This window comes from Scyliorhinus canicula, chromosome 23 (genome assembly GCF_902713615.1).
Source record: "Scyliorhinus canicula chromosome 23, sScyCan1.1, whole genome shotgun sequence".
NCBI classification, from domain to species: Eukaryota; Metazoa; Chordata; class Chondrichthyes; order Carcharhiniformes; family Scyliorhinidae; genus Scyliorhinus; species Scyliorhinus canicula.
Genome location: NC_052168.1, coordinates 18,654,155 through 18,782,701, shown reverse-complemented (window position 1 = coordinate 18,782,701; position 128,547 = coordinate 18,654,155). Strand labels below are relative to the sequence as shown.

The 128,547-nt window shown below is 51.8% G+C and overlaps 2 protein-coding genes across 2 annotated transcripts in view; both read left to right on the top strand.

Moving 5' to 3' along the window:
- Positions 1 to 26,926: 26,926 nt before the first annotated feature.
- On the top strand, positions 26,927 to 63,255 carry LOC119956598 (GTP-binding protein Rhes-like). Its single transcript, XM_038783931.1, has 3 exons — positions 26,927 to 27,154; positions 54,808 to 55,087; positions 62,414 to 63,255. The coding sequence occupies exons 2-3, from the start codon at positions 54,817 to 54,819 to the stop codon at positions 62,941 to 62,943; spliced, it is 801 nt and encodes a 266-aa protein (XP_038639859.1). The 5' UTR covers positions 26,927 to 27,154; positions 54,808 to 54,816; the 3' UTR covers positions 62,944 to 63,255.
- Positions 63,256 to 100,450: 37,195 nt separating this feature from the next.
- poldip3 (polymerase (DNA-directed), delta interacting protein 3) overlaps positions 100,451 to 128,547 on the top strand; it is a 49,287-nt gene continuing 21,190 nt past the window's right edge. Inside the window, exons 1-3 of the mRNA XM_038783493.1 lie at positions 100,451 to 100,572; positions 114,422 to 114,842; positions 124,455 to 124,532. Coding sequence (XP_038639421.1) covers positions 100,514 to 100,572; positions 114,422 to 114,842; positions 124,455 to 124,532 — 558 coding nt within the window. The 5' untranslated portion in view covers positions 100,451 to 100,513. The remainder of the gene's footprint in view (positions 100,573 to 114,421; positions 114,843 to 124,454; positions 124,533 to 128,547) is intronic.

Below are 128,547 nucleotides of genomic sequence, written 5' to 3'. Positions count from 1 at the left end.
TTGGAAAGGGTTCAGAGGAGATTTACTAGGATGTTGCCTGGTATGGAGGGAAGGTCTTACGAGGAAAGGCTCAGGGAATTGAGGTTGTTTTCGTTAGAGAGGAGAAGGCTGAGAGGTGACTTAATAGAGACATATAAGATAGTCAGAGGGTTAGATAGGGTGGACAGTGAGAGTCTTTTTCCTCGGATGGTGATGACCAACACGAGGGGACATAGCTTTAAATTGAGGGGTAGTAGATATAGGACAGATGTCAGAGGCAGTTTCTTTACTCAGAGAGTAGTAGGGGTGTGGAACGCCCTGCCTGCAACAGTAGTAGACTCGCCAACTTTAAGGGCATTTAAGTGGTCACTGGATAGACATATGGATGAAAATGGAATAGTGTAGGTCAGATAGGCTTCAGATGGTTTCACAGGTCGGCGCAACATCGAGGGCCGAAGGGCCCGTGCTGCGCTGTAATGTTCTATGTTCTATGTTCTATGTTCTAAAAATACTTTTCACTGTACATCGGTACACGTGACAATAAACAAATCCAATCCAATCCAATTCAATCCAATATACAGGCCCCAGGTCACGTGACTTTGGTCTTGAGAGCGCATGGTGTGTCTGTACCGCCACCTGCTGGTTGGAGGTCTCACACCATCCACCCATGATATTGCCCAGAGGCATATCACCACATCCCCCTTCCTCATAAAACAGGCAACATTACACATTACATTTTATGCAGCTATGGCATCTCACTGATACAGTGAGCAGGTTTTACAAAAAGTGTCCACTTGTATTCTGTGCAGAAGTCATTGTTTAGGTCGGTGTAGAGTCTGGCTCACTGGCTGGTTTCCCGTTTGTCTTATCCTTCGCCCTGTGTCTCTGAACGGCCTTTGCCCAAGACGGCCATATCTGCGTCAGCAGCCACTTTCGCTTTCGTTTTCTGGCACGTTTGTGATTGTTACCGGCAAGTGATTTCGATACTGGTTGGCTGACGGGATACGGTGGTTCTCACAACCTTTTCTTTTTCATTTTCTGGACACGGTGAAGTGCTCGAGTGTGTCTCTTGGTTGCCTTCTATGTCGCGGCGTCTCTCGGGGCGCTGGGCGTTATTGTGTGGTGAGGTCTCCGAAGGGGTCTCGGCGTCCCTTCATCGCTGGTGGGTGTGAGCATGCCCGTTTCTGCAGCATCATCAGCAGGCTGGATCCTCTCTGTTTCCACGGCCCGGAGAATGGAACCTCTGTGTTTGGCGGCCTCACCTCATCACGGCCTGCTGGAGCTCCAGTAGCTTGGTCGTCATCACTGGCCATGGCTATGGCTTCTGGTGGAGCTGATCCAAGCCCCGGGGTCTTCTCGATCAAACTCCGTGCGTGAGCCCGCAGTGCATGGGCTCCGCAGTGCACCGAATCCCCTGTGTGTGGAATTCCTGGTGGGTGTGATTCCCGGTGGGTGGAATTCCCGGTGGGTGTGATTCCCGGTGAGTGTGATTCCGGTGAGTGACATTCCTGGTGTCTGGGATTCCCGGTGGGTGGGATTCCCAGTGGGTGGGATTCCCGGTGGGTTGGATTCCCGGTGGCTGGGATTCCCGGTGGGTGTGATTCCCGGTGGGTGACATTCGTGGTGGGTTGGATTCCCGGTGAGTGGGATTCCCAGTGGCTGGGATTCCCGGTGAGTTGGATTCCCGGTGGGTGGTATTCCCAGTGTGTGGGATTCCTGGTGGGTGGTATTCCCAGTGTGTGGGATTCCCGGTGGGTGGGATTCCCGGTGGGTGGAATTCCCGGTGGGTGGTATTCCCGGTGGGTGGTATTCCAGGTGGGTGAGATACCCGGTTGGTGGTATTCCAGGTGGGTGAGATACCCGGTGGGTGGTATTCCTGGTGGGTGGGATTCCCGGTGGGTGGGATTCCCGCTGGGTGGTATTCCTGGTGGGTGGGATTCCCGGTGGGTGGTATTCCTGGTGGGTGGGATTCCCGGTGGGTGGGATTCCCACTGGGTGGTATTCCTGGTGGGTGGGATTCCCGGTGTGTGGGATTCCCGGTGGGTGGGATTCCCGGTGGGTGGTATTCCAGGTGGGTGAGATACCCGGTGGGTGGGATTCCCGGTGGGTGGGATTCCCACTGGGTGGTATTCCTGGTGGGTGGGATTCCCGGTGGGTGGTATTCCAGGTGGGTGAGATACCCGGTGGATGGGATTCCCGGTGAGTGGGATCCCGGATGTTTCGGAACGCTCGCAGCTGCATCTCTCCTGATACGACGCAGCCCCCCCTCCGCCAGCTGATTTGATGATGTGAATGCAGCGCAACCAATCCCCTTACTCTGCACATCTTTGGGTTGTGGGGGGGGCAAAACCCGCGCAAACACGGGGAGAATGTGCAAACTCCACACGGACAAAGACCCAGAGCCAGGATCGAACCTGGGACCTCGGCACCGTGAGGCAGCCGTGCTAACCACTGCGCCTCCGTGCTGCCCTTCTCACGGGTCTATTTGATGGGCTGAATGACTGTGGGCGTTATTCTCCCCAAAGATTTTTTGGAGGGGGGGGGTCGAGTTGCGCCCCGGCACTGGGAGGGGCGGGGCCTAAACATTCCCAGTTTCACAGAGATCGGAAGTAAAGGTCCCCGTCCCCAACACGGCAGCACCCTGACTTCAGTAACCATCACCCCCATCCTCGTCAACAACAACTCCCTCTCCCCTCTGTCATAATATCCACTCATGTATATAATGAGATGCAGACAGGCAGTGATTGACACACAGGATGACCAATGAACTCACAACACAGAACAACCAATCACCAGACAGGACACCACCACTATAAAGCCCACAGGGCATTAAGACTCCCGCTCTTTTCAGGACCCAGACACTGAGACAGTCAGGGTGCACAAGTCAGTGGACCTTATTGCCATGTGGTAGCTAGTAGGTCTGGTCGAGCCAGTAAGAGGTTGTCAGTAGGATTAGTAGAGTGTCAACCCACAGCTGAACATGTACAGCCGTTCATAGCTTAAATAAAACCGTGTTGGATCATCTCCGGTGTCAGACGTTTGTTTCTAGCCTCCCTGCATCCAGTTGCAGTCACCGTCGAATCAACCAGCCTAACACATCACCCCCCCCCCCCCCCCCCCCCCCCAGCCCTCCCAACCCCAACCAAGGATCACTGGCATTGGAACCTCCCAATGGGTCTCCATTCAGGTACCCACCCTCCACCAATTGCAGGTACCAGCACCCCGCCCAGGTGTGAGCAATATTTAGCTATGGGGTCGCAAATGCCCCCCGCTATTGCCCTCCTCTACATGCCCCCCTTTCAGGCTCCACCCCTTTTGGCAGGGCCAATCTGACACCTCCCCCAGCACGTTGTCAGTGCCAAACTGGCAAGATTGGAACTGCCACGGTGCCAGGGAGCCATGGCACTGCCTGCCATGTCCCCAACCACCCAGGGACTGTACTAACATTATTTAGAAGGCCGAACTAGCATGTAAGCTCATTGAGAATCATATATGCTACCGTGTTGCGAAGATTCTGTAAGAACTCGGAGTTTGGAGGTTCCGGTGTGGTCCTCGATTTTGCGGTGAGTGTTCCTGCATCCTCACAGGGATGGGAGAGCGGTGGGTCGACTCTCCACAATACAGGCCGCAACAGGTTTAGAGCAGCAGTTGTCATTGACTTTGGGTCTGCAGCACAGCAGAGGGATGGGGAAGAGGCTGCAGAGAGCAAAGAGTCGAGTTCCAGAGCTGAGATGAGAGTGACTGCCCTTGGCATCTGATCGAGTATGGCATCAAGGAGCTCTAAGAAAACTGGAGTCAATGAGGGTCAGGGGGCAAAACTCTCTGTATGACTGGTTGGAGTCATACCTGGCACAAAGCAATATGGTTGTGGTGGTTGGATGTCAATCACCTCAACTCCAGGACATCACCTCAGGGTGGTGTCCCAGGCCCAACCATCTTCAGCTGCTTCATCAGTGACCTCCCTTCCACCATAAGGTCAGAAGTGGGGCTGTTTGTGGATGACTGCACAATGTTCACCATTCATGACTCCTCAGATACTGAAGCAGATCACGTCCAAATGTAACAAGACCTGGACAACGTTCAGACACTGGCTGACAAGTGGCAAGTAACATTCGCCTCATACAAGTGCCAGGCAACGACCATCTCCAACAAGAGAGAATGCAACCATCGCCCAACCATCGTAGGGGCAGCAGGGTAGCATGGTGGTTAGCATAAATGCTTCACAGCTCCAGGGTCCCAGGTTCGATTCCCGGCTGGGTCACTGTCTGTGTGGAGTCTGCACGTCCTCCCCCTGTGTGCGTGGGCTTCCTCCGGGTGCTCCGGTTTCCTCCCACAGTCCAAAGATGTGCGGGTTAGGTGGATTGGCCATGCTAAATTGCCCGTAGTGTCCTAATAAAAGTAAGGTTGGGGGGGGGGTTGTTGGGTTACGGGTATAGGGTGGATACGTGGGTTTGAGTAGGGTGATCATGGCTCGGCACAACATTGAGGGCCGAAGGGCCTGTTCTGTGCTGTACTGTTCTATGTTCTATGTTCTATCGCCCATTGACATTCAATGGCATTACCATCGCTGAATCTCCCACTATCAACATACTAAAGGGTTACCATTGACCAGAAACAGAACTGGACTGGCCACATAAATACTGAGGCTACAAGAGCATGTCCGAGGCTGGGAATCCTATGGCGAGTAACTCACCTTCCTACACCCCAAAGCCTGTCCATCATCTACAAGACACAAATCAGGTTTGCGATGGAATACTCTCCACTTGCCTGGACGAGTGTAACTCCAGCGTTCAAGCGGCTCAACTCCATTGAGTAACTGGTTGATCAGCACCTTCTCTGCCACCTTCTCTCCTGCCGCTGCATTGGTGCGCAGTGGCAGCGATGGGTACCAACCACATATAAGATGCCCTGCGGCAACACACCAAGGCTCCGTTGACAAACCCGTGACCTTTACCACCTGGAAGTACAAGGGCAGCGGACACATTAAAAAATTTTTTAGAGTACCCAATTCTTTTTTCCCAATTAAGGGGCAATTTGGCCAATCCACCTACCCTGCACATCTTTGGGTTGTGGGGGGTGAGACCCATGCAGACATGGGGAGAATATGTAAGCTCCACACGGACTGTGACCCGGGACCGGGATCGAACCCGGGTCCTCGGCGCCGTGAGGCAGTAGTGCTAGCCACTGCGCCACCGTGCCACCGCAGGCAGCAGACATATGGCAACACCATCACCTTCAAGCCCCCTCCAAGTGTCAAGCCACACTGACTTGGAAATATATCAGCCGTTTGAACACTCTCCCTGGAACAGAATCCTGGGACTCCTTTCCTAGCAGCACAGTGGGTGTGCCTACACCAGGTGGGCTACAGTGGTTCCAGAGAGTTGTTCACCTTCTTAAAAGGACAGTAAGAAGTCTTACAACACCAGGTTAAAGTCCAACAGGTTTGTTTCAAACACGAGCTTTCGGAGCACGGCTCCTTCTTCAGGTGAATGGAAAGGCTTGTTCCAGAAATGTTTATATAGACACAGTCAGAGATGCCCCGGAATGCGAGCACCTGCAGGCAATCAAATCATCAAAGATGCAGAGAGAGAGGTAACTCCAGGTTAAAGAGGTGTGAATTGTCCCAAGCCAGTTCAGTCGGTAGGCCTCTGCAAGTCCAGGCTTGTTGGTGGGGGCCGAATGTAATGCGACATGAATCCCAGATCCCGGTTGAGTCCGCATTCATGCGTGCGGAACTTAGCTATAAGTTTTTGCTCAGCAATTTTGCGTTGTCGCGTCTCCTGAAGGCCTCCTTGTAGAATGCTGACCCGGAGATCCGGGAGGAGGCCTTCAGGAGACGCGACAACGCAAAATTGCTGAGCAAAAACTTATAGCTAAGTTCCGCACGCATGAATGCGGACTCAACCGGGATCTGGGATTCATGTCGCATTACATTCGGCCCCCACCAACAAGCCTGGACTTGCAGAGGCCTACCGACTGAACTGGCTTGGGACAATTCACACCTCTTTAACCTGGAGTTACCTCTCTCTCTGCATCTTTGATGATTTGATTGCCTGCAGGTGCTCGCATTCCGGGGCATCTCTGACTGTGTCTATATAAACATTTCTGGAACAAGCCTTTCCATTCACCTGAAGAAGGAGCCGTGCTCCGAAAGCTCGTGTTTGAAACAAACCTGTTGGACTTTAACCTGGTGTTGTAAGACTTCTTACTGTGCTCACCCCAGTCCAACGCCGGCATCTCCACATCATTCTTAAAAGGAGTTAAGAATGGGTAACTCAGATCCCATGAAGTAATTTTAAATCGATGAAGGCCCACCGCTTTGACAGGACGTTTACTTCACTCATGGCTCCCAGAACAGCTTTCGTGTTCCTCCCTTAACAGGTGACGATAGTTAACAGGAACATTTATCTGTTCGGAAGGCTGAAAGTTGACCTAGATATCAAGAGATACCCTGAAGTCTCCGAGAGCTGGGACTGTATGAAAGTTGAACTAAAATACAGTCGGAATAAAAATCGAGAGTCAGAATAGAACTGACCTAAAAATTTTGCAGGTGCCACCCAATGGAGACGGAGCCTGTTAATCCCCATTGGGAGCGGACATCATGTTACAACAATTCACGACGTGACCTACATCCTGTTCTGTGCAAGTATGGAACAGCTCGGCGATCAAACAATTTGAGCGGCTCATGGTACAGTGGTTAGCACTGCTGCCTCTCAGCTCCAGGGACCCGGGTTCGATTCTGACCTCGGGTGACTGTCTGTGCGGAGTCTGCACGTTCTCCCCGTGCCCTCGTGGGTTTCCTCCGGGTGCTCCGGTTTTCTCCCACAGTCCAAAGATGTGGGGGCTACAGGGATAGGGGATGGCCCGAGGTTATTTTTTTCATAGAATATACAGTGCAGAAGGAGGCCATTCGGCCCATCGAGTCTGCATCGGCTCTTGGAAAGAACACCCTACCCAAGGTCAACTCCTCCACCCTATCCCCATAACCCAGTAACCCCACCCAACACTAAGGGCAATTTTGGACACTAAGGGCAATTTAGCCTGGCCAATCCACCTAACCTGCACATCTTTGATCTGTGGGAGGAAACCGGAGCACCCGGAGGAAACCCACACAGACACGGGGAGGATGGGCAGACTCCACACAGACAGTGACCCAAACTGGAATCGAACCTGGGACCCTGGAGCTGTGAAGCAATTATGCTATCCACAATGCTACCGTGCTGTTCTGGTAGTGTCCTCTTTTGGAGAGTCTAGGCAAGAAGGGCCGAATGACCGCCTTCTGTACCTTAGGGATTCTATCCCATTGCCCGGAATATGGGGCGGCACGGTGGCACAGTGGTTAGCACTGCTGCCTCACGGCACCGAGGACTCGGGTTCGATCCCGGCCCCGGGTCACTGTCCGTGTGGAGTTTGCACGTTCTCCCCTCATGGCTCTCAGAAGCAGCTCTCACCCCCACAACCCAAAAGTGTGTAGGCAAGGTGGGCTGGTCACGCTAAACTGCCCCTTAATTGGAAAAAAATTATTGGGTACTCTAAATATATTTTCCAAAAGGAACCTCGTGCTTTTGCACTCAGCCGACTGAAGAGGTCTCCTCCCACTCCAGGGGCAAATATCTTTGAGAGACAAGGTTTTTTGTTCGGGATTCTGCTTTCCTCTGTGGCGAGGAACCTCAACAGCCTCCAGGGAGCCACCGTTCCCCACTCCCGACAGCTTTGGGCCATTGGCTACACTGGAGGCAGGTACCAGCAGGTACCAGCCTGATGCTTCACCTCAAATTGTAGGGACAAACCTCCGGGTAACACAGACATGGGGCGCAATTCTCCCCTACCCTGCGGGGCGGAGCGTCCCAGCGTAGCGGAGTGGCACCAACCACTCCGCCGTCAGGCCTCCCCAAAGGGGCGGAATACTCCGCACCTTTAGGCGCTAGGCCCGTGCCGGAGTGGTTTCCGCTCCGCCAGCCGGTGCCAAAACTGGCGTTGGGGCTGGCCGAAAGGCCTTCGCCGGTCCGCGCATGCGCCCGTGCGTCAGCGGCCGCTGACGTCACCACCGGCGCATGCACGGTGGAGGGGGTCTCTTCCGCCTCCGCCATGGTGGAGGCTGTGGCGGCGGCGGAAGAAAAAGAGTGCCCCCACGTCACTGGCCCTCCCGCCAGTGGGGGCACCCCCCGGGGTCCGATCGCCCCGTGCCCCCCCCCCCCCCCCCCCCCCCCAGGACCCCGGGGTCCCGCTCGCACCACCAATCCCGCCGGCACAGAGGTGGTTTAAACCACGCCGGCAGGATTGGCCTGTCCGCGGCAGGACTTCGGCCCATCGCTGGCCGGAGAATCGCCGCGGGGGGTCACGCCGATTGGCTCTCCAGCAAGAAGTCATTGACTGAAGTTTGGGACTTGTGTATTGTACGGAGGAAATATGGACACGTGTTTAACTGCGGGCAGCCATTGTTCAACAAACTTTATTTGCACCTCCCTGGAGCTCAGCCGCAGAGAGGTGACAGCACTTTACTCTTCGAGACTCTGACTGGATTCTGCCACAGAACTTGGCTCAGGGCCCAGAATGCCCTCAGGTTCCACGGTGCCACGTTTGGTTCAGTCAGAGTGGTAAGAGGAATGCACTTTGGGTAACAGAGGGTTATTCGTGGCCAGTACCTGCCTTGATCTTCTTTCCTGGGTTAGGATCGGAACAATAGAGCATCCTTTAAGTACGGTATCCCCCTCCCCAAGATACCTGTCTCACAATCCAATGTGGCACTTCTCTGGCTTTGCCAAAGCCAGCGTAAAGGAAGATGGTAGGACGGCACGTGGCACAGTGGTTAGCACTGCTGCCTAAGGCGCTGAGGAGCCGGGTTCGAATCCCGGCTCTGGGTCACTGTCCGAGTGGAGTTTGCACATTCTCCCCGTGTCTGCGTGGGTTTCACCCCCACAACCCAAAGATGTGCAGGATAGGTGGATTGGCCAGGCTAAATTGCCCTTTATTGGAAAAGAAAATAATTGGGTACTCTAAATTCTTTCAAAAATAAAGGAAGATGGTTGTGGTGGTTGGAGGCCAATTATCTCAGTCACGGGACATCACTGCAGGAGTTCCTCAGGGTAGTGTCCTTGGCCCAACCACCTTCATCAATGACCTTCTCTCAAATGGAAGATCAAAACAGTTCAGTGTCATCTGGAACTCTTCAAATCATGAAACAGTCCGTGCAAAGATGCAACAATATCCAGGCTTGGGTTGATAAATGGAAAGTAACATTCACCACCACACAAGTGCCAGGCATTGACCATCTTCAACAAGGGCAAATCTAGCCATCTCCTCATGACATTCAATGTTATTGCGTTGCTGAATCCCTCACTATCAACAGCCATTGGCCAGAAACTGAACTGGACCCAACCATATTAATATTGTGGCTACAAGAGCGGGTCACAGGCTGGGAATTCTGCGGCGAGTAACTCACCTCCTGACTCCCCAAAGCCTGTCCCTCATCTCCAAGGATCAAGTCAGGAGTGTGATGGAATACTCTCCACTTGCCTGGATGAGTGCAGCTCCAACAACACTCAAGAAGCTCCACACCACCCAGGACAAAGCAGCCCTCTTGATTGGCACCCTTCTCTCACCTTCAACATTCTCTCCTTCCAGGATGGCGCAGTGGTTAGCACTGCTGCCTCATGACGCCGAGGACCCGGGTTCCATCCTGCCCCTGGGTCACTTTCCGAGTGGAGTTTGCACATTCTCCCCGTGTCTGCGTGGGTTTCACCCCCCACAACCCAAATATGTTCAGAGTAGGTGGATTGGCCACGCTAAATTGCCCCTTGATTTGGAAAGAGAAATCACTGCTTTAATAAATAAAGATGTGCTGCGAGATTCTCCGTTGCCGGGATCCTCGGACTGCGCACTTTCCAATGGCGCTGAGTGGCCCACAATGGGAAACGCTGCCAGGAGGGAAGGCACTGCGCCGGAAAATGGGGCTGGAACGACGGAGTATGGGGCCGCCCCTGGAGTATGGAATGTTGTGCCAAATTTACACCAAAAGACCTTGGCTCCCTTTTGGTGTACTGGGTTCAATTGTGGGCACCGCACCTCGGGAAGGATGTGAAAAGTTTTGGAGAGCTGCCAGAGTTATAAAGTCATCATGGACTTCAATCATCTCAATATGACTGGGATAGTCATGACCATTTTGAAATGCCTGTAATGGTTCTTTGACTGTATTGAAGGCACTTCAAGAGTGGAACATGGTGTATGTAGAGAATCTGAATATTATTGCACTTTGTGTGACAGCCATTTTGAAATGTTTGTAATCATAGAATCATAGAATTTACAGTGCAGAAGGAGGCCATTCGGCCCATCGAGGCTGCACCGGCTCTTGGAAAGAGCACCCCACCCAGGCCCACACCTCCACCCTATCCCCATAACCCAGTAACCCCACCCAACACTAAGGGCAACTTTGGACACTAAGGGCAATTTAGCATGACCAATCCACCTAACCTGCACATCTTTGGACTGTGGGAGGAAACCGGAGCACCCGGAGGAAACCCGCGCAGACACGGGGAGAACGTCCAGACTCCGCACAGACAGTGACCCAAGCCGGGAACCGAACCTGGGACCCTGGAGCTGTGAAGCAACTGTGCTAACCACAATGCTACCGTGCGGCCCACTGATGTTCTTTCAGATATTTGGGACGGCACGGTAGCACGGTGGTTAGCACTGTTGCTTCACAGCTCCAGGGTCCCGAGTTTGATTCCCGGCTTAGGTCACTCTCTGTGTAGAGTCTGCATGTTCTCCCCATGTCTGCGTGGGTTTCCTCCGGGTGCTCCGGTTTCCTCCCACAAGTCCCGGAAGACGTGCTTGTTAGGTGAATTGGACATTCTGAATTCTCCCTCAGTGTACCCGAACAGGCGCCGGAATGTGGCGACTAGGGGCTTTTAACAGTAACTTCATTGCAGTGTTAATGTAAGCCTACTTGTGACAATAAAGATTATTATTATTATTTGATGAATAAAGTATAGTTTTGCAAAAAATATCTTCAATTTTCCAGTCCCTGCATCAAGCTGTGTTCAAATCGTCGGTGTGCAACAACAAGTGTCACTATGTCAACACATCCCACCGCGGAACGCTCCAAGTAATGTTTTGGGTAGGCTGGGTCTAGGTGGACTGCATTTGGTGCAGTGTAGAGAGAGACAGACTTCCAACACTTGATGAGATGCTGTCATAATATACATCCATGTATATGATGGTGCACAGACAGGCAGTGATTGACACACAGGATGACCAATGAACACACAGAACACAGCAGCCAATCACCAGACAGGACACAAACACTATAAAGCCAGAGGGCACCAGTTTTCCCACTCTCTTGGGATCCAGCCTCTGAGACAGTCAGAGCTCGTGAGCAGCAGCCAGTACAAACACCATGTGGGAGTCAGTTAGTCTGGTCAGGCTAGTCTCCAGTCAAGTCAGCATAGTGTCAACCCACAGTTAAGCATGTATTATAGTTAGTTGTTAAATGAAATTGTGTTGCACCTCATCAAGTGTTGGAAGCCTGTCTCTCTCTACACTGCATCAAACGCAGTCCACATAGACCCATCAGATGCAACACAATTTTATTGAACATCTAACTATATTACATGCTTAACTGTGGGTTGACACTATGCTGACCTGAGGCTAGCCTGACCAGACTAACTGACTACCACATGGTACTGGCTGCTGCTCACGAGCTCTGACTGTCTCAGAGGCTGCATCCCGAGAGAGCGGGAAAACTGGTGCCCTCTGGCTTTATAGTGGTTGTGTCCTGTCTGGTGATTGGCTGCTGTGTTCTATGTGCTGACTGGTCATCCTGTGTGTCAATCACTGCCTGTCTACACTCCATCATATACCTGGATGTATATTATGACACCAAGTAGTTGGACCGTGCCGTACCACCTGACCCTCGTGGAAAAAGTTTTGAAGGAAAACACCTTTGACCACAAGGCAATGAAGCAGTGGTCAGCACGTAATGTCCTCGAGGCCCTCAGGGAAAAGGAGACTGTGGAGGACGTTGGATGGTTCCCTGAGCCGACTGTCAGAGTCATCTGGCAGAATTCCTCATCACCAGAACTTTCAAATAAGCACCAAGACCGAGCTTGGCTGGTGGTGAGAAGGTCAGATTCTTCATGTACACCCGAAGGCTCAGCACCGTTGCTGCCCTCGGAGTGGCTGTGGGGGAAATGAGACAGCCACACACCTCCTTGTGGAATGTGCCTTTGCAAAGAAGGTCTGGAGAGAGATGCCGTGGTATTTGTCCAGGTTCATCCCGAGCAGCTCTGTGACACAGGACTCTGTGCTCTACGGACTGTTTCCAGGGACACACACCGAGACAAACATCAACTGCTGCTGGAAGGTCATCAACTCGGTGAAAGACGCTCTTTGGTCTGCCCGAAACTTGCTGATCTTCCAGTGCAAAGAATTGTCCTCGACCGAGTATAGGGTGGATACGTGAGTTTGAGTAGGGTGATCATGGCTCGGCACAACATTGAGGGCCGAAGGGCCTGTTCTGTGCTGTACTGTTCTATGAGTGTTGCAGACTGGCACATTCCAAGGTCCAGGACTACGCGCTGAGGGACGCACTCAAGCTTGGGGCAGCCGCCACAGAGGCGCAATGGGGGAAGGTCACTGTGGAGACTCAGTCATTGAGCATGTTCACAGCAGAGTTCAATGGATTCCTTAGCTACCAATGACATTAAGGGATACAGGGATAGTACGGAGAGATGGCTTAAGAGGTCGATGATCAGCTATGATCCAGTTAAATGCGAGGGGCTTACATAGATTACATAGAATTTACAGTGCAGAAGGAGACCATTCGGCCCATCGAGTCTGCACCGGCTCCTGGAAAGAGCACCCTACCCAAGGTTAACACCTCCACCCTATCCCCATAACCCAGTAACCCCACCCAACACTAAGGGCAATTTTGGACACTAAGGGCAATTTATCATGGCCAATCCACCTAACCTGCACACCTTTGGACTGTGGGAGGAAACCGGAGCACCCGGAGGAAACCCACGCACACACGGGGAGAATGTGCAAGCTCCACACGGACAGTGACCCAAGCCGGAATCGAACTTGGGACCCTGGAGCTGTGAAGCGATTGTGCTATCCACAATGCTACCGTGCTGAATGGTCTATTCCTGCTCCATTGTTCCTATGTTTTCTTCAGGGAGTCATGATGTGGAGATGCCGGCGTTGGACTGGGGTGAGCACAGTGAGAAGTCTTACAACACCAGGTTAAAGTCCAACAGGCTTGTTTCGAATCACTAGCTTTCGGAGAACTGCTCCTTCCTCAGGTGAATGCGATGAAGGAGCAGCGCTCCAAAAGCTAGTGGTTCGAAACAAACCTGTGTTGTAAGACTTCTTACTGTGCTTCAGGGAGAGAGACGACTCTCTTGGGTGACATGACGACACAATGGTTAGCACTGCTGCCTCACAATGCCAGAGACCCGGCTTCAAATCTGGCCTCGGGTGACTGTCTGTGTGGAGTTTGCACATTCTCCCCATGCCTGGGTGAGTTTCCTCCGGGTGCTCCGGTTTCCTCCTACAGTCCAAATTTTAAAAAGCAGGCTAGGTGGATTGGCCATGCTAAATTGCCCCTTAGTATCTACAGGTTAGAGTGGGTTTCAGAGATAGGCTGGGGAATTGGGCCTAGGTCGGGTGCTCGTTCAGAAGGTTGGTGCAGACTCGATGGGCCAAATGGCCCCCTTCTACTGTCGGGATTCTATGACTCAGAAGGAATTTGTTTGAGGTTTACAATCATGAATGGGGTTTAGATTGTGGAAACAAAGAGAAACTGTGGGGTCCAGTAACCAGGGATATAGATTGAAAATGGTGAGGCAACTTTCCACTCTTTCGCAACACAAGTGGTTACGTTTCAGAATGCACTGCCTCGGATGGAGATGGATTCAAGAGTCGCCTTTGTCATGTGAGTGTCCCTTTAAGAAAGGTTTTGTGTCTTATCACATGGCTTCAGTGATGTCATTTGGTGGGTGGAGCTGGGCAGTGGCTGTGTGTTTTTAGTTTTCCTCTCCTGTGGACTCAGACAGGAGAAAGAAGTATTTTTTAAAATTTAGAGTACCATTCTCCCCATTTTATTCCAATGAAGGGGCAATTTAGAGTGGCCAAACCACCTACTCTGCATATCGTTGGGTTGTGGGGGCGAAACCCACGCAAACACGTGGAGAACGTGCAAACTCCACACGGACAGTGACCCGGAGCCCGGATCGAATCTGGGACCTCGGCGCCGTGAGGCAGCTGGGCTAAAGAAAGAAGTCTTTCTCTCTCTAGTTTCATTTTAAAAATCTGTTCCAGTAAAAAGCACCTTGACGGTGGCTTTTAAGACATGGTTAGCTTTCCGGTAGGGTTTAAACCTGCTGGTGAGGTGGGGTCACAATCTCAGGGAAATCCAGTCTTATTCAAGTGAGAATGCGGAGTGCTGGACCACATCCTTGAAAAAAGGGGTTTTTGGTTTCTGGGATTTTGTTTCTGAATTGGAACAGTTAAGGAGGAATTCATTACTGTAGCTGTGGAGTATCTTTATGTTTGTAGTTGATTTTTAAAATTCTTGTGTGTGTGTAGGGGCTGGTTTAGCTCACAAGGCTAAATTGCTGGCTTATAAAGCAGACCAAGCAGGCCAGCAGCACGGTTCGATTCCCGTACCAGCCTCCCCGGACAGGCGCCGGAATGTGGCGACTAGGGGCTTTTCACAGTAACTTCATTGAAGCCTACTCGTGACAATAAGCGATTTTCATTTCATTTTCATTATATAAATGTTAACTCAGTTCTTAGAATAAAGCTTATTTTGATTGAAGTGTCTGGGAAGATTGTTGAATCATATCTGAAGGGTAGGCTCTTGTGCTCACCCTAGCCAAATTCAACAAACATTATAGGTCACAACACACTTTGGAGTTTCTAAAGCCTGGCCCATGTTGCACGTTTTACTATGGGCGTAAAACGCGTTTATTGGAGTGTATTAACACGCCTCCGAGTTCGACGTGTGCTTAACACTGCTAGGCTCTGTTCTATGTAATTATTTAAGCTCTGGAGTCGCCAGCTGCCGTATAGGCAACGTCACAAGTATTCCAAGGTCAAATTCAAAGTAATAAAGACGATACACCGATTAGTCAAGTTCAAACGATCAATATTTATTATACAGTTAATAATAAATACTCATGCACACACACTAAGAGACTAAGCTACAACTAAACATAAGCAAACAGAATACTTATCTAACAGGAACAGGCAAGGTCAGAGAACGAGGCCTTCGTCCTGGTTTTGTCTGCAGCCTTCAGCAAGCGTTCTGGCACTTGGGAGTCTAGTGGGCTTGGATCGCGTAGCGAGCGTTGAACTTACGGTTTCGGCGGCTGGTGCTCAACGGCTGGAGTCAGGATACCAGGTGTCAGTCGGGGCCGGAGCACAGGTTTAACAGACCGGACAACACGAGGTCCCTATCTTTTATAGGGGTTCCGTTGTCCTTCCCTCTTCTCGGGCGGGCTCTACCTATTGGATCAATTTCTTATCGATACTGGATTAATTCCCCAATGCGAGGGGGTCTCCGTGATGGAGGGGGCGTTTCTTATGTCCTTTTGTTCGGAGGTTTCTGGTGCCTCGATGTCTGGGTCTTGATTGGAATGTGTCCATTCAGAACCAAATGTATCTATTGTGTGGGTGTTCAAGTCTGATGGCCTCATTAGCATGCAAAGCGTTTTGCCATTTGCACCTAGCTAAGGTCTCTTCACCTGAGCCCAAACTGGTTTCTGCTGCTGCAGAATGCAAACTGCTCTTTGCAGACTGCTGTTCTGGCTGAACTGTCTGTTTCTCAGCAGCCTTCCATTTTAGTTTGGCTCAGTGTCCATTTTGCGTGGCCAGCATGGCTACATTCCCTCCTTGTGATCCTCACAATCATACTATTGTGAAGGATCACCTATGTACTTTGCCTCCTTGTGTTCTGACCTCTTGCCAGTTCCTGTTCTACTCTGTTCTAAACTATGGGAAGAAGAGAAAAAAATTTTTAACTAACATTTCTACTTGGCCCTATGTCAAAGGGACATGCATTACTACAATTGGGAACCTCTACCTATCACTATTAACCTTAACCTTAACTTAAACATTTAATCACTCTAAAATCTTAACCATTCACACCACAACATCACACTTCCCAACTCGGCAGTCGAGTATGGAACAATATAATACATGGCTGAATTTTATTTACAGAGTGTTGTAATCAGTGAGGGGTTGAGGGGTTTGGTGGAATCCGAAGATGGGGGATTGCACTCTATAGATGGGTGAGGTGCTGGAACGAGAGGCTCTCCTCTTCCATTTCCTCAACCTGAGGGTCTGCACTAGGATGGTGAGGATCGCAATCACCAACAGTGATTCGATTATGTAGGACATGGAGTACCACGTCATGAATTTAGTACACCAGGTCTGAACCTCGCTGATCAGAGCTGAGCACTGGGGGTTTGTTGTACTAACATTTACGGTGGGGGTTGTGGGGGAAACGTGTCTTGTTTCCACACATATACATATGACATTAAATAGTAATAAGTGGGCTTCCATCATTTTGCTGTTCTTCTTCTTTCTCTTCCTTCTTCCTCCGGTATTGACAATCCTGGCTTCGACCTCTGTCTCGTCCTTTGAAACCTTTGGGATCAAGCACAGTATCTGTCAATACACAGTTTAAGACCTTTACTTGTTAGTGCATCTGTCTTTCAAAACCCAATTGACCCTTTAAAATGACTGGCTAAGTCACACCCTGTGACTCCCCTCATTTTTTTTTTTTCAAAAAGCGAATTTAAAGACCAGCATACACCTAACAATCCTTCCTTCTGCGAGCCGTCTCGCAGGCTTTGCTGATTTACCATCCGAATGTTTCCGGATGTAAATAGCATGTGGGATGGCGGCCGAAGGGCTACCTAACGTAAAATGAAAACAAATTTGGAAAGAAACATCCGAATGAGTTGCGTATGGGCCGCTACGGGTACGAGTTGGATGGGATCCCCGGGTAGGGCGTGCTGTGCCATACCCGAGCTTGGCTGACCAAGGGTTGGTTCTCAGACAGGGCGGGTCCTCAGTGCCGTTTGTCCACTGCCTGAGTAACCTGGAAAAAACGGGTACGAATGTGTTTACCGTGACTTGCAGCCTCTATTTCGCCGAATAGAGGGGCACCTAAAAAAAAAACCAAGGGAGCCAAGATGCTCCAACTGAGGACATCACTGAAGTTCTCAGAGATATCTGCAGATAAACTATTTGGCGTGTGGCCTTACAACTTTGGAAAGGATCTCCAATCAAACCGAAGTTCTCAAAAGTTTCGGCAGACAAGCTAACGTGTATGTGAGGTGGTCACAATCTTTTCAGCTGAAAAGAAGATGTCCATCCTCCAACTGAAACATTTACATTCCTGAAAACAAACAAACATAAAACGAAGACAAACATACGTGCAGGTTCCATCAGAAAGGACATCGTTTCCCTCAAACGATTCCTATCTTACATCATCTGGACACCTCACTTTGATTCTGCCTCTGTGAACAGGGTCACAAAGGGGTTGCCGTGTCGGGAGTCAGACACCGTGTCGTCCTGCTCTCCCGGATCCCACACCCTTGTGTGGATCAGGCATGCTACTTTGGAATTGTGTGACCGGGGGTCACTTTCATCATTGCGGACAAGTCTGTAGGAATTGTCCCTGTGCCATTGTGTAGTGTCGAGTGTGTTGTCGGGGTAGTCGGGGTCGGGTGGTGGTTCTGGGTTTTTAAGGTAAGTGACTTCCATGGGGTCACTGGAGTCGGGGTCGTAGGTGGTGCAGTGTGGGCTGTATGGCTGTGTGGTGTCGCTGTCTTCAGAGTCAGTGTCTGTCCTACTGTCTCTGCTGTGGCAGCTTGTGGGCGTGTCGGGGCGTGGTCTGTAGTGGTCTGTGGGCGGAGTCGTGGGCGAGTCCGTTGATGTACTGGTCTGTGAGGGGGATGGTGGAAAAGTGTCTCTGGTGGGCGGGGTGAAGTGTTCTGCTGCGTCTAGCAGGACATGGTGGGCATGGTTGGCCTGTGTTCCATAAGCCTTTAACTGGTTTATATGGAACCACGCGGTCTTCCCATTAGGATACTTTATTCTGTAAACGGAGGGGCTAATTTTGTCCGAAATTGAGTAGGGGCCGGAATATTTTGGAGCCAAAAAACTGCTGGGGTTATAAACAGATAACATTACCTGTTGCCCAACCTGGAATTCTGTGGTGTGTACGGTCTTATTGAAACAGGCAGTACGTTGCTGTCGGCGTTTCCCTAGCTGGACTGCGGCTGCGAGCTGTGCAGACCTCACAGTCTCAACTAGATCTTTAACTGCCTTTTCATGTGTGAGGGCCGTCACTTCGGGGTTTGTCATGTCCAGTCCTAAAAGGAATTCTGTACCTTTCATAGGGCGTCCGGTCATGAGTGTGTGTGGTGTGTATCCTGTCGATGTGGAGACAGTGTTCCTTATGAACATAAGTGCAAAGGGGAGCACTGAATCCCATGTGGAATTGTTCTCTTGAACCATTTTCCTGAGGGTAGTTTTTAGGGTCCGATTCATGCGCTCCACAATCCCGCTGGACTGTGGATGATACGCAATGTGGAAGTTCTGTTTGATTCCGAATATTGTCAGGACGTTCCTCATGACCCGTCCTGTAAAGTGAGATCCCTGGTCCGAATCGATACTTCGGGGTAAACCCCATCTCGTGAAGATGTGGTGGGTCAGGATCTTTGCAGCTGTCTTTGCTGTATTTGTTCGTGAGGGAAATGCCTCTACCCACTTGGTAAAGGTGTCTATCACCACCAGAACGTATTTATAGCCATTCCTACAAGGGGGCAATGGACCTATAAAATCGATCTGGAGGTTTGTCCAAGGGCCGTTAACTGGGCGAGTATGCCGAAGTTGTGCCTTCTTAGAATACCTGTCCGGGTTATTCTGAGCACAAATCAGGCAATTCTCTATGTAGTGCGTTACATCATTCCTGAGATCAGGCCACCAACAGAGTTGCCTGAGGTGCCTCGTTGTTGCATCAATTCCCTGATGCCCGTGTCCGTCATGGAACAAGGCAATCATCTGATTCCTGTCCTGCTGTGGGACCACATAAAGTCGGTCCTTAATGATCACACCCTCATGTGTGGTCAGTGCGTGTTTAAAGTGCTCGTAAGCAGGCACAAAGTTTCCCTTGAAAACCTCCCTGAGGTCTCCGTCCTGTTTTTGTGCTGCCACGAGATCTTTAATATCAGTCTGTGAGACTTGGACTGCGCTCACAGGGGCGCTAGCTGGTGCGCTAGCTGGGGGGGTCCATAAGTGTCCTCTCCTGGAACCTGCCTTAGCCAACGCGTCGGCTTTGACATTCCCAGGTGGTGATGACCTATGGTGACTTCTTACTTTTATTATGCCGAAGGTCCTGTCCTTCGCTTTTGCTAAAATATGCTGGAGTAGAGGGGCTGATGGAAGGGGTTTTCCGTCTGCGGAGACAAAACCTCGTGTCCTCCACAGGGGCAGAAAATCGGTTAAACTGTTACAGACATATAAGCTGTCTGAATATATGTCTGCTGGGCTGGGGAAAGAATCGGGGTGGTCCACTATGTACGCTATGGCTGCTAGCTCTGCTGCCTGCGCGCCTAAGTGACCTGGTAACTTAAGAGCGATTTCTTCGAGAGCGCGCCCCTGCGCGTCCTCTACATAGATGCCGCATCCTGTGATACGCTCACCATTTAAAACTGTGGAGGAACCGTCTACATAAATCCTCAAGGGTCCACACGTGTCTGTGGGCTGGGGGCTTTGTTTTGGGTTCCCTATCTTCCTGGGGGGTGTTTTGGCTAAAAAGGGTCCTGTGTTATGCAGGGGAGCTACAATTTCACAGTCATGGGGCTGTCCGGGGTATTGGAGGTTGTCTGCTAAGTATGTGTGGGTGCGTGTCCGTTTTACTGTAATGTCCCGTCCTTGTAAAAGTAGGGTCCACCTAGCTGCCCTAATCTGGCTAACTGAACCGTCCTTCAGTCGACCGTCTAGTAGTAGCTGTGTGGGTGTGTGTTCGGTTAGAATGGTGATGGGGTTGAGTCCGGTGATGTATGAGAAATACTGCACTGCCCAGAAGACAGCAAGGAGGTGCCTCTCACAGGCTGAAAATCCTTGTTCTACTGGGTCTAACAGTCGGGAGGCATAAGCCACTGGTCTTAGCTGCTCGTGCCGTTCTTGAAGCAACACGGCCGAGAGGGTCAGATCGGTGCTCGCTACCTCTATTGCGTACGGTGAAAGTTGGTCGGGGACTAGCAGCGCGGGTGCTGCACTAAGGGCTCGTTTCAACTCTTCCACAGCGCCTGTATGCTGCGGAAGCCATTCCCAGGGGGCTCCTTTCTTAAGGAGGTCTGAAAGTGGGGCGGCTTTTGTCGCGAATCCGTCGATGTGGTTCCGACAATAGCCAACCAGTCCTAAAAACGACCGGAGGGCTGATACATTCTGGGGAAGGGGCAATTTGACGATCGAATCAATTCTTTTGAATTCGATCTCGCGTTTGCCGTGCGTGATGACTGATCCCAAATACATCACTTTACTTTCCAATATTTGGGCCTTTTTCGGGTTAACTTTACAGCCAATTTCAGTTAAGAGTTCTAGGAGCTCGGCCAGAAGCGAAATGTGCTCTGCCTTTGTGTCTGTCTGCAGTAGTAGGTCGTCTACATACTGGACCAGACAATCGGGTCGGGAAAATTTCTCTAATCCACTTGCCAGCTGTCGGTGGAAAATGGAGGGTGAATTGTGGAATCCTTGTGGGAGGCATGTCCACGTGTACTGCTGAGTTTTGAAAGTGAATGCGAATTTGTATTGGCACGCTTTTGCCAATGGTATTGACCAGAATCCATTACTGATGTCCAATACCGTGAAGTACTTGGCGTTGAGACCCTGCTTGAGCATGGTCTCGGGACTAGTAGCTACCGTTGGGGCTACTGCGGGGGTTACTTTGTTGAGTTCCCGATAATCGATGGTCAGACGCCATGATCCATCGGGCTTCCTCACTGGCCAAATAGGGGCATTGTTGGTGGAGGCTACCGTTCTCAGTACACCTTGGTCCAACAAGCTGCCTATAACCTTTTCTATTTCCACCTCTGCCTCGAGGGGAAATCTATACTGCTTTTGCGGTCGGGGGTCCTGTCCGGTAACATGAACTTGTCCAGTCATTCTGCCACAGTCATGACGGTGACTTGCAAATGCTGTCCTGTGTTTGTTTAGTAGGGCCTTAATTTGTCGGTCGGTGTGGAGTGTAGTCAGGTCGAATGAGTACTCTCCCACTGCGCTAATCCGATTAGCGTAGTCTCCTACTGTGAGGGTGGCTGGGGCTCTGTCTGATCTCGCCATTCGCCAGACACACTGGTTCACTGGGTCGAACGACAAGCTGTGGGCGTTCATAAAATCTATCCCCAGGATGTGCTCCGCTGTCCGGGGAAGATTTACTAAAACTACGGGGTGTCTTGTGGAAATGTTCCCTAGCTGGATCGCTACGGGTGCTGTGATATGTCCCTGCTGCGAGTGTCCGGTGAACCCGCTAAGTGTGATGGTGGAGGTGGTCGGCCACGTGTCTGCGTGTGCCGTGGTTGTGGAGTTAATGGTGGTGCGGGATCCTCCTGTGTCCCACAATAACTCTATGGGCTTCCCTTTGACTTTTGCCGTGACTACGGGCCTCCCTGATGAGTCCCATAGTGTGTCACAGACCCAAGTGGGGGAGCCCGAACACCGTCAGTTCGTCTCGTCCACATTGGTGGGTCCTGACTGTACTGCTACATTGTGGATGGGTTTTGCTTTGTTGCGGTTCAGAGTGCCTGTCTGCTGGCCTCTCTGAGATCGCTGGGGTGCATTACACTCTTTTGCCCAATGCCCTAACTGTCCACAGTTATAGCATTCCTGTCCTTTCTGTTGAGGGCTGCTCTTGCCTTCATTTACCCATGCGGGCTTCTGGTGCTCTCTGACTGCTTGGATATCTGCAGCAGCCTGAGCCTCTTCTGGGGATCTAACCTTTGCTTTTGCCTGAAGCGATTGCTCCCAAGCGCGGGACAATCTTTTGAGGACCCATTTTTCGTTATGGGCCTCTTCTGAGGGGTCGTAATTATTGCAAGCGCTCTGTCCTGCTTCTGTTGCGTGTGAGATAATTGTGCGCGTCCACTTAACCATGTTTTCGCGGGTTAAATGCGCTCTATCTAGCTGTCCGAAAACTGCGCTGAAGTGAATCCACAGCCTTCCTGCGAATGCTGTGGGGTGTTCAGATCTCTTCTGCCTGCACTTATTCAAGCCTTCTACGGGGTCACCTCTATTGTACCCGATGGCATCTAAAATAGCAGTGTGCATCTCCTCTAGGCTGCCTCCTGCCACGTTTTGTGGGTCGGGGAGGGCTGCCACTACACTCTGGTCTAAGCTCAGCACGGTGAGCTTAACCTGCTCTCTCTCATCCAGGCCGTACATGGTAGCCTGCTGTTTTACTTTCGCAAAGAACTGGTGGGGGTCTGCGGTGGGGAGGAACGGAGTGATCTTTTCACAAGCGTCCCTTAGCTGGGTTACTGTTAAAGGGGTGGTGTAAGTTATGTCTGGGGCGCCTTCTGATTCGGCTTTCCTCTGTGTGGTTACGGGATTCATGGGTGCGGTTATGATCTGAGCTGTGGGGGGTTGGGGTGCCTGTCGTTTCTGCTGAGCTGCGGGCGCACATGTTCCCTGAACATAACGCTGCGCTGTCTCGCTTAATTCCTGCCAATCTGGGGCGTTTTCCCCATCTAACTGAGCTCCAAAGGTGCTTTGGAAGCCATTCTGCACCGAAAGCAGAGATTGCAGTTCCGCAATCTGTTTTCTGCATTTCGCGTGGTCAACTGTGCTTTGTCTTTGTTCGGTCGTTGCAGCGTGGAGTGCTCTCAAAGCTGCTTTGAGATCGGAACATTGCCTCTGCAATGCCTCCACCTGCTTTTCCGATTCCTGTCTTATCAGAACGGCACGTTGCACGTCCTGATAGGCTTTCTCATACTGGGTCTGGGAACTGTTCAGATGAGCTAGACAAGACTGGTGAGCCCTCTTGGCATCATCCACCTCTCTACCCTTCTCTGCCAACTTCCCTTTAAGATCCAGGTTTTCTTTCTCGATGTCCCTGACATCGACCTTACTCATTCGGTTCCTTTCCTCTAAATCTGTCCGGAGCGTCCTGATAACCTCCTCTGCGCCTCGCAACTGTGCCAAGCAGGACACAATCGCCATCGGCTTGCGTGCTTTACTTAAACTCTTTTTGTGTATCTGAGAGAGGTTCTCCCACCAAGTATGACCTATACTTCCGGGACCTGTCTCCTCATTTGCACAAAACTCTTTCCAAAGGGGCCATCCCTTTCCTTGTAAATATTTGCGGAGTTCCAGCTCCCACGTGGGACACTGGCCTACTCTGCTACTGCTGCTGGTCGCTGCGACCACAAACTTTGCTGGATCCATCAGACGTTCCATTGCCTGCATGGCCATTTCCTCTGACTCTCTTTTTATAATTTGGAACAGGGGGTTGCTGGGGTGGTGTTTCGTAAAAAGGGTACGGCTTACGCTATTTTCCGATTACAAAACTACCGAAAGTTTGTCGCAACAAAAAGCTTTCAGTTTTACCTTACAGCCCTGTTAGTACGCATGCACTAAACACACTTCCGAATTTCGCTTATTATTTTGAACACCTTGAATACTTGTGATCTCTTTCTTTCTCTGCAATTTGGAGTTCTAATTCAAATTTCAGGGTCCTGGACACTGTGGTGTTTCCACTTACAACAGGGTCCCGGCGGATGTCGCCACTAAATGTTGCACGTTTTACTATGGGCGTAAAACGCGTTTATTGGAGTGTATTAACACGCCTCCGAGTTCGACGTGTGCTTAACACTGCTAGGCTCTGTTCTATGTAATTATTTAAGCTCTGGAGTCGCCAGCTGCCGTATAGGCAACGTCACAAGTATTCCAAGGTCAAATTCAAAGTAATAAAGACGATACACCGATTAGTCAAGTTCAAACGATCAATATTTATTATACAGTTAATAATAAATACTCATGCACACACACTAAGAGACTAAGCTACAACTAAACATAAGCAAACAGAATACTTATCTAACAGGAACAGGCAAGGTCAGAGAACGAGGCCTTCGTCCTGGTTTTGTCTGCAGCCTTCAGCAAGCGTTCTGGCACTTGGGAGTCTAGTGGGCTTGGATCGCGTAGCGAGCGTTGAACTTACGGTTTCGGCGGCTGGTGCTCAACGGCTGGAGTCAGGATACCAGGTGTCAGTCGGGGCCGGAGCACAGGTTTAACAGACCGGACAACACGAGGTCCCTATCTTTTATAGGGGTTCCGTTGTCCTTCCCTCTTCTCGGGCGGGCTCTACCTATTGGATCAATTTCTTATCGATACTGGATTAATTCCCCAATGCGAGGGGGTCTCCGTGATGGAGGGGGCGTTTCTTATGTCCTTTTGTTCGGAGGTTTCTGGTGCCTCGATGTCTGGGTCTTGATTGGAATGTGTCCATTCAGAACCAAATGTATCTATTGTGTGGGTGTTCAAGTCTGATGGCCTCATTAGCATGCAAAGCGTTTTGCCATTTGCACCTAGCTAAGGTCTCTTCACCTGAGCCCAAACTGGTTTCTGCTGCTGCAGAATGCAAACTGCTCTTTGCAGACTGCTGTTCTGGCTGAACTGTCTGTTTCTCAGCAGCCTTCCATTTTAGTTTGGCTCAGTGTCCATTTTGCGTGGCCAGCATGGCTACACCCATAACACCTTTGAAAGGGATCAGGGTAAACATGTAATGGGGGGGGAAAAACTGGCAGAGGGTCGAGGAAGGGGTAGAGGAGGGTGGGGAAAGCCAGACTGCTCTGCCCAAAGGGCTGGTGCAGGCACGGTGGGCCTCCTATGTCGTCTCAATCATTGATTGCAGGAAATGGGACAATCGGGAATCAACCTGTTTTTGGGTCACCTGCTCGACACCGGTCTTCCCGAATCCTTTGTCTTCAGCTACGAGGATGAGTTAGTTTGAACTGCAAGCCGACTTTGTCTATATTCTACCTCTTACCCTTTCCACCCAGGAAAGGTGAGATATTGCTGGGGAATGGTGTGACAGGCTGGAGAGCTTGAGAACAGCTGCTCACCTCTCTCTGACACCGAAATAAAGTGTCGTCGAGAGAGAGTGTGGGTGATGGGCCTTCTGGCTGTGAGACCAGCTGGCTCATTTATGTGAAAAATTGCTGCGATGTTCCAGTGTTAATGTCTCCGTCCCGTGGGGGGAGGGGGGGATGGAGAGAGGGAGAAAGGGGGAGAGAGAGAGAGAGGGGGGAGAGAGGGGGAGGGAGAGAGAGAGAGCGAGAGAGCAAAGAGGTGACTTAAAATAAAAACAATCATAGATTTTGTTTCTCAATTTACAGTGCAAAAGGAGGCCATTCGGCCCATCCAGTCTGTACCAGCCCTTGGAAAGAGTGCCCTACTTAATCTCACACCTCCACCCTATCCCCTTAACCCAGTAACCCCAGCTAACCTTGGAAACCAAGGGCAATTTATCATGGCCAATCCACCTGACCTGCACATCTTTGGACTGTGGGAGGAAACCGGAGCACCCAGAGGAAACCCACGCACACACAGGGAGAACGTGACCCAAGCTGGGAATCGAACCTGGGATCTTGGAGTGTTAAGCAGCAGTGCCGCCCAGCTTAACAAAATTCTCACTTGTTTCTAAATTCCTCCATGGGTCTTGCCCCTTCCTGACCTTCCTCCAGCTTCGTAATCTCACCACCACCCCCAGGTGGCGCTGTGGTTACTCACAGCGTCAGGGACCCGGGTTCGATTCCAGTCTCGGGTGACTGTGCGGAGTCTGCACGTTCTCCCCGTGTCTGTGTGGGTTTCCTCCGGCTGCTCCGGTTTCCTCCCACAGTCCAAAGATGTGCAGGTTAGGTGGATTGGGCATGATCAATGCGATCGGTCGCAGCGATGGGGCAGGGAGATTGGGACTGGATGGAGGATCTTTCGGAGGGTCAGTGAAGACTCGATGGGCCGAAGGGTCTCCTTCTGCACTGTAAGGATAATAATCTTTATTATTGTCACAAGTGGGCAGCAAGGTAGCATAGTGGTTAGCACAGTTATTTCACAGCTCCAGGGCCCCAGGTTCGATTCCCGGCTTGGGTCACTGACTATGCGAGGTTTGCACATTCTCCCCGTGTCTGTGTGGGTTTCCTCCAGGTTCTCCAGTTTCCTCCCACAGTCCAAAGTTGTGTGGGTTCGGTGGAGTGGCCATGCTAAATTGACAGTGTCTAAACAGGTTAAAGTGGGGGTTACGAAGATAGGGTGGAGACGTGGGCTTGAGTAGGTGCTCTTTGTAAGGGCCGGTGCAGACTCGATGGGCCAAATGGCCTCCTTCTGCACTGTAAATTCTATGATTCGATAAGTAGGTTTACATTAACACTGCAATGAAGTTACCGTGAAAAGCCCCTAGTCGCCACACTCCGGTGCCTGTTCGGGTACACGGCGGGAGAATTCAGAATGTCCAATTCACCTAACAAGCACGTCTTTCGGGACCTCTGCCAACTCCAGCCCTGGGGCCTCCGGGGGTGGAGGATCAGTCTCCAGGACACTTCAATGTGCAAACCTGGAGAAAAATACTGCTCTCCAGTTCTGCCACATTTTGTGCACCCCCAGATTCTAATCACTCCTCAAATCTCTCCACCTATTGTGCTCTTTAAGACTTACCTGTCTGACCAAAGGGCAACACCTGCCTAACATATGTGACCCTCCACCCCCATTAAAATCTGGTTTGATAATCCTCCAGGGAAGAGTTTGATAACGGCGCTAAATGAATTCAGTTTGTGCCTATCCGTTATTGATGTGTTCTTTCTGAGTGGCCAATTAGAGTAAGTGCTCCTTGCATTCTCTCTCTCTCTCTCTGTGTCTCTGTCTCCACGCCCACCCCAGGCTGTCAGCACTCACTGGCAGCTCAGAGGGTCAGGAGCTGAGGGAGGGACTGGATTTGAACTGGTTGCCGCACTGAGGCGGCCCAGCCCCAGCCTCAGACAAGGGGAATAGCAGCCAGCAGCAGCCCATCCCCTCCTGGCCAGCACCACAGCCGCCGATCGCTCACCCTCAGCCATCACCTTCAACTGGAGCTGCCGGAGACTGGGGGCAGCTGGCAGCCACACAGCAGGTTGGTGTCACCCCCCGGGGGGGGGGGGTAGCTCGGTTACCCGGAGGGCGAAGCTCGGAGTCTCTCAATTGCTTCAGTCTCAATAACGCCCCGAATCTCCAAATGCAGAGAGAGAGAGAGAGGGCGCATGCTGGGGGTCTGAAATCAGGGAAAGAATCTGCCCAATCCTCCAGATAGCTTCTGGAAATGATCCTGATTTACCCCCTGTGGTTCACTTTACCCCCCCCCCCCCCCCACCCACCTTCCCCGGGGTCCCCTTTACTCCCTGATATCTCTATATAGCCCCTGACATTTCTATACACCCCTGAGATCTCTGTACACCCTGAGATCTCTATACACCCCTGAGATCTCTGTGTACCCTGAGATCTCTGTATACCCTGAGATCTCTGTACACCCTGAGATCTCTGTACACCCTGAGATCTCTGTACACCCCTGAGATCTCTGTACACCCCGAGATCTCTGTACACCCCGAGATCTCTGTACACCCTGAGATCTCTGTACACCCCTGAGATGTCTATACACCCCTGAAATCTCTGTACACCCTGAGATCTCTGTACACCCCTGAGATCTCTGTACACCCTGAGATCTCTGTACACCCTGAGATCTCTGTATACACCCTGAGATCTCTGTACACCCTGAGATCTCTGTACACCCCTGAGATCTCTGTACACCCCCGAGATCTCTGTACACCCTGAGATCTCTGTACACCCCTGAGATGTCTATACACCCCTGAAATCTCTGTACACCCTGAGATCTCTGTACACCCTGAGATCTCTGTACACCCTGAGATCTCTGTACACCCCTGAGATCTCTATACACCCCTGAGATCTCTGTACACCCTGAGATCTCTGTACACCCTGAGATCTCTGTACACCCTGAGATCTCTGTATACCCTGAGATCTCTGTACACCCTGAGATCTCTATACACCCCCGAGATCTCTGTACACCCTGAGATCTCTATACACCCTGAGATCTCTGTACACCCCCGAGATCTCTGTACACCCTGAGATCTCTGTACACCCCCGAGATCTCTATACACCCTGAGATCTCTGTATACCCCTGAGATCTCTGTACACCCTGAGATCTCTGTACACCCCTGAGATGTCTATATACCCCTTTATATCTCTATATACCCCTTGAGGCGATTTAGCCCCGTGCTAAACAACCCCTCTGCTAAACAGTCCCTTTATTTACCCTCTGAGATCTCTTTACACCCTGAGATCTCTGTACACCCCCTGATATCTCTATATATACCCTGATATCTCTATATATACCCTGATATCTCTATATATACCCTGATATCTCTATACACCCTGACTTCCCTATATATCTCCTGAGATCTCTATATAGCCCCTGAAATCTCTGTACAGCCCCCGATATCTTTATATACTCCCTGATATCTCTATATATACCCTGAGATCTCTGTATATACACCGAGATCCTTTTACACCCCATGTGGTCCCTTATACCCCCTAAAATCTCTAGATACCCCGGCCCTGAGGTCTCTCACTAGCGCTGTCCCCAGCAGCCAGTCTGATGCTCTGCCTCAATCTCCAGCGTGTATTGTTATTGGGAAGGATAACCTTGAAAAGGTTTGAATCATTTCTCACGTTGGATCCCAGTCTCCTCTGCCCGGTTCAATGTGGAGGACACTCCGGCGAATGCCCGAGGGTGGCTGGGCAACCAGGGAGGGTGTTGGGGAGGGGGGGGGGGGTGGTTGGCGGCGAGCTGCCTGTTCAGGTGGCTGGGGACAGGGGAAAGTGCCTCCAGGCTGGAGGCTCCGAGCACCCAGCATTTGGCCGGTTAGCAAGCCGCCTGCCGCAGTGTTGCGGTGAGGAAGAGTCTGTCCCGGGGAGGGTTCTGTCTGTGGGGCTCTTGGGGACTTTACAAATAGCCACAGTTTACACCACAGTTATCTCAAAATGTGAAACTTAATGAGGCTGCTGTAAAACATTAGAATGGTTCAGAATTATTCCCCAGTGTTTTCGAGTTGCAGAATCATGCGCATTTTTTTAGAAACTTGTGGATTATTTTAGAATCCTGCAGATTGTTTTAGAATCTTGTGGATTCTTTAGAATCCTGCAGACTGTTTTAAAATCTTGTGAATTGTTTTAAAATCGTGTTGCTTGTTTTCGAATCAGCAGATTGTTTTCCAATCTTGTGGTTTGTTTTGGAATATTGTGGATTGTTTTAAAACCATGCGGATTGTTTTAGAATTTTGTGGATTGTTTTAGAATCACGCAGATTGTTTTAGAATCATGCGGATTGTTTTAGAATCATGCAGATTGTTTTAGAAACTTGTGGATTGTTTTCAAATCTTGAGGTTTGTTTTGCAATCTTTTGGTTTATTTTTGAATCTAGTGGTTTGTTTTAAAATATTGTAGTTTGTTTTAGAATCTTGCAGATTGTTTCAGAATCTTGTGGATGGTTTTAAGATCCTGTAGCTTGTTTCGGGATCTTGTGGTTTATTTCAGAATCTTGTTGTTTGTTTTAAAATCATGCAGATTGTTTTGAAATCTTGTGGGTTTTTTTGGAATCTTGAGGATTGCTTAGAATCATGTGGTTTGTTTTAGAATTTATTGGTTTGTTTTAGAATCGTGTGGTTTGTTTTAAAATCTTGTCGTTTGTTTTAGAATCTTGCATGGCTTGTTTTGGAATCTTGTAGTTTGTTTTGAAATTATACAGATTGTTTTAAAACCTTGTGGATTGTTTTAGAATCTTGTGATTTATTTCAGAATCGTGTGGATTGTTTTAAAATAATGTGGTTTGTTTAGAATCTTGTGGATTGTTTTAGAATCTTGTGGATTGTTTAGAATCATGTGGTTTGTTTCTGAATCTTGTAATTTGTTTTAGAATCATGTGGTTTGCTTTAGAATCTTGTGGTTTATTTCAGAACCTTGTGGATTGTTTCTGAATCTCGTGGTTTGTTTTAGAATCTTGTTTGCTTTAGAATCTTGTAGTTTGTTTTAAAATCATGCCGCTTGTTTCAATATCTTGTCGATTGTTTTGGAATCATGTGGATTGTTTTAAAATTATGCAGATTGTTTTAAAACCTTGTGGATTGTTTTAGAATCGTGTGGATTGTTTTAAAATCATGCAGATTGTTTTAAAATCTTGTGGTTTGTTTTAGAATCTTGCATGGCTTGTTTTGGAATCTTGTAGTTTGTTTTAAAATCATACAGATTGTTTTAAAATCTTGTCGATTGTTCTGGAATCGTGTGGATTGTTTTAAAATTATGCAGATTATTTTAAAACCTTGTGGATTGTTTTAGAATCTTGTGATTTATTTCAGAATCTTGTGAATTGTTTCAGAATCTTGTGGATTGTTTTAAAATAATGCAGATTGTTTTAGAATCTTGTGGTTTGTTTTGGAATCTTGTGGTTTGTTTTAGAATCTTGTGGTTTGTTTTAAAATCATGCCGCTTGTTTTAATATCTTGTGGATTGTTTTGGAATCATGTGGATTGTTTTAAAATCATGCAGATTGTTTTGGAATCTTCTGGGTTGTTTAGAATCATGCAGATTGTTTCACAATCTTGTGGTTTGTTTTGGAATCTTCTGGGTTGTTTAGAATCATGCAGATTGTTTTAAAAACGTGTGGATTGTTTGGAATCTTGTGGATTGTTTTAAAATCTTGTGGATTTTTTTAGAATCTTGTGGATGTTTTAGAATCATACAAATTGTTTTGGTATCATGTGGATTGTTTTAGAATTGTGTGGATTGTTTTAGAACCTGTGCATTTTTATAGAATGATGCGGATTGTTTTTGAATCTTGTAGTTTGTTGTAGAATCTTGTGAATTGTTTCAGAACCTTGTGGTTTGTTTTACAATCATGCAGATTGTTTTAGAATCGTGTGGTTTGTTTTAGAATTGTGTGGTTTGTTTTCGAATCTTGTGGGTTTTTTAAAAGTCTTGTGATTTGTTTTGGAATCTTGTGGTTTGTTTTGGAATCTTGTGGATTGTTTTAAAATCTTATGGATTGTTTTAGAATCTTGTGATTTGTTTTGGAATCTTGTCGATTGTTTTAGAATCATGTGGTTTGTTTTAGAATCATGAGGGTTGTTTTATAATCTTGTGGATTGCTTTAGAATCATGTGGATTGTTTTAGAATCTTGTGAATTGTTTTAGAACCATATGAATTGTTTTAAAATCATGCAAACTGTTTTAGAATCATGTGGATTGCTTTAGAACCTTGTGGATTGTTTTAGAATCATACGAATTGTTTTAGAAACATGCAAATTGTTTTAGAATCATGCAAATTGTTTTAGAATCATGAGGATTGTTTTAGAATCATACGAATTGTTTTAGAAACATGCAAATTGTTTTAGAATTATGCGGATTGTTTTATAATCTTGTGGTTTGTGGTTTGATTTAGAATCTTGTGGATTGTTTTGGAATCATGTGGATAATTTCATAATCTTGTAGTTTGTTTCAGGACCTTGTCGAAGGTATTAGAATGTATCAGGTGATATTTGATTGTTGCAGATGGCTTTAGAATCTTATGGACGGTCTTATAGTGACTTGAGCAATCAATTATCCACTGCATTTATCCTGTCCATTTTAATTATAAATTCCCAACTTTAATTAACCCCCCCCCCCCCCCCCCCCCACACACAACTGGTGAATCAATTAATTTTGGGAACAATTTGCTTCAATCATTTAGTCAACTTGCTGATTTTTCTTCAATTTTCTATTCGGTCATCAAAATGTTTCCTTTTTAATAAAACAAAACAACTACCTCAACTGGAGTTATAGAGTTTTACAGTAAAGAAAGAGGCCATTTGGCCCATCATGGCTGTACCAGCCATCAAGCACCTATCTATTCTAATCTATTCTAATCCCATTTACCAGCACTTGGTCCATAGCCTTGTAAGCATTGTGGTATTTTAAGTGCTCATCTAAATGTTTCTTAAATATTGTCAGGGTTCCCGTCTCTACCACCCTTTCAGGCCGAGAGTTCCAGATTCCCACCACCCTCTCGGGCAGCACGGTAGCACAGTGGTTAGCACAGTTGCTTCACCGCCCCAAGGTCCCAGGTTTGATTCCCGGCTTGGGTCACTGTCCGTGCAGAGTCTGCACGTCCTCCCCGTGTGTGCGTGGGTTTCCCCCGGGTGCTCCGGTTTCCTCCCACAGTCCAAAGATGTGCAGGTTAGGTGGATTAGCCGTGCTAAATTGCCCATGGTGTCCAAACAGGTTAGGTGGGGTTACGGGGATAGGGGTGGAGGTGTGAGCTATCCAAGGACCAGTGCAGACTAGATGGGCCGAATGGCCTCCTTCTGCACTGTAAATTCTACGATTCTATGAAAAGGTTTTTCTTCAAATCCCCTCTGAATCCCCTGCCCCTTACCTTCAATCTATGGCCCCCTGGTTAGTGACCCCTCTTCTCAGGCGAAACATTCTTTCCTCTCCACCCTATCTATGTTCCTCAAAACTTGGTTCACCTCAATCAGGTCCATCCCTCAGCCTTCTCTGCTCTCAGGTGAACAACCCCAGTCTACCCAGCCTCTCTTCCTGGCTGAAACACTCCAGCCCAGGAAACATCTGGGTGAATCTCCTCTGCACCCTCCCCAGTCTTAATGGTTTAAGTGCCCGATACCCAGAACTGTTATGTTGCCAGAGAGCAGAGCCATGTTTCTATCTATTGTTTTAACCATGTTTAAGTGCCGTCCTGGTTATGTAATAGATTTGTGCAGCATGACCCATCAACCTCCTTTTTAATTATCACTGTCGTCATGTTCAATTCAAGAAGCACTCCTCTTTTGACTCCACAGTTCTCTATTAATTATTGCACAGTGATCTACATTGAGTTGCATCTGCCCCCTATTGATCCAGTCACCTCTATGCTTTAAATATGCTGTGCGATATTAGCACAGGAACACTTGTTCATCCATTATTCACACAATTATTTCTGCTTTGCAGAAGTATCACAGTCGAGAAATAAATAAGCAACTGCTGTAAGTATGAAGCAGTTAAACCCATTTAAAAATCAACAAACAAGTTAAAATACTAGACAGAGTAAAGACGCCATAGTCCCAGATGGCCGTAGGCTGCTTTCCCCTTTAAGGGGGGAGAGCTGACTGGTGGTGATTTAGTTAGTGTCTCACTAACTTGATAAGACATGATGTGGAGATGCCGGTGTTGGACTGGGGTGAGCACAATAAGAAGTCTTACAAACACCAGGTTAAAGTGCAACATGTTTGTTTCAAACACGAGCTTTCGGAGCACTGCTCCTTCCTTCACCTGAAGTAGGGCAGTGGATGTTGTCTATATGGACTTCAGTAAGGCCTTTGACAAGGTCCCTCATGGCAGACTGGTACAAAAGGTGAAGTCACACGGGATCAGGGGTGAGCTGGCAAGGTGGATACAGAACTGACTAGGTCATAGAAGGCAGAGAGTAGCGATGGAAGGGTGCTTTTCTAATTGGAGGGCTGTGACTAGTGGTGTTCTACAGGGATCAGTGCTGGGACCTTTGCTGTTCGTAGTATATATATAAATGATTTGGAGGAAAATGTAACTGGTCTGATTAGTAAGTTTGCAGACGACACAAAGGTAGGTGGAATTGCAGATAGCGATGAGGACTGTCAGAGGATACAGCAGGATTTAGATCGTTTGGAGACTTGGGCGAGAGATGGCAGATAGAGTTTAATCCGAACAAATGTGAGGTCTAATGCAGGTAGGGAATATACAGTGAATGGTAGAACCCTCAAGAGTATTGAAAGTCAGAGAGATCTAGGTGTACAGGTCCACAGGTCACTGAAAGGGGCAACACAGGTGGAGAAGGTGGTCAAGAAGGCATACGGCATGCTTGCCTTCATTGGTCGGGCATTGAGTATAAGAATTGGCAAGTCATGTTGCAGCTGTATAGAATCTTAGTTAGGCCACACTTGGAGTATAGTGTTCAATTCTGGTTGCCACACTACCAGAAGGATGTGGAGGCTTTAGAGAGGGTGCAGAAGAGATTTACCAGGATGTTGCCTGGTATGGAGGGCATTAGCTATGAGGAGCAGTTGAATAAACTCAGTTTGTTCTCACTGGAACGACGGAGGTTGGGGGACGACCTGATAGAGGTCTACAAAATTATGAGAGGCATAGACAGAGTGGATAGTCAGAGGCTTTCCCCTAGGGTAGAGGTCAATTACCAGGGGGCATAGGTTTAAGGTGCGAGGGGCAAGGTTTAGAGGAGATGTACGAGGTAAGTTTTTTTACACAGTGCGGGTTAGGTGGATTGGCCATGCTAAATTGCCCGTAGTGTCCTAAAAAGTAAGGTTAAGGGGGGGTTGTTGGGTTACGGGTATAGGGTGGATACGTGGGTTTGAGTAGGGTGATCATTGCTCGGCACAACATCGAGGGCCGAAGGGCCTGTTCTGTGCTGTACTGTTCTATAGGGTAGTGGGTGCCTGGAACTCGCTGCCGGAGGAGGTGGTGGAAGCAGGGACGATAGTGACATTTAAGGGGCACCTTGACAAATACATGAATATAGATATAGATATAGAACAGTACAGCACAGAACAGGCCCTTCGGCCCTCGATGTTGTGCCGAGCAATGATCTCCCTACTCAAACCCACGTATCCACCTTACACCCGTAAACCAACAACCCCCCCTTCCCTTAGCCTTACTTTTTAGGACACTACGGGCAATTTAGCATGGCCAATCCACCTAACCCGCACATCTTTGGACTGTGGGAGGAAACCGGAGCACCCGGAGGAAACCCACGCACACACGGGGAGGACATGCAGACCCGCACAGACAGTGACCCAGCGGGGAATCGAACCTGGGACCCTGGAGCTGTGAAGCATTTATGCTAACCACCATGCTACCATGCTGCCCCCATAGGGATGGTATGGGAATAGGGGGCTACGGACCCAGGAAGTGTAGTAGATTTTAATTAAGACGGGCAGCATGGTCGGCAAGGGCCGAAGGGCCTGTTCCTGTGCTGTACTTTTCTTTGTTCTTTAACCTGTGGGCCACCACACCTCAGGCAAGAGGCAAGGTTGAGAGAACCTCATGAATAACCTGAGCCGGTACGGGGGATTGAACCCACGCTGCTGGCCTCGCTCTGCATCACGAGCCAGCCGTCCAGTTCCTCCCACTGTCCAAAGATATGCAGGTTAGGTGGATTAACCGTGATAAATTGCCCTTAGTGTCCAAATAGGTTAGGTGGGGCTCCTGGGTTACAGGGATAGAGGGGGATGGGGTGGAGGTGTGGGGCATAAGTGGGGTGCTCTTTCCAAGGGCCGGTGCAGACTCGTTGGGCTGAATGGTTTCCTTCTGCGCTGTAAATCTACCCTGTCCAATCATGTTCACATTTTGTAAGTTTCTATGAGATCCCCTCTCAATCTTCTAAACTCCAATGAATATGATCCTAACCGATTTAGTCTCTCCTCATGTGACAGTCCCACTGTCCCAGGAATCAGCCTGGTAAACCTTCACTACACTCCCTCCATAGCAAGAACATCTGTCCTCTGATAAGGACACCAAAACAGCACACAATACTCCAGGTGTGGCTTCACCAATTTAAGACATTGCCGCTCAAATGTTGCCCATTTAAGACAGAGATGAGGAAGAATTTCTTCCTTCAGAGGGGTAGAGCATCTATGGAATTCTAAAGCACAGAGAGCGGTAGAGGCCGGGTCGTTAAGTATGTTTAAGGCTAGGGCGGGACGTGGTGCAGTGATTAGCACTGCGACTGCGACGCTGAGGACCCGGGTTCGAATCCCGGCCCTGGGTCATAGATCATAGAATTTACAGCGCAGAAGGAGGCCATTCGGCCCATCGAGTCTGCACCGGCTCTTGGAAAGAGCACCCTACCCAAGGTCAACACCTCCACCCTATCCCCATAACCCAGTAACCCCACCCAACACTAAGGGCAATTTTGGACACTAAGAGCAATTTAGCATGGCCAATCCACCTAACCTGCACATCTTTGGACTGTGGGAGGAAACCGGAGCACCCGGAGGAAACCCACGCAGACACGGGGAGGATGTCCATGTGGAGTTTGCACATTCTTCCCATGTTTGCGTGGGTTTCCTCCCACAGCCCAAAGATGTGCAGGTTAGGTGGATTGGCCGTGATCAACTCCCCCTTAGTATCCAAAAGGTGGGGTTACGGAGATAAGCCGGAGGCGTGGGCCTGGGGAGCTCTTTCTGAGGGTCAATGGGCCGAATGGCCTCCTTCTCACTGTGCGGATTCTATGATTTGACCTCTGTGCATTTTTGTGAGAAATCAGGAATTAGGAGCAGGAATCGGCCATTCAGCCCCTCGAGTTTGCGCCTTTCCGCTATTTAACAGGATCAGAGTTGATCTGATTGAGGCCCCAACTGCACATTCATGACTGTCCCCATAACCTGTGATTCCCCTGTTGATCAAAAATCTGCGTGACTCAGTCTGGGAATATATTCAGTGTTCGAGCTTCCATAGCTCTCTGTGAGAGAGAAATCATTCCCTCGTCTGAAATCGCAGAGCCGGAAATTTTAAACCACGTTCCCCAATTCTAGACTCCGCCACCCCCCCCCCCCCCCACCCCCCCGGCCGCCCTGACGGGGGGACATATCCTCTCAGGATCCTCCCTGCGCTCGCAGCCCTGGGGAAAGACCAGACTATCAAACGGGACTCTGTGACAATCTGGGGCCTCAGCGGGAAGGCCCCGGCCAAGGCCGCTCTCAGTCCCGTCTCCTGCAATGAGAAGCTCGGCTCGTTCGAACTCCTCAGTGCAGGAGGAGACGCCATTTCAAAATGGTGACCCGATCTCTCGACCCCCCCCCCCCCCCCCCCCGACACGGCCCCTGGACCACCAAAGCGCCCACCCAGAAGGGGGTCCTCGGGCACCGTCGTACCACCTCCCACAGGCAGGGGAGCCCTGGGCCCGATCCTTGGGATGGGCACAATGCCAGCTTGGCAGTGTTGAGGCGTCACCAGCAGTGCCCGGGTGCCACCCTGTTGGCGGCCAATCACCCGGGGGCCTCCGATCCTCTGGGAGGACCCCCCACCCCCGCCCCCCAAGTGTAATTCCGCCTGGTCCCCGGTTTGTGGGGAACTGTACTGAATGGCACTCGCCTCATTTCTCTGAGGCGAAAGGGGTTCAATCCCCAACGGTAGGTCAGGGAGCCGCGTATCAGTGAGACTGGGCGGGATCCCCAACCCCTCGGGTAGGTCAGGGAGCCGCGTATCAGAGTGAGACTGGGCCGGATCCCCAATACCTCGGGTAGGTCAGGGAGCCGCGTATCAGAGTGAGACTGGGCGGGATCCCCAACCCCTCGGGTAGGTCAGGGAGCCGCGTATCAGAGTGAGACTGGGCGGGATCCCAAACCCCCCGGGTAGGTCAGGGAGCCGTGTATCAGAGTGAGACTGGGCGGGATCCCCAACGCCTCGGGTAGGTCAGGGAGCCGTGTATCAGAGTGAGACTGGGCGGGATCCCCAACGCCTCGGGTAGGTCAGGGAGCCGTGTATCAGAGTGAGACTGGGCGGGATCCATATCGCCCCGGGTAGGTCAGGGGGAGCCGCGTATCAGAGTGAGACTGGGCGGGATCCCCAACCCCACGGGTAGGTCAGGGAGCCGCGTATCAGACTGAGACTGGGCGGGATCCCTAATCCCTCGTGTAGGTCAGGGAGCCGCGTATCAGAGTGAGACTGGGCGGGATCCCCAACGGTAGGTCAGGGAGCCGCATATCAGAGTGAGACTGGCCGGGATCCCCAATACCTCGGGTAGGTCAGGGAGCCGCGTATCAGAGTGAGACTGGGCGGGATCCCCAACCCCTCGGGTAGGTCAGGGAGCCGCGTATCAGAGTGAGACTGGGCGGGATCCCCATCGCCCCGGGTAGGTCAGGGAGCCGCGTATCAGAGTGAGACTGGGCGGTATCCAGATCCCCAACGCCCCGGGTAGGTCAGGGAGCCGCGTATCAGAGTGAGACTGGGCGGGATCCCCAACCCCTCGGGTAGGTCAGGGAGCCGCGTATCAGAGTGAGACTGGGCGGGATCCCCATCGCCCCGGGTAGGTCAGGGAGCCGCGTATCAGAGTGAGACTGGGCGGGATCCCCAATGCCCCGGGTAGGTCAGGGAGCCGCGTATCAGAGTGAGACTGGGCGGGATCCCAAACCCCCCGGGTAGGTCAGGGAGCCGTGTATCAGAGTGAGACTGGGCGGGATCCCCAACGCCTCGGGTAGGTCAGGGAGCCGCGTATCAGAGTGAGACTGGGCCGGATCCATATCGCCCCGGGTAGGTCAGGGGGAGCCGCGTATCAGAGTGAGACTGGGCGGGATCCCCAACCCCACGGGTAGGTCAGGGAGCCGCGTATCAGACTGAGACTGGGCGGGATCCCATCGCCCCGGGTAGGTCAGGGAGCCGCGTATCAGAGTGAGACTGGGCGGTATCCAGATCCCCAACGCCCCGGGTAGGTCAGGGAGCCGCGTATCAGAGTGAGACTGGGCGGGATCCCCAACCCCTCGGGTAGGTCAGGGGGAGCCGCGTATCAGAGTGAGACTGGGCGGGATCCCCAACCCCACGGGTAGGTCAGGGAGCCGCGTATCAGACTGAGACTGGGCGGGATCCCCAACCCCACGGGTAGGTCAGGGAGCCGCGTATCAGACTGAGACTGGGCGGGATCCCCATCACCCCGGGTAGGTCAGGGAGCCGCGTATCAGAGTGAGACTGGGCGGTATCCAGATCCCCAACGCCCCGGGTAGGTCAGGGAGCCGCGTATCAGAGTGAGACTGGGCGGGATCCCCAACCCCCCGGGTAGGTCAGGGAGCCGCGTATCAGAGTGAGACTGGGCGGGATCCCCATCGCCCCGGGTAGGTCAGGGAGCCGCGTATCAGAGTGAGACTGGGCAGGATCCCCAACGCCCCAGGTAGGTCAGGGAGCCGCGTATCAGAGTGAGACTGGGCGGGATCCCCAACCCCTCGGGTAGGTCAGGGAGCCGCGTATCAGAGTGAGACTGGGCGGGATCCAGTTCCCAACGCCCCGGGTAGGTCGGGGAGCCGCGTATCAGAGTGAGACTGGGCGGGATCCCCAACGCCCCGGGTAGGTCAGGGAGCCGCGTATCAGAGTGAGACTGGGCGGGATCCCCAATGCCCCGGGTAGGTCAGGGAGCCGCGTATCAGAGTGAGACTGGGCGGGATCCCCAACCCCTCGGGTAGGTCAGGGAGCCGCGTATCAGAGTGAGACTGGGCGGGATCCCCAATGCCCCGGGTAGGTCAGGGAGCCGCGTATCAGAGTGAGACTGGGCGGGATCCCCAACCCCACGGGTAGGTCAGGGAGCCGCGTATCAGACTGAGACTGGGCGGGATCCCATCGCCCCGGGTAGGTCAGGGAGCCGCGTATCAGAGTGAGACTGGGCGGTATCCAGATCCCCAACGCCCCGGGTAGGTCAGGGAGCCGCGTATCAGAGTGAGACTGGGCGGGATCCCCAACCCCTCGGGTAGGTCAGGGGGAGCCGCGTATCAGAGTGAGACTGGGCGGGATCCCCAACCCCACGGGTAGGTCAGGGAGCCGCGTATCAGACTGAGACTGGGCGGGATCCCCAACCCCACGGGTAGGTCAGGGAGCCGCGTATCAGACTGAGACTGGGCGGGATCCCCATCGCCCCGGGTAGGTCAGGGAGCCGCGTATCAGAGTGAGACTGGGCGGTATCCAGATCCCCAACGCCCCGGGTAGGTCAGGGAGCCGCGTATCAGAGTGAGACTGGGCGGGATCCCCAACCCCTCGGGTAGGTCAGGGAGCCGCGTATCAGAGTGAGACTGGGCCGGATCCCCAACGCCCCGGGTAGGTCAGGGAGCCGCGTATCAGAGTGAGACTGGGCGGGATCCCCAACACCCCGGGTAGGTCAGGGAGCCGCGTATCAGAGTGAGACTGGGCGGGATCCCCAACCCTCGGGTAGGTCAGGGAGCCGCGTATCAGAGTGAGACTGGGCGGGATCCCCATCGCCCCGGGTAGGTCAGGGAGCCGCGTATCAGAGTGAGACTGGGCAGGATCCCCAACGCCCCAGGTAGGTCAGGGAGCCGCGTATCAGAGTGAGACTGGGCGGGATCCCCAACCCCTCGGGTAGGTCAGGGAGCCGCGTATCAGAGTGAGACTGGGCGGGATCCAGTTCCCAACGCCCCGGGTAGGTCGGGGAGCCGCGTATCAGAGTGAGACTGGGCGGGATCCCCAACGCCCCGGGTAGGTCAGGGAGCCGCGTATCAGAGTGAGACTGGGCGGGATCCCCAATGCCCCGGGTAGGTCAGGGAGCCGCGTATCAGAGTGAGACTGGGCGGGATCCCCAACCCCTCGGGTAGGTCAGGGAGCCGCGTATCAGAGTGAGACTGGGCGGGATCCAGATCCCAACACCTCGGGTAGGTCAGGGAGCTGCGTATCAGAGTGAGACTGGGCCAGATCCCCAACCCCTCGGGTAGGTCAGGGAGCCGCGTATCAGAGTGAGACTGGGCGGGATCCAGATCGCGACGTCTCGGTAGATCCCGTTACATCCCATGAGGCACGGCAGGCAGAGTAAATCCCTGGAAAAAGCATATCCTGGCTGCGTCGCTCCCGGTTCAGGCGGGATGCGACCAGTAGGTAACGCCCTTTATTAAAGAATCAATCAAGTGTACCTTCTCTGAAATGTTTCAAATGCAATCTTATCCCTTCTTTTAAAATTTAGAGTACCCAATTATTTTCTTTTCCAACAATTATATTCTTTTCCAATTTCAGGGGCAATTTAGTGTGTCCAATCCACCTGCCCTGCACATCTTTGGGTTGTGGGGGTGAGACCCACGCAAACACGGGGAGAATGTGCAAACTCCACACGGACGGTGACCCAGAGCCGGGATCGAACCTCAGCGCCGCAGTCCCATTGCTAACCACTGCGCCACACGCCGCCCCATCTTATCCTTTCTTAACGAATTGAACACAGTGGGCGCGATTCTCCGATTGCGGGACAGAGTGTCCGTGCTGTCGTGAACACCGTCGCGTTTCACGACGGCGCGAAAGGGGCGCGGACAGTACCGATTCCGGCCAGCACGGCGCTGGAGCGGTTCATGCCGCTTCAGCCTCACTTCCTGGCGTGAACTGGGGGCAGTGCCAACCCGCGCATGCGCTGTTGGGCCGCGCCAACCTGTGGATGCACGGGGGGACTTCTTCAACGCCCCGGCCCCGACGCAACATGGCGTGGGGGTTAAGGGGCCGGCCGCGTAATAAAATAGGGCCGGGGCTGGGAGAGGCCTGCCCACCGAATGGTGGGCCCCTATCACGGGCCAAACCCCATCAGTGTTCGCCCCCCCCCCCCCCCCCCCCCCCCCCAGGCTGCCCCCCGACCCTATGCGCAGATTTCCCACCGGCTGCGAGTAGATGTGAACGGCACCGGCAGGACTTTGCCGTTTCCGTGCGACCACTCATAGAACATAGAACATAGAACGATACAGCGCAGTACAGGCCCTTCGGCCCTCGATGTTGCACCGACATGGAAAAAAACTAAAGGCCATCTAACCCAGACAATTGCTGACTTTTATCCATCCACTTAATTTTTAAGATTTCCTGTCTCTCCATCATTTTGTTTATAGCTAACAAGGACAACCTGTAACCTCTTCTCACTCACAGACTGCACATTATTCCACAGTGGACAATGATCTAGAACATAGAACATAGAACGATACAGCGCAGTACAGGACCTTCGGCCCTCGATGTTGCACCGACATGGAAAAAAACTAAAGGCCATCTAACCTACACTATGCCCTTATCATCCATATGCTTATCCAATAAACTTTTAAATGCCCTCAATGTTGGCGAGTTCACTACTGTTGCAGGTAGGGCATTCCACGGCCTCACCACTCTTTGCGTAAAAAAACCACCTCTGACCTCTGTCCTATATCTATTACCCCTCAATTTAAGGCTATGTCCCCTCGTGCTAGCCACCTCCATCCGCGGGAGAAGGCTCTCGCTGTCCACCCTATCTAACCCTCTGATCATTTTGTATGCCTCTATTAAGTCACCTCTTAACCTTCTCTCTAACGAAAACAACCTCAAGTCCATCAGCCTTTCCTCATAAGATTTTCCCTCCATACCAGGCAACATCCTGGTAGAATTATTTCATAGAATTTACAGTGCAGAAGGAGGTCATTCGGCCCATTGAGTCTGCACTGGCTCTTGGAAAGAGCACCCTACCCAAGCCCCTACCTCCACCCTATCCCCATAACCCAGAAACTCCACCCAACACTAAGGGAAATTTGGACTCTGACGGCAATTTATCATGGCCAATCCACCTAACCTGCACATCTTTGGACTGTGGGAGGAAACCGGAGCACCCGGAGGAAACCCACGCACACACGGGGAGGATGTGCAGACTCCGCACAGACAGTGACCCAGCGGGGAATCGAACCTGGGACCCTGGCGCTGTGAAGCATTTGTGCTAACCACAATGCTACTGTGCTGCCCATTAAGGCCGGAGAAATGGCGGTCCGGTCACGGACTCGCCGCACCAAACACGCCGGTGCGAATGGCGCCGATTCTCCGCTCCTCGGAGAACCGCCTGTCGGCGTCGGACTGGCGCCGCGGGGAAAAATGGCGGGAACGGCGATTCTCCCATAGGGCGCGGCACGGGAGAATGGCGCCCCCAAAGTCTCAGAGGCTGCTTTCCCCTTTCGAGGGGGAAAGCTGACTGTTGGTGATTTAACCTCAGGATCACCACACCTCAGGCAAGATGGGGAAGGTGGGGCCTTCATGGACAAGCTCAGCCGGTACGGGAATTGTACCCGCTTGGCTATGCTCTGCATCATGAACCAGCTGTCCAGCCAACTGAGCTAAGCTGGGCCCCCGCCAAGTGTGGCACTTATATTTTTGGTCATAGTATCATCGAATCCCTACAGTGCAGAAGGAGGCCATTTGGCCCATCGAGCTCTGAAAGAGCACCCTACCAAGGCCCCACAGTGGGGGGGGGGGGGTTACTGGGTTATGGGGATAGGGCGGAGGTGTGGACCTTGGGTAGGATGCTCATTCCAAGAGCTGGTGCAGACTCGATGGGCCGAATGGCCTCCTTCTGCACTGTAAATTCTATGAAATTCTATGAAACCCTACCTAACCTGAATATCCCCAGGACACTGAGGGCCAATTTATCACCACCCAACCTGCACATCTTTGGACTGTGGGAGGAAACCAAAGCACTGCTAACTGTGCTTCAGATCTCAAATTTATTGATGAGCAAATATATTTCTGGAAGTTTCTGGAGCCTGTGAGGTTCCCAATGTACTCCGGTCGCTGTACAGGTTCCCGTTTTCTTTTGCCACATTCGTTGCTGTTTTGAAATGTCAACTATCACTGGATCTGAATATTCTCTCGATCCTTGGGATGGACGATCACTTGAGATTCTGGAGGAGCTTGACGGGGGAGGGGGGCGGGGGGGGGGGGGGGTGCGGGGGGCGCTGAGAGACTGTTTCCTCTTAACTGGGGGAGTCCAGAACATGGGGGAGGAGGGGGGGGGGGGGGCACAGTGTCAGGATAAGACGTCAAACATTTTGGACTGAGATGAGGGGAAATATCTTCAATCAAAGAGTTGTAAATCGTTGGAATTCTCTCCCCCAGAGACCGGTGAATACTCCATCGCTGGATACATCTAAGTTTGGGATAGTTAGACATTTGGCCTCTCAAAGAATATGGGGAATGCATGGGAAAGTGGAGTCAAGGAAGTAAATCAGCCACAATCGCGTGAAATGTTGGAGCTCAAATGGCCGTATGGTCTACTCCTGCTCCGACGGAGACACGGTAGCACAGTGGTTAGCACCATTGCTTCACAGTGCCAGGGACCCGGGTTCGATTCCCGGCTTGGGTCACTGTCGGTGCGGAGTCTGCACATTCTCCCCGTGTCTGCGTGGGATTCCTCCGGGTGCTCCGGTTTCCTCCCGCAAGCCCCAAAAGATGTTCTTGTTAGGTGAATCGGACGTTCTGAATTCTCCCTCTGTACCCGAACAGGCGCTGGAGTGTGGCGACTAGGGGCGGTAAATTCATTGCAGTGTTAATGTGGTGAATGTATAATTCACACTGTGTATCACTGTGTCCCTGTGGGCTCCCTCTGTGAGCCGTTGCGCGGCTCTGCCCACGGGGGGAAGATGAGGAGCATGTACAGGGCTCCAGCCTTGGCTCCGCCCATGGCTCCTCCCACAACCGGAAGTATAAAGTGCTGCGGTCTTGCGAGCCTGCCCTCAGTTCATCTGGTCGCAGGCAGGCTCAGTTGTAAGTCGATTAAAGCCACAGTTTACTTCTACTCGTGTCTCTGAGTGAATTGATGGTCGCATCAGTTAATATAAGCCTACTTGTCACACTAATAATGATTATCATGTATCTTACATCCTGGCATTCTTATGATCCTCAAGACTGTTCCTAGATATTTCTGGAAGATGAGCAGGGCAGGATGGGAAGGAACTGATGGTGGAGCGTCAGGGTGAGAAATGCCTTAACCATTATCACGGAGGAATGTGGTCAGGGTGGCAGGGAGAAGACTCTTGACATGAATTTGAAAGATCGTTTTTTGCCGTGCCCAACTAATTGGCTTTGGCAGTGGGCATTTGTTCACCAGGCCTGTCGAAAACTGAGGTGCCAACCAGGGTTGGCAGTGTGATTGCCTCTGGACAAGTAATCCGGAGACCCAAATATAGATAAATGAGAGGTGGTGCATTTGGCAGGAAGAATAAGGAGGCCATGTTTTCCTTGGAAATCGTGGATCAAGACGAGTTGAGGAACAGATCGAGTCCCGGATATCGAGATACACCACTTACAAACAAAGCATGGTTTTTTTTGGATAGAATGGATAAACAGAGAAGTTACATGAAACTTTATATTATATTTAAGTTATATTATCCAGGAAATATGATGGAATACTCTCCACTTGCCTGGATGTGTTCAGCTCCAAGAACAATCAAGAAGCTCAAATCCATCCAGGACAAAGCAGCCCCACTTGTTGGCATCCCTTCCACAAACATTCACTCCCTCCACCACCGACGCACATTTGCAGCCGTGTGAACCGTCTACAAGGTGCACTGCAGGAACTCATCAAGGCTCCTTTGACAAGACCTTCCAAACCAGCTGCCTCTACTGCCGAGAAGGCCAAGGCCAGTTAATACGTGGGAACAGCAAGTTCCCCTTTGTTAAAAACCTCCCCCTCTCCATTTTCTCAAAGGAAAAAAGGGAGCTCAGTGGTTAGCACTGCTGCCTCACAGCTCCAGGGTCCTGGATTCAATTCCAGCCTTGGGTGACTGAATGTGTGGCGTATGCATGTTTTCCCCGTGTCTGCGCGGTTTCCTCCCACAGTCCAATGATGTGCGGGTTAAGTGGATTGGCCATATACAATTGCCCCTTAGTGTCCAAAAGGTTAGGTGGGGTTGCTGAGTTTCGGGGACAGGAGGTGTGGGATCAAGTAGTTCTCTTTCTAAGGGCTAGGTGCAGACTCGATGGGCCAAATGGCCTCCTTCTGCACTGTTAATTCTATGATTCTATAAATCACTCACCATCCTCTCTTGGAAATGTATTGGCCGTTCCTTCATTGTCACTGTGTCAAAACCTTGGAATACCATTCCTAACAGCACAGTGGGTGTACCTACACCACACAGACTGCAGCGGTTCAAGATGGCGGCTCAAGGGCAATTAGGGATGGGTAACGTTGGTGGTCATGGAGGAGTCTGGAAAGGAGAATCAATAAATGGTTTCTTTCCAAGAGGGAAAGTATTTACAAGTAACAGTCCCCAGGGCCAGTCTGGCCGACTCGGCAGCTCGGCGCCTACCTGGGCCGCCTTTAATGGCAATGGGCTAACTTACCTTCTGATGGGCCTCCGCCCCTCAGTGAGGGTGCTCGTACTCCAGGGGAAGATTAATCGGGTCGTCCCCGTAGGTCTCATGGGGATTATAACAGTAATAAATGCTGGTTTAGCCAGCGAAACCCACATCTGTCAAAAAACTATAAGACTATCAAACTTTGGTTAGATCACACATGGAGTACTCTGCACAGGTCTGGTTTTCATTATATAAAAAGGACATCCTTACCTGATCGGAGTGTAACAGCTGGATTCTCCGCTGACCGAAGCCAAGAGAGAACCGTGATCGGGCGGAGAATCCAGTGTTAGGGAAAGAAAATGGGATTGGTGCCCGTTTCCAATGCTGCAGGTGGCAGCATTGAGGCTCGTGCCCCTCACCAGCAGGATGATGCAGATGGGGTTTAGCTCAGGTGGCTGGACACCTGGTTTGTGATGCGGAGCGAGGTCAGCAGCGGGGGTTCAATCCCCCGTGCCGGCTGAGGTTATGCATGAAGGCCCCGTCTTCCCAACCTCGCCCCTCAGGTTAAATCACCGCCAGTCAGCTCTCCCCCCTCAAAGGGGAAAGCAGCCGATGGTCACCTGGGACTTTGGCGACTTTACATCCTTGCTGAGGTGCGGGGCCCAGAACTGACCCCAGTGACTCTCCTGGAGAGTCTGGCCAAGAGTCTGAAGGACTGGACAATCAGAAATTCCTTCTGAGCCGGAATGTGTGGCCTGAACGGACAGTGGCAGCAGATCCAGTCGTGTCCTTCAAACAGGAATTGGGGAAAAAATCTTGACAAGGGACAACGGGGAAGGATCCGGGATGACTGGAACTAATTGGATATCTTGTTCAAAGAACCAGCCACCAGAACGATGGGCCGAATGGCCACTTTCCATGCTGGATAATTCTATACAGGAAATTTCAGGAGCAAAAAGGAGGCATTATTTTGGGGTTGTCAGGGTTGCCATAATCAGCCAAGCTGTCAGAGCGCCTGGATGCCTCCAACACTTAACTTGGCAACATTTTGGTGTGTGTGTAATCCTCTCCGTAGAGTTCATAGAATCCCTACAGTGGAGAAGGAGGCCACTCGGCCCATCGAGACTGCACCGGCCCTATGAAAGAGCACCCTACCTAGGCCCACACCCCCGCCCGATAACCCCACCTAACCCGCACATCTTTCTGGACACCTAAGGGGCAATTTAGCACGGCCAATCCACCTAACCTGCACATCTTTGGACTGTGGGAGGAAACCGGAGCACCCGGAGGAAACCCACACTCAGACGGGGAGAACCTGCAGACTCCACACAGACAGTCATCCGAAGCTGGAATTGAACCCAGGTGCCTGTCGCTGTGGATTGCCAATGCCAACCACGGTGCCACTATGTTAGCAAGTCACTTCTGATTATACTCCGACTGGCATTACAATGCGCAGCTTTCATGGGCTTCCTGAAACCCCCATGGAAACCAAAATGAGAAAATGAAACAGCAATTGTCAGTAAATTCCGTGTCCTCTGTGACAGCAGAACATCCCCAGTGTACACAGCTGTACACAGCTGTACACAGCTGCTCCCAGATCTCTGGCTGGGAAAAACTCTGTTGAGACGATTCGAGTTGAGGATAATCGGTGTGCAGGGCTGGATTCTTCATTCCCCAACGGGATTGATGCACCATCGATTGGACACGAGACGAAGATGTGATCCAAACAAAAGGCTTTAATGCACAAGATGTGTGTCCGGCAGCAGACGTACAGACGAATGGCCGACTGCCGGGAAGCACGGGTTCTTATATCCCGCCTTGTAGGCGGAGCCACCTACCTCTCAGCCAATTGGCTGAGAGGCACATGACTTACCCGGGCCAATGAGCAGTGAGTCCTCTGCACCAATAGCAGCTCACTTCTAAGGTACCGTAATACCCCTAGTCATACTACCACAGGGATTTCCCATTAAAGCCACCCCACGGTGTCGGAATGCCCGTGGGCGATGGAGGCAGGAAATGAAAATCCCAAAGGCCAGAGAATCCCGACCTCAATATTGAGACTCAAGGTCAGGATGGATGGGGCTGCAGCTCCTTCAGGTTGCACCGTGGACCAGCGAGAAGGGGCAGTGGAGGGGGGGGGGGGGGTAGCAGAGAGGAGAGACAGTGGAGGGAGCAACAACAGGGACAAGGGGCAGCAGAGGTGGGGGAAGCAGGGAGCAAAGAAAAGCTGGGGGGAGCAAAAAAAGGGGCAACGATGCGATGTTGGGGCGCAGCAGTGGGGAGAAGGGTCAGGCTGAAGGGGTTGAGCTCGCATGAGGCACCCCCAGGGAACACGATGGAGAGGCAGGGGGCTAAGCTTCGTTGCATTTTTGGAAAGTCTGGAATTGCCATGTGAGATGATGGGAGACATCTGCAGCCTCTGGGATGAAGACCTGCTGAAGCCCAAAGATATGCGGGTTTGGTGGGGCTTGTGGGGATAGGGCAGGGGAGTGGGCCTGGGCAGGGTGCTCTTTCAGAGGGTCGGTGCAAACTCAATGGGCCGAATGGCCTCCTTCTGCACTGTCGGGATTCTATGCATCTATAAACCCAGTGGTCATACATTACCAATGGCTGCAAGAATCACCCACCACCTTCAACAACCTTCCATGGCCTTGACATGGAGAAGTCCAGGATATCCCAATCGGGAACTGCTCGGGAACAGAAGACAAGACGATCGCTGGGTCACCGCGCTCGCTCCAGACCCCGCTCGCTCCACACCGCGCTCGCTCCAGACCCCGCTCGCTCCACACCGCGCTCGCTCCACACCCCGCCCGATCCACACCGCGCTCGCTCCATACCGCGCTCGCTCCACACCCCGCTCGCTCCACACCGTGCTCACTCCACACCGTGCTCGCTCCACACCCCGCTCGCTCCACACTGCGCTCGCTCCACACCGCGCTCGCTCCACACCGCGCTCGCTCCACACCGCGCTCGCTCCACACCGCGCTCGCTCCACACCGCGCTCGCTCCACACCGCGCTCGCTCCTCACCCCGCTCGCTCCACACCGTGCTCACTCCACACCCCGCTCGCTCCACACCGCGCTCGCTCCTCACCCCGCTCGCTCCATACCGCGCTCGCTCCACACCCCGCTCGCTCCACACCCCGCTCGCTCCACACCCCGCTCGCTCCACACTGCGCTCGCTCCACACTGCGCTCGCTCCACACCGCGCTCGCTCCACACCGCGCTCGCTCCACACCGCGCTCGCTCCACACCGCGCTCGCTCCACACCCCGCTCGCTCCACACCGCGCTCGCTCCTCACCCCGCTCGCTCCACACCGCGCTCGCTCCACACCGCGCTCGCTCCACACCGCGCTCGCTCCACACCCCGCTCGCTCCACACCGTGCTCACTCCACACCCCGCTCGCTCCACACCGCGCTCGCTCCTCACCCTGCTCGCTCCATACCGCGCTCGCTCCACACCCCGCTCGCTCCACACTGCGCTCGCTCCACACCGCGCTCGCTCCACACCGCGCTCGCTCCACACCGCGCTCGCTCCACACCCCGCTCGCTCCACACCGTGCTCGCTCCACACCGTGCTCGCTCCACACCGCGCTCGCTCCACACCGCGCTCGCTCCACACCCCGCTCGCTCCACACCCCGCCCGATCCTCACCCCGCTCGATCCTCACCCCGCCCGATCCACACCGCGCTCGCTCCACACCCCGCCCGATCCACACCGCGCTCGCTCCACACCCCGCTCGCTCCACACCGTGCTCACTCCACACCCCGCTCGCTCCACACCCCGCTCGCTCCACACCGTGCTCACTCCACACCCCGCCCGATCCACACCGCGCTCGCTCCACACCCCGCTCGCTCCACACCGTGCTCACTCCACACCCCACCCGATCCACACCGCGCTCGCTCCACACCGCGCTCGCTCCACACCGCGCTCGCTCCACACCGTGCTCGCTGCACACCCCGCCCGATCCTCACCGCGCTCGCTCCACACCGCGCTCGCTCCACACCGCTCACTCCACACCGCCTCAGCCCCCTCCCCTGTGTTGACCCAGCCATACCCCATCCCCAGTGTTGACCCAGCCATACCCCATCCCCAGTGATGACCCAGCCGCACTCCCTCCCCTGTGTTGACCCAGTCATCCCCCATCCCCAGTGATGACCCAGCCATCCCCCATCCCCAGTGATGACGCAGCCTCACTCCCTCCCCTGTGTTGACCCAGCCACCCCCCATCCCTAGTGATGACCCAGCCGCACTCCCTCCCCTGTGTTGGCCCAGCCATCCCCCATCCCCAGTGATGACCCAGCCATCCCCCATCCCCAGTGATGACGCAGCCTCGCTCCCTCCCCAGTGCTGACCCAGCCATCCCCCCCCTCCCCCTATTCCAGTGCTACCAGGTTCGATTCCGGCCGTGGGTGACTGTGTGGCGTTTGCATTTTCTCCCTGTAGCTAGTAGTTTCTCTGCGTGCTCCGGTTTCTCTGCCTGCTCCGGTTTCTCTGCGTGCTCCGGTTTCTCTGGGTGCTCCGGTTTCTCTGCGTGCTCCGGTTTCTCTGCGTGCTCCGGTTTCTCTGCGTGCTCCGGTTTCTCTGGGTGCTCCGGTTTCTCTGCCTGCTCCGGTTTCTCTGCGTGCTCCGGTTTCTCTGCGTGCTCCGGTTTCTCTGCGTGCTCCGGTTTCTCTGCCTGCTCCGGTTTCTCTGCGTGCTCCGGTTTCTCTGCGTGCTCCGGTTTCTCTGCCTGCTCCGGTTTCTCTGCGTGCTCCGGTTTCTCTGCGTGCTGCGGTTTCTCTGCGTGCTCCGGTTTCTCTGCGTGCTCCGGTTTCTCTGCGTGCTCCGGTTTCTCTGCGTGCTCCGGTTTCTCTGGGTGCTCCGGTTTCTCTGCCTGCTCCGGTTTCTCTGGGTGCTCCGGTTTCTCTGCGTGCTCCGGTTTCTCTGCGTGCTGCGGTTTCTCTGCGTGCTCCGGTTTCTCTGCGTGCTCCGGTTTCTCTGGGTGCTCCGGTTTCTCTGCCTGCTCCGGTTTCTCTGCGTGCTGCGGTTTCTCTGCGTGCTCCGGTTTCTCTGCGTGCTCCGGTTTCTCTGCGTGCTCCGGTTTCTCTGGGTGCTCCGGTTTCTCTGCGTGCTCCGGTTTCTCTGCGTGCTCCGGTTTCTCTGGGTGCTCCGGTTTCTCTGCGTGCTCCGGTTTCTCTGGGTGCTCCGGTTTCTCTGGGTGCTCCGGTTTCTCTGCGTGCTCCGGTTTCTCTGGGTGCTCCGGTTTCTCTGCGTGCTCCGGTTTCTCTAGGTGCTCCGGTTTCTCTGCGTGCTCCGGTTTCTCTGCGTGCTCCGGTTTCTCTGCGTGCTCCGGTTTCTCTGCCTGCTCCGGTTTCTCTGCGTGCTCCGGTTTCTCTGCCTGCTCCGGTTTCTCTGGGTGCTCCGGTTTCTCTGGGTTCTCCGGTTTCTCTGCGTGCTGCGGTTTCTCTGGGTGCTCGGTTTCTCTGCGTGCTCCGGTTTCTCTGCGTGCTCCGGTTTCTCTGCGTGCTCCGGTTTCTCTGGGTGCTCCGGTTTCTCTGCGTGCTCCGGTTTCTCTGGGTGCTCCGGTTTCTCTGGGTGCTCCGGTTTCTCTGGGTGCTCCGGTTTCTCTGCGTGCTCCGGTTTCTCTGCGTGCTCCGGTTTCTCTGCGTGCTCCGGTTTCTCTGCGTGCTCCGGTTTCTCTGGGTGCTCCGGTTTCTCTGCCTGCTCCGGTTTCTCTGCCTGCTCCGGTTTCTCTGCCTGCTCCGGTTTCTCTGGGTGCTCCGGTTTCTCTGCGTGCTCCGGTTTCTCTGGGTGCTCCGGTTTCCACACACAGTCTAAAGATGTGCAGGTTAGGTGAGGTTATGGGGCCAGGGTGGGGGAGTGGATCTGGTAGGGCGCTCTTTCAGAGGGTCAGTGCAGACTCGATGGGCCGAAAGGCCTCCTTCTGCACTGCACAGATTCTATGAAATTCTGTTCCTTGTGGCAAGAACAGTTTGGATAGGCAGCTGTAATATATTTAGCTGCACATGCACAGAATGGGATGGAGAATTGAACTTATTTTAGACATGTATCCACTCCTCTCCCTCCCACTCTCTTCCTTCTCCCACCCCTCTTCCTGCTCTCCTTCCCTCTCTTCTCCATTCTCTCTCCGTATGTTGACCTAGGAACAGGAGTAGGCCATTCAGCCCGTCGAGCCAGCTCTGCCGTTAAATACGATCATGGCTGATCGGAATCGTCAATGTCCTTCACCCAACACTATCCCCATAACCCTTTACATTATTGTTCATCAGAAATCTATCGGTCTCTGCTTTTCCTTCAAATGTTTTTCAATGTTTACTTTTTCCAATTAAGGGGCAATTTAGCATGGCCAATCCACCTAGCCTGCACGTCTTTGGGTTGTGGGGGTGAAACCCACGCAGACACGGGGAGAATGTGCAAACTCCACACGGACAGTGACCCGGGGCCGGGATTCGAACCTGGGGCCTCGGCGCCGTGAGGCAACGGTGCTAACCACTGCGCCACCGCAATCTCTGCTTTGAATATACTCAGTGACTGCCCTCTGGGGTGGAGAATTCCAAAGATTCACAACCTTCTATGTAAAAAACCTTCTCCTCACCTTGGCCCGAAGTGCCTTCCCCCTTAGTTTGAAATTGTGATCCTGGTTCTAGGCTCCCCAACCAAGGGAAACATTTCTGCTTCTACCCCTGTCTGTTTATTGAAATATTTAGCCTGGAATCAGCCCACATTCACCACCATGCGCTACAGGCCCGAGGCAGGCAGGATCACAGTTACGCCAATGCCTGGCCGATATCCATCTTTGAGAGTGGTGTGGTAAGGGAAAGGGGGTTGTCAGTGGTGGAGCAGGCGGTCAAGATTATAGGTTGAAAGGCAGATTTAAAACTGAGATGAGGAGGAACTACTTCTCGCAAGGATGGTGAATTTGTGGAATTCGCTGCCCCATAGTGCAGTGGAATCTGAATCATAGAACATGGAACAGTACAGCACAGTACAGACCCTTCAGCCCACGATGTTGTGCTGACATTTATCCTAATCTAAGATCAACCTAACCTACACCCCTTCAATTTACTGCTGTCCATGCGCCTGTCTAAGAGTCACTTAAATGTCCCTAATGACTCTGACTCCACCACCTCTGCTGACAGTGCATTCCACACACCCACCGCTCTGTGTGTAAAGAACCTCCCTCTGACATCTCCCCTATACCTTCCTCCAATCACCTTAAAACTATGTCCCCTCGTGACAGTCATTTCCACCCTGGGGAAAAACCTCTGGCTATCCACTCTATCCATGCCTCTCATCACCTTGTACACCACTATCAAGTCATCTCTCTGCTTTCTTCGCTCCAGTGAGAAAAACCCTAGGTCCCTCAAACTTGACATGCCCTCCAGTGCAGGCAGCATCCTGGTAAATCTCCTCTGCACCCTCTCCAAAGCATCCACATCCTTCCTATAATGAGGCGACCAGGACTGGACACAGTATTCCAAGTGTGGTCTAACTAGAGTTTTATAAAGCTGCAGCAAAACCTCGCAGCTCTTAATCTCAATCCCCCTGTTAAATGAAAGCCAACACATCATCTGTCTTCTTAACAACCTGGGTGGCAACTTTGAGGGATCTATGTACGTGGACCCCAAGATCCCTCTGTTCCTCCACACTTCCAAGAATCCTGCCTTTAGCCCTGTATTCAGCATTCAAATTCAACCTTCCAAAATGAATCACTTCACATTTATCAAGGTTAACTCCATCTACCACTTCTTATGTCAGCTCTGCATCCTGTCAATGTCTTGTTGTAACCTGCAACAACCTTCAACACAATCTACAACTCAGCCAACCTTTGTGTCAACCCACCCTTCCATTTCCTCATCCAAGTCATTTATAAAAACCACAAAGAGCAGAAGTCCCAGAACAGATCCCTGCGGGACACCACTGGTCACTGACTCCAGGCGGAATACTTTCCATCCGCTACCACTCACCGTCTTCTTTCGGCCAGCCAATTCTGTATCCGGACAGCCAAATTTCCCTGTATCCCATGCCCCCGAACTTTCTGAATGAACCTACCATGAGGAACCTTACCAAATGCCTTGCTGAAATCCATATACACCAATCCACTGGCCGACCTTCATCAATGTGTCTCGTCATATCCTCAAAGAATTCAATGAGGCTTGTGAGGCATGACCTGCCCCTCACAAAGCCATGCTATCTTTAATCAAACTATGTTTTTCTAAATAATCATAAATAATCATTAAATAGTGATTAAATAGTTTCAAGAAGGAGATAGATATATTTCTGATTTTTTTAAATGGGTGAACGGGATACGGGGAGTAGGGAGGTGGGTTTGAGACTCGGAAGAGATCAGCCATGATCTGATTGAATAGCGGAGCGGACTCGAAGGGCTGAATTGCCGACATCTGCTGCCAATTCCTACCTTCCCTGGGACCATGGAGACTTTAAAAAATATATATTTAGAGTACCCAATTCATTTTTCCCAATTAAGGGGCAATTTAGCCTGGCCAATCCACCTACCCTGCACATCTTTGAGTTGTGGGGGTGAAACCCACGCAGACACGGGGAGAATGTGCAAACTCCACACGGACAGTGACCCAGAGCCGGGATCGAACCTGGGACCTCGGCGCCGTGAGGCAGCAGTGCCAACCACTGAGCCAACGGGGACCAAGGAAACTTGCTGGAGCATTCCTGACTGCAGTTGGTTGAGATCAGTAAGGGGCGGGGCCGACAGACTGACCCCAGTCTGGGATAGGGCTCAACCTTGGCATTACCTTCAGGAAGGCCAGTTCTGAAGATCATGCTCATGTACAGAGAGCATCAGTTCTGTAACCGATGTTGCATTTCAGGGGGGGGGCTGTTTTCAATACCTTCAGTAGGGTATTGGAACCTATCTTTAACACAGATCTCCCTTTCTCTCTCTGTTGCCTAGGTGAGGGCGATGATGAAGACTGTCCACTCCAGTCCTGCCATGCTCAATGTTCCAGCCAAGAATTCCTACCGGATGGTGATCCTGGGCGCCTCCAGGGTGGGAAAGTCCTGCATCGTTTCCCGCTTTCTGAACAGCAGATTCGAGGAGCAGTACACTCCCACCATTGAGGATTTCCATCGTAAAGTCTACAACATCCATGGGGACATTTACCAGCTGGACATCCTTGACACATCCGGGAATCACCCCTTCCCTGCCATGAGGAGACTCTCCATCCTCACAGGTAGGTCCATCCATATTTTTAAATTAATTTACGGGATGTGGCTGTCGCTGGCTGGGCCCAGCACTTATTACCCATGCCTAGTTGCCCTTCAGAAGGTGGTAGCGAGTTGCCTTCTTGAACCGCTGCAGTCCCTGAGGTGCAGGTACTGTGGTGATGTGCATCACTGTAAATACACAAGGGGTTAATGTAAATACACGTAGACTAGCTCGACACTAGAGGGAGCACCAGAGACATGGCACACAGACATTCAACCAATGGGCCAGTAAGATAGGACACGACCAATGGGCATTCACGATACACACAGAGGTGACACTACCACAGAAGGGCGTTACACCAACCCATATAAAAGGACACAGCACACATGATCTTCCTCTTTCCAGTGGAGACACTCAGTGAGTACACAGGGTTGATTTGAAACACATCACACCCACCACGTGGATTGTAGCAGACTGATTCGTCAGTCTGAGTAGCTATAGCAGGATTAACAGGAGAGTCGAATCCAAGTAGGAGAATTGTTAACAGTTTAATAAAGGTGTTAAAGCTATCTCCAAGTCTGAACCTTCCTTTGTCAGAGTGCACATCAAGGAAGCAGCTTATGCTATGTCGCGAGCATAACAAAACAGGTAGACCCGCTGTGATGTTAGGGCGGCACGGTGGCACAGTGGTTAGCACTGCCGAGGACCTGAATTTGATCCCGGCCCCGAGTCACTGTCCGTGTGGACTTTACACATTCTCCCCGTGTTTGCATGGGTCTCACCCCCACAACCCAAAGATGTGCAGGGGAGGTGGATTGGCCACGCTAAATTGTCCCACGATTGGGGGGGGGGGAAAAGAATTGGACACTTTAAACTTTTTGAAAAAAGGAGTTCCAGGATTTTGACCCAGCGACAGTGAAGGAATGGCCGATATATTTCCAAGTCGGGGTGGTGAGTAACTTGGACATCTAGGTGGTTGGGATCTGCTGCTCCTATCCTTCTAAATGCTAGCGGTCTTGAGTTTGGAAGGTGCTGCCTAAGGAGCCTTGGTGAGTTCCCGCAGTGCATCTTGTAGATGGTACACACGGCTGCTACTGTGCGTCGGTGGTGGAGGGAGTGAATGTTTGTGGAAGGGGGAGCAATCAAGCAGGGCTGCTTTGTCCTGGACGGTGTCGAGCTTCTTGAGTATTGTTGGAGCTGCACTCATCCAGGCAAGTGGAGAGCATTCCATCACACTCCTGACTTGTGCCAGATGTATCCCAGAACTCCCATTTGATTGCATCGCTTTTTCAGTGCTATTCACCAGCTTTCAGAAGAACTGGCGCAGACGATCACGAGAACTTTTAAGCACAAATTTCATTCAGGCACAATTGGAGTTTCGGAGATCCTTTGCAATGTTTTCAAAAATTACACAGGGAACAAGCGTAATCCACATACCTGGTCACACTCCAGGGAAACACATCAGCATTGGGAGTTTCCAGTAATTAAGCTCGTTTGCAGAAGCTTCAGAAAGTTACAAAACTGAATCTGAAAGCTGTGCATGCCAACGCCCTAATGGACACACTTTGAACAATTTGATTGAAATTGATTTTTTTTTTATGTAATCAGAAACTGACCTGTTCTTCAATATTCTGCATGAAGGCAGGCTTGAGACACAGCATCATAGATTCCCTGCCGTGCAGGAGGAGGCCATTCAGTCCATCGAGTCTGCACCCACCCTCCGAAAGAGCACCCCACTCGCCCACCCTATGCCCGTAATCCCACCGAACCTGCACATCTTTGGACACGAAGGGGCAATTTTATCATGGCCAATCCACTGAACCTGCACACCTTTGGACTGTGAGAGGAAACCGGAGCATCCGGAGGAAACCCACGGGGAGAGCTTGCAGACCCCACAGGGACAGTCACCCAAGGCTCGGAATCGAACCCGGGTCCCTGGTGCTGTGATGCAGCGGTGCTAAACACTGTGCAACCGACCACGGGTCAGAGAAGGACCCAGGTCCCAATCTATCCCATCCAACCTGGAATCAAATAAGATGCTCATTATAAGATCTGGAAAGGAGTCCACACTGGAAAGAGAAGGGAAAAGGTTTAATGCAACAGAATAAGAGTGCCCAATTGTTTTTCACAATTAAGGGGCAATTTAGCATGGCCAGTCCACCCATACTCCACATCTTTGTGCTGTGGGTGTGAGACTCACGCAAACACGGGGAGAATGTGCAAATTCCACATGGACAGTGACCCAGGGCTGGGATCGAATTTGGGTCCTCGGCGCTGTGAGGCAGCAGTGCTAACCAACGCGCCACCGTGCCGCCACTATTTTAAACCTAATTGTGTATTCAAATGCGGCCCAATTTCACAGTAGATATTCGGTTTGGACATTTCAAAGTGGGTGGGATGTGTGTGAAAATCTCCGATTCTGCTCAAAGCCCGGGCATTCATAAATCTGGTGATAAGAAATTTTAGTTGAGAGTGAAGGTCAAGGTCAGCAGCAGAGGTAGCGCAAATGATCAGGGAATAAAGGTGGTTCTGAAAGAAGTGTTAAAAATAATGCAAATGGAATTATAAGAGATGACAAACTGTGCTGGAAATTGCACAGCATTCAACACAAAACAGGAAACTGGAGGTAACACATGGCGAGGAGGATGAATCACTGAGTTTTCACTACATAAGGAATAGAATTTTTAAAAAAAATAAAAAATGCTCAAAAGACCCGACACGTCTGGCATCGTCTGTGGAGAGAGAAACAGAGTTAATCGCCGGAAACTTCCGCCCTCGCTCGCGGTGGGAATTCTCCGGTCCCGCTGGAATCGAATGGTGTTCAGGCGGGAACGCCAAATTCTCCGTTCTGACTGCGAGCGGATGAGATCGGAGAATCCTGCCCAATGGCCGGTAAATCCTGCTGAACGTTTCAGGTCGAGGACCTTTTCCAGAAAGGTTTCTTTTCAAAAAAATGTTCCAATTAAGGGGCAATTTAGCATGGCCACTGCACCGACCCTACACATCTTTGGGTTGTGGGGGCGAAACCCACGCAGACACGGGGAGAATGTGCAAACTCCACATGGACAGTGACCGAGAGCCTAGATTGAATCCGGGTCTTCGGCACCGTGAGGCAGCAGTGCTAACCACTGCACCACCGCGCCGTCCCCGCCAGAAAGATTTCTTCAGGTTTTCTCTGCTCTTCTCCCCGTAGATGCTGCCAGAACTTACAGATATTCCCAGCATTTTCCGAATTTCCAGGGTCCGCAGTTGTTTTGAACACAAAGGGAAGGACTGGCACCTAAATACTGTCGATTCTGCTCAAATCGGAGGCAGCACGGTAGCATTGTGGTTAGCACAAATGCTTCACAGCTCCAGGGTCCCAGGTTCGATTCCGGCTTGGGTCACTGTCTGTGCGGAGTCTGCACGTTCTCCCGTGTCTGCGTGGGTTTCCTCCGGGTGCTCCGGTTTCCTCCCACAGTCCAAAGATGTGCAGGTTAGGTGGATTGGCCGTGATAAATTGCCCTTAGTGTTGGGTGGGGTTACTGGGTTATGGGGATAGGGTGGAGGTGTTGACCTTGGGTAGGGTGCTCTTTCCAAGAGCCGGTGCAGACTCGATGGGCCGAATGGCCTCCTTCTGCACTGAAATTCTATGAAGTCTATGAAGTCTATAATCGGGTGGAGAGTGATAGAAGGAGGGTGGGGATAGCTGTGATAATTAGACACCCCATAATAACAGCAGTAAAGAGTGACATAACTCAGGGAAGATTCAAAACAAAATCCATATGAATTGAAATAAAAGGGGCCAATCAGACGAATTATGTATAATACAAAACAATGAATAACTGAGAGAGGAGAAAGCATAGAATTAAAATATACAAAATGTGTAAAGGGTATCGGATAATGATCCGAGATTTATACCATCTCAAACTAAACCGCTAAGAGGCAGTGAAAATGGTACATGTAATAGAGATTGTAAGTGTGTGCAGAATTCCTTTCTTAACAGGTATGGGAAGTAACAGAGAGGAAGTACTACTGAATCTAGTAACGGGAAATGAATCAGAGGAGATAAGAGAAGCGAGTTTAGGGGAGCCTCCAGGGAATAGCAATCACAACGTACAAGGCTTAAAATAAAGATTGAGAAGAAGGTTAACGATACAATGACCCAGTTGAAGAAAAGTTGATTTTAAGGAAGCGGGAATGAACTGGGAAATGTCAACAAGAAACACCTGAACAGGAGTGGGATACATTTAAAGTGATGCTCAGTGGAGTTTAAGAGAGATATATCGTACTAAAAACCAGGGACAAACCTGTCACATTCTAAAAATTCATTAATGGGATATGGGCGTCGCTGGCTAAACCAGCATTTATTGCCCATCCCTGGTTGCCCTTGAGCAGCGGCACGGTGGCACAGTGGTTAGTAATTCTGCCTCACAGCACCAGGGACCCAGGTTCAATTCTGGCCTTGGGTGACTCTGTGTAGAGTTTGCACGTTCTCCCCGTGTCTGCGTGGGTTTCCCCCGGATGCTCCAGTTTCCTCCCACACCAAAGGTGTGCAGGTTAGGTGGGGTTACGGGGATAGGGCTGGGGCAGTGGTGCTCTTTCAGAGAGTCAGTACTGACCCGATGGGCTAAATGGCCTCCTTGCACTGTAGAGATTCTATGGGTTCTATGAACTGAAAATTTCATGAAGAATAGTCAACAGGAATTTCAAAAGGGAAGGTCACGCTAGGATAATATAGATCATGTAGAAGGGTAAACAAGGGTAACGTAGTAGCTCGAATATATGTAGAACTTCAAAAGGCCTTTGATAAAGGTACTACATAGTAGTGTTATGACTAAGGTTGGAAAATATGGGATTCTCCGGTTCCCCAGCCGTATTTTCCTGGGCGGCATGCCCTCGCCAACAGCAGGATTCTCCGTTCCTGCCACATGCCAATGCGATTTCCCATTGTGGCCACCCATCCCGCCGGGAAACCCACGGGCGTGGGAGCGCTGCCGGCACAACGGAGAATCCCGCCGGCAGAGAATCCCACTGGTGAAGTTTGGGACAAGTAGCAGAATTGATAGCAAACGAGCTACAATCCTGGAAGAAGTTGGGGGGGGGGGGGGGGGGGGGTGTGCTTGAGGGGCGTTACTGAGACCGGAGAAAGCTGTAAAGTGATACTTTGTTAGGCTCACTGTTGTTCATAATTTACATAAACGACTTGGACTCAGGAATCGGCAAAGTGGTTTCAAAATTGGTAGATGTCACCTGGGGCTGGAGTTAATACAAAGAAGAACGGTAGAACGAAGAAGAAGGGGCAGCACGGTAGCATGGTGGTTAGCATCAATGCTTCACAGCTCCAGGGTCCCAGGTTCGATTCACGGCTGGGTCACTGTCTGTGCGGAGTCTGCACGTCCTCCCCGTGTGTGCGTGGGTTTTCTCCGGGTGCTCCGGTTTCCTCCCACAGTCCAAAGATGTGCGGGTTAGGTGGATTGGCCAGGCTAAATTGCCCTTAGTGTCCTAAAAAATAATGTTAATGGGGGTTGTTGGGTTACTGGTATAGGGTGGATACGTGGGCTTGAGTAGGGTGATCATTGCTCGGCACAACATTGAGGGCCAAAGGGCCTGTTCTGTGCTGTACTGTTCTAATTCTAAAAACTACGATGATTTTAAGGTTGCAGTTTGGGTGTGTAATTGGCAAATAAACTTCAATGTAGATAAATGGGAGAAGGGCGCATTTGGGTAAGAAGAACAAGTAGACCACATACCCCTTGGGAATAAGTGTCAAAGTGGGGTAGAGTTGAGCGAGGTCTGGGCCCACAGATATATGAAGGAGCAATAGTGTAATAGGCTTTAAAAATAATTAAAATGTTGGATTCATTTCTAACGGGATAGTCATGAACCAATGGAAGGATAGGATCTTGATCAAATCACATTCCGTGCTCCATGACCAGGATGTAATCAATGTCAGGGATAACGATCAGAATTATATTGCGCCTGGGTAGTGGAGTGGCATTGGTGGGGTAGGGGAACACCGTAAATTGGATGCCATGGCACAGGCACAATGCCCGGCGGCGACCTGCCCCTACTGCAATTTTGGAGGGGGAGGTGTCAGGTGGCTAATAAGTGGCCAATTCCTGGCCTCCTCCCACTATTGCTGGGATTGTACCTATTGCACCAATTGTCTAGCCCACCACAATTCACTGGCCAGGTAAGGGAGGCTCCTTTTCAGGTCCCTGAACCCATCGGAGCTCCCACCTGGAGGTATTCCCTTGCTGTATTGCCCCTGTTTCAATACCCTGCCCCCCCCCACGCCTTTCCTCCGCTACCTGGCCCCAGCAATACCCCAGGCTTATCTTCAAATCCTTCTCCGTCACATGTTTCCATCTGGGATGCGCTGCAGTCCCAGCAGTGGCCACCACACCTGGTGGCGCTACTGGGGCCAGCTCGCTGCCAACCATTTGAATGTCTGTCCGCTCCCAGAGGCGGGATTTCCTGTTGTTGGAGAGGCAGAAATCTGAGCTAATTTTCTGTTAAATGTCTGGGAGATGTACGAATCCCAGGGAAGTCCAGGACAACGTGGGGCAGCAGGGTAGCATGGTGGTTAGCATAAATGCTTCACAGCTCCAGGGTCCCAGGTTCGATTCCCGGCTGGGTCACTGTCTGTGTGGAGTCTGCACGTCCTCCCCCTGTGTGCGTGGGTTTCCTCCGGGTGCTCCGGTTTCCTCCCACAGTCCAAAGATGTGCGGGTTAGGTGGATTGGCCATGCTAAATTGCCCGTAGTGTCCTAATAAAAGTAAGGTTAAGGGGGGGTTGTTGGGTTACGGGTATAGGGTGGATACGTGGGTTTGAGTAGGGTGATCATGGCTCGGCACAACATTGAGGGCTGAAGGGCCTGTTCTGTGCTGTACTGTTCTATTCTATGTTCTAACGTGAGGCAGCACGGTAGCATTGTGGATAGCACAATGGCTTCACAGCTCCAGGGTCCCAGGTTCGATTCCGGCTTGGGTCACTGTCTGTGCGGAGTCTGCACATCCTCCCCGTGTGTGCGTGGGTTTCCTCCGGGTGCTCCGGTTTCCTCCCACAGTCCAAAGATGTGCAGGTTAGGTGGATTGGCCGTGATAAATTGCCCTTAGTGTTGGGTGGAGTTACTGGGTTATTGGGATAGGGGGAGGTGTTGACCTTGGGGAGGGTGCTCTTTCCAAGAGCCGGTGCAGACTCGATGGGCCGAATGGCCTCCTTCTGCACCGTAAATTCTATGATCTAAAAATTCTATGAACCTTTGGGATTGGGCAAGTGACTGACTGACACTGGGTTTGCAATCCAACTGACCTTTGAACTTTGCCCCCACAGTCTAAATGACATTTTGCTACTCTCTGCTTTCCAGGTGATGTTTTCATCCTGGTCTTCAGCCTGGACAGCCGAGGCTCTTTCGAGGAGGTCCAACGCCTACGCCAACAAATCATCGAGTGCAAGATGTGCCTAAAGGACAAGACCAAGGAGGCGACGGAAATCCCCATTGCCCTGTGCGGCAACAAGGCTGACCGGGTGGAGCTGCACCGCGAGGTGCAGGCTGAGGAGGCCGAACGGCTGATTGCCGATGATGCCAACAGCGCCTACTTTGAAATCTCCGCCAAGAAGAACGCCAACGTGGAGGAGATGTTCCGGGCCCTGTTCAGCATGGCCAAGCTGCCCCACGAGATGAGCCCCGCCCTTCACCGCAGGATCTCTGTGCAGTATTCTGAGGCGCTTCACCGCAAATCCTTCCGACTCAGGCGCGTGAAGGAGGTGGGGGCGTTCGGTATGGTGTCCCCCCTGGCTCGCAGGCCCAGTGTCAACAGCGACCTGATGTACATCAAGGAGAAGGTTCTGGGCCAAGGGCAGGCTCGCGAACGCGAGAAATGTCTGATCCAGTGACTGCTACCGAAGGCTCCATATCTCCGACGTCGCCAAGGTGCCTGGGAGAAAAAAACACAGGACTTGTAAAATATTCATCCTCTCAATATTCAAAACAAAAATTATGTCTATTGGTAATTTGCAAAATAATGTAAATCCTTTGCTCAGTGTTTCTGTGAATGAATAGAGGACGTTTCCTTGCCATCTCAGTATGATTTCTGTAGAGTGAGGGCGAACCCTCAGCCAGAGTGGCTGAATCATTTATTTAACCATTGGGTTATTGCCCGACCACTTGGCTGATTAAAAATGTCAGCCGAGCTGTTTCTGTCTGCAGGCAGCTGTCTTTGCTGAGGTTTATTTCAATCTGATGTAATTTTCAGCACTTTACTGGAATGTGAGCCTTCATTTTATGAAACACCATTTTATGGAATCTGCATGAACTCTCCGCAACCCCAACCCCTCCCCACCTACCGTGACAATGCAGACTTAACCCAGAGTCTCCCTCCGTCCCTGCCGTGCTGCCCTCTCTGCGTTCCATCCCACACAGACCTGCTCTGCCCATTGCTCCCACCCACCCCACTCTCTCACCCCGCCACTGCCCACTGCACCATTCCTACCCACTGCCCCACCCACTGCCCTGCTCTGCCCACTTCTCCCACCCACCCCACTCTCTCACCCTGCCCACTGCCCTGCCCCGTCCACTCTCTCACCTCGCCACTGCCCACTGCACCATTCCTACCCACTGCCCCACCCACTGCCCTGCTCCGCCAACTGTCCCACCCCCCGCCCTGCCCCGCCCACTGTCCGGCCCACACCCACTGTCCCACCCCGCCACTGCCCTGCCCCGCCCACTCTCTCACCTCGCCACTGCCCACTGCCCCACCCCCACCCACTGCCCCACCCCCACCCACTGCCCCACCCCCACCCACTGCCCCACCCTCTACCCTGCCCTGCCCACTGCCCTGCCCCGCCCACTGTCCGACCCCTGCCCTGCCCCACCTACTACCCTGCCCCATCCACTCTCTCCCTGCCACTGCCCACTGTCCCACCTCCGCCCTGTCCCGCCCACTGTCCGGACCACACCCACTGTCCCACCCACTGTCCCGCCCACACCCACTGTCCCATCCCCGCCTTGTCCCGCCCCTGCCCACTGCTCCGCCCTTGGTCACTGCCCTACCCCGCCCACTGTCCCACCGCTGCCCCACCCACTATCCCACCCCCAGCCCCTGCCCCGCCCACTGTCCTGCCCCCACCCATTGGCCCACCCCTGCCCTGCCCCTGCCCACTACTCCACCCCCACCCACTGCCCCACCCCCACCCACTGCCCTGCCACACCCACTGTCCCACCCCCACCCACTGCCCTGCCACACCCACTGCCCCACCCCCACCCACTGCCCTGCCCCTTCCCCGCCCACTGTCCTGCCCCCACCCATTGTCCCACCCCTGCCCGCTGCCCCACTCCGACCTCACCCCCACCCACTGCCTCGCTCCTGCCCACTGCCCCATACCTGCCCCTGCCCTGCCCATTATCCCACCCCTGCCCACACCTCCGCCCCTGCCAGCTGACATTGCCCTTCATTCACACAGGGAATGTGAGGGTCACTGACTCTGATCCCCCTCCACTGTCGGCACAGAGACCATTGAGATGCCCGATTAGTCAGCTGTGGGAGGCCTGGTTGGTATGATTCTGCTCACTTGCCCAGGGACAGGGAGGCAGCCTGGAGTCCTCTCCCACAGTCTGGAGCCTGAGGCCTGCTCAGTATGAAGAGTTCAGTCTCGCACTGCACACTTTGGAGACACAAGGACGCATTGTTTTCATTCACCTTGGCTTCTCTTCCCTTTGTGGCCGAAGATAACATTCGCTAGCTCATGCCTCTTCAGTGAGATGCAATAAAGTTGAATCTTGCTATGTATTTTCACTCGGTGTGGTCATCTGTATTGGAAGTAGTGGGGAGGGGGTGGGGGGTAGCGGGTAAGAGAGGGGTCAAAATGCGTTTCCCTCAAGCCCGTGGACCTTATTGGTGGAGAATACCACTTAGAAGCTGCTGCAAAGCTTGATTTGGCTACTGACCTTCACGTGATCGATTCACAATGACCCACGACATGAGGAGCCAGTGAGACACAGACAGAGAGGCAGCTTCGTCAAAGCAGATGGCATCTGAGCAATGGAGAATTGAATGAGCAAAGACGTGTGAGAGAGAGAGAGAGGGGGAGAGGCTGAGGGACAGGTCGAGAGATCGAGAGCTCAAGTTAATTAAATAAATCTGAAATAAGCTCTAGTCTCGGTAATGGTGACCATGAAGGTATTGATTAGAGGCCCATTTAGTTCATTCAATGTCCGATGGGGAGGAAATCTCCCATCCGGATCTCGGCTAGCCTACATATGCCTCTGTGAGGCACAGAACAGTGGTTGACTCTTGATTGATCTCTGAAAAGGCCCAATAAGCTGCTATACTCAAACTATTCCAGAAAAGATACGATAAGGTTAAACTAGATGATGCTTCTGAGTTCCGCATCATCACAGATGCCAATCTTCAGCCAATACGATTCACTCCACGTGACGTCAAGAAATGGCTAAAGGCACTGAATGTGGAAAAGGCTATGGGCCCTGATAATGTTCCAGCAATAGTACTGAAGACTTGTGCTCCAGAGCTGGTAGAGCCACTAGAGCCAAGCTGTTTAAGTGCAGCTACAACAATGGGATCTACCTGGGAATGTGGAAAATTGTCCACGAAAAGCAGAACAAATCCACCCTGGCCAATTCCCACCCAATGTTCAGTTTGATGGACCACCCGATTCCGGACCTCATTGCAGCCTTGGTTCAAACATGGGCAAAAGAACTGAACTCCAGAGGGTGAGGTGAGTGTCAATGCCCTTTGATAACGGGGCAGCGTTTGACGGAGTGTGGCATCAAGGAGTCCCAGCAAAACTGGAGTCAATGGGAATCAGGGGAAAAGTTTCCACTGACTGGAGTTATACCTACTTAAAGGAAAATGATTGTGATGGTTGGAGGTCAATAATCTCAGTCCCCGGGACATTGCTGGGTCAGTGGTTAGGTGCACTGGTTAGCACTGCTGCTTCACGGCGCTGAGGACCCAATAATAATAATCTTTTTTTTAAATTTAGAATACCCAATTATTCTTTCCAATTAAGGGACAATGTGGCCAATCCACCTACCCTGCACATCTTTGGGTTGTGGGGGTGAAACCCACGCAGACACAGGGAGAATGTGTAAATTCCACACGGACAGTGACCCAGAGCCGGGATTCGAACCCGGGTCCTCAGCGCCGTAGGCAGCAATGCTACCCACTGTGCCACCGTGTTGCCCTATAACAATAACAATCTTTATTATAGTAAGAAGTCTTACAACACCAGGTTAAAGTCCAACAGGTTTGTTTCAAACACGAGCTTTCGGAGCACGGCTCCTTCTTCAGGTGAATGGAAAGGCTTGTTCCAGAAATGTTTATATAGACACAGTCAGAGATAATAATCTTTATTATCACAAGTAGGCTGACATTGCAATGACGTTACTGTGAAAAGCCTCTAGTCGCTACATTCCGGCGCCTGTTCGGGTACACTGAGGGTGAATTGAGAATGTCAAAATTACCTAACAGCACGTCTTTCGGGACTTGAGGGAGGAAACTCGCACAGACACGGGGAGGATGTGCAGAATCCACACAGACAGTGACCCAAGCCGGGAATCGAACCTGGGACCCTGGAGCTGTGAAGCAACAGTGCTAACCACTGTGCTACCGTGCTGCCCTGGGACCTGGGCTCGATCCTGGCCCTGGGTCACTGTCCGTGTAGAGTTTGCACATTCTCCCCGTGTCTGCGTGGGTCTCACCCCCACAACCCAAAGATGTGCAGGGTGGGTGGATTGGCCATGCTAAATTGCCCCTTAATTGGAAAAATTAAAATAAATAATTTTTTTTTAAAAAAGGTTAGTGTCCTTACCCAACCATCCTCAGCTCTTCAGCAATGACCCTCCCTCCAACATAAGTTCAGACATGGGGGTGTTGATTTGTTCATGTCTTTTTGCAAGTCCTCACCTTTTAAGCCGCTAACAAGTCTTGAAATTCTCCAAAATTGTTGCAAATTGACAGGTTTAACAAGGCCACAATAAACTTCTCATTCTGCTCCCCGGGCAGCTGATTCATTCCTTGTTCCAAAACTATAGCTTTCTGCCATCTCCAATGTCTTGGGTGCCTCTCAAGGGTCTCTTGGCTTTGCTGAGGTAAGCAAAGTCTTGAATGTCTCATACACATCTCGACCTGTTCCAGACAAAAATAGCGGGGGGGGGGGGGGGGGGGGGGGGGGGGGGGGGGATTCTCTGACCCTGGGCCACGTCAGAGAATCGCCGGCAGGGGGGGGGGGGGGGGGGGGGGGGGCGTTCATGCGGCGCCGGTCCGCTGATTCTCCGGTCACCAATCGGTGCCATTGGCGCGGGGCAGGTGGGGCACGCTCTACGCGACCCCCCCTGGCAATTCTCCGCCCAGGATGGGCTGAGTGCCACCGAGAGAGGCCGGGTTCCACCGGCGCCGCTCACATGTGGCCCTACCCAACGGAACCTCGCCGTTCATCCTGCTGGTGGCGGCCTGGTGTGGGGGAGGGGGGTCCTGATCCCGGGGGGGGGGGGACCTCCACCGTGGCCTGGCCCACGGTCGGGGCCTACCTATTGGCGGGCTGGCTTCTCCTGGTGGGGGACTCTTTTACTCCGCGCCGGGCCCCTGTAGCTCTCCGCCATGTTGCGTCGGGGCGGCGCGGAGAAGGCAACCGACGCGCATGTGCGAGCTTGCGCCGGTTGCAGCGCGCATGCGCAGACCCGCGGCACCCGTTTAACGCTGGTATCGGCAGCTGGAGCTGCGTGAGACGCTCCAGTGCCGTGCTGCCCCCTGTAGGGCGCAGGATCGCTGCTCCTGGGGGCCTGTTGACGCCGTCGTAAAACGCAACGGGTTTACGACGGCGTCAACACTTAGCCTCAGGATCAGAGAATCCCGCCCAGCATTCTTTTCCTTTTCCCACTGCCTGGTTAACAGCTGGTTTATCAGGAACATCGAGGATATTGAAAAACATCTAGCCCCTCTCCATATACACTGAAAGGATCTCGATCGTAGTTCTTATTACAATCCCAGACCAGACCCCAACAGTGGCTAGGATCCTGGACCAAAACCCCAATATTTTAGTTCATTTTGTAAGTCTGTGAAAAGAATGATTTGCTCCAGGAGTGGTTGCAGGAATCAATAGGTTTCCAGAACAGGTTTGGCTCCTGTTAAAACCCCTGCCGCAGCCTGGATGTCTTAAAAAAAGCTATTTCAACTGTTTCAGCTTTCCCCTTATCCTCAGACAAGTCTACACTGCTTTAAATGCTATTAATCTGTTTTTAACTATCCTACTGTGGGACCAGAAGACCTTACTTGTGGACTCAGTGTGTGCCCAGCTCAAAAAAGGTCTGAATGTCTTAGCTCCACCCAGCAATAACATCATCTCCCAAAGTTGAAAACAGATGAGCTCCCGAGGCTGAAAACACTCCTCAGGAACTCCCCTTCGTCTAACAACAGTCCAGGCTTTTACGATGGTCGATTTCACCTAAAACAAGATTATTTTAAAAACATGACTACAGCAGTCAAACACAGTCTAAACCAGGCTTTTAACCCTTAAATTGCCAAATGTTTATAATCCAATATATCTAAAGTCCTGCATTCGACACACTCTACTCCCCCAGTTGCCCAATAATTCCTGTTGATGAAGATCATCCACCCATATGTACAATCCAATTTTCCTTTTACCGTATTTTCCTGAATCAAAGAACACTTTCAAGTTCCCCAATTGGTCGGCTGAGAATTCCTCCGATCCACCATCCCATCCTCGTCGCCAAGTTGCCACATCTTTTACAGGCTGCACCAGCTGTGCGTAGAGCGGGGACGGGTTAAAAAAACAAACTGGTTGGGCAGCACGGTGGCGCAGTGGGTTAGCCCTGCTGCCTCACGGCGCCGAGGTCCCAGGTTCGATCCCGGCTCTGGGTCACTGTCCGTGTGGAGTTTGCATATTCTCCCCGTGTTTGCGTGGGTTTCGCCCCCACAACCCAAAATTGTGCAGAGTAGGTGGATTGTCCGCGCTAAATTGCCCATTCTGGTTTAATCAGCTTTGTCTTAGAAACCTGAGTAAATCAATGGTCATGAGCCAAGGCCAGACTTCCGACACCCAAACCCTTTTATTTACGCAATGGAAAAGGCCGCAGCCGTGGCTGACAGCGCACACGGCCAAATGTGGGAGGCCGACAGAATGCCTGCCTGAGTTGAAGCAGTTGGTTTTAAAACTACCACTGCTTGTGTCCAGTCAAGCGAGCTCCGGCCTGCTCAATACGGACTTTCATACTCCACAAAACCCATAGGGATATCTATTTATGACCCCCCCCCCCGGGTCCTTCATGGCCACCACATCAGGCACAATGGCCTCCGTCTGTACTAGCTGTTGGACAGGTAGCTAACTGAGCTACTGATGAATCCACCGACTGAGACAGGAAACATTTGTTTCAAAGAATGGAGCCACTATGGGAACACTTTTTTATATTACAAATGTTATTTTTATTTTTTGTGGCCTACAGAGTGGGCCCGAGAGTTTGCAACTTTCCAGGCACTGCAATGTCAACCGACTTCTTCTTAAAAAAAGCACAACCCATTCAGAATGGATCATGTCTCTTTTGTAATGATTATAAGATCCCTACACTGCAGCAAGAGGCAATTCGGCCCATCAAGTCTGCGCCAACCCTCCGAAAGAGCACCTTACCTCGGCCCACTCATCCGCCCAACAAGAATAATCTTTATTAGTGCCACCAGTAGGCTTACATTAACACCGCAATGAAGTTCCTGCGAAAATCCCCTCGTCGCCACATTCCGGCGCCTGTTCGGGTACACCGAGGGGGAATTCAGAATGTCCGATTCACCTAACAAGCGCGTCTTTCGGGACTTGTGGGAGGAAACCGGAGCGCCCGGAGGAAACCCACGCAGACACGGGGAGGACGCGCAGACTCGGCACAGACAGTGGCCCAGCCGGGAATCGAACCCGGAACCCTGACACTGCGAGGCTCACAATTGTGGCAGTGTGCATTGATCTTCTGGGTTCAGCTTTCACTGGAGATCGGTGCAGGCTCGATGGGCCAAATGGCCTCCTTCTTGTAGGGATTGTATGATTCCTATGGCTGGTCTCCCAAGCAACAATAGAAAGCCACTAATGTGGCTGAGCATATCTCTAAAGGTCATTCAGGCCTGGTACCATGATCACAGTCTGATGGGAGGTTCCCATGATACGATTTGGAGCTTCTAAATCATTTCTCAGTTATCATATCTCTGGCTGCAAATGGGCCTAGTTTCTCCTTAGAACATAGAACAGTACAGCACAGTACAGTACAGCCTTCGGCCCTCGATGTTGTGCCGAGCAATGATCACCCTACATAAACCCACGTAACCCGTATAACCGTAACCCAACAATCCCCCCATTAACCTTACACTATGGGCAATTTAGCATGGCCAATCCACCTAACCCGCACATCTTTGGACTGTGGGAGGAAACCGGAGCACCCGGAGGAAACCCACGCACACACGGGGAGGACGTGCAGACTCCACACAGACAGTGACCCAGCCGGGAATCGAACCTGGGACCCTGGAGCTGTGAAGCATTGATGCTAACCACCATGCTACCGTGAGGCCCTTACAATCCACGTTTCCCACCCATTAGCTTGGCAAGGCACAGGGACTGTAGCAAATAGCCCTTTCACCATCCAGTGGTGACTGGAGGGTAGCATCTACCCACACATGGTGTTCCTCTTTTCAACAGTGGACCAGATAAATATTCGCACCAAATCAAGATGAAGGCTTTGGATGAACAAGTGGATGAATTGACACAAGGCAGATTAAAAAACAGGAACCATTGTTAATACAAAAGTGTGACACACCATCACCCTAAACATCAACTTAAATAGAGATTCACTTGCTGTAAATTTGCTCTAGCTCATCTCCCAGCTTGGCAAGATTGACAATCATTTTGCAGCAAAGAGCTTTTCGGTTCTTGGCTGAAAGATGAAGATGGATTGAAGCGTGGTTGACCTTGACAGAGGACTAAAAATAGAACTCTCCGGCCATAACCAATCAATCATGATTCCCAACCAATCCCAGAAGACTCCAGCCAACCAATCGCAGAGGACTCCAGCCAATCGATCGCAAAGGACACCAGCCAATCAATCAACGCAGGACTCAGCCAATCAATCAACGCAGGACTCCAGCCAATCAATCTCACAGATTCCACTCACTCAATCACCGCCTTTTCAGCCAATTCAAGTTCCAACTCCAAAATGGAGTCCAACCTTTGACCTGTGACCAGGGAGCATGTGACCACTACTGGCGACCCTGATAAAAAGCAACAGGCGCCTGGTTGGCATGGAAATCCACTGGGACAAATCGCCACCCCTCAGAGTTGAATTTCGACAGTGCTTAACAATAGCAATGATGCCTTTTATTGAATATGACAGCCCCAGTTCGGAGCCAATTTAAGCTCAGTATCACCATTCATATATCAAATCAATTTATAATGAGCACTGCAATAAGTTCATCGGGAAGCGAAGCAATATGTTTTCCTGGCAGAATTTTGTTCTGTGTATCTATTTTAACCCCGAACCTCCTGAGATCTGTTATAGAAATTCAGCACAGGCTTTTGGTCGGAGAGATTTCCGCTAAAACCTAACCTGCCCATCGTTCGGGAACTAAGGGGCAATTTATCGTGGCCAATCCACCTAACCTGCAAGGCTTCGGGCTCTGGGAGGAAGCCGGAGCACCCGGAAGAAACCCACGCAGACACGGGAAGAACGGGCAGACTCCACACAGACAGTCACCCGAAGCCGGAATTGAACCCGGATCCCTGCCGCTGTGATGCAGCAGTGCTAACCACTGTGCCACCGTGTCGACATAGCCGGAGGCAAGCCCATAGAGCATGGGTGGTTGTGCTGTGCTAAGGGTGGGGGGGGGGGGGGGGGGGGGGGGGGGTGGAAGGTCAGTATAGCTGCGCTCAATAGTTACGGAGGCTGCACCGTGCACAGCTTCAGTCTCCGCATTTCAGAAAGGTTGGAGAAGGTACAGGGAAGGTTCACTAGATTGGTGCCTGGGATGAAGGGGGGTTGTCCTGTGATGAGAGGCTGAGCAAATTTGACCTATTTACTCTGGAGTTTAGAAGAATGACGGGCACTCTCGTTGAAACAGCTGGATTCTTTCAACCCTCGTGCCGAAATTGCGGCCGGCGGGGGGGCGGAGAATCCATTTTCCCGCGAGGAATCGGGACCAGCGCTGGTTCCCCGATTCTGCGGGCCCCGAAAACTCGGGCAGTATGCCGTGCCGCCTGGGACCTACTTGGGCCCTTTCTGCCCCCGCCCCGACGAAGTCCCAATGGCGTGGAACCCATGTGGTCCAGACGGTCGGGGTACCCGCTTGGAAGCTGCAGACTCAGTCCGCGCCCTGGCGTAGGCGGAAGAGACCCCCCTCCACCGTGCATGTGCCGGTGGTGACGCCAGCGGCCTCTGATGCTCCAGCGCAAGCGCGGACTCACGCCGACCGGCGAAGGCCCCAACACTGGGCGGCGTGCCGTCAAAGGCTGTTGCGCCAGTCGGCGGAGCGGGAGCCACTCCGGCGCGGGCCTAGCCCCTAAAGGTGTGGAGAATCCTGCACCTTTGGGGAGGCCCGACGCCAGAGTGGTTTGCGCCACTCCGCTACGCCGGGCCCCCCCGCCCCGCCGGGTAGGGGAGAATTTCGCCCCTTGTGTCCCTATATTCTATAACAAATGGGTATTATTTCCATAGCCACAGACATAATTCCAGCATGATACATTGCCTCATGGTGCCAGGGTCAAGGATATCGCTGAGTGGCTGTAGAACATTCTGGAGGAGGAGGTGTTACTAACACCTGGTCAATTCTCAGCACTGGCCAAGGTACTGGACCAGAGCCGCAACTTTTTAAACTTTTAATGTAGTGCAGAAAGATCAATTTGTGATCATATAAGAAATAGGGCTTGGTTATTTTCGATAACAAACTTTATTAAAACAAAAGAAAAAAAATGTTAAACTTTTAAACTTCAACCCGAACAATAACAGATTACATGTAGTTCCTTAACTTTAACATACAAATTCCCATTAAACTTTAAATGAACATGCAGCTCTATTTCCACTTACACAGTAGAGAAAAGGTGATACTTGCATTTATGAAGCAATTCTTTTCTGCTAGGGATGTTCTTTCACAACTCTTTTCCAAAGCCAGCCTCGGTTGCAACTTTCATGACTTCTCTCAGTCGCTTTCCAAAGCCTTCTCTCTGATATCTGTTTCATATAAACCTATGTGCAGACAGCATTGGAATCCAAACAATGTTTTGCGTATGCGACTGTCAGTGTATAAAGGTACTGCAATTTTGTACACTGGTCGAGTTCTGCTTCGGAGATCCCTCCGATATAGTTCTCTCCCAGCATATTTACCCAAGTCTCCAGAAATCATGTTGTGCCAACATCACCACAACACTACTCTCAGCCACACAGGCTGCAAGAACCTCGAAACCGTTAGACAATTGAAAGGGTTGAAGCTGCTCAATGCTACCTTCTGGGTCCCCAAACCTGCCTCTCTCAGTCCCAGCCTCCTGTCCCTGACCACAGGCTAAATATGAAGCACCTAAACTAAGGGGTGTGACAAAGTGTCCAGATAACTTTGCTCCTCCCTGATGCATCCAAAATTCCAGCTTAGCAACTCGGAGCCAAAGTTCCTCAAGCTGCAGACACCTGCTGCAGAGGCAGATGCCATGAATTGCACTGGTGCCCACCAGCTCCCACATACTACAGCCGCAACACATCATGTGGTCGGCCATCTTAATCTTTGTTTTATTCAATGAATTAGGTTTCAAGTTTAGAAGATCACTCAAAGATTATTCATAGTTATATTATGGAGTTTAACTTGATGCGCTCTAAAGATAATATTTATATTAACTCGCCAGTACCTGCCTGCTCTCTAACTAATGCCTTTGGTTTTCAGCTCTCGAGTCTTGCTGTCTATGTCTCCCTCTCTTGCATCCTCATTTTTGTGGGCGGCTCGGTAGCACAGTGGTTAGTATTGTTGCTTCACAGCTCCAGGGCCCCAGGTTCGATTCCGGCTTGGGTCACTGTCTGTGCGGAGTCTGCACATCCTCCCCGTGTGTGGGTGGGTTTCCTCCGGGTGCTCCGGTTTCCTCCCACAGTCCAAAGATGCAGGTTAGGTGGATTGGACATGATAAATTGCCTTTAGTATCCAAAATTGCCCTTAGTGTTGGGTGGGGTTACTGGGTTATGGGGATAGGGTGGAGGTGTTGACCTCGGGTAGGGTGCTCTTTCCAAGAGCCAGTGCAGACTCGATGGGCCGAATGGCCTCCTTCTGCACTGTAAATTCTATGAAAAAGTACTCAGAGCAGGATTGAGCTGTTGCTTAGAAACCAGGGGCACCTTTTAAGTTAGACAGACCTTTTGAGTTTAGTTTTAACTGGACCTATAGCCATTGGAGCTAACAGCTAGAGAGTGAACAGCTCTCTCAGAAGCAGAAGCAGAACAAAGGAGTAATAGGCAAGAAGGCAAGTCCCAGAAACTAAAGAACAGATGGTGCTAGAAACCAGGGAATGAAAAGAGAAGTCTCAGGTAAACTGAAGTGAAAGGGACAGAGGAACTGGAAAGTGAACAAAGGTACTGTTCGGTTTAAGGAGAAATCCACAGAAGCTTGTTTTGGTGGCAGCGGACACATGGTTTCAGAATGGGGTGTGTCTGACCACAGTTGGCCTATTGGTTTACAGAGAACATTATAGCATCAAATATATTTTGTAAATTGAGTTGTGCTTAAAATTTGTATACATTTGTGAAGATACATGGGGATGAAGAAGTATTGTATTATTGTCCAACTTTTCATGTTTAATAAAAAAAAATTCTGTTGTTAAAAGTTAATTGGCAGTCCTGCAACTCTGTTCATCCGCGTTTTTTAAACGAAAAGTAAAAGTTAGTGGGCGGGATTCTCCGAAATGGAGGCAGAGTGTCCGCGCCGTCATGAACGCCGTTGCGTTTTACGACGGTGTATAACGGGCGCGGGCACTACCGAATCTGGCCCCCAGAGGTGTGCACGCTGCTGCAGCCTCCCTTCCCAGTGCCAACTGGGTGCTGCGCCAACCCGCGAATGTGCAGGGGACTTCCTCAACACGCTGGCCCCGACGCTACATGGCGTGGGGGTTCAGGGGCCGGCCGATCGGTGGGCCCCGTTCGCGGGCCAGACCCCATCGGAGCCCCCCCCCCCCCACAGGCCACCCCCCAACCCTACGCGCAGAGTGTACGCCGGCTGCGAGCAGGTGTGAATAGCGCCGCCGGGTCTCTGCCGCTTCCGCGCGGCTGCTCAGCCCATCAAGGCCGGAGAATCGGCGGCCCGGCTGCGGACTGCGGTCCACGACCAGCGCTGCGCCAAACGCGCCGGTGCAAATGGCACCGATTCTCCGCTCCTCGGAGAATCGCGTGCCGGCGTCGGGGCGGTGTGGCGCGGTTGCGGCGATTCTCCGGCCCGGCGCCAGGCTTGGAGAATCCCGCCCACAGTCTTTTGAGTCACGGTTCCATTTTGGGACCTTCCCACACCATCATAATATCAACTGGGATGGGAACATGTGGATCAGGTTAATGCCAACAGCACGGGGTTTGATCTCTAGCTGGGGTGGATTCGGGACCTGCCACCACCTTGCCCCACCCATGGTAGAGGTCATGTCACTGTGGGTTGGACCTGCCTTTGGGTGGATGAAAATTTAAGCTGCGCAGGTGAAAGAGGGAGCAATGGGAGAGCAGCGATCATAACTCAGTTGGATTTAGGAGTCTATGGGAAAGGATAAAAACAGATACACAGTTCAAGTATTAAACTGGGGAAAGGCTAATTTTACTAATCTGGGATATAATACAGCAACAGTGAACTGGAAACATCTAATTGAAGATAAATCAGTATCAGAGCAGTCGGAGGCATGCATGGAGGAGCTAAAGAGAGTTCAGAACAAATATGCTTCCACAAAGATGACGGCATAATGGTACTGCCACTGAACTAGTAATCCAGAGTCCCAGGTTATTGCTCTGGGGTTATGGGTTCAAATCCCACCACGGCAACTGGTGGAATTTAAATTCAATAACTAAATCTGAAATATATATACTGTGGTCATGGATTGTCATAAAGACCCATCACTTATGCTTTTTAAGGAAGGAAATCTGCCACCCTCAACTGGCCTGACCTACTCCAGACCCACAGCAATGTGACTGTCTTCCATAGAATCCAGAACCCCTACAGTGTAGAAGGAGGCCATTCGGCCCATCAAGTCTGCACCGATCCTCTAAAAGAACAACCTACCTAGGCCTACTACAGCCCTATCCCTGCAGCCCAGTTAACCTCCACATCTATGGGCTACAAGGGGCAATTTAACACAGCACAACACCTAACCTGCACATCTTTAGACTTGGGGAGGAAACCGGAGCACCCGGTGGAAACACGGGGAGAATGTGCAACCTCCGCACAGACAGTCGCCCGAGGCAGGAATCAAACCCGGGTCCCTGGCGCTGTGAGGCAGCCGTGCTAACCATCTTCTACCTGTCTTCTCAAATGGCCTAGCGAGCCATTCAGTTTAGGGGCAATTCAGGATGGGCTAAAAATATTTTCCTGGTCAGCACCACACACATCCTGTGAAAGAAATGTATAACAGGGAGCAAAAATTCACTTTTTAAAAATAAATATTTTGATTGAATTTAACATTTGTACACTATGCAGGAGATGATTGAAACGGATATTATTTACAATTTACATGCTTTTCCTCCTTTGCCCCCCCCACCCCCCCCCCCCCCCCCCCCCGCCAATCACCCTTCCCCTTTACCGCTATTCAGTCCCTGTCCCAGGCTCGTTCCTCTGACGTAGATGTTATTATCTACCGTTCATCTTGTTTTTGTTCTTACGGCTTTTTGGAGGGGGCTTCTGGGCCCCTCTTCAGTCCCTCCCTGGGTAGTCTCCTGGTGTTTCCTTGGGTCCCTCCCTTGTTTCCCCCCCCCCCCCCCCCCCATTCTTGTCTGCTTTTGTATGACCCTTGTGGTTCCTGTTGGTCCCACTGTCCCCTCTCCCCCATTCTATCCATCTTGGAACAGGCTGATGAATTGCCCCCAAGCTTTGTGAAAGCTCCTTCTGACCCTCGATGGTGTGTTTGACCGTCTCTAGAGGAAAGGGGTAAACTGATTAATCACAGGCCGGACAGCTTAACCCCAGTGGTGGGAAAACAATTGGAAAAGATTCTGAGAGTATATATCGTCACTTAGCGATGCATGGATTTACCAAGGCGAATCAAGCTAGATTGGTTAAGGAAAGGTCATGTCTAATTAACCTTTAAGTGTATTGGTTGCCGGGCGTTTTTGTGACTGGAACGTGGGGTTCTACAGGGCTCAGTACTGGGCCCCATACTGTTTGTGGGAAATATATCAACCATTGACACTTAAATGTGGGAGATACGATTAGGAGGTTTGCAGATGACACTAAATTGGCTGTGTGATTGAAAAATACAGCTGTGAATAGCAGGAACATAGAACATAGAACAGTACAGCACAGAACAGGCCCTTCGGCCCTCGATGTTGTGCCGAGCAATGATCACCCTACTCAAACCCACGTATCCACCCTTATACCCATAACCCAACACCCCCCCCAACCTTACCTTTTAGGACACTATGGGCAATTTAGCATGGCCAATCCACCTAACCCACACATCTTTGGACTGTGGGAGGAAACCGGAGCACCCGGAGGAAACCCACGCACACACGGGGAGGACGTGCAGACTCCGCACAGACAGTGACCCAGCCGGGAACCGAACCTGGGACCCTGGAGCTGTGAAGCATTTATGCTAACCACCATGCTACCGTGCTGCCCCGCACGATTGGTCAGGTGGATGAGGAGAAGGTTTCAGGATTACATTACAAAGTAGGGAGGGGGCTGTGGTGATACGCATCGCTGTGAATGAGCAGGAGGGTTGATGTAGATACACTGCCACTGTGTGGACACTAGAGGGAGCACCAGACACATCATGACATACAGACATTCAACCAATAGGTCAGTAAAATAGGACTCGACCAATGGGCAGTCAAGACACACCCAGAGGTGACACTACCACAAGGGGGCGACCCATATAAAAGGACAGGGCACACATGCTCTTCCTCTTTCCATAGGCGACTCTCAGAGAGACAGGGGCAGATCAGGAAGCATCACACCCCCCACATGGCTTAGAGCAGACTGGTTAGTTAGATTGAGTTACTATAGTAAGATCAGCAGGAGAGTCGAACTCAAGTAGGAGACTTGTTAACTGTTCAATAAATGTGTTAAACCTATCTCCAAGTCTGAACCTTCCTTTGTCAGAGCATACATCAAGGAAGCAGCTTATGCTACGTGAAGAAGCAGAACACAACAGGGGGGGTTATACTTCAGTTTTGCAGGGCACTGGTGAGTCCACATCTGGATTATTATGGGGTGGCACGGTCACCCAGTGGTTAGCACTGCTGCCTCATGAAGCCAAGGACCCAGGTTCGATCCCAGCTCCGGATCCGTGTGGAGTTTGCACATTCTCCCCATGTTGCGTGGGTCTCGCATCCACAACCCAGAGGTGTGCAGAGTAGGTGGATTGACCACGCTAAGTTGCCCCTTAATTGGGAAAAAAAAAGAATTGGGGACTTTGAATTTATTTTGAAAAAAACAAACATCTGGAGTATTGTGTACAGTATTGGTCTCCTTATTTAAGGAAAGATGTAATTGTGTTGGAAACAGTTCAGAGAAGACTTATTAGACTCATTCCGGGAATGGGTGGGTTGTCTTACGAGGAAAGATTGGAGAGGTTTGGATTGTATCCACGGCGGTTTGGAAGGTCGAGAGGCAACTTGATCAAAACCTTTCAAAATCTGACACAGTGGTTAGCACTGCTGCCTCGCGGCGCTGAGGACCCGGGTTCGATCTCGGCCCCTGGGTCACAGTTCGTGTGGAATTTGCGCATTCACCCCCCCCCCCCCCCCCCCCCGTATCTGCATCGGTTTCACCCCCTCAACCCAAAGATGTGCAGGGTAGGTGGATCTTTGTGCACAGAGAGAGAGAGGGAGCGAGAGAGAGAGAGAGAGAGAGAGAGAGAGAGAGAGTGAGCGAGAGAGAGAGCGAGAGAGAGAGGGAGCGAGAGAGAGAGAGAGAGAGACAGGGAGAGAGAGAGAGAGAGCGAGAGAGAGAGAGAGCGAGAGAGAGAGGGAGCAAGAGAGACAGGGAGAGAGAGGGAGCGAGAGAGAGAGGGAGAGGGAGCGAGAGAGAGAGAGAGAGAGAGAGAGGGAGCGAGAGAGAGACAGGGAGAGAGAGAGGGAGAGAGAGAGAGAGTGAGCGAGAGAGAGAGGGAGCAAGAGAGAGAGAGAGACAGGGGGAGAGAGAGAGGGAGCGAGAGAGAGAGAGAGGAGAGGGAGAGGGAGAGAGAGGGAGGGGAGCGAGAGAGAGAGAGGGAGCGAGAGAGAGAGAGGGAGCGAGAGAGAGACAGGGAGAGAGAGAGAGGGAGCGAGAGAGAGAGAGAGAGAGGGAGCGAGAGAGAGACAGGGGAGAGAGAGAGACAGAGAGAGAGAGGGAGCGAGAGAGAGAGAGGGAGAGAGAGAGAGAGGGAGCGAGAGAGAGAGGGAGCAAGAGAGAGAGAGAGACAGGGGGAGAGAGAGAGGGAGCGGAGAGAGAGAGAGAGAGAGGGGAGAGGGAGAGAGAGGGAGTGAGAGAGAGAGAGAGGGAGCGAGAGAGAGAGAGGGAGCGAGAGAGAGACAGGGAGAGAGAGAGAGAGAGAGGGAGCGAGAGAGAGAGAGAGAGGGAGCGAGAGAGAGACAGGGTGAGAGAGGGAGAGAGAGAGAGAGAGAGAGAGGGGAGCGAGAGAGAGACAGGGAGAGAGAGAGAGGGAGAGAGAGAGAGAGATGGCCCCATCACGTTTGAGCCCCGAGGGTTTGTTTGGGATTGTTGGATGTGAACCTCTTGTCGACTTGGCCATTTTTATAAACCCATTCAGAACGCAGGCAGCTTGCGATCAGCCCAGGATCTGGCAGCAATCATGATAACCAATTATCTTCGTCCTTTGAAGCACAATTTTCTTCCTCTGTGATCCAGTCCTCGAAACAAAAGCCGAGATTCCATTCGACTTTTTGTGTCCGTTTACACTTTGTGAATTGTGAAAATGCAAACATACAAATTAGGGGCAAGAAGAGGCCATTTGGCCCCTCGAATCTGTTCTGCCATTCAATAAGAACCCCACATTTTTGCCCCCGCCCTCCAGCAACCTTTCACCTCCCTCTTGTTAATCTTGAATCTATTTGGCTCTGCCTAAAAACATTGAATATTCTGCTCTGAGAGAGAAAAATTCTCCATCTTAAATGAATGAGCCCTAATTTTTAAACAGTGACCCCCTAGTTCTAGATTCTTCCACAAGTGGGTAGCACAGTAGCACAGTGGGTAGCACTGTTGCTTCACAGCGCCAGGGATCCGGGTTCGATTCCCGGTTTGGGTCACTCTCTGTGCGGAGTCTGCGCGTTCTCCCCATGTCTGCGTGGGTTTCCTCCGGGTGCTCCGGTTTCCTCCCACAAGTCCCGAAAGACGTGCTTGTTAGATGAATTGGACATTCTGAATTCTCCCTCTGTACACCCGAACAGGCGCCAGAGTATGGTGACTAGGGGATTTTCGCAGTAACTTCATTACAGTGTTAATGTAAGCCTACTTCTGACAATAATAAAGATTATCATTAATTGTTGTTCTTTTAAAATAAATTTAGAGTACCCAATTCATTTTTTCCAATTAAGGGGCAATTTAGCGTGGCCAATTCACCCACCCTGCACATCTTTTGGGTTGTGGAGGTGAGACCCATGCAAACACAGGGAGAATGTGCAAACTCCAGTGACTCCCCGGGCCAGAGAGGTCGACTAGCCGTTGTAGCCACTGTAGCCACCTAAAATGGACACTGAACTAAACAAAATGGAGAATCGCTAAGACTGCAGGGAAAAACAGTTTAGCCAAGGCAAGCAGCCTGCAAACACTCATTAGCATTTTGCAAGCAGCAAAACCAGTTTCTGGCCAGGTGGAAGATCTCAAACCAAAGGTAATAATGGCAGAACGTTTTACATACTAATGAGGCAGTCCAGATCTAGGCACACACAATGGCAACATTTGGGTTTGAATAAGATACTTAAGTGGATGTCCAGACAGAGCGGCACCAGAAGTATCCACTATAGAAACCGCCCCCACCATCGAGAAAGACCCTCACATTGGAGGAATTCAAAAGATATCGATTGGAAGCGATCCAATCGATACCTGAAGGTAAAGCCCGCCCAGGAAAAGGCAAGGACATTGGGGACCCCTATAAAAGTAGACCCCCACACATGGTCCTGTCTGTTGTTTCGTGCTCCGGCTTTGACCAAGAACTCCATCCTGTATCCTGACTCCAGCCGTTGAGCACCAGCCGCCGAACCGTAAGTGCCAATACGACGCTCGCTACGCGAACCAAGCCCGCTAGACCCCCAGTGACCAGCACGCTTTCTGAAGGTTGCAGCCCAAGACCGGGACGAAGGCCTCGCTCCCTGACCTTGCCTGTTCCTGTCTAGTTACGTATTCTGATTGCTTAGTTTAGTCATAGCTTAGTCCCTTAGTGTGTGCATGCGTATTTATTATAATTGTATAATAAATATTGATCGTTTGGAACTTACTAATCGGTGTATCGTTTTATTACTTTGAACCTGACCTTGGAATATTTGTGAGGTGTCTATACGGCATCTGGCGACTCCTGAGCTGAAAAATACATATACAGAGCCTAGTAGTGTTAAGCACCCGGCCTTTAACAGAGGCAAGTTAATACACTCCAATAAACGCGTTTTACACCCATAGCAAAACGTGCAACATCGTCATGAACAAATTATTGCAATGTGAGAAGGATGCTTACACTGATAATTTTGCGGCGGGTTTAACAGGCAATCAATGTGCAAATCGAGCAACCCAATCTCGGGAGGGAATCACGCTGAGCTTCAGAGTGAGCTGAATGTGAAGTTCGTGGTTGGGCGCCACACATTAGCAGCAGTATGTGACAATTTGCAATCCTCGGGGCTATCTCTTCCCCAGCACAAGTTTCTGGCCAATTTCCACGTTACTGACGGTGCGCATCATCACACCTGGTTAGTTTGGAGAGAAAATCTGGGCCAATCTGTATTTTGCTTAAAGACAAACTGTCTGACTTGATGAGCTGGGGATTGCTCAGAGCCTGCACCGGATGAGATATTTGCTTTAATCAATGCCGTGGGCTTGAAATGCTAATTGATATATTCGCTGCTTGCAGCTGTGTGTTGACTGGTGCCAGAAGCTGCGATTCAGCACCCTCGCCCTGAGAGGAACTGCAGACAGCGTCGTGATTCTCCCTCTCTTTTATAGGATTGGGCACATTCACAAGCACCAAGGTTCCAGATATAAATCCTAGATTTTCAGCTCTAACACTGCACCGCACCCCCCCCCCCCCCCCCCCTCCGCTTCCCAGTCTACTCCCCAGGAATACATTCCCCACACCCTCCAAATTGCCCCACGCTTTCTCAAAGGTCCGCAGGTACCTCAGCTGTGGGGATTCTTGTGCCTCTTGAGGTCCATATCCACAACAGCACTCTGCCCCGTCTCACCCCCCTCCAACCCCCCCACCCTCCAACATTCACCACATTTCAGCCCCTGTTTTGTGGCTTCACTTCCCGACGATGCTGGGATATCGGAGTCCAGGGTTTTTCAAACTTTTTTTCCGAGGAGCCTTTTTTACCAACCGGCCAACCTGCGTGATCCACCATTTTCTCTTACCTTGTTTATTGCTGACAAAAATAGAGGAAATGGTTTCGGGTCCCTTTGGCCCCAATGGTCCCTTCCCCCCCCCCCCCCCCATGCGTATGCGCAGTGCGGCCAAATTTTGTTTATCTGTTCCTGGCCATTTTGATGGCCGCTCGCAGCCGGCATTATTAAAAGCGGATTTGAAATGAAATGAAAATGAAAATCGATTATTGTCACGAGTAGGCTTCAATGAAGTTACTGTGAAAAGCCCCTAGTCGCCACATTCCGGCGCCTGTTCGGGGAGGCTGGTACGGGAATCGAACCGTGCTGCTGACCTGCCTTGGTCTGCTTTAAAAGCCAGCGATTTAGCTGAGTGAGCTAAACCAGCCCCTGATTTGCACGATCGGGAGCGCCACGACGGACGGCTCTGCGACCCTCCTGACAGCCGCCTGCCACCCACCCGCGACCCGTGCCCCCGAGTTTGACAATGCCTGTCCTAGTCAACCAGCTGCACCAGTGCGTCACAGCCTGACCCTGACATTCAGATCACAGGACTGTCCGGCAGAATTTCCTGATTAGGATTTCTGCCTGATCATTCCCGCACATTTTGAGACACTCTGGGCTGCCTTGGGTTAAAGTCGGGAATGTAATGGTTTGTCAGGAAGGTTACATTCTGGTCAGCTGGAATTGGGAATGGGACTGACTGTCTTTAGTGGATGCAGAGTCTACCTAGATTGTTAAACTGTGGTTTTCTGCAGATTCCAAAGAATTAAGTGAAGGAATGGAATGTGATTCATTGCACTCAGTGTGCAGGCTGAGTGAGATTGGCCACTAGTCACCATGGAAACATTAGGATCAGGCGGGTTTTCAGCTTGTGTGGGCAGTAATTAGCAAACTCCCTCAGTGTGAACCACAGCTGGGGTCATTCCTTCACTCAGCAACCATCACCCAGCAACCATCACCTAGCAACCACTGCCAACCCATCACCCAGCAACCATTGCCAACCTATCACCCGGCAACTATCACCTAGCAACCATCACCCAGCAACCATTGCCAACCCATCACCCAGCAACCATTGCCAACCCATCACCCAGCAACAATCACCCAGCAACCATTGCCATCCCATCACCCAGCAACCATTGCCATCCCATCACCCAGCAACCATTGCCAACCCATCACCTAGCAACCATTGCCCACCCATCACCCAGCAACCATTGCCAACCCATCACCCAGCAACCATTGCCAAGCCATCAGCCAGCAACCATTGCCAACCATCACCTAGCAACCATTGCCAACCCATCACCTAGCAACCATTACCCAGAAACCATTACCATGCCATCACCCAGCAACCATTGCCGACTCATCATCCAGGAATCATCGCTCCCCCAGAGCCTGACCTGTCCTTTAATTTATTACAGGGTTTGCGAGGAGCCTGAGAGTGACTAGAGACTCCATGAATGGGTTGTTTCGCTGCTACAATGGTTGGTAAATAGAGACTCACAAAATGATTCGAAGCAACCTGTAGCCCTCACTCTTGGTGGCTCGGTGATGTCAGGCAGTTGCTGCTAAAGGTCCTTTTGCCTTTAGAACATAGAACATAGAACGATACAGCGCAGTACAGGCCCTTCGGCCCTCGATGTTGCACCGACATGGAAAAAATCTAAAGGCCATCTAACCTACACTATGCCCTTATCATCCATATGCTTGTCCAATAAATTTTTTAATGCCCTCAATGTTGGCGTGTTCACTACTGTTGCAGGTAGGGCATTCCACGGCCTCACCACTCTTTGCGTAAAAAACCCACCTCTGACCTCTGTCCTATATCTATTACCCCTCAATTTAAGGCTATGTCCCCTCGTGCTAGCCACCTCCATCCGCGGGAGAAGGCTCTCGCTGTCCACCCTATCTAACCCTCTGATCATTTTGTATGCCTCTATTAAGTCACCTCTTAACCTTCTTCTCTCTAACGAAAACAACCTCAAGTCCATCAGCCTTTCCTCATAAGATTTTCCCTCCATACCAGGCAACATCCTGGTAAATCTCCTCTGCACCCGTTCCAAAGCTTCCACGTCCTTCCTATAATGAGGCGACCAGAACTGTACGCAATACTCCAAATGCGGCCGTACTAGAGTTTTGTACAACTGCAACATGACCTCATGGCTCCGGAACTCAATCCCTCTACCAATAAAGGCCAACACACCATAGGCCTTCTTCACAACCCTATCAACCTGGGTGGCAACTTTCAGGGATCTATGTACATGGACACCGAGATCCCTCTGCTCATCCACACTACCAAGAATTTTACCATTAGCCAAATATTCCGCATTTCTGTTATTCTTTCCAAAGTGAATCACCTCACACTTCTCCACATTAAACTCCATTTGCCACCTCTCAGCCCAGCTCTGCAGCTTATCTATGTCCCTCTGTAACCTGCAACATCCTTCCGCACTGTCTACAACTCCACCGACTTTAGTGTCGTCTGCAAATTTACTCACCCATCCTTCTGCGCCCTCCTCTAGGTCATTTATAAAAATGACAAACAGCAACGGCCCGAGAACAGATCCTTGTGGTACGCAACTCGTAACTGAACTCCATTCTGAACATTTCCCATCAACTACCACTCTCTGTCTTCTTTCAACTAGCCAATTTCTGATCCACATCTCTAAATCACCCTCAATCCCCAGCCTCCGTATTTTCTGCAATAGCCGACCGTGGGGAACCTTATCAAACGCTTTACTGAAATCCATATACACCACATCAACTGCTCTACCCTCGTCTACCTGTTCAGTCACCTTCTCAAAGAACTCGATAAGGTTTGTGAGGCATGACCTACCCTTCACAAAACCATGCTGACTGTCCCTAATCATATTATTCCTATCTAGATGATTATAAATCGTATCTTTTATAATCCTCTCCAAGACTTTACCCACCACAGACGTTAGGCTCACCGGCCTATAGTTACCGGGGTTATCTCTACTACCCTTCTTGAACAAAGGGACCACATTTGCTATCCTCCAGTCCTCTGGCACTATTCCTGTAGCCAATGATGACCTAAAAATCAAAGCCAAAGGCTCAGCAATCTCTTCCCTGGCTTCCCAGAGAATCCTAGGATAAATCCCATCCGGCCCCGGGGACTTATCTATTTTCACCTTGTCCAGAATTGCCAACACTTCTTCCCTACGCACCTCAATGCCATCTATTCTAATAGCCTGGGTCTCAGCATTCTTCTCCACAATATTATCTTTTTCTTCAGTGAATACTGACGAAAAGTATTCATTTAGTATCTCGCTTATCTCCTCAGCCTTCACACACAACTTCCCACCACTGTCCTTGACTGGCCCTACTCTTACCCTAGTCATTCTTTTATTCCTGACATACCTATAGAAAGCTTTTGGGTTTTCCTTGATCCTACCTGCCAAAGACTTCTCATGTCCCCTCCTTGCTCGTCTTAGCTCTCTCTTTAGATCCTTCCTCGCTTCCTTGTAACTATCAAGCGCCCCAACTGAAACTTCACGCCTCATCTTCACATAGGCCTCCTTCTTCCTCTTAACAAGAGATTCCACTTCTTTGGTAAACCACGGTTCCCTCGCTCGACCCCTTCCTCCCTGCCTGACTGGTACGTACTTATCAAGAACATGCAATAGCTGTTCCTTGAACAAGCTCCACATATCCAGTGTGCCCAACCCTTGCAGCCTACTTCTCCAACCAACACATCCTAAGTCATGTCTAATGGCATCATAATTGCCCTTCCCCCAGCTATAACTCTTGCCCTGCGGGGTATACTTATCCCTTTCCATCACTAACGTAAAGGTCACCGAATTGTGGTCACTGTTTCCAAAGTGCTCACCTACCTCCAGATCTAACACCTGGCCTGGTTCATTACCCAAAACCAAATCCAATGTGGCCTCGCCTCTTGTTGGCCTGTCAACATATTGTGTCAGGAAACCCTCCTGCACACATTGTACAAAGAATGACCCATCTATGTACTCGAACTATATCTTTTCCAGTCAATATTTGGAAAGTTAAAGTCTCCCATAACAACTACCCTGTTACTTTCGCTCTTTTCCAGAATCATCTTCGCCATCCTTTCCTCTACATCCCTAGAACTATTAGGTGGCCTATAGAAAACTCCCAACAGGGTGACCTCTCCTTTCCTGTTTCTAACCTCAGCCCATACTACCTCGGAAGAAGAGTCCCCATCTAGCATCCTTTCCGCCACCGTAATACTGTCCTTGACTAGCAGCGCCACACCTCCCCCTCTTTTGCCCCCTTCTCTGAGCTTACTAAAACACCTAAACCCCGGAACCTGCAACAACCATTCCTGTCCCTGCTCTATCCATGTCTCTGAAATGGCCACAACATCGAAGTCCCAGGTACCAACCCATGCTGCCAGTTCCCCTACCTTATTTCGTATACTCCTGGCATTGAAGTAGACACACTTCAAACCACCTACCTGAACACTGGCACCCTCCTGCGAAGTCAAATCTGTGCTCCTGACCTCTATACTCTCAATCTCCCGTACCCCAAAACTACAATCCAGGTTCCCATGCCCCATTGTAACATTGTAACATTGCGTGGGCACTGATCTCAGCGCTATAGTCCGTCATTTCAATACATCCCCTCAGGGGGTCCTGATCTCTTATCACGAGGATCGGCTGGGTCAGGATTCATGATTAAAGGGGGTTCCTGATTTCACACCAGCCCCAGCCCCACCCGACAGACCCAGAGGTTCTGATCTGAAACTCCAAGGCTGGAGACATTGCGTTACCCATGGCGATGGGTGGGTGCTGATGGGAGGCTGATGTTGGCTTGACACAAGCCTGGAGGCCACCAGGGGGCCTGGCAGCTGCATACAGCCTCCAAGCCAAGCCATCCGCTTCAAAGCAGGATCGCCGAAGGCTGACAAATCACACCACTCATTCTGAACCATTACGCAGACAGAAAGGATATTTGCTCCCATTGGACAACCAAATCGCCCAAAAGGGGCTCAAGCCGTTTAAACGCCGTCGCTTGTTCAAGGTGCCGGAGGCTTGACCAGGAATCCAATAACAGTCGGTGTGGACAGGCGGCGAGAGAAGGTCTGCCTGTCTTGGACGTCACAGTAGCACAGTAGTTAGCACTGATGCCTCCCAGCGCCAGGGTCCCAGGTTCGATTCCCGGCTTGGGTCACTGCCTGTGTGGAGTCTGCACGTTCACCCCGTGTCTTCGTGGGTTTCCTCCGGGTGCTCCGGTTTCCTCCCACAAATCCCGAAAGACGTGCTTGTTAGGTGAATTGGACATTCTGAATTCTCCCTCTGTGTACCTGTGGTGAATGTGATTCACACCGGATTATAATCTGTATATACACGTGTCTGTATTGTAAGTGCAGTTGCACTACCTGTCCTCCAGGGGGAGTAGCTCTGGGAATGCTCGAGTTGTACGGGGCTTCTCCCTTGGCTCCGCCAGGACTCCTCCCCCGGAAGCTCCTGTATAAAAGATCAGTGCCACATGGTCAGCCGGCCAGTTCACCGAAAGTTCAATGGCTAACAGGCTGGCTCTGTTGTGAGTATATTAAAACCGCTATTCTAATCCTACAAGCACGTGTCCGTAGAATTGTTGGTTCCAACAGGTACCCGAACAGGCGCCGGAATGTGGCGACGAGGGATTTTCACAGTGACTTCATTGCAGTGTTAATGTAAGCCTACTTGTGACAATAATAAATATTATTATCGTTTTTGATGTGCCGGATATGTTATTTGCTGCTTCCGTTACTTCCCAGCAGGGTTTCTGCTGCAGCGTACCTGGGTCCAGTTTGAACTATGCCCCTCAGATCTTTCCCACACAGCTTGGCGTCATTCAGCAACACGAGAGGTCAAGGGACAGGCCCACCACCGAGGTCCGGTTCAGTGAAGAACAGAAGGTCCAGGGCACAGTCCTGTGGGGATCAGCTCGACCCCACTCGCCAGATGCAAGGAGCATTAATGATCCAAGTCTGTTTCTCATCATCCCGCTTTCCAGCTTCCTCCCAAATCCCAGGAGGGTTCACTTTAAACACAAACACTTTGAAAGTCGGGGTTTGAGGCATCAGTCAGCAGAGCCATTGGTCCGTCTAACTGGCTCCCTCCTCACATAACGTCAGCTCTGGCCTCAGCATCAACAAGCAGCTCTGATCCGCACGGCTCTCTCATCCTTCAGAAACTCTGACCCTCGCTGAGGGCTCCTGAGGATTTCCCTCCTGCAGATGTCAGGCCCAAACCCTGACAGTTCCCATGGTCTCACCATATAACCTTTCCGCAGCCAACAGAAAACACAGTCGGCATCTCTCTGTTCCCGTGTAACTCTGTCCTGTCAACTACTTAAAGCCCCATGCCAGGGGCAGAGACAGAAGGGCAGCGATACAGACAGGGGGCGAACAGTCAGACAGACTGGGGGCTCACAGACAGACAGACTGGGGGGCGAACAGTCAGACAGGCTGGGGGCTCACAGACAGACAGACTGGGGGCGAACAGACAGACAGACAGGAGGCTAACAGACAGACAGACTGGGGGGCGAACAGTCAGACAGACTGGGGGGCGAACAGACAGACAGACAGGAGGCTAACAGACAGACAGACTGGGGGGCGAACAGTCAGACAGACTGGGGGCTAACAGACAGACAGACTGGGGGGCGAACAGTCAGACAGACTGGGGGCGAACAGTCAGACAGACTGGGGGCGAACAGACAGACAGACAGGAGGGTGAACAGTCAGACAGACTGGGGGCGAACAGACAGACAGACTGGGGGCTAACAGTCAGACAGACTGGGGGGCGAACAGTCAGACAGACTGGGGGCAAACAGTCAGACAGACTGGGGGCGAACAGTCAGACAGGCTGGGGGCGAACAGACAGACAGACTGGGGGCTAACAGACAGACAGACTGGGGGCTAACAGACAGACAGACTGGGGGCGAACAGTCAGACAGACTGGGGGCGAACAGACAGACAGACAGGGGGCTCACAGACAGACAGACAGGAGGGTGAACAGTCAGACAGACTGGGGGCTAACAGACAGACAGACAGGAGGGTGAACAGACAGACAGACTGGGGGGCGAACAGACAGACAGACAGACAGGGGGGCGAACAGACAGACAGACTGGGGGCTAACAGACAGACAGACAGGAGGGTGAACAGTCAGACAGACTGGGGGGCGAACAGACAGACAGACAGGAGGGTGAACAGACAGACAGACTGGGGGGCGAACAGTCAGACAGACAGACAGGAGGGCGAACAGACAGACAGACAGGGGGGCGAACAGACAGACAGACAGGAGGGTGAACAGACAGACAGACAGGGGGGCGAACAGACAGACAGACAGGGGGGCGAACAGACAGACAGACAGGGGGCTCACAGACAGACAGACAGGAGGGTGAACAGTCAGACAGACTGGGGGCTAACAGACAGACAGACAGGAGGGTGAACAGACAGACAGACTGGGGGGCGAACAGACAGACAGACAGACAGACAGGGGGGCGAACAGACAGACAGACAGGAGGGTGAACAGACAGACAGACAGGGGGGCGAACAGACAGACAGACTGGGGGGCGAACAGACAGACAGACAGGGGGGCGAACAGACAGACAGACTGGGGGGCGAACAGACAGACAGACAGGGGGGCGAACTGACAGACAGACAGACTGGGGGGCGAACAGACAGACAGACTGGGGGGCGAACAGTCAGACAGACTGGGGGGCGAACAGTCAGACAGACTGGGGGGCGAACAGACAGACAGACAGACTGGGGGGCGAACAGACAGACAGACTGGGGGGCGAACAGACAGACAGACAGACTGGGGGGCGAACAGACAGACAGACTGGGGGGCGAACAGTCAGACAGACTGGGGGCGAACAGTCAGACAGACTGGGGGCGAACAGACAGACAGACAGACTGGGGGCGAACAGACAGACAGACTGGGGGGCGAACAGTCAGACAGACTGGGGGCGAACAGTCAGACAGACTGGGGGCGAACAGACAGACAGACTGGGGGGCGAACAGACAGACAGACAGACTGGGGGGCGAACAGTCAGACAGACAGACAGGGGGGCGAACAGACAGACAGACTGGGGGGCGAACAGACAGACAGACAGACAGGGGGGCGAACAGTCAGACAGACAGACAGGGGGGCGAACAGACAGACAGACTGGGGGCGAACAGACAGACAGACAGGCAGACAGACAGACAGACAGACAGACAGACAGACAGGGGGGCGAACAGACAGACAGACAGACAGACAGACAGACAGGGGGGCGAACAGACAGACAGACAGGGGGGCGAACAGACAGACAGACAGACAGACAGACAGACAGACAGACAGACTGGGGGGCGAACAGACAGACAGACAGACAGACTGGGGGGCGAACAGACAGACAGACAGACAGACAGACAGACAGACTGGGGGGCGAACAGACAGACAGACAGACTGGGGGGCGAACAGACAGACAGACAGACAGACAGACAGACAGACAGACAGACTGGGGGGCGAACAGACAGACAGACAGGGGGGCGAACAGACAGACAGACAGACAGACACACTGGGGGCTAACAGACAGACAGGGGGGCGAACAGTCAGACAGACAGACAGGGGGCGAACAGACAGACAGACAGACTGGGGGGCGAACAGACAGACAGACAGGGGGGCGAACAGTCAGACAGACAGACAGACAGACAGGGGGGCGAACAGACAGACAGACAGACAGACAGACAGACTGGGGGGCGAACAGACAGACAGACTGGGGGGCGAACAGACAGACAGACAGGGGGCGAACAGACAGACAGACAGACAGACAGACACACTGGGGGCTAACAGACAGACAGACAGGAGGGCGAACAGTCAGACAGACAGACAGGGGGCGAACAGACAGACAGACAGGGGGCGAACAGACAGACAGACAGACAGACTGGGGGGCGAACAGACAGACAGACAGACAGGGGGGCTCACAGACAGACAGACAGACAGGGGGCTAACGGGTACCTCTCCCTCAGCCTGTGTACCTCTCCCTCAGCCTGCGTACCGCTCCCTCAGCCTGTGTACCTCTCCCTCAGCCTGCGTACCTCTCCCTCAGCCTGCGTACCGCTCCCTCAGACTGTGTACCGCTCCCTCACACTGTGTACCTCTCCCTCAGGCTGTGTACTCTCCCTCAGCCTGCGTACCTCTCCCTCAGACTGCGTACCGCTCCCTCAGACTGTGTACCGCTCCCTCACACTGTGTACCTCTCCCTCAGCCTGCGTACCGCTCCCTCACACTGTGTACCTCTCCCTCAGCCTGCGTACCTCTCCCTCAGACTGTGTACCTCTCCCTCAGCCTGCGTACCTCTCCCTCAGCCTGCGTACCTCTCCCTCAGGCTGTGTACCTCTCCCTCAACTGTGTACTGCTCCCTCAGACTGTGTACCTCTCCCTCAGCCTGTTTTCCTCTCCCTCAGACTGCGTACCTCTCCTTCAGACTGTGTACCTCTCCCTCAGCCTGTGTACCTCTCCCTCAGCCTGTGTACCTCTCCCTCAGCCTGTGTACCTCTCCCTCAGACTGTGTACCTCTCCCTCAGACTGTGTACCTCTCCCTCAGACTGTGTACCTCTCCCTCAGCCTGCGTACCGCTCCCTCAGCCTGTGTACCTCTCCCTCAGCCTGCGTACCTCTCCCTCAGACTGTGTACCTCTCCCTCAGCCTGCGTACCTCTCCCTCAGCCTGCGTACCTCTCCCTCAGACTGTGTACCTCTCCCTCAGCCTGCGTACCTCTCCCTCAGCCTGCGTACCTCTCCCTCAGGCTGTGTACCTCTCCCTCAACTGTGTACTGCTCCCTCAGACTGTGTACCTCTCCCTCAGCCTGTACCTCTCCCTCAGACTGTGTACCTCTCCCTCAGACTGTGTACCTCTCCCTCAGCCTGCGTACCGCTCCCTCAGCCTGTGTACCTCTCCCTCAGCCTGCGTACCTCTCCCTCAGCCTGCGTACCGCTCCCTCAGACTGTGTACCGCTCCCTCACACTGTGTACCTCTCCCTCAGGCTGTGTACCTCTCCCTCAGCCTGCGTACCTCTCCCTCAGACTGCGTACCGCTCCCTCAGACTGTGTACCGCTCCCTCACACTGTGTACCTCTCCCTCAGCCTGCGTACCGCTCCCTCACACTGTGTACCTCTCCCTCAGCCTGCGTACCTCTCCCTCAGACTGTGTACCTCTCCCTCAGCCTGCGTACCTCTCCCTCAGCCTGCGTACCTCTCCCTCAGGCTGTGTACCTCTCCCTCAACTGTGTACTGCTCCCTCAGACTGTGTACCTCTCCCTCAGCCTGTTTTCCTCTCCCTCAAACTGCGTACCTCTCCTTCAGACTGTGTACCTCTCCCTCAGCCTGTGTACCTCTCCCTCAGCCTGTGTACCTCTCCCTCAGCCTGTGTACCTCTCCCTCAGCCTGTGTACCTCTCCCTCAGACTGTGTACCTCTCCCTCAGCCTGTGTACCTCTCCCTCAGACTGTGTACCTCTCCCTCAGACTGTGTACCTCTCCCTCAGCCTGTGTACCTCTCCCTCAGCCTGTGTACCTCTCCCTCAGCCTGTGTACCATTCACTCAGCCATGTTTGAATTCAAAGATTAGCTAAGATCGCATTAGATGGTGCTGTAGGGTCGGTGGCCATATGGCTTACCCCCCTTGCTATTGGTGGCACAGTGGTTAGCGCTGCTGCCTTACAGCGTAAGGGACCCGGGTTCGATTCCGGGATTGGTGACTGTGCGGAGTTAGCAGGCTCTCCCCATGTCTGCGCGAGTTTCCTCCGGGGTGCTCCGGTTTCCTCTCACAGTCCAAAGCCGCGTGGGTTAGGTGGATTGGCCATGATCAAGGGATCCGGGGATAGGGTGGGGGAGTGGGGCCAGGTAGGGTGCTTGTTTGGAGGGTCGCAGGCTCGACGGGCCGAATGGCCTCCTTCTGCACTGTAGGGATTCTATTGCGTTCTTATGCAATGGGGCAACGCATGGAGTCTCCACCCTGGTCTGCAGGTGTCTGGCTGGGTCAACCCTCAGTGCAATGTGTCTGGCAGCCTGCAGTATACCTACCATCCCAGTGACTGAATCGGCTTCTGTCTATTAAACCGAACGGTAAATCTCTCAGCTACGCAACACTGCCATCTGCTGGCTTTCCAAAGCAATGGCAGCTGGTGTCTCAGTTCAGACTTCGGCGAATCAGTGGCGTAGTGGTGTTGTTACTGGACTATTAACCCCAGGATCACACTCTGGGGACAAGGGTTCGAATCCCACCACAGGAGGTAGTTACATTTCTGGAATTAAAAGCTGAGAGATGACCATTGCTGATTGTCATAAAAATCCTTCTGGTTTACGAATATAGTCATTTTATATAATCCTGATTCGTCATAGAATCAGAGAATGATAGTGTCACAAATAGGCTTACATTAACACTGCAATGAAGTTACTGGGAAAAGCCCCTAGTCGCTACACTCCGGCCCCTGTTCGGGTACACTGAAAGAGAATTCAGAATGTCCAAATTAACTAATAGCACATCTTTCAGGACTTGAGGGAGGAAACCAGAGCACCCGGAGGAAACCCACGCAGACACGGGGAGAACGTGCAGACTCCACACAGACAGTCACCCAAGCCGGGAATCGAACCTGGCACCCTGGTGCTGTGAAGCAACAGTGCTAACTACTGTGCCACCACAGGATGGGAGTAGCGGGGTACAGACCCCGGAAGTGCAGAAGATTTTAGTTTAGATGGGCAACATGATTGGCACAGGCTAGGCTGGCTGAAGGGCCTATTCCTGTCCTTTGTACTGTCCACCATCAGCTGACGAATCGGTGATCCTCCACGTTCAACACCACTTGGAGGAAGCACTGAGGGTGGCAAAGGAGCAGAATATGCTCTGGGTGGGGGTACATCAATGTCCATCACCAAGAGTGGCTAGGTAGTACCACCACAGATACACTCCTGTATGCTCCATCCAATGCCGGTGTCTCGGTATTTACATTGTGTACCTTCCGTTGCCTTATTACATATTTTCTTTTTCATCGACAAAATGATCTGTTTGAGCTGCTCGCAGAAAAATACTTTTCACTGTACCTCTGTACATGTGATAATATACAAATCCAAATCCTGTCTCCCAGTCTCCCCCTCCCTTCCCATCTTCCCCTCCTCTCCTGCCTCCCCCTCCCCATCCCATCTCCCAGTCTCCCCTCCTCTCCTGCCTCTCCCTCCCCCTCACCTGACTCTCCATCTCTCCTTCCCCCTGCTGCCTCAGTCTTCCCTCCCCATCCCGCCTCACAGTCTCTCCCTCCTGCCTCACAGTCTCCCCTCCCCCATCCCGCCTCACAGTCTCTCCCTCCCCACGCCTCATTCTCACATCCCCTCCTGCCTCAGAGTCTCCCCTCCCCCTCCTGCCCCAGTCTCCCCTCCCCCTCCTGCCTCAGTCTCCCCTCCCCCTCCCACCTCACAGTCTCCCCTCCCTTCCTGCCTCACAGTATCCCCCCTCCTGCCTCACAGTCTTGTCTCCCCTCCTGCCCCACAGTCTCTCCTCCCCCCTCCCGCCCCACAGTCTCTCCTCCCCCCTCCTGCCTCACAGTCTCCCCTCCCCCCACAGTCTCTCCTCCCCCCTCCTGCCTCACAGTCTCCCCTCCCCCCTCCTGCCTCACAGTCTCCCCTCCCCCCTCCTGCCTCACAGTCTCCCCTCCCCCCTCCTGCCTCACAGTCTCCCCTCCCCCTCCTGCCTCACAGTCTCCCCCTCCCCCCTCCTGCCCCAGTCTCTCCTCCCCCTCCTGCCTCACAGTCTCCCCTCCCCCCTCCTGCCTCACAGTCTCCCCTCCCCCTCCTGCCTCAGTCTCCCCTCTCCCTCCTGCCTCAGTCTCCCCTCTCCCTCCTGCCTCAGTCTCCCCCTCCCCCCTCCTTCCCCAGTCTCTCCTCCCCCTCCTGCCTCACAGTCTCCCCTCCCCCTCCTGCCTCAGTCTCCCCTCCCCCCTCACCCTCCTGCCTCACAGTCTCTCCCTCCCCCTCCTGCCTCACAGTCTCTCCCTCCCCCTCCTGCCTCACAGTCTCCCCTCCCCCCTCCTGCCTCAGTCTCTCCTCCCGCCTCACAGTCTCCCCTCCCCTCCTGCCTCACAGTCTCCCCTCCCCCCACAGTCTCCCCTTCCCCTCCTGCCTCACAGTCCCTCCCTCCCCCTCCTGCCTCACAGTCTCTCCCACCCCTCCTGCCTCACAGTCTCCCCTTCCCCATCTGCCTCACAGTCTCCCCTCCCCCCTCCCGCCTCACAGTCTCCCCTCCCCCCTCCTGCCTCACAGTCTCCCCTCCCCCTCCTGCCTCACAGTCTCTCCCTCCCCCTCCTGCCTCACAGTCTCTTCCACCCCCTCCTGCCTCACAGTCTCTCCCTTCCCCTCCTGCCTCACAGTCTCTCCCTCCCCCTCCTGCCTCACAGTCTCTCCCCCTCCTGCCTCACAGTCTCCCCTCCCCCCTCACAGTCTCCCCTCCCGCCTCAGTCTCCCCTCCCCCCTCCTGCCTCACAGTCTCCCCTCCCCTCCCCCTCCCCCTCCCCTCCCCCCTCCCCTCCCCCTCCCCTCCCGCCTCAGTCTCCCCTCCCCCTCTCCCTCCCCCTCCTGCCTCACAGTCTCTCCCTCCCCCTCCTGCCTCAGTCTCCCCTCCCCCTCCTGCCTCACAGTCTCCCCTCTCCCCTCCTGGCTCAGTCTCCCCTCCCCCTCCGGCCTCACAGTCTCCCCTCCCCCCCTCCCGCCTCACAGTCTCCCCTCCCCCCTCCCGCCTCCCAGTCTCCCCTCCCCCCTCCTGCCTCACAGTCTCCCCTCCCCCGCCTCACAGTCTCCCCTCCCCCCTCCTGCCTCAGTCTCCCCTCCCCCCTCCTGCCTCACAGTCTGCCCTCCCCCCTCCTGCCCCACAGTCTCCCCTCCCCCCTCCTGCCTCACAGTCTCCCCTCCCCCTCCTGCCTCACAGTCTCTCCCTCCCCCTCCTGCCTCACAGTCTCCCCTCCCCCCTCCTGCCTCACAGTCTCCCCTCCCGCCTCACAGTCTGCCCTCCCCCTCCTGCCTCACAGTCTCCCCTCCCCCCTCCTGCCTCACAGTCTCCCCTCCCGCCTCACAGTCTGCCCTCCCCCTCCTGCCTCACAGTCTCCCCTCCCCCCTCCTGCCTCACAGTCTCCCCTCCCCCCTCCTGCCTCACAGTCTCCCCTCCCCCTCCTGCCTCACAGTCTGCCCTCCCCCTCCTGCCTCACAGTCTCCCCTCCCCCCTCCTGCCTCACAGTCTCCCCTCCCCCCTCCTGCCTCAGTCTCCCCTCCCCCCTCCTGCCTCACAGTCTCCCCTCCCCCCTCCTGCCTCAGTCTCCCCTCCCCCCTCCTGCCTCACAGTCTCCCCTCCCCCCTCAGTCTCCCCTCCCCCCTCCTGCCTCACAGTCTGCCCTCCCCCTCCTGCCTCACAGTCTCCCCTCCCCCCTCCTGCCTCACAGTCTCCCCTCCCCCCTCCTGCCTCAGTCTCCCCTCCCCCCTCCCCTCTCCTGCCTCACAGTCTCCCCTCCCCTCTCCTGCCTCACAGTCTCCCCTCCCCCTCCTGCCTCACAGTCTCCCCTCCCCCCTCCTGCCTCACAGTCTCCCCTCCCCCCTCCTGCCTCACAGTCTCCCCCCTCCTGCCTCACAGTCTCCCCTCCCCCCTCCTGCCTCAGTCTACCCTCCCCCCTCCCCCTCCTGCCTCACAGTCTCCCCTCCCCCCTCCTGCCTCACAGTCTCACCTCCCCCTCCCCCTGCTGCCTCACAGTCTCCCCTCCCCCCTCCTGCCTCAGTCTACCCTCCCCCCTCCCCCTCCTGCCTCACAGTCTCCCCTCCCCCCTCCTGCCTCACAGTCTCACCTCCCCCTCCCCCTGCTGCCTCACAGTCTCCCCTCCCCCCTCCTGCCTCAAAGTCTCCCCTCCCCCTCCTGCCTCACAGTCTCTCCCTCCCCCTCCTGCCTCAGTCTCCCCTCCCCCTCCTGCCTCTCAGTCCCCCCTCCCCCCTTACCACCACGGGCCCCAAATCTCCCACCTCAGTTCAGTTCCTCCCCCTGCTGTGACAGGCCTCAACCCTGACCTTCAGCCATCAAGTCTCAGTTCACTGTCCTTTCTACATGACTGTAAAATTTCAAAAATATTCATTCAAATCACTTGAAAATTGTAAGTGAATCAACTTGAGGGGCAGCACGGTGGCACAGTGGTTAGCACTGCTGCCTCATGGTGCCGAGGTCCCAGGTTCGATCCCGGCTCTGGGTCACTGTCGATGTGAAGTTTGCACATTCTCCCCGTGTCTGCGTGGGTTTCACCCCCACAATCCAAAGATGTTCAGGGTAGGCGGATTGGCCACGCTAAATTGCCGCTTAAATTAGAAAAAAATTATAATTGGGTTCTGATAGAACCCTACTTTCATAGAATTTACAGTGCAGAAGGAGGCCATTCGGCCCATCGAGTCTGCACCGGCTCTTGGAAAGAGCACCCTACCCAAGGTCAACACCTCCACCTTATCCCCATAACCCAGTAACCCCACCCAACACTAAGGGCAATTTTGGACCCTAAGGGCAATTTATCATGGCCAATCCACCTAACCTGCACATCTTTGGACTGTGGGAGGAAACCGGAGCACCCAGAGGAAACCCACGCAGACACGGGGAGAACGTGCAGACTCCGCACAGACAGTGACCCAAGCCGGAATTGAACCTGTGACCCTGGAGCTGTGAAGCGATTGTGCTATCCACAATGCTACCGTGCTGCCCACTTTATCATAGGTAAATAAAGATTTAAGGGAAGAAATGATTTAGTGACATTTTATTATTAAAAATCATATTAAACCATAACAGCAGACAATGCTGACAGGACAGGAAAGATCTGATAAGAAAGCCAGTGTTCCGACTGACTAGCCAAGTTATAGAATGGATCCGTTGTTATAAACATGATGTGAACCGGTTGCAACATTAGAAAGTTTTCCCATGCACATTATCTCTTAAAACTTGATAAACATACATTTCATAACCCAATCACAGTTAGAAAGGGGACAGAACCTTAACGATTATGTGTTACTTATGAGATACGGAGAGAACTCTCTCTCGCGCTCTCCAAAATCATCTTTAAGCTCTCATCTCTCTCTCTAGGAATTCAGTTGAACCTAACCTTTGAACCTATTTCTACTTAAACAGCTATTTACTTTTGTTCCAGTTTTGCATTGTGCATTTTGATCTGAAGAAATTACCCCGAGCTGAATTGTATCTTGAATTCAACTCAATCGTCTGTATTTGTGATGCACTGTCAATTACGCAAATACAGGAGTAGGATGTAATCGAGGCTTTATTACACTGCGATGTGTGGCCTCCTACAGCAGCTGACGAAATGACTGCTGCACGGGGAGCACACATATTTATACTCCGCCTACTGGGCGGAACCAGCAGGCAGGGATCTACCCCTGTACCTGTAGTACAGGGGCCTTACCGTAAAGCACCTATAACAACATCCTCTATGTACACATAGAATTTACAGTGCAGAAGGAGGCCATTCGGCCCATCGAGAGCACCCTACCCAAGGGTGGGTCACTGTCTGTGTGGAGTCTGCACGTCCTCCCCGTGTGTGCGTGGGTTTCCTCCGGGTGCTCCGGTTTCCTCCCACAGTCCAAAGATGTGCGGGTTAGGTGGATTGGCTATGCTAAATTGCCCGTAGTGTCCTAAAAAGTAAGGTTAAGGGGGTTGTTGGTTTACGGGTATAGGGTGGATACGTGGGTTTGAGTAGGGTGATCATTGCTCGGCACAACATCGAGGGCCGAAGGGCCTGTTCTGTGCTGTACTGTTCTATGTTCTATGTACACCGTTCAAACTCAGGGTGTAGTGTGGAGGAGACACACTGATCGACTTTTAGCAGCTAGAATAAGATTCTCAGAAACAGAGTCGACCGGCAGTCCACATCAAACCGTGTCACATGAAGACCTAGACAGTCCTGAGAAGCTGACACAACCACAAGTCAATGCCCCAGTTGAGGACACATCAACACCGAGTCAATATCCGAACACGATATCGACTCAGGTTGAGGTAACGACAGATAACGTTCATTAGCACTGCTGCCTTACGGCACTGAGGTTCGATCCCGGCCCTGGGTCACTGTCCATGTGGAGTTTGCACATTCTCCCCATGTCTGCGTGGGTTTCACCCCCACAACCCGAAGGTGTGCTGGTTAGGTGGATTGGCCACGCTAAATTGCCCCTTAATTGGAAAAAAGTGAATTAGGTAGTCTAAATTTTTCATTACAAAAAAGTGTAGGGATGTGCAGGTGAGGTTACAGGGATCGGTGGGGCGTGGCCAAGTTGGGTGCTCATTCGGGGGGTCAGCACAGACTCAATGGGCCGAATGGCCTCCTCCTGCACTGCTGTGATTCAATGTATTTCCACACTCACCAGCGCCGCCGTAACCGCCAGGAGCCAAGCGCTGGGAGATGGGATTAGTCTGGGTCAGATCTTCGTTGGCCAGCATGGTCAGGATGGGCCGAACGGCCTCCCCCCCCCCCCCCCCTGCGGTGTGGACGCCGCCCTGCTGGACGGTCCCAGCCATTGACGCTCACTCGGGGATTTCGAATTCCTCATCCCCCCGTTGCGCTTTTCTGGAGTCCGCCGTCGCATCCTGTCCCGCGCGCGCCGCCGTCACACTCCGCGCGCCTGCGCACCGCCGAACACTCCGCCGCCTGCCGCGCGCCTGCGCCGCTACTCCAGTTCGAGCTGAACCGTCATGGCGGATTCTTCACTGGACGACATCATCCGGAGACGCGGCCTCCGCGTGAAAGGCCGGTAAGAAGCCGGGGAGGGCGCGACTGGGGGGTGGTGTGGGGGGGAAGAGAGCGGTGAACAAACCAGGTTTGTCGACCGCTTCCCCATCGGGTCCCGGAGCTCGGCCTCCAGCCGCGGGCCCGAATCGGAAACCGGCGCCGTGCTCCCGCAATCAAACCTGCTGCCCCCCTCCGAGACCCCGCCCACCGACCCTTCCTGCTGCGGATTGGTCGCTGGCGGCGCGGGCACCTTCCTGATTGGTCGGTGCCGACGTCAATCATGCTACGCCAGCAAGTTTGGTTGTCGGGGAGGGCGAGGAACCCCCCGAGGAATTTACCCCGGAATTTATCCCATCAAATCTCCCGGGGTTCCCGCCCAGACCTCCTGCATTTACCCCAGAACCCCTGGATTAACCCTCCCCCACCCCCCCGACTGCTTTGATCTATCTCTGTCCCTCCCCTAGATTTACCCCCCCAGAGACTTCCCCCTGGATTTACCCTCCCCACCCCCCCCTCAGATTTACCCCCCTGAGACTTCCCCCTGGATTTACCCCCCTGAGACTTCCCCCTGGATTTACCCACCCCCAGATTTAACCCCCCTCCCCCAGATTTACCCTCCCTGAGACTTCCTCCTGGATTTCCTCCACCCCAAGATTTACACTCCCTGAGACTTCCCCCTGGATTTACCCCCACGTTGAATTGGCACCCCCTCCCCCTCCCCCCCCAAAGGATTTAGGGATCTAACATTTTGAGTCTGTGTACTCTTTGTCGTCTAGATTCTCTCTCCACAGATGCTATCAGACCTGCTGAGATGGTCCAGCATTTTCTGTTTCTGTTTCAGATTCCAGCATCCGCGGTAATTTGCTTTTGTCCCCACCCCGCATTTAGGCACACCTACCGTCCGTATTCACAACCCCCCCAGATCCCGAGGATCAACAGCCCCTTCCCCTCCGAGAATTACGGCCCCCTCCCCCCAGACTCCTGTGATTTATCCCCTGAAACCTGAGATTGCTCCCAAAAGCCATGATTTCCCTGAGGGATCACTTGAACGAAAGGATAAAGTGAGAGAGCAAGATGGAAATAAGAATAATGATTATCAGAATGTGGCCTCAGTAAGAACCTCAGTTTGGCCACACTTGGAGTTAGTGTTCAATTCTGGTCTCCACTCTACCAGAAGGATGTGGAGGCTTTAGAGAGGGTGCAGAAGAGATTTACTAGGATGTTGCCTGGTATGGAGGGCATTAGCTATGAGGAAAGGTTGAATAAACCTGGTTTGTTCACTGGAGCGAAGGAGGTTGAGGGGCGACCTGATAGAGGCCTACAAAATTATGAGGGGCATAGACCGAATGGATAGTCAGAGACTTGTACGAGGCAAGTTTTTTACACAGGCTAGTGGGTGCCTGGAACTCGCTGCCGGAGGAGGTGGTGGAAGCAGGTACGACAATGACATTTAAGGGGCATCTTGACAAATACATGAATAGGATGGGAATAGAGGGATATGGAGCCCGGAAGTGTAGAAGATTTTAGTTTAGATGGGCAGCATGGTCGGCGCAGGCTTGGGAGGGCCAACGGGCCTGTTCCTGTGCTGTACTTTTCTTTGTTCCTTGTGGCAGAGAGACCGTACACCCTGAAGAGTGAACCATCAGATAAGACCAGAGGTTGCAAGAATTGTAAAAAGGCAGAATTAAAGGCTCTGTATCGAAATGCAAATACCATTCAGAACAAAGCAGATGAATTGTCAGTTCAAAACATGGTAAATGACTGGTTTAGCACAGTGGGCTAAACAGCTGGCTTGTAATGCAGAACAATGCCAGCAGCGTGGGTTCAATTCCCGTACCGGCCTCCCTCAACAGGCGCCGGAATGTGGCGACTAGGGGCTTTTCACAGTAACTTGATTGAAGCCTACTTGTGATAATAAGCGATTATTATTATTAATAAATCTGATGGCCATTATAGAGACATGGATTTTGGGAGGCCAAAGCTGGAACCTGAAAATTCAAGGGGACATGACATTTTGGTAGAACCAGAAGCTACAAAGTGTTGGACGGGTAGCTCTATTCATCAAGATAACATTAGCACAATAGAGAGGGATATCCTGAGTTCTAAAGACCAAGATGTAGAGTCAGTTTAGGTAGGGATACAAAATACCAATGGGAAGAAGTCACTTGTGTATGGAGTTTACAAGTCCCTTAACAGTAACTACACAGTCGGACAGTGTATACTGGAAGAATTAAATGGGGTCTTGTGAGAAAGTTATAGCAATAATTGCAGGTGATTTTAATCCATGTGGATAATCCTAAAATTGAGTTCACTGTGTTTCCAGCACAATCTCGGGCCAACCAGAGGGAAGGCCATACTAGATCTGCTAATGTGCAATGAGAGTAAAGGAGCCCCTTGGTAGCAGTGTTCGTAACATGATAGAATTTTGCATTCAGCTAGAGGGAGAAAAGCGACCACCTATGTTTTAAACTTAAATAAAGACAGTTACAGGGATTTGAAGACAGAACAGGCTAAAGTGAATGAGGAAATTAGGTTTTGGGGTAAGTCAATGGCAGACATTTAAGGATATAAGACATGGTCCCAGGTTCAGTCCCGGCCCTGGGTCGCTGTCCGTGTGGAGTTTACATATTCTACCCATGTTTGTGGGTTTAGGCCACACAATTCAAAGATGTGCAGGGTAGGTGGATTGGCCACACTAAGTTGCCCCTTTATTGGAAAAAATGAATTGGGTACTCAAAAATTTTTTTAAAAATTAATCTAGAAGCCATCTATTTTGTCTTAAAGACACTCAGTGATTTGGCCTCCACAGCCTTCTGCGGCGACGAGTTCCATAGATTCACCACCTTCTGGCTGAAAAAATTCCTCCTCATCTCAGTTTTAAAGGATCGTCCCTTCAGTCTGAGGCTGTGCCCTCAGGTTGTAGTTTTTCTTACTACTCCGCATCCACTCTATCTAGGCTTCTTCGTATCCTGTAAGTTTTAAACGATCCTTATAAACTCCATAGAGTACAGACCCGGAGTCCTTAACGGCTCCTCATATGACAAGCTCTTTGTTCCAGGGATCATTCTTGCGAACCTGCTCTGGACCCTCTCCAAAGCCAGCGCATCCTCCCTTAGATACAGGGCCCAAAACTGCTCACAATACTCCAAATGGGGTCTGACCAGAGCCTCATACAACCTCAGAAGTACCTCCCAGCTCTTGTATTCAAAGAAAGAAAGACTACGGAGGAACGGTGCATCATTTGTGACTGAGATAGTATAGGATTAAAACAAAAGGTGTACAATTCTGTGAAGACTTATTGTAGGTCAGAATATAAAATCAGCAAGACTTAAAAAAATGGGGAAGGAACAAAAGTGTGAAGGAAAGCGATCCAGAAATATCAGTATCTAAAAAGGAAACAGGGGCAGCACGGTAGCATGGTGGTTAGCGTAAATGCTTCACAGCTCCAGGGTCCCAGGTTCGGTTCCCGGCTGGGTCACTGTCTGTGTGGAGTCTGCATGTCCTCCCCGTGTGTGCGTGGGTTTCCTCCGGGTGCTCCGGTTTCCTCCCACAGTCCAAAGATGTGCGGGTTAGGTGGATTGGCCATGCTAAATTACCCGTAGTGTCCTAAAAAGTAAGGTTAAGGGGGGGTTGTTGGGTTACGGGTATAGGGTGGATACGTGGGTTTGAGTAGGGTGATCATTGCTCGGCACAACATCGAGGGCCGAAGGGCCTGTTCTGTGCTGTACTGTTCTGTGGTTCTATGGAAACATGTAACTACGATGAGCCATGGTTCTCTATTATAATAATAATAGCTTATTATCACAAGTAGGCTTTAATGAAGTTACTGTGAAAAAGCCCCTAGTCGCCACATTCCGGCGCCTGTTCAGGAAGGCTGGTACGGGAATTGAACCCGCGCTGCCGGCCTTGTTCTGCATTACAAACCTGCTGTTTAGCCCACTGTGCTAAACCAGTCTCGAAAGAGAGAGTCTTGGGAATTAATAATGGGGAGGAAGGAAATGGCGGGTGCATTGAAAGGGCATTTTGTGCCTCTTCACAGTAGCAAAACATTGTAGGTAAATCGAGAGGTGAAACCAAGGGAGGAACTTCAAACATTTATCATCCTCAGAAAAAGACCACAGAAAGTTATTTGAACTAAAAGCCGGCATTTCCCCAGGTACTGATGGGCTTTATCCCACGGTTTTAAGAGAAGTGGTTGTTCAGATAGGAGGTGCGTTGGTTTTAATTTTCCAAAATTCCCTAGATCCTGGAAAGTTCCCATCAGATTGGGATATAGCGAGGTGGAACTTTTCTATTTGAGATAGGAAGACTGAAGGAAATTACCCAAGAGCGAGCCCACCATCTGCCATAGAGAAACTGCGGAAATTTATTGTTTTTAAAAAAATAATTTTTATTGAAATTTTTTACAGAAAATATAACAACAATGAAAAGCAACAATAAAACACCATAATAACTGTAACACCCCCAAGACCGTATCAACGTATGTATCACCCCCCCCCCCAAACCCAGTAAACAACAAGAGAACTTAAATTAAATTAAAATTAAATAAGCAAACATAGTCAACGTTCTCCCCCCCGCCCCCCCCCCCCCCCCCCCCCCGGGTTGCTGCTGACCCAGTACCGTTTCGCTGAGCCAGAAAGTCAAGGAAAGGTTGCCACCGCCTAAAGAACCCTTGTGCCGACCCTCTCAGGGCAAATTTGACCTTCTCCAGCTTGATAAATCCCGCCATGTCATTGATCCAGGTCTCCATGCTTGGGGGTCTCGCATCCTTCCACTGTAGCAAGATCCTCTGCCGGGCTACTAGAGACGCAAAGGCCAGCACACCGGCCTCTTTCGCCTCCTGCACTCCCGGCTCCACCCCAACCCCAAAAATCGTGAGTCCCCAGCCTGGCTTGACCCTGGATCCTACCACCCTCGACACCGTCCTCGCCACCCCCTTCCAGAACTCCTCCAGTGCCGGGCATGCCCAGAACATATGGGCATTGTTCGCTGGACTCCCCGAACACCTGACACACCTGTCTTTACCCCCAAAGAACCTACTCATCCTAGACCCAGACATGTGGGCCTGGTGCAGCACCTTGAATTGGATGAGGCTCAGCCGCGCACATGAGGAGGCAGAGTTAATCCTCTCCAGGGCATCAGCCCATGCCCCATCTTCGATCTGTTCCCCCTCCCACTTAGCCTTTAGCTCCTCTACTGACGCGTCCTCCATCTCCTGCATTACCTTGTAGATATCAGATATCTTCCCATCCCCGACCCAGACCCCCGAAAGCACCCTGTCACTCACCCCCCTCGCAGGAAGCAAAGGGAATCCCTCCACCTGCCGCCTAGAAAACGCCTTTACCTGCAGATACCTGAACATGTTCCCCGAGGGGAGCCCAAACTTCTCCTCCAACTCCCCCAGGCTTGCAAACCTCCCATCAATGAACAGGTCCCTCAGCTGTCTGATGCCCGCTCTGTGCCAACCCTGAAACCCCCCCCCCCATCAATGTTCCCCGGGACGAACCGATGGTTCCCCCTTAACGGAGCCTCCATCGAGCCCCCCACTTCCCCCCTATCTCGCCTCCACTGCCCCCAAATCTTGAGGGTAGCCGCCACCACCGGACTCGTGGTATACCTCGTAGGAAGGAGCGGCCACGGCGCCGTTACCAGGGCCCCCAGGCTTGTGCCTCCACAGGACGCCATCTCCAACAATTTCCATGCTGCCCCCTCCCCCTCCATCACCACTTGCGCACCATCGACACATTGGCTGCCCAGTAATACCCAAGAGATTGGGTAACGCCAGCCCCCCACCATCTCTACCCCACTCCAAGAAGACCCTCTTCACCCTCGGGGTCCCATGCGCCCAAACAAAGCTCATGATGCTGCTAGTCACCCTCCTAAAAAAAGGCCCTAGGGATAAAGATGGGCAAACACTGAAAAAGGAACAAGAACCTCGGGACAACTGTCATTTTGACGGACTGCACTCTACCCGCCAATGATAGCGGTACCATGTCCCACCTTTTGAATTCCTCCTCCATCTGCTCCACAAGCCTGGTAAAATTAAGCTTATGGAGAGTCCCCCAACTCCTGGCCACCTGCACCCCCTGAAACTCTTCACTGCCCTTTTAAACGGGAGCCTCCCAATTCCCTCCTCCTGATCACCCGGGTGTACTACAAATACCTCACTCTTGCCCAGATTTAACTTATAGCCCGAGAAGCTCCCAAACTCAGCCAGCAGCTCCATCATCCCTGGCATTCCCCCCTCTGGGTCCGCCACATACAACAGCAGGTCGTCCGCATACAGTGATACCCTATGTTCTTCCCCACGCCACACCAGGCCCCTCCACCTCCCCGACTCCCTCAGCGCCAAAGCCAAAGGTTCTATCGCCAGTGCAAAAAGCAAGGGGGACAGGGGGCACCCCTGCCTGGTCCCACGGTAGAGCCTGAAGTACTCTGATCTCCTTCCATTGGTAACTACACTCGCCATCGGGGCCTCACCCATTTGATGAACCCCTCCCCGAATCCGAACCGCTCCAGCACCTCCCACAGTTACCCCCACTCAACTCTATCAAACGCCTTCTCTGCATCCAGCGCCACCACTATCTCCGCCTCCCCCTCCACCGCCGGCATCATAATAACATTTAACAATCTCCGCACATTCATGTTAAGCTGTCTTCCCTTGACAAATCCTGTCTGATCCTCGTATATCACCCCGGCACACAGTCCTCTATCCTGGTGGCCAGGATCTTCGTCAGCAACTTAGCATCAATATTGAGGAGCGAGATTGGCCTGTATCATCCACACTGCAAGGGGTAATTATCCCACTTCAGGATCAGAGAGATCAGCGCCCGTGACATCGTCGGGGGCAAAGCCTCATTGAAGGCTCGCACCAACAGGGGGCCCACCAGATCCGCATACTTTTTATAAAATTCCACTGGGAACCCATCCGGCCCCGGCGCCTTACCTGACTGCATTTGGCAATCCCCCTGATTAGCTCCTCCAACTCTATCGGCGCCCCCAGCCCCTCCACCAGCTCCTCCTGCACCTTTGGGAAACGTAGAAATGAAGCTCTCCATCCCCCCCACACACACACCGGTGGCTCCGACCGGTACAGTTCCTCGTAAAAGACCCCGTTCACCTCTGCCCCCTTCTGCACCACATTCCTACCCTTATCCGTCACTCCACCAATTTCCCTAGCCGCATCTCGCCTGCGGAGCTGATGCGCCAACATCCTGCTCGCCTTCTCCCCATACTCATATACCACGCCTTGCGCCCTCCTCCACTGTGTCTCCGCCTTTCTGGTGGTCAACAAGTCGAACTTGGCCTACAAACTACGCCGTTCCCCCATCAACCCCTCCTCCGGGGCCTCCGCGTACCTCCTATCCACGTCCAGGAGCTCCCCCACCAGTCTCTCCCTCTCCCTCCTTTCCCTATGGGCCCGGATGGAACTTAGCTCCCCCCGAATCACTGCTTTCAGAGCCTCCCAGACCATCCCCACCCGGACCTCCCCCGTGTCGTTGGTCTCAAGATACCCCTCAATACTTCCCCGGACCCTCCTACACACCTCCTCATCAGCCAGCATCCCCACATCCAGGCGCTGGTCCCGCGCCTCCCCATCTCCAAATCGACCCAGTGCGGAGCATGGTCTGAAATTGCTATGGCCGAATACTCGGCATTTTGCACCTTCGGGATCAATCCCCTGCTCAGGACGAAAAAATCTATTCGGGAGTAAACCCTATGTACATGGGAGAAAAAGGAATACTCCTGCGCCCTCAGCCTCCCAAACCTCCAGGGATCCACTCCTCCCATCTGGTCCATAAACCCCCTCAGCACCTTGGCCGCCGCCGGCCTCCTACCCGTCCTTAAACTGGACCGGTCCAGTGGGGGATCTAGCACCGTGTTAAAGTCTCCCCCCATGATCAGGCCCCCTGCCTCCAGGTCCGGAATGCGGCCCAACATGCGCCTCATAAAGCCAGCATCATCCCAATTCGGGGCATACACATTAACCAGCACCACCTTCTCTCCCTGCAGCCTACCCTTCATAATATATCTGCCCTCCTTGTCCGACGCCACCTCAGCCGTCTCGAACGCCACCCTCTTCCCCACCAGAATCGCCACCCCCCCCGGTTTTTCGCATCTAATCCTGAGTGGAAAACCTGCCCCACCCACCCCTTCCTCAGACGAACCTGGTCCGCCACCTTCAAATGGGTCTCCTGGAGCATAGCCACGTCCGCCTTCAGCCCCTTCAAATGAGAAAATGCTCTAGCCCTCTTAACCGGCCCATTCAGCCCCCTCATGTTCCAGGTGATCAGCCGGATCAGAGGGCACCCCGCCCCCCTCCCCCGCCGAATAGCAAAAACAGCAACGACCGTAGTGCACCGGACCCCGCAGCCCCCAGACCCTAGTTCGAGTCCAGCTTCTCCGCCTGTACAAAGGCCCATGCCTCCTCCGGGGACTCGGAGTAGTGGTGCCGGTCCTTATATGTCACCCACAGACGCGCAGGCTGCATCATTCAAAATTTGACCTGCTTGGCATGCAGCACCGCCTTCGTCTGGTTAAACCCGGCCCGCCGCTTAGCCACCTCCGCACTCCAGTCCTGATAGATTCGCACTACCGAATTCTCCCACTTGCTGCTCCTCTCTTTCTTGGCCCAGCGCAGCACACACTCCCGGTCACTGAATTGGTGGAACCGCACCACCACCACCCGCGGGGGTTCATTCGTCTTGGGCCTCCTGGCCAGCACTCTGTGTGCTCCCTCAAGCTCCAGGGGCAAATGGAAGGACCCCGCTCCCATCAACGAGCTCAGCATCGTGGTCACATAAGCCGGAAGATCCGGCCCCTCCGCCAGGCCCAGGATCCTCAAATTCTTTCGTCTTGTGCGAAAGTCCAGCTCCTCCAAGCGGTCTTGCCACTTTTTGTGAAGTGCCTCGTGCAACTCCACCTTCCCCACGAGGACCACGGCCTCCTCCTCCCGCTCAGCGGCCTGCCACTGCAATTCCTGAATGGCCACCCCCTGGGCTGTCTGGGTCTCAAGCAGCTTGTTGGTAGTCGCATTCAGGGAGTCCAGCAAATCAGCCTTCAGCTCCACAAAACAGCGCAGAAGAACAGCTTGCTGCTCCTGCGCCCACTTCCACCAGTCCTCGGGTGCTCCGCCGGCCGCCATTTTGTCCTCCTTCCCCCGCTTTTCCTGGGGAGCTGCTGCAGCCTTTTCCTTTGCCCCACTCCGGGTACGCACCATAAATTTCGGGGAATGTTCCTCCAAACCTTCCCCCACCGGGAATCGTCGAAACAGTGCCACTTGGGGCCCTTAAATAGGCCCGAAAGTCCTTTGATAGCGGGAGCTGCCGAACGTGCAGCTTAGCTCCGCATCACCACAACCGGAACCGGAAATTTATTGTTAAGGAGGCTATAGCAGAGCACTTGGAAAATCTTTATGCAATGAGGCAGGGTCAATATGGCTTTGCGATGGTGCAGTGGTTAGCACTGCTGTCTCACGGCGCCGAGGTCCCAGGTTCGAGCCCGGCTCTGGGTCACTGTCCGTGTGGAGTTTGCACATTCTCCCCGTGTTTGCGTGGGTTTCACCCCCACAACCCAAAGATGTGCAGGGTAGGTGGATTGACCACGGTAAATTGCCTCTTAATTGGAAAAAATGAATTGGGTACGCTAAATTTTTTTTTTTTAAAACATGGCTTTGTGAAAGGGACTCAAATTTATTAGAATTTTTTGAAGAAGTAACATGTGACATAGATAAAGAGTAACCTGTAGGTGTACTTGCGTTTTCAAAAGACATTTGATAAGGTGCCACATCAAGAGCTTTTGGGATAAGGGGTAACATGTTAGCACGGATAGAGGATTGCTTAGGTAATAGAAAGCAGAGCATAAGGATAAATAAATTATTCCCAAATTGGCATGATATAAGCAGTGGACTCCCACAGAGATTAATGCTGGGGCTCCAAATATTTACCGTCGACATCAATGGCTTGGATAAAGGGACCAAACATCTGGTAGCTAAATTTGCTGATGGCACAAAGGTGGGTAGCAGAGTAAGTTCTGAAGAGGACATAAGACCTGCAAAGGAATATAGACAGATTCGGAGATTGGGCACAAAAATTGGTAGAGGGAGTATCATAGAACATAGAACGATACAGCGCAGTACAGGCTCTTCGGCCCTCGATGTTGCACCGACATGGAAAAAAAAACTAAAGGCCATCTAACCTACACTATGCCCTTATCATCCATATGCTTATCCAACAAATTTTTAAATGCCCTCAATGTTGGCGAGTTCACTACTGTTGCAGGTAGGGCATTCCACGGCCTCACCACTCTTTGCGTAAAAAACCCACCTCTGACCTCTGTCCTATATCTATTACCCCTCAATTTAAGGCTATGTCCCCTCGTGCTAGCCACCTCCATCCGCGGGAGAAGGCTCTCGCTGTCCACCCTATCTAACCCTCTGATCATTTTGTATGCCTCTATTAAGTCACCTCTTAACCTTCGTCTCTCTAACGAAAACAACCTCAAGTCCATCAGCCTTTCCTCATAAGATTTTCCCTCCATACCAGGCAACATCCTGGTAAATCTCCTCTGCACCCGTTCCAAAGCTTCCACGTCCTTCCTATAATGAGGCGACCAGAACTGTACGCAATACTCCAAATGCAGCCGTACTAGAGTTTTGTACAACTGCAACATGACCTCATGGCTCCGGAACTCAATCCCTCTACCAATAAAGGCCAACACACCATAGGCCTTCTTCACAACCCTATCAACCTGGGTGGCAACTTTCAGGGATCTATGTACATGGACACCGAGATCCCTCTGCTCATCCACACTACCAAGAATTTTACCATTAGCCAAATATTCCGCATTCCTGTTATTCTTTCCAAAGTGAATCACCTCACACTTCTCCACATTAAACTCCATTTGCCACCTCTCAGCCCAGCTCTGCAGCTTATCTATGTCCCTCTGTAACCTGCAACATCCTTCCGCACTGTCTACAACTCCACCGACTTTAGTGTCGTCTGCAAATTTACTCACCCATCCTTCTGCGCCCTCCTCTAGGTCATTTATAAAAATGACAAACAGCAACGGCCCCAGAACAGATCCTTGTGGTACGCCACTCGTAACTGAACTCCATTCTGAACATTTCCCATCAACTACCACTCTCTGTCTTCTTTCAACTAGCCAATTTCTGATCCACATCTCTAAATCACCCTCAATCCCCAGCCTCCGTATTTTCTGCAATAGCCGACCGTGGGGAACCTTATCAAACGCTTTACTGAAATCCATATACACCACATCAACTGCTCTACCCTCGTCTACCTGTTCAGTCACCTTCTCAAAGAACTCGATAAGGTTTGTGAGGCATGACCTACCCTTCACAAAACCATGCTGACTATCCCTAATCATATTATTCCTATCTAGATGATTATAAATCGTATCTTTTATAATCCTCTCCAAGACCTTACCCACCACAGACGTTAGGCTCACCGGCCTATAGTTACCGGGGTTATCTCTACTCCCCTTCTTGAACAAAGGGACCACATTTGCTATCCTCCAGTCCTCTGGCACTATTCCTGTAGCCAATGATGACCTAAAAATCAAAGCCAAAGGCTCAGCAATCTCTTCCCTGGCTTCCCAGAGAATCCTAGGATAAATCCCATCCGGCCCCGGGGACTTATCTATTTTCACCTTGTCCAGAATTGCCAACACTTCTTCCCTACGCACCTCAATGCCATCTATTCTAATAGCCTGGGTATCATGTGGGGAAAACTTACCACTTTGGCAGGAACAATAGAAAAGCATTGTATTATTTAAATGGTGAGAGATTGCTTAACTCTGAAGTACAGAGGGATAGAACATAGAAAAATACAGTACAGAACTGGGTGTCATGGTATCTGAATCACAATCATTTAGTCTGGTGATTAGGAAGGCAAATGGAATGTTGTCATTTATTATAAAGGGAATCGAGTTTAGAAGTAGGAAAGGTTTGCTGCAGCTGTACAGGGTGTTGGTGAGGCTACATCTGGTGCAGTTTTGGTCCCCTTGCTTCAGAAAGGATATAGGGTGTGATTTAATGAGAAAATCCACTTTTTCGTGGGTTTAGTGGATTGCAAGTGCCAGGAATGACCCCGCTGTTGAACGGGACTTACCTTTATTTCCTGCACTGCCTCAATCTCGAGGGTCCTCGATCCCCCCGTACCCCACCATAAAGGGCAAGGCACCCCCCGATCACTGGCATTGGCAAAATGTCACCTTGACACTGCTGGCTTGGCAGTGCCTCTGCCAGTACCTCCTGGGCACCCAGGTGGCGCAGCCAATGTGTCCGGCTGGCATCAGTGCCATGGTGCCACCCTGGCACAGGCTGATCACCCAGGGGCCTCCGATCACTTTCCAATGCCGTTCCACCGTGTCCCGGTGCTAAACTGTGCCCGGCTGGGGTCCCTTTCGTGAGGCCATTGGATCCCGGGGGCTTGTTAGCTCTGGCTGACATATGTGCCTAACTACACAGAGACAGACCCGTCCCCACCAGTACTGTACCCCAGTGTGACACAGTGACAGACCCGTCCCTGCCAGTACTGTACCCTAGTGCGACACAAAGGCAGACCAATCCCCACCATTTCTGTACCCCAGTGAGACACAGTGACAGACCCGTCCCCACCAGTACTGTACCCCAGTGAGACACAGTGACAGACCCATCCCCACCAGTACTGTACCCCAGTGTTATACAGTGACAGACTCGTCCCCACCAGTACTGTACCCCAGTGAGACACAGTGACAGACCCATCCCCACCAGTACTGTACCCCAGTGTGACACAGTGACAGACCCGTCCCCACCAGTACTGTACCCCAGTGTGACACAGTGACAGACCCGTCCCCACCAGTACTGTACCCCAGTGTGACACAGTAACAGACCCGTCCCCACCAGTACTGTACCCCAGTGTTATACAGTGACAGACTCGTCCCCACCAGTACTGTACCCCAGTGAGACACAGTGACAGACCCATCCCCACCAGTACTGTACCCCAGTGTGACACAGTGACAGACCCGTCCCCACCAGTACTGTACCCCAGTGTGACACAGTGACAGACCCGTCCCCACCAGTACTGTACCCCAGTGTGACACAGTAACAGACCCGTCCCCACCAGTACTGTACCCCAGTGTGACACAGTGACAGACCCGTCCCCACCAGTACTGTAGTCCAGTGTTATACAGTGACAGACCCGTCTCCACCAGTACTGTACCCCAGTGTTATACAGTGACAGACCCGTCTCCACCAGTACTGTACCGCAGTATTACATAGAACAGTACAGCACAGAACAGGCCCTTCGGCCCTCGATGTTGTGCCGAACAATGATCACCCCACTTAAACCCACGTAACCCGTATACCCGTAACCCAACAATCCCCCCATTAACCTTACACTACGGGCAATTTAGCATGGCCAATCCACCTAACCCGCACATCTTTGGACTGTGGGAGGAAACCGGAGCACCCGGAGGAAACCCACGCGCACACGGGGAGGACGTGCAGACTCCACACAGACAGTGATCCAGCCGGGAATCGAACCTGGGACCCTGGAGCTGTGAAGCATTGATGCTAACCACCATGCTACCGTGAGGCCCCGGGACTACAGTACTGTAGTCCAGTGTTATACAGTGACAGACCCGTCCCCACCAGTACTGTACTCCAGTGTTATACAGTGACAGACCCACCCCCACCAGTACTGTAACCTAGGAATATGGTTATTGCTACAGTGTGAAAACATTGCCCACCTACCCAGTGACTGTAACAATCTGCACTGTCAGTATCCAGGGAGTCGGTGAATCATGTTCGAGCTGGGGTTTTGACGCTGCTGAATGGTTTATTTGTGCTGCTTGTTTTTTTCCCGCAGACCAGCACCGAGTGCCTGGCCATTTGTTGGTGGTGTTAAGTCACGGATCGGAGATCAGTTTGTAAACTTGAACACGAGCTGGCCCGTCACTGGCTCTCAACGGACTTTTGATGCTCGGCAGAAGATCGGCATCACGGATGCTCGGCAGCGGCTAACGATGAGAGACGCTCGCGAACGCCTGGGACAGAAGGACATGCGCTCAAAAATAATGGGGAGCACCTCAAAGGTTCTTGACGCGCGTGAAATGATCAATTCGAGGAAGGGCCAGGAAGGAAATGAAAAGATGGCGGCGGTGAAGAAAGTATTGGATGCAAGGGAGCGACTGAGCTCCAGGAGAAGTGGTCCGGCTGCATCCACTATTCCAACAGAAGCAACCATCAACACAGGAGGCAGGATAACTAAAACATTCCAAGTACCACAGGTGGAAACTTTTAACCTGCAACCTCGGTATATTTGGCACAAGATTATTTACTGTGTCAAACCATCTGTTACCATGTGGTGCATTCCTTACGTGGGTAGCAATGCTGCTGCCCTTTACAAGAGAGGGCGGCGCCGTGACCGGGGGAGGCTGGTGACGGTGTCGCTTGCATCGCCAGAGAGGCCGTCTCAGTCCCTGGCGTTTGTTTCCTCTCGGGTCCCAGGTGATCCAGGGAGCACATCGGGGCTGCACTGTTCTAGCTGGCACTGTCTGACTGCATATTCTGTCCCTTTCTCCCTCTGTTTCCTGCTGGATTTCATTTTCATCAGAAATCCTCTCCCGGCATTCCTTCCGATTCTAGGGCGGGGAGGGTTTAATATCATCAAATAATCATGTCTCGAGGTACATCGCTTGAGACTGGAACTTCAGGCCGTAGCTTTTTCCGATGAGCATCTGATTTTGGGCCAATACTTGAGGGTGGTGTTGAGTCAGGAGCCAACATCACCCTCTGCTGAATCGGCCCAACAGATCAAACCAAGTGACCTAAAACTTTAACCTTAGTAATTGGAAAATTGGTAGACTCTGTTGCCATGGACGGAGCCAAGTTTGTAAAGTGTAAGTCGATTGGGGAGAGTGGACAGGATGGGGGGAACGGTAAACCATATCCGGTAGAGGTATGAGCTGTAGAATCAGGAGAGCGGAGGGTCAGTGGGTGGAGGAAACGATGCATTCTCCTCATTCCTGAAGTTCTGCGTAGAAATTACTTGGAATTCACCGTAGGGTCAGATTCAAGTTTATTAGGCTGAGAGGTGCAGTCAGCCAGGACAGAGAGAAGAAATTCGCACACAGATATTGGTTAATTAATTGGAGGAGATTGGTTGGTGTTAGGTTACTCTGCCGAGCGACGATTAGGTTGAAAACTGATATTGATGCAGTTTGATAAGGTGGAAATGGGGCAACTCCTCACTTTCATAAGGAAACCACCAGGTAAAATCCAGTGGACATGCCAGCAGCCTGCTTTTAAAAAATCATTTAGGGGATGAAGGTGTTGCTGGTTTGACCGGAATTTATTACCCATCTCTAATTGCCCTTCAAATGGTTTTGGTGAGCTGCCTTCTTGAACTGCTGCAGTTCCTGTAGTGTAGGTGCACCCCCTGTGCTGTTAGGGAGCGTGTTCCAGCATGCTGCTCCAGCAATAGTGAAGGAACGGCCGATATATTTCCAAGTTGGGACGATGAGTGACTCTCACACACTCAGCCCCCGCTCTGACACACTCAGCCCCCCCTCTCACACACTCAGACCCCGCTCTGACACACTCAGACCCCGCTCTCACACACTCAGCCCTCTCTCACACACTCAGCCCCCCTCACACACACTCAGCCCCCCTCACACACACTCAGCCCCCCTCACACACACTCAGCCCCCTCTCACACACACACAGTTCCCACTCTCGCACACTCAGCCCCCTTCACACATACTCAGCACCCGCTCTGACACACTCGGCCCTCGCTCAGTCAGCCCCCACTCTGACACACTCAGCCCCCGCTCTGACACACTCAGCCCTCGCTCAGTCAGTCCCCGCTCTGTCACACTCAGCCCCTGCTCTGACACACTCAGCCCCCGCTCTGACGCACTCAGCCGCCGCTCTGACACACTCAGCCCTCTCTCACACACTCAGCCCCCCTCACACACACTCAGCCCCCTTCACACACACTCAGCACCCGCTCTGACAGTCAGCCCCCACTCTGACACACTCAGCCCTCGCTCAGTCAGCCCCCGCTCTGTCACACTCAGCCCCTGCTCTGACACACTCAGCCCCCACTCTGACGCACTCAGCCGCCGCTCTCACACACTCAGCCCCCTCTCTCACACACACAGCCCCCTCTCTCACACACTCAGCCCCCGCTCTCACGCACTAAGCCCCCTCTCTCGCACGCTTAGCCCCCTCTCTCGCACGCTCAGCCCCGGCTCTCGCACGCTCAGCCCCGGCTCTCGCACGCTCAGCCCCGGCTCTCGCACGCTCAGCCCCGGCTCTCGCACGCTCAGCCCCGGCTCTCGCACGCTCAGCCCCGGCTCTCGCACGCTCAGCCCCGGCTCTCGCACGCTCAGCCCCGGCTCTCGCACGCTCAGCCCCGGCTCTCGCGCGCACACCCCACTCGCGCGCGCACACCCACTTCCCTTGCGCGCGCACTTCCCCCTCTCTCCGCGCGCGCACTTCCCCCTCTCTCGCGCGCGCACTTCCCCCTCTCTCGCGCGCGCACTCCCCCCTCTCCCGCTGCGCGCACTCCACCCCTCTCTCGCGCGCGGCTCCCCCCCTCTCTCGCGCGCGCACTCCCCCTCTCTCGCGCGCGCACTCCCCCCTCTCTCGGCGCGCGCACTCCCCCCTCTCTCGCGCGCGCACTCCCCCTCTCTCGCGCGCGCACTCCCCCCTCTCTCGCGCGCGCACTCCCCCCTCTCTCGCGCGCGCACTCCCCCCTCTCTCGCGCGCGCACTCCCCCCTCTCTCGCGCGCGCACTTCCCCCTCTCACGCGCGCGCACTTCCCCCTCTCTCGCGCGCGCACTTCCCCCCCTCTCTCACGCGTACACCCTCCTCTCTCGCGCGCGCGCACACCCCCCTCACTCTCGCGCGCCCCCCTCTCTCGCGTGCACATATCCTCACACTTGCCTCTCTCCGAGGCCCAAATGCTCCCCATTCCTTTCCCGAGGCTCCGCTGCTGCCTTTAGGCCATGCTGCAGCCTCTCTTCACTGCTGTCACCTCTTCCACCTTTTGTCGTCTCTTCTCTGCTTCAGGCCGACTGGTCTCCGGTCAGCTCCCAGCTCACCCTCTTCTTTGCTGTTGGCCACTGACCTTTCTGCCCGGCAACAGAGAGATCGAATAAACCACATGGGCCAATCAAAGCAAGGGTTCTCGGAGCACTGGCCTGGACTAGTCAGCCTGTCATCATCCAGGGCTCCATGAGGCCTTGCTTTCAAATTCCTATTTGATTTCCCTGATTAAACTTTGCGTGCTGAAACCAGCCATTGTTGGTTATATGGCGACCACCAGCTTCATGGTCCCCCGGAGATCTATCACGGACACCCAGGGGTCTGCAGGTCCCAGTTTGGGAACCCGTGTATTTACTGTAGGAAATTAATTGCAGTGCAGGCAAGTGTGAAGGCCATCTGCTTTGGATGAAAACGGGGGATTTTGTGATTGGCGAAAAGCTGGACTGAGGATCCAATGGACTTGGGAGTCCATGCACACAGATCATCATCAGATATATAGGAGCAGAATTAGGTCATTTGGCCCATCAAGTCTGCTCCGCCATTCGATCATGGCTGATCTCACCCTGGCTTTAACTCTACCGTCCTGCCCGTTCTCCATAACCCTTCAACCCATTGCCAGTTAAAAACCTACCTGCCTCCTCCATAAATCTATTCAATGTCCCAGCATCCACCACAATCTCGGGTAGCAAATTCTATAGATTCAAAACCCTTTGGGAGAAGTAGTTTCTCCTCAACACCATTTTAAATTTGCTGCCTCTTATCCTAAGACTGTGATCCCTTGTTCTAGAATGTCCCACAAGAGGAAGCTTCCGCTCCATGTCTACTTTATCCATACCTCATCATCTGTATAGCTTAATTTGATCTCCCTTCATTCTTCTAAACTCTAGAGAGTATAGGCCTAAACTGTTCAATCTCTCCTCATTCGGCAAACCCCTCGTCTCTGGAATCAATCTAGTGAACCTCCTCTGAACTGCCTCCAATGCCACTACATCGTTCCTCAAATAAGGGACCAAAACTGTGCACAATACTCCAGATACGGTCTCACCAAGGCCTTGTATAGTTGCAACAACACTTTCTTACCTTTATACTCTATTCCTTTAGCTATAAATGCCAACATTCCATTCACTTTCTTTATTATCTGCTGCACTTGCACGCTCGTTTTCTGTGACTCGTGCATGAGGGATTCCAGATCCCTCTGCACCGGAGCACCCCAAAGTCTCTTCCCATTTTGATAATAAGTTGCCTTCCCTTTTTTCCGACCAACGTGCATGACCTCACACTTATCCATGTTGTACTCCTGCCACATTTTGGACCACTCTCCAAATCTATCTATATCCATTTGGAAGGTTCTTATTTCCTCATTGCAACTTACTGTCCCACATATTTTTGTGTTGTCTGCAAATTTGGCTACAGAACCTTCTATCCCTGTATCCAAGTCATTTATATTTGTTGTAAATAACTGGGGCCCAAGGACCGAGTTCCTGTGGCACCCCACGAGTTACATCTTGTCATCTAGTAAAAGACCCATTTATCCCAATTCTCTGTCTTCTCGCCAGGCTAATAAATTACCCATATCCCATGTGATCTAATCTTCTGTGCGTCACCTTATCAAACACCTTCTGGAAGTCCATCTACATCTACAGGATCCTCATTATCCACTTTGCTTGTTACATCTTCAAAGAACTCGAGCATGTTAGTCAAACATGATTTGCCCTTAGGAAAACCATGCTGACTCTGATGGGTAGCGTTTTAACTTTCCAAACATCCTGATATTACTTCCTTGATAATTGATTCCAACAACAGATGTCAAACTAACTGGCCTGTAATTTCCCACATTCTGTCTCCCTTTTTTGAATAACGTAATTAGCATTTTTCCCAATCCACTGGAACCTTTCCTGTGTCCAGGGAATTTTGGAATATTATAACCAATGGATCCACTATCTCCGCTGCTACTTCCTTCAGTACCCTAAGATAGGGACAATCAGGGACAGCACGGCGGTGCAGTGGTTAGCACTGCTGCCTCACGGCCCCGAGGTCCCAGGTTCGATCCCGGCTCTGGGCCACTGTCCGTGTGGAGTTTGCACATTCTCCCTGTGTTTGCGTGGATTTCGCCCCCACCCAAAGATGTGCAGGCTAGGTGGATTGGCCGCGCTAAATTTCCCCTTAATTGGAAAAAATGAATTGGGTACTCTAAATTTATGTTTTAAAAAAAGATGTAGGCCATCAGGCCCTGGGGACTTGTCTGCCCTCAATCCCAAGAATTTGTTGACTACTGTTTCCCTATTGATGCTAATTGTTCCGAGTTCCACCCTTTCTATGACCTCTGAATTGCTTATTCCTATAGGAATGGTATTCGTGTCCTCCACCGTGAAAACTGAGGCAAAGCATTGATTCAGCATCTTTGGGGCAGCACGGTGGCACAGTGGTTAGCATTGCTGCCTATGGCGCTGAGGACCTGGGTTTGAATCCCGGCCCTGGGCCACTGTCCGTGTGGAGTTTGCACGTTCTCCCCGTGTCTGCGTGGGTTTCACCCCCACAACCCAAAGATGTGCAGGTTAGGTGAATTGGCCACGCTAAATTGCCCCTTAATTGGAAAAAAATAATTGGGTACTCTAAATTTTTAAAAAAAGATTCAGCATCTTTGCCATTTCTGTGTTCCCCACTATTAACTCACCAGTTTCATCTTCCTGGGGACCAACATTCAACATGGTGACTCTCTCCCCTTTTATGTACTTAGCAAATTTTTGCTATCTTTTTTGATATTCTGCACTTTTATTTTTGTAATTTACTTTAGTTCTGTTAATTACTTTTTTAGTTCCCCTTTGTTTATGTTTGAAACTTTCCCAATCTCCCAGCCTTTGCAACATGGTATACCTTAGCTTTTGCCTTTTTGTTGTCCTTGACCTCCTTGTTTAGCCATGGATGTTTTTTTACCCCTCGTACCGTCTTTCTTCCTCTCTGGAATATATTTTAGTTGTGAGGAATTGAGTATCTCCTTAAACAACTGCTCCTGCTCATCAGCTGTCCTACCCTTTAGCCTCCCTGCCTTCTCTATTTGGGCCAAATCTGTCCTCATGTCTATGTAATAACCTTGTTTAATTCCAGAACACAAGTGTGGGACTCCACTTTCTCGCCCCCAAACTGAATCTTGAATTCTATCATACTATGGTCACTACTCCCGAGTGGATCCTTAACTATGAGCTCATTAATTAATCCCTCCTCATTATAGAGTGCCAAATCGAGAGTAGCCTCCTCCCTGGTTAGTTCCCAACATCCTGTTCCAAGCAACAATCTCTAATGCGTTCAATGAACTCTGCGTCCAAGCTACTCTTGCCAATTTGATTCTTCCAGTCTATGTGCATATTACAATCACCCATGAATATTGTCGCACCTTTCTTACAAGCCCCCAGTATTTCCTGGTTTATACAGTGCCACACAGCAGAACTACTGTTTGGGGACCTACAGATTACTCCTACCAAGGACTTTTTCCCTTTGCTATTTCTTATTTCTACCCAGACTGATTGCACATCTTGCTCTCCAGTGCTTCCATCATTTCTCATTCCAGCACTGATCCCTTCCCTCACTAGTAGGACTACGCCACCTCCTTTTCCTTTCAGTCTATCTTTCCAAAATACTGCGTACCCTTGGATATTCAACTCCCAGACCTGGTCTCCTTGTAACCATGTTTCAGTAATCACCACCAAACCATACACTTTTGTTTCTATTTGCGCCGTTAACTCATTAAGTTTGTTCCGAATGCTTTGAGCATTTAGATACGAAGCTTTTAAATGTGCTCCACTGTTAAATTTCCCTACTCTTCGATAATTCCTTGGTGCATAAGGACATTCACCCGTTCTGAAGTTACTGTGAAAAGCCCCGAGTCGCCACATTCCGGCGCCTGTTCGGGGAGGTTGGTACGGGAATTGAACCCGCGCTGCTGGCATTGTTCTGCATTACAAGCCAGCTGTTCAGCCCACTGTGCTAAACTCAGCAGGCCTGGCAGCCTGTCCTGAGAGACAGAGTTAACATTTTGTGTTGAACATGACTCCTCTTCATATTCAACTTGAAACAGCGATTGATGCTAGGTCAGTTGTTAATTTTAACTCTTTGAGGTTGATAGGGTTTTGCCCATTGGACATATCAGGCGATATGGGGGTTAGGTCCCAAATCAGCCATGGTCTCATTGAATAGTCTCAAGGGGCTATCTGGCCTCCTCCTGGAGGGATGGATTGGGAGGATCCATCACACCCAGGGAAGTGTACCTCAGCTTGGGTCAAGACTTTTCGGAAAGGAAGGACTTGGACGAGCTGCTACTAGAGTGGCCTTTTCCCCGTCAGGGTCCCGGGTGGTTGTGAGCCTTCCAGTGTCAATCTGTGGGTCGAGCTTTTGTGGAGAAACCGAATGCAGTGGAGTGGGAGGTTTTGGGGTTGGAGAATAAATAGTCACAGCACTGATAGGGGAAGTTAATTATGCTTCGAAACAGTTCATTGCATTACTCCAACTTTCTGTACTCGTGATTCTGTAGGTGGTGTTTGTATCAGCTCTGTAGAAAGTGGATCTTCAACCTGACTAATGTACAGTCTGTATTTTTGCTGGCCATCACAGTCAGTGTGGGCGTCAGCTTGTCAGCTCAGGACGAATAGCTAGCTCTCTCCTCTCTTGAATCAGAAGGTTGTGGGTTCAAGTCCTGCGCCAGATACCTGAGCTCAAATCCAGGTTGACCACTTCTCATGCGATACTGGGGAAATTGTCAGAGATGCAATCTTTCAGATGAGATGAGACAAGATCCCCATCTACCCTGTCCAGTGGGTGCTAACGGTCCTATGGCACCATTTCAGTTCTCCCAGGTGTCCTGTCACCATTTAGCACACGGCTAAATCGCTGGCTTTTAAAGCAGACCCAAGGCAGGCCAGCAGCACGGTCCAATTCCCGTACCAGCCTTCCTGAGCAGGCGGCGGAATGTGGCGACTAGGGGCTTTTCACAGTAACTTCATTTGAAGCCTACTTGTGACAATGAGCGATTTTCATTCATTTCATTTATCCCTCCACCAACATCAGTAAAGCTGATTATGATTAACCCACTGTGAGATTTTGCTCTGAGTAATTTGGCTGCCAAACTTTCAACAGTGGTACAGTTCAAAGGCACTTTTGGCACTTAATGGGTGTCTGAAGGTTTGGAATATTGCTGTTTAAATGCTGTCATGGATTTACCTAGCAACAGCAATAATACAAATCTAACAAGACAGAATAGGATGTAACCCGTCAGCAACAGGTAGAAATCTGCCTAGCAACAGCAGTAGCCAGCATTCAAAAGACTGGATGAGATGAGTCTTTCCCAGTAACGAGATTAGCAGGCATCAGAAATAGAAATCAGATGTGAATCGCCTATTACGGACGATTGGGGAATCCGGGAGGTATACACATGGCAATTACTGAAGTCAAGGAATTTTATAGAGACAGGCAGCCATATATACAGAATATAGAATGAAAGGGGGGATATGGTATAATTGCCAGCCCCCTCCGAAGCAGGGAGGCCAGTTTACATCTAGCAGCCTGGAAGCTAGCTTTACATCTAAAGATGTGAGGGCCAGTTTCCCCAATTTTCTGTCTTGAACCTACTGATCTTATCTGCAAGGGTATCCTAACTTGGAACACCGGTACGTGGGGGTGTATAGTTTTGTGTTTGGAATGGTGTGAGTAGTTAAATGATACCTCAATGATAATAAGCAGCCTAGTCATCATGTAACAATTATTAAAATAGAAAGAAAAGAGAAATACACATGAACTTTCTTTTGAATGCTGGCTATCTACTCTAACATAATTAAGTGTATGAATTGCTAAACCCAGGCAGTTTATGGAGAACGTACCCCTTGTACCAAAATATGTTTTTAAAAACTTAATTTAGAATATCCAGTTATTTTTTTCCAATTAAGGGGCAATTTAGCGTGGCCAATCCACCTGACCACATCTTTGGGTTGTGGGGTTGAAACCCACGCAGACACGGGGAGAATGTGCAAACCACACAAACAGTGACCCAGGGCCAGGATCGAACCCGCGTCCTCGGCGCCGTGAGGCAGCACTGCTAACCCACTGCGTCACCGTACCGCCCTCCCTTGTTCCAAAATATATCCCTGAACTCCTCAAAATTTTCCCCCAAAACATTCTCCCCATGTTTGCGTGGGTTTCGCCCCGCAACCCAAAGATGTGCAGGGTAGGTGGATTGGCCACGCTAAATTGCCCCTTAATTGGAAAAAATGAATTGGGTACTCTAAATTTTTTTTAAAATCCACAAAGAACTTCCAAAGTAAATAGTCAAATAAGTCAAAACCAGCTTCTAGTTACCATGAGATATAAAGCTGGCCCACTCGGCTGTTAGATGTAAAATTAACCTCCAGGGAGCTGCTTGTAACTGGTCTCACTCCTTCTGAGGGGGCTGGCAATTATACCCTGTCTCCTCTTTGATCCTGCATTCGTAGTATTTGGCTGCCTGTCTCTATTAAATTGCCAGACTCTAGAAATGACAGTGTACATACCTCCCTGATCTCCCAATCGGCTAACTGTTTCTACTAATAGGTGATTCACACCGATTCTATCTTTGATGCATACTAATCTCATTACCGGCATCTCATCTGGCCTATTGAATGCTGGCTAATGCCTTTGCTGGGCAGATTTCTACCTGTTGCTGGGCGGGTTGCATCCTCTTCTGTCTTGTTAGATTTGTGTTACTGCTGTTGCTAGGCAGACCCATGACAATGCCAGCTCTTTCTTTAATTTCCTCAGCCTATGCAGTGCTGAGCTGCTGCTTTGCTTCATGTAATAACTGCAATGTTTTCATTTTGCGTTCACAGAAAAGACCTGTTACGCCTGTGCTGACTCAACCTTTGGGAATGCGAATCAATGTGGTGAATGACCAGAGCCCTGGCCAGGTGAGAATTCGCTGGCATTACTTCAGCACTGCAGATTCAGAAAGGGAGAGTCCATAACTACATAACTGTACTCTGTCCAGCGACATTTCAATATATGTAAAACAAGGAAATAGAAAATCCCAGGATTGTCCTTGTTTAAACTGCAACTGGGAAGTTTTTGTTTGTGGGCCTGTGGAGTCCGTGGGCAGCACGGTAGCATTGTGGATAGCACAATTGCTTCACAGCTCCAAGGTCTCAGGTTCGATTCCCGGCTTGGGTCACTGTCTGTGTGGAGTCTGCACATCCCGTGTCTGCGTGGGTTTCTCCCACAGTCCAAAGATGGCTGGTTAGGTGGATTGGCCATGCTAAATTGCCCTTAGTGTCCAAAATTGCCCTTAGTGTTGGGTGGGGTTACTGGGTATGGGGATAGGGTGAAGGTATTGACCTTGGGTAGGGTGGTCTTTCCAAGAGCCGGTGCAGACTCGATGGGCCGAATGGCCTCCTTCTGCACTGTAAATTCTGTGATATAGGTTACAATCGTTTCCACGCTCGTTTTCAGTTTTGTTCAGAATTTGCTTTGTAATAGAACATAGAACAGTACAGCACAGAACAGGCCCTTCGGCCCTCGATGTTGTGCCGAGCAATGATCACCATACTTAAACCCACGTAACCCGTATACCCGTAACCCAACAATCCCCCCCATTAACCTTACACTACGGGCAATTTAGCATGGCCAATCCACCTAACCCGCACATCTTTGGACTGTGGGAGGAAACCGGAGGAAACCCACGCACACACGGGGAGGACGTGCAGACTCCACACAGACAGTGACCCAGCCGGGAATCGAACCTGGGACCCTGGAGCTGTGAAGCATTGATGCTAACCACCATGCTACCGTGAGGCCCCTTATTTTTGATTGGATTTCAGTCCCGCACTCCTGATCTTTCGGCACACGATGCGGAGGCAGTGTTGGCCATTAACAGTTCCAGGTAGCAGGCGGGCGAGGGGATCGTCCGACCCGACTACCTCCCTTCCACAGTTGAGTTTGTGTCTGTGGAGGGAGAGCACGCGGTGTCCATCGACACGCTGGAGGCCGGTCGTGATCAGGGACACCACAGAGTCTGGGGTACTTTATTGATGCCAACACTCACTTTTTACTTTGATTTTTGTAAGTTTGCTTTGTGATTTAGTTCTTTGGCAACAGTACGTATTTATTTGACCTTTTGTTAATTTGCCCCCCTTTTAATTGATTTATTGGTTCACTCAAAAGAATATAAACTGCACCTCCTTAAACCTGCAGGCGGGGTCGCTGGAGGTAGTGTTTGAAGCAGGTGGGTGCTGATCCATCTGTGATATATCATACTCTGGCGCAGATCCAGCAGTGTTCAATGCTGGAGTAAAGTAGTCCCAAATGACCAAAGGCTGCTTTCCCCTTTGAGGGGGGAGAGCTGGTGGCGATTTAACCTGAGGACCACCACACCTCAGGCGAGGGGCAAGGTTGAGATGGTGGAGCCTTCATGCCGGTATGGGGATTGAACCCACGCTGCTGTTGGCCTCGCTCTGCATCACAAACCAGCTGTTCAGCCAGCTGAGCTAAACCGGCCCTAAGCTGGAGCTAAACTGGTGGGTACAGATCTATCATGGTTTACCAGACTGATTCCAGGGATGGCAGGACTGTCATATGGGGAGAGATTGACTAGGTTGGGATTGTTCTCGCTGGAGTTCAGAAGAAAGAGGGGGGATCTCATAGAGACTTATAAAATTCTAACAGGACTAGACAGGGTAGATGCAGGGAAGATGTTGCCAATGATGGGTGTGTCCAGAACCAGGGGTCACATCCTGAGGATTCAGGATAAACCATTTCGGACAGAGATAAGGAGACATTTTGTCACGCAAAGAGTGGTGAGCCTGTGGAATTCATTACCACAGGAAGTAGTTGATGCTAAAACATTGAATATATTCAAGAGGCGGCTGGATATAGCACTTGGGGAGAATGGGATCAAAGGCTATGGGGGGAAAGCAGGATTAGGCTATTGAGTTTGACGATCAGCCATGATGGTGATGAATGGTGGAACAGGCTCGAAGGGCCAAAAGGCCTTCTGCTCCTATCTTCTATGTATGTATCATGGCACAATACTGGTGGGTGTGGATCCATCACTGTATAGCAGTGGATTCCATCCGTTGTTACGTATTGGCACACTTTTATGCTACAAAATTTTGAGGCACACCTATTTTCTCCAACTGAACTCCCTAATCGTAAAAGCCTTTTATCTCTAAAACCTCCTAAAAACATGTCAAGCTGCCATTTAATACAATTTTCATTAGTTTATGAAGTTAACAATGCAAACCTTACCACCATTTGCATGTCAAATACAAAATCGGAGCCTGTTTCTCCTTTTCTTAACTTTATTTGTTCTTGTTTGTTGCTCTGGGCTGGATTCTTCACCTGCGCCCGGCACCGGGCAGATCGTCCGGACAGGACGTGGACCATGTAACGGTTCATTGACCTCGGGCGGGAATTTCCTGTCGCCGGCAGGCAAGGCCGAAGAATTCCAACCTCTGTCTTCTTCCCTTCCTGGGAACTTTATTTTTTTACTTCTCCCTGTTTTCTCTCTTTTCTTCTTCAGCCTTTCCTTTCCTCCCTCCCTTGTCCCAGGCTTTTGTGCCATTTTTTTGTGCCATTGTGTTTTTTGCGCAGGTGCATGAAGCCTTTATCTTCAACTCCGCAGTCGACACCTCCTAGTCCCAAAGAACCTGGGATCTCCTGTGCATCGTCGGCCGGAACGGGCCACACATGCGCTGCTCTGAATTTTTACATCAGTTAGGCCTATGCACATGTGCATTGACCAATGTAAGAAATCCGAACCGTGCACATGAGGCCCATTGCCAGCCGGCACACACTTGGGAGGACTACGGTACATCGGGCCTCGGAGATGCCCACTGGGGTACAGCACTAGTGCGTGCAAATGCATCACTGTAACACTGGGGTACAGCACTAGTGGGTGCAGCTCCATCACTATGACACTGGGGTACAGCATTGGTGGGTGCAGATCCATCACTATACACTGGGGTACAGTACTGGTGGGTCCAGATCCATCACTATACACTGGGGTACAGTACTGGTGGGTGCAGATCCATCACTATACACTGGGGTACAGTACTGGTGGGTGCAGATCCATCACTATACACTGGGGTACAGTACTGGTGGGTGCAGATCCATCGCTATACGCTGGGGTACAGTACTGGTGGGTTCAGATCCATCACTATACACTGGGTACAGCATTGGTGGGTGCAGATCCATCGCTATACACTGGGGTACAGTACTGGTGGGTGCAGATCCATCACTATACGCCGGGGTACAGTACTGGTGGGTTCAGATCCATCACTATACACTGGGGTACAGTACTAGTGGGTGCAGATCCATCACTATATACTGGGGTACAGTACTGGTGGGTGCAGATCCATCGCTATACACTGGGGTACAGTACTGGTGGGTGCAGATCCATCACTATACACTGGGGTACAGTACTGGTGGGTGCAGATCCATCGCTATACACTGGGGTACAGTACTGGTGGGTGCAGATCCATCACTATACACTGGGGTACAGTACTAGTGGGTGCAGATCCATCACTATACACTGGGGTACAGTACTGGTGGGTGCAGATCCATCACTATACACTGGGGTACAGTACTAGTGGGTGCAGATCCATCACTATACGCCGGGGTACAGTACTGGTGGGTTCAAATCCATCACTATAACACTGGGGTACAGCACTAGTGGGTGCAGATCCATCGCTATACACTGCGGTACAGCACTGGTGGGTGCAGATCCATTACTATACACTGGGGTACAGCTCTAGTGGGTGCAGCTCCATCGCTATACACTGGGGTACAGTACTGGTGGGTGCAGATCCATCACTATAACACTGGGGTACAGCACTGGTGGGTGCAGATCCATCACTATACACTGGGGTACAGTACTGGTGGGTGCAGATCCATCACTATACACTGGGGTACAGCATTGGTGGGTGCAGA

Coding starts and splice junctions, on each gene's coding strand:
- LOC119956598 (XM_038783931.1), top strand. CDS start 54,817: ATGATGAAGACTGTCCACTCCAGTCCTGCCATGCTCAATGTTCCAGCC. Junction 55,088..62,413: donor GAGACTCTCCATCCTCACAG/GTAGGTCCATCC, acceptor TCTGCTTTCCAG/GTGATGTTTTCATCCTGGTC.